Here is a 144179-nt window from a genome sequence, read left to right as displayed (position 1 = left end):
GAACTGATGGAATTAACGTAGTTCAGATGCCTCCATTCAGTTAAGAACAAAGAAAAAAGAGCAGGTAGTTTAGAGTGGCTGGCATAGATCTGTGAGATTAAGAGAAGACATAGAACCTGGGGCGTCTTTCCCAGGAGGGAGGGTCTGGAGCACACCTCCACTAATTCTAACTTTTCAGTGCTTTGCCTGAGGGGCTGGTTTCTGTTACCCCTCACCCAGAGCTGGACAGAAACTGCACAGTTTGGTAGGGGCAGCAGGAACAAAGGAAAAGGACCAGGTGACTTGCTGCACCCAGCAGAGCTCTGTGAGATTGGGAGAAGGCACAGAATTTGAGGCTTCTCTCCACAGGGAAGGAAGGAGAGGAGTGGAATGAGTATGCCTCTCATATCCCATCCCAGCAGAGCAGTCATACACTAGAGGGAGCAAGAAGAGATTATGGGCTCCTGGGGGGAAAAAAAAGAAAAGAAAAAGGAACCCAGTAAATCCCCTTTAATTAGGAATCTACATACACAAAAGAGCAGAGAAGACAGTATCTATAGAAAAGATAGGAGGATCCCAGAGTCTCTGGGTCGGCTGATTGGTGAAAGTAATTTTCTGTAGAAACTAGTTCATGAAAACCAGGAGAGGTGACTGTTCTTCAAAACGCAGGCACCAATGCCAAGCTACAGAGAATAGAAAAAAAATGAGAAAAACATAACACAATCACAAGAACAGAATACATCTCCAGTAAATGACCCTGGAGATTTGGAGATCTATTCATTGCCTGACAAAGACTTAAAAATAATTGTCTTAAAGAAACTCAGTGAGTTATAAAACAAGTAGGCAACTAAGTGAAATCAGGAAAATGATACATGAACAAAAGCAGAATATCAACAAATATTGAAACTATAAAAAAAGGAACCATACAGAAATTCTGGAGTTGAAAAATGTAATAACTGAACTGAAAAGTAAACTAGAGGGCTTCAATATTAAACTAGATCATTAGAAGAAAGAATTAGTAAACTCAAAAGTCATTTGAAATTATCCAGCCAGAGAAGCAAAAAAAAAAAAAAAAAAGAATGAAAAATGGTGAAGGAAGCATACAGGACTTTGAGACACCATCCAAAGAACCAATATATGCATTATAGAAGTCTCAGAAAGAAAAGAGAGACAGAAAAGGGGGCAGAAAGCTTATTTGAAGAAATAATGGCAGAAAACTTCCAAAATCTTGGAAGGGAAATGGGCATCCAGATTTGTGAAGCCCAAAAAGAACCCTGAACAGGATAATTTTAAATAAATATACCCAGATACACATTATAATCAAACTGTTTCAAGTCAAAGACAAAGAGTTTTGAAAGCAGCAAAAGAAAAGTGATTTATTACATAAATGAGAACCTCAATAAGACTCAATGGATTTTCAGAAGAAACCTTGCAGGCTAGAAGACAGTGGGATGTGATATTCAAAGTGTGATAAGAAAAAAAAAATACTGGCAAACAAGAATACTATATCTGGAAAAACTGTCTTTCAAACATACAAGAGAAATACGTTTTACCCAGACAAACAAAAGCTGAAAGAATTCTTTACTACCAGACCTGCCATTCAAGAAATACTAAAGAGAGCTCTTTAAGTTGAAACAGTGGAGGATTAACAGCAACACAAATGCATATGAAAGTCTACAACTCACTGATAAAGATAGATAGAGAGAAATACAGAATACTAGAGTGCTGGAAATTCTAAAGGTGGTATATAAATTATTTTTGATCTAGTATAAAAGTTAGAAGACAGAAGTATTAAGAATAACACTACACAAACTTGTTAATAATTATGCAATATAAAAAGATGTAAATGGGGAGGTGCAGAGGGAGAGGGAGAAGCAGACTCTGCACTGAGCAGGGACCCCGCCCGATGCGGGGCTCAACCCAGGACCCCAGGACCATGACCTGAGCGGAAATCAGACGCTTAACTGACTAAGCCACCCAGGTGCCCCTAGAAGAGACGCACTTTAGATTTAAGGACACATATAGCCTGAAAAAGAAGGGAATATGTACATGTATGTATACATATACATATGTATATCAGACAAAATGACTCCAAACTGTCAAAGGGGATAAAGAAGGTCATTATATAATGATAAATAGTCAATGCCCTGGAAGATATAGCATTATAAATACATATGCATCTGACATCAAAGCACCCAAAAAATGAAGCAAACATTGACAGAGCTGAAGGGAGAAATAGACAGCAATACAATAATAGTAGAAGGTTTCAATACCCAACTTTCAATAATAGGCAGAACATCCAGACAGATCAATCAGGACCCAGAGGACTTGAATGCTATAGACCAAAGGAGTGAGTATTTTACTGTTTCAATTTTATGGCTCTCTGTCCTAGATATGCCCTTAGTTTTGTTTCCTGTTCTCTAATCTTCGTGAAGAAGAGGAAACCAATGTATAAATCAGTCCAGTTCATATATCAATTGGCATACATCAATTATGACAATGCATAGATACACTTGAGAAGATGTTACTTACAAGAAGGGTGAAATAGTACTTATTCCATCATGTTGCTGGAAATGAAAGTTCCTAAAGCAAGGTTCTAAAAGGAATGAACTACTCTGTGTAGATTTTGCTGTCATTTTTTAAAGCTTGAAATGATCTCATTTGTTTCTCCTTCATTTACTGTCATGTTCTACACTGCTCTCCATCTTTTACTGAAAAAGTTGATTCACACTCATGGTGGAAGTAAAGGGTGTTATTAGGCATGTCAAATCTGAGTATACACAGTTCATCAGGGATTTTTGTTCCAAAGTCATTTACTTTATCAGAGTCAAATCAGAGAATTTACACCAAACGCTTCAATGTTAGGGCATAGATTATTCGATAGGAAACTCTACTAAGCACACAACAGCAGGTGTCACAACATAAAAGACATCGGGAGTAAATAGACAGTCAAGTGGCACTGAGAAATGTCTTAAGTCTGCCTATGTTATGGAATTAAAAGGAAATTCTTTCTGTAATATTTCTTTTAGGCCTATGATTAAATTAGAACCCCAGGGCATTTTAATTTGGTTTCAGTATCCTTCAAAAATTACTGTTATTTTTTAATTAAAAGTATATTTTTCCTTCAGACCTTATCTTTAAACACTAAGTGAATCCTTGTTACTTCTCCCAGAAATATTAAACTCAAATGAAAACATCTTTTTATTATGAAATCTACAAAAAAAAAGCCCTTTTTATGGATAAGTAATGGACACTGGCATACTTATAAATAAATGTCTTTTTCTTTAAATTTCCTGTTTTCTGGGGCGCCTGGGTGGCTCAGTCATTAAGTGTCTGCCTTTGGCTCAGGTCATGGTTCCAGGGTCCTGGGATCGAGCCCCACATCGGGCTCCCTGCTCGGCGGGAAGCCTGCTTCTCCCTCTCCCACTCCCCCTGCTTGTGTTCCCTCTCTCACTGTGTCTCTCTCTGTCAAATAAATAAATAAAAATCATTAAAAATAAATAAATAAATAAATAAATAAATAAATTTCCTGTTTTCTGTAATAAATTTAAAGTCCAGATCAAGCTCTTAGTTGGCTGTGAAAGAGTAGGTCAACATTCCAGTAGATGAATCTGTTTCAGATTTGTATTCTTAAGCCCCCTTGGAAAAAGTTTTCAAGGCATAAAATACCAGTGAGGGCATTGCCTGGAGGATAAGGATTCATCCAGATATTGTATTTACTGTGTAAGAAATGAAGTTGTTGCACCGTCTTCCTCAATTTACGATCTTTAATCTCAGCATTAAAGCAGACAGGTTTAAGTAGTTAAAAAAGTGGATTGAGGTTAGTAAATGTCATCACAAAGAAAACACAGAAAATTGTAAATATAGTCTCAAACACTATGTATAAAAAATCCGTATCTGACTATTAATAATGCCTCCCCAAATGCCTTGTTAAAAGGCAACATAATGAGTTTTAAGTCTTTTAACTGTTTCCTCTATGATTGTTTTTATATGTCTAAGGAATATCCTCATATTAATATGTTGTATGTTATCAATCTTATGTCTGATATTCTCATTTCTTGTTATGTTGGCTTATTTACACCACTTCACCTCCCTCCTTCATTTATTCATTCAAGAAATATTCACTGAGGCATACTATGAACGAGGTCGTGGGGATACAACAACTAATGAGACACATAGCGTCCCTACTCTCAAAGAGCGTATGGTCCAGTGAGGAGAGAGATTAGCATGTAAGTGAATTAATGAGAAAATTCAGTTATTAGTGAGTGAAATGAAGACAACACAGCATAGTAATGTTCAGGGAAAAAAGTGGTTGAAAACATAGTAGAGCTTTACATAGGCATGTCAGGGAAGGCTTTCTTGGGAAAAGGTCTTGGGTCAGGACCTGAGTGGAGAGGGATTCCCCTTACAGAAGTCTGGGCAGCACATTACAGACTACAGGGACAGCAAAGGCAAAGACCCTGTGGTGGGAATTTTCTGTCAAGATTATAATAACCTATTCCATAAATTTTAGTATATTTCTATACTTAAATGATTGCTTTGTACCATTTGGAGGTAGCATATCTTCATTTCTCAATATCTAGGGTAAGGATTTCAGTGTTTTCAAATTTCTTTTCCATCTTTTTCATTTTAGGGTCTGTCATCTAAAATTTTAAATTGTTAATGTTAATAATATCCTTAGTATGCTCTGTAATCAAAATTAAGTCTTTAAGTTCTTCCATGAGTTAAGTCTAAAATTCAAAAGAAAAGCTGTGCTTACATTACTGTGAATAGTAAGATCTTGTTCTTTACAGAACCAGGCATTTTCCATGAGCTTTTTTTCTTGGGTGTACAGTTTTTTGCTTTCTAGCTAGTTTTTCTTTCCTTTTTTCCCTTGTACTATTTGGTTTCTCATATTTTTATTTTATTTCCTTTTTTAAAAAAATATTTTATTTATTTATTTATTTGAGAGAGAGAGAGAGAGCATGAGTGGGATGGGCAGAAGGAGAGGGAGAGAGAATCTCCAGCAGGCTCCATGCTGAGTGTGGAGCCTGACCTGGGGTTTGATCCCAGGACCCTGAGATCATGACCTGAGCTGAAACCAAGAGTCGGATGTTTAACTGACTGCTCCACTCAGGCACCCCTATTTTTTATTTCATTGCCAAGTGTTTTTTTCTTCTATTTTAGTTTTTTAAATTTATTTAAATTCTAGTTAGTTAACACACAGTGTAATAGTTTCAGGTGTACAATAGAGTGATTCAACACGTACATGCATCATCCAATGCTCATCACAACAAGTGTGCTCCTTAATCCCCATCACCTATTTAACACCCTCCCCTGGTAACCATCAGTTTGTTCTCTGTAGGTAAGAGTCTGTTTCTGGTATTTTTATTTTTTGATCTCCCTACCAATCAAGAATTCTATTAACTTCCCCTTTTCCCTAGAGGCTCTCTTCTGAATGCTTGTTGTCCTTGTTTGCTACCTAGACCTATTGCATAACTATTATTTTGAGATTTTCTTTATTTTCCATCCTTTATTCCACAATCTTATACCTTTATTTTGTATCAGTAGAATAATTTGAACAAGTAACAGGAAACCACACCAAGGTGACTTAAGTGATTATAGAAATAAGCACTTCACACAAAAGAAGGCCTGAGATTTGGTAATTCCAGGGTTGTCTACTTCAGCAATGAAATGAAAACAAGATTACAATTTACTTTCCATCTTCCTGCTCTGCCATCCTCAGCACATCTTTGTCCAACTCTCTTCTTGCTGTCAGTGTGGCAACATGGTTGCCACAATTCTAAGCATCACATATAGGCCATGGACATATCCAGAGTTTCTTTTTATATTTCTCTATTTCAGGATTAACAAAACCTTCCCTAGAAGCCATTGTGCAGACTTCTGCTCTCATCTCACTCTTAAGCCAATTATTGGCAAGGAAATTGAAATTGGTATGATGGTTTAAATAATCAAAATTTACCCATAAAGTAGGAGCTAAGATCACCATTCCAAGATCATCTGGAAGAGAGATAGATGGCCTTCTGATCACCCCCCACCCCCCCCCCCCCCCCAAACAGGAAAAAAAAAAAAAAAGGCTTTTGAAATGTGTCTGCTGCACTTTTTCGTGGCTAAGACATTGCCTTAAATTATGTCCTAAAGAAAAGTGTGTGGATGTAAATTTTTTTGATTTCTGCATCTGTGAAAATGTCTCAATTTTGTTGTCAAAAGGATTGATAATTATCTAATTTCGGACTCCTAGAATGAAAAAGTGTTGCCTTAGATCTTTTTTTTTGTTGTTTTTTTTAAGGGATTGCTCTATGTCTACCATGCTCTAGTGATGAGAATTTTCATACACAACTTCGCAAGTGATCAACTTAATCCTCAGGAATCTTTTATTCTTGGTGTGCTACAGTTTCATAATCAGATGTCGTGTTTTGTTTTTTCTTTCAGTGCTGTCCACCTTTGTTATCCTACTTCCACTCTGGGATATTTGTTTTTTATTGCTTAAGTAATAACTTCCTCCCCCTTTTTTCTTTATTGTTTCTTTCTAGAATTTCTAGTGATTACACGTTTGTGTTATGAATTGGTCTTTTTCATTTTTTTATCTTTCCTCTCACATTTTCCCCTCTTTTTAATTGTTCTGGTTTCTGGGAGATAATCTCCATGTTATCATCTAATTCCTAGTTGAATTATTATTTCAGTCACCATATTTGTAAGTTCCATGAACTTTTTTATTTATTCTCATTTTTTCTTTTCTCATTGTACACAACATTTTGTTTTAGTTATAGACACAGTATCTCTTCTAGCCTAAACTGCATTTATATTAAAGTCAACCTCTCTCATTATTTACTACTAATAGACAGGTAGTCTGAAAAGAAAGTTCAATGGCTCTATTTCTATACAGAGATATTGCCTTAATAAAGCTAGTACTCCCTAGCTGACAAGACTAATTCAGGCAGAGTGGAGAATGTTGTATATAGGGTATACGATGGACAAACAGGATGTGATTTTAAGGTGTGGTCTTGGGGACATCATCAAGATTTGCCATTGTCAACATTGCTAGGATGCTGGATTTGTGTTGAGAGTTCTTCTGGTTCTCTTTCCCATTCTGTATTGGCATTTCCCCAATTTTCTCCTCAAATTGGTTACTGCTGTCAAATTGCTTACTCTCAGACCCAACTTAGGCCTTTCTTTCCCCAAAGTTCACCTAATTTACTTATTCTGTTCTTCTTTTATTAAATCTGCCAATCTGTAGCAAGAAACATGTAAAAATTAACTGATTAATTCATGCATAGATGTGAATGATTGATGGTCCAAAGAGAGGTCTTGAAAACTTAATAATCTTTAATTGACATAACTGAGAAGGAAGAATATTTTTGAGAGCCTTTCCAGAACCTCTTTATTTTCTAGGCATACTCTCAGAAGCTCTGTCCCAGACACATTGAAACAGTACTCGGCAACTTAATGTCTTAATTCTGAAAGAGCTTTATATTACCACAAGTAGTTTGTAAATGCATTCAGCTGCTATAAATCTGTATATATATTATATAGACAATCATAGCCATCCTTTTTTTTAAAAGTCAGAAGAGTATATTTGTCTCTTCATGTTTTTCAAGATCCAGATAGAATTATAGCTAATCTCTATACAATAAAGTCAGCAGAGAGAAAGAGTTAACAAGAAATTGTTATACCTGATATCTTTCCTTCTCAAAAGTATCTAACACCAGGGCTCCTGGGTGGTGCAGTTGGTTGGGCCTCTGACTCTTGGTTGCAGGTTGGGTCCTGGTCTCTGGGTTGGGGATGGAGCCCTGCATTAGCTCCTCACTCAGTGCAGTCTGCTAGGGACTCTCTCTCCTCCTGCCTCTCTCCCCTGCACTCTCTCTCTCTCTCTAAAAATAAATAAATAAATCTTTAAAAAAAATCTAACATCATTTGACTACAGCTTGCAGTCCTCTCTAATACTGACTAAAGGAATCTATCAGCTAGATGATAAATGGGGCTGCTGCACTTTTGTCACGTACTGATGACTGACTTAGGAGTGCATTTAGAAGCGTATACCTTGTTCAGTCTGTTTATTGTAAACAACTTGCAATATATGGACCACAACTGCACTGAAGAAATCATAGCCAGAACAGAGCTACGTGAGTAACATGATACCTAAGTGCACAGACTCCAAAACTAAGGGGTTTCCTTTAGTTGAACGTGCCCTCAATTAACTCATTATTCTGGAACCTCAACATTTCCCAGTGTGGAAAATGGACTCAGGAATCTGTATCTGACAGTTGGAAGCCTCTGTTATATTGATGCTGGACATGGTGCTTCGGTTGTCATCTTTTGTTAATAATCATCAGTGAAGTCTGGTTGCTGGATAAGACTTATGTTTTGGAACAGTCTATCTGATGTTCTCAGCCCTTGTGATTACACAGTCTGTGTATGGGCAGACATATGCTATTTATGGTGTCTTTAAAAGAAAAATGTATTCAGGCAAATGCACACATCCCCAACTGTATTTGAATATAAGCACAAAAGAGAGGAATTATTGTATAATTTAGAGAATAAGAACTTTGTAATTGGACTTAGGCTCGAATATCATTTTTGTAATTAACGAGTGTGTACACTGTAGCAAGCCACTTACCTCTCTGAATGTCAGTTTCCTCATTAGCAAGAAGAGGACATACTGGTAATCTTATGGCAATTAAATGAGATAATTTATTGATGGTACTTCAGTCTCATCAGATAGTAGATTCTTAAAATGCCTAATTTTCTCCTTCTCTTTATTCCTCACAGGTTCCACTTGGAAACCAGTCTTTTCTGGTATTGCTGTTATACCATCTTACACACTGGTATACATAAATATACCCAATTAGGCACACTCTGACATAAATGTATGCACTTAGATTTATTGGAGAGATTTGATGACCATAAATAATGATAATGAAATAGGTAGAAAGACAGGAAAAGAAAAGTTTCTTTAAAATGTGAGGATCGGGGCGCCTGGGTGGCTCAGTCGTTAAGCGGCTGCCTTCGGCTCAGGTCATGATCTCAGAGTCCTGGGATGGAGCCCCGCATCCGGCTCCTCGCTCTGCGGGAGGCCTGCTTCTCCCTCTCCCACTCCCCCTGCTTGTGTTCCCTCTCTCGCTGTGTCTATCTCTGTCAAATGAATAAATAAAATCTTTAAAAAAAAATAAAAAATAAAAAAATAAAAAAATAAAATAAAATAAAAAAAATAAAATGTGAGGATCGATGATGCGCAGTGAAATCAAGTGTCAAGAGCTGAATATTAACTGAAGAATCAAGCTTTTCCATTACAATGCACATGTCACCAGGTATGTACTTTGAAATGATAGATCTAGGTTTTCTGTTTGGAATTATTTTTAACCATGCACTCTATCCATTTCCATACCTAACCCGTTTGTAGTTTATATGTTAATGTCATGGCTCTGTCTATCACTGCATAACCTGGGACAACCCATTGCTTAGAACGGCCTTTTTGGTGCCTGTCATCTAACTACAGAGTGGGAGTTTCTAAAATGAAGAAATCTGCTGGTTGCTGGTGACAATAATTAGGAAGTGTCAGCAAAAGATAGAAAGAGTATTTGTTATTGGGGTTATTGAAAGAGTATTAGTGTTATTGATGTTTTTTGACAGAGTTGTCTTTTTTTTTCTTTCTCCAAATTTTTATTAAAATTCCAGTTAGTTAACATACAGTGTGATATTAGTTTCAGGTGTACAAGATGGTGATTGAACAATTCCATACAAGGCCCAGTGCTCATCAAGACAAGTGCCCTCCTTAATTCCCAACACCCATTTAACCCATCCCCCCACCTACCTCCTCTCTGGTAACCGTCAGTTTGTTCTCTATAGTTAAGAGTCTGTTTCTTGGTTTGCATCTCTTCCCCCCCGCCCCGTTTATTTGCTTTGTTTTTTATTTCTTTGTTTTTTAAATTCCACATATGGGTGAGATCATATGGTATTTATCTTTCTCTGACTGACTTATTTTGCTTAGCATAATACTTTTTAGCTCCATCCACATTGTTGCAAATGATAAGATTTCATTCTTTGAAAGTTTTGTCTTGACATCACTTCCAGAAAGACATGAACTTAAAAATCACAATTATATGTGGCGTACGGTCTAGTGCTACAGGATACTTACAATTTCACATGTGTACATATTTTTAAATGCTTAATTATTTCCAATTATAATTTTAACTACAGTGTGCATTGAACTATTTCTGGTTACTCCTTTGCTAAGAAAACAAAACAACAAGAGTTTACATAACTAGATGAGGTACTGATTTTGACTGATATGGTGGGAATTCCCACTTGAGTTCAAACTACATTCTTATCTGGGAATCAGACATATATGGACATTTCTGGAGAACTGGTGGGACAATCATATGAAAGTTCAATTTTACAAATTGTAATTCATCCTAAGAAGAAGAAACAATGCATGAAAGAATTGACTCAGTATAAAAGCTTAAAGTAAGAGTGAATTCTTTCCTATGGAACATCAGATTCCTGTGGGACTTTGGCATTTTGAAGGTAACAGTGCTGCTCCTTTGGTGGAGACAAAGTGAAGATTAGATATTTTAAGAGGAGACAAAGTGAAGTTCAGGTATTTTAAGAGTATAAGAAAGACCTTTGGAGATCATGTCAACTTGGAAGCACTTGTATAACAAAGCCCTGTGTGGAGCCCAGTGAGCACAATCTGGAGTGGGATGATATGAATAATCCAGACCTTAGAAATGAATTTTAATTGGTTCTGTACATGGAGGGAACTCAGGAGAGTACTACTGGAAAGCAGAGCCTTTCTCCCAACACATCCACTCAAACACACCCTCCAGGATCAATCTTTCCTACCCCTTTCTCAGCATTTGAAAATGATTTTATAGCTTTTCAGTCATTTTCAGATATTAAAAAATAAAATCAGGGGCGCCTGGGTGGCTCAGATGGTTAAGCATCTGCCTTCGGCTCGGGTCATGATCCCAGGGTCCTGGGATCAAGCCCCATGTCCAGCTCCTGGCTCAGCGGGGAGCCTGCTTCTCCCTCTGCCTCTCCCCCTGCTCGTGCTCTCTCTCTGTGTCTTGAATGAATAAATAAAATCTTTAAAAAAAAAAAAAACCTTTAAAAAAAATAAATAAATAAAATCAAGTGTAAATCAAAATTCTAATTTTACCTACGATTTAATGCTTATCTCTTTTCCTTAGTTCAAGCTTACCCCAAGGCTTAAGAAGAAGGATGAGAAAGAGCTAGAGGGAGATTGAGAGAGAACACGTAAGCAAATGCTTGAGGTGAGGTGATTAAGAAAGAACCACCCATGGGTGAAAAAAATTTCCCTTTAGTATGACAGTAGGGTGTTTGAAAAAAAAAAATCCAGACATTTCTGCTTAAATCATTAAAATGTAACAACTGAAATGTTTTATTCCTTCTCAAACCATTTCTCCTGTGGCATTGTGCAAAATGATTTAAATGAGTGATAATGAGAGCAGAAGGTTTTCATAGCATCCCAAATGTTTAGAATGTATATGTGAAAACATAAATAATACACCCTCATCTCTGCAAAATTGAAGTGTGGAAAATGAGAGCCTGGAGTTGGTGGGTGGTGATACAGATTGAGGTTACCCTGGAGGGAAATAAGACAAGCTAATAAATATTTATGTTCTCAATAAATATGTGAAGAATTTCTACTATGGGTATATGGCTAAAATTGCTATACTGAACTAAAGTTAGAGGAACAAGAAACAGAAACATCTGGGGGCGCCTGGGTGGCTCAGTCGGTTAAGCGTCTGCCTTCGGCTCAGGTCATGATCCCAGGGTCCTGGGATCGAGCCCCGCATCGGGCTCCCTGCTCAGTGGGAAGCCTGCTTCTCCCTCTCCCACTCCCCCTGCTTGTGTTCCCCCTCTCTCTGTGTCTCTCTCTGTCAAATAAATAATAAATCTTAAAAAAAAAAAAAAGAAACAGAAACATCTGAATGTGAATGATATTCAATTGGCAATAGCTATTTTACAAGCATCTAATGAGCATTCCTTCCAGAAAATAGAAATTAATGTTGATGTCATGATGCATACATATTTAAATGTTTGTGCTTTCCCTGTAAATGTTTGAATTAAAGTTATTTATTTTCCTGGTTTTAAAAATTATAGGTAATAATGTCCGTTATATACAATCAGGAAAAAAATTTTAACAAAAAAATTTAGGGGCACCTGGATGGCTCAGTCAGTTGAGCAACGGACTCTTGATTTTGGCCCAGGTCACTCTCAGGGTCATGGGATCCAGCCTCTTGTAGGGTTATGTGCTCAGCGCAGAGTCGGTTTGTCCCTCTCCCTCTGCTCCTCCCCCAACTTCTCTCTCTCAAATAAATAAATAAAATCTTTAAAAAAAATTTAAAAATTAACATCACCTGGATTCTACCTTTGAGAAATAACACATTTATAAATAGTGCTACAATAAAAATGCTTGCACATATACCTTAGGTGCTACTGCGGTCTGAGTGTTTGTGTCCTTCCCTCTCTCAGTTCATGTGTTGAAATCCAGCACACCCAATGTGATGCTATTAGGAGGTGGCACCTTTGGTGCTTAGTCATGAAGGTGGATCTTCGTGAATAGGATTAGTATCCTTATAAAAAATACCCTATAGACCTTCCTAGCTCCATCTGCCACCTGAAAATACACAAGAAGCCCTCAGCCTGGAAGAGGGCCTTTATCCAGCCATGTTGGGACTCTGATTTCAGATTTCCAGCCTCCAGACTGTGAGAAATAAATGTTTGTTGTTTATAAACCACCCAGTCTGTGGTATTTTGTTATAACAGACTTAGACAGGTACATACAAGTTCATCATTGTTATATCTTTTGATGGAGTTGTACTTTTATTTTCATGTATTTCTTTATCTCTTCTAAGGGATTTTGCCTTAACTTATATTTTGTCTGAAATTAACATGCTACTTTGGCTTTCTTTTGGTTAATTTTTGCAAAATATATTTTCTCCCATCATTTTATGTTCCATCTGTACGTACACATGTATGTATATGTATGTGTATATATGTGTGTGAGTGTTGTGGATGTTTCTTTTGTCAGTAGCATAGAGGTGGATTTCTTTCAAAAATCTAACCCAGGGGCGCCTGGGTGGCTCAGTTGTTAAGTGTCTGCCATCGGCTCAGGTCATGATCCCGGGATCCTGGGATAGAGCCCCATGTAGGGCTCCCTGCTCAGTGGGAAACATGCTTCTCCCCCATGCACTCCCCTGCTTGTGTTCCTGCTCTCGCTATCTCTCTCTGTCAAATAAATAAATAAAATCTTTTTTTTTAAGATTTATTTATTTATTTGAGAGAGCGAGAATGAGAGAGAGAGTACATGAGAGGGGGGAGGGTTAGAGGGAGAAGCAGGCTCCTTGCTGAGCAGGGAGCCCGATGCGGGACTCGATCCAGGGACTCCAGGATCATGACCTGAGCCGAAGGCAGTCGCTTAACCAACTGAGCCACCCAAGCGCCCCTAAATAAAATCTTAAAAAAAAAAATACTAACCCAACGATCTGTTTTTTCAACAGGTGGATTTAAGCCATTTATATGTTTTGGAGCTAATTATAATTAATGGTTAATTATATGGATTTGTTTTTGCAACTTATTTTGTGTTTTCTGCTTTTCATATTTTCTTTTTTCCCCTGCTTCCCTGCCTTCTGTTGGTTATTTCTTTTTATTCCTCTATTATTTTAGAAATTTCATTCAGTTCAATATTAATCTGGCATTTTATATGTATTATACTAACTATATATTAACTAATCATTTCAAACAGCTCCATGAGTTATATACTGTTGGTATGCTTGTTTTATGGATAAGGGAAAATGAGTTTTATTTATTTTTTTTTTAAAGATTTTATTTATTTATTTTTTAGAGAGCGAGCGAGAGAGAAACAGCATCAGAGGGGAGAGGGTCAGAAGGAGAAGCAGGCTCCCCGCTGAGCCGGGAGCCCGATGTGGACTTGATCCCAGGACCCTGGGATCATGACCTGAGCCGAAGGCAGACGCTTAACCATCTGAGCCACCCAGGCGCCCAGGGAAAATGAGTTTTAAAGAGATTAAATAATTAACCTAAAGTCATACAGTCAATAGTAAAAAGACCAGAATTCAACCCAGACATTTTTGCTCCCAAGTCTATCTATGCTCTTCCTAACCACTGAGCTAAATCAGTACCATGGAGCAAAATACAGGGTTTTGGACAAGGTTGTGGGGAGGTCTCAATATCATATATCATGGTAGTAAATGACATGGTAAGAAAGGCTGATTCAGAAGATCATACTTGAGCAGAGATTTGAAGGAGGTGAGGAAACAAGTCATACAGATATCTGGGGAAATAGAATTCTAGGTAGAAACAAGTACTAAACCTTGTGGTGGTAGCCACAAACAAGGAATCCTTGTGTTGGTGAGCAAGCAAGGATTCAATGATGACAGCGGGCAAATAGAGGCTAGGTCAGAGAGCCTTATTGGTTACAGAAAAAACTTTTATCGGAACACAGCCACACCCATTCATTTGTGTGTTGCAGAACTAAACAGAGACTGTATGGTCTCTTCAAAGCTTAAAATATGTACTATCTGGCCCTTTACAGAAAAAAATTGCCAACCTCTGTTCTACTCCACAATGGTTATTGAGTGAATGAATAAAACAACTAGATTTTGGTGCTTTATCATATAATTATATTATTATAGACAATAAATGTATATTACATAATAAACATATATTAAATGTAAATAAGCCATGTATACATATACACATATAAATATATATGTAAATATAATACTACATATATATTAGGCATATTTAAAAGTATGTTATATAATATATAAATAATACATAATTATGTAACTATATGCTACATGGTTGTATTTAACTATATAATAATATATAACTATAACTCTATAAAACTCTCCCTATAAAATATATACACATACACATATATATCCACAAATTTTATTCTCCTTTCTCAACTAAATTCTAAAGTAGGACCTATGCCTTATAATTTCTTTATTACTCTTTTCCCACTTTAACCTGGTTCTACAGTGTTTATTTATTTATTTTTAAGATTTTATTTATTTATTTGAGAGAGACAGAGCATGCACAAGCAGGGGGGGAGGGGCAGAGGGAGAAGCAGGCTCCCCACCGAGCATGGAGCTTGATGTGGGGCTCAATCCCAGGACCCTGAGATCATGACCTGAGCTGAAGGCAGACACTTAACCACTGAGCCACCCAGGCACCCCTGGTGCTACAGTATTTAATAAATAGTTCAGTTGACATAAAATTGTTTAAGCTATATTAATTCTTAACCTACTGACTTATTATAACCTTTTTCTCCTAAATTGAAGGCTTATATTAGAGATCTAGAAGACAGGTATGAACAGCTATTTACGTGCAAGGTAAGTACAAGATCCTTTGTAAATCATGATTAAACAGTCTCAGAGTTAATGAACTTCTTAAAATGCCTTATTCGCAACCAACAGTTATACATTGGGAGGATCCAGTTGATACTCTCTATCGGACCTTTCTAGGTTAGGTTTGTATGCTTCCTTTCCACAGAGGTTTTGGTCCATTTTAAAAGCTATGGACATCGATGGATTAGAAGGTAATATGATCAATATTTGAAAGCATGCAGTTCCAAACTGCGTGCTACATCGAAGCTGCTTAAGGAAGTGTAGCTCTTGTTTAAAAAGAAAATGTAGGTAGGAGAAATAAAAACAACTCTGTAGGAAGCTAAATCCGTAAGTGAAGGGCAGTGATGTGCATTAAGTTGGAAAAAAATATCTTTGATAATACGTTCTGAGAGCAAAAATCTATAGTAGAGTTATATTAGAGCTAGCTGTCTCTTCAATTACAATTTGTCACTAGCTGTGTGGAAGGTTTAAAGTATCATAAACACTGCCTGACAACACACAAAATTAAGAATCTTCCCTCTGTTACAATGGGCACTATTTGTATCAATGTCATTTATCCAATGAATCCACAAACCATATAAACGATACGGTTCATGAAGGCACAAATCTTTCACAAGAGGGCATGAAATATTAAATGTTAATTGCATCAGCTTAAATCTGTTCTAGCTTAGTACCTGGCATAGTGTCCATCTGATTGACGCTCCAAGGTCTCTATGAAAAGAGGTGGGAGTTTATATCAGGGTGGAAGTTACTGAACCAACTGATTGCTCAGACTACAAATGGGAATCTGCACGGCCTCAAATCTCCCACTACTTTTGCATTTTTGTAAATTATATATATTTGGCTGACTAAATCCCAGGGTCTAGTCCAGTGCCTTCCATGTTAGTACATTTTCCTTTTTGCTCTTATGTAAAAACTGCTGCCTAAATAAAATCTGTCGAGTTTGCTGGGAGAACATTCTTTCTTCTCTTAGACTTGGAACACGAACTGTCAGCTTTAGATCCTCTACTCCAATTTTTATAACATAATGAACAACAGTTCTCTCGGGCATGCAAACTTAAAATTTTGTTAAAAAAAAAAATGGGACTGAGGCATAGGGGTGGGAATTGACAAGGAATTTATACTAATCTTGTTCCTGGGAACAAAAGAGAAAAAAAAAAACACATTTTTTTTCTGTCAGAGAAATTGTACTCTTTCCTTCTGGGAACCATGTGAGATGTGTTTTTATCATAGCAAACAAGAAACAGAAAGCACTTTCCTTAATAAGTCTAAAGGTATGTGGAGAAAGAAATACTGAGTTTCATTATGCACAAAATAAGAGGGTACTAATCCTGAAAACTGAATGTGTGACACTGATAGAATCTTTACAAACATTATCACATTTAATCACGACAAGGACCTTAAAGATCAGAGAACTGAGCTTTAGAGATATTGACATTCTCTGATTCATCCCATATGCTTTGGTCTGAAGCAATCGGAATATATGACTCAAACTTATATAATAAGGATCCACACTGCATGAAATCCAAAGCTAAGGGTGGGCTTTAGTGTTGATGGATTCAATTAACCAAATACATTATCAAGGACGCTGGTGCTTTGGTTTGTCTGTGCAGTGATACACAGTTTGGGTTTCAACCTAAGGCCAGTTCTTTCATGGCCCTAAGATGCCTGCCAATAGCAACTGAGCTTCATGCCTCCTCATTCACATGCAGGAAGAGTGAGAGGAACATCACTTCTGGAGGCTCTCTCAGAAGAAGGTGGACTTTCCTAGAACCTTCCAACAACAGCAATCTTTTCTTTGAATTTCTTTTTTTTTTTTAAAGATTTTATTTTTATTTATTTGACAGAGAGAGATGCAGCGAGAGAGGGAACACAAGCAGGGGGAGTGGGAGAGGGAGAAGCAGGCTTCCCGCTGAGCAGGGAGCCCGATGCGGGGCTCAATCCCAGGACCCTGGGATCATGACCTGAGCCGAAGGCAGACGATTAATGACTGAGCCACCCAGGTGCCCCTTTTCTTTGAATTTCAATGGCCTAAACCCAGCTAATCTTATCACTAGCAAAAGGAATGAGATAACCCCTGGAGGAGTTAGACCCACCCCTGAGGCTGGTTAAGAAACTCCTGTACTCCCCCCTCCCCAACAAGTGTGGAAACAGCTGCATGGAAACTGGTGCTCACTCACCATGGTCCCACCCCCCCCCGGCACAGTGCAGTATGATTGTGAAAAAACTCCAAGCTTCTGGCTTTCTCCCTGGGGAGAGAAAGACAATATTGAGACATTTCCAACATTCAGATTTTTCAGGGGCCTGCCCAAGGGACTAGCTTCTGTCTTCTCTGAATCTAAGCTCTGATAGGAAAGGGCATCAGGTTGGGAACCTCCAAGAATAAACATGACTGGACAAGCACACTGTCACTTGCCAGAGTCCCTTCTCCCAGGTCGGTGTGAATAAGCAGGAGAAAATCCCCAACTGTTGGCTTTTTCTTGGGGAGGAAAGAGTTAGAGCATGCATACAATGTTCCAATATTTCAGGGGGCTGCCCAAGGGACAGATTTCTGTCTTGCTTGTCTTGGAGTGCTGACAGGACCAGCATACTCAATGCCTGAGGGCTGCTGAGAATAAAAGAGACTTGTATGGCTTGTTGCTCCTCCAGAGGATAGAGGCTGATAAATAGCTTGGTGGACTCTCCTTTGGGGTGGAGGAAGAAGACAAGAGTGGAGCATGCATCCAAATTTCCAGCTTCCCAAGAGGCTGTTCAAGGGACTAGTTTCTGTTTTGCTGACTGGGAGTGCTGACAGGATCTGGCACACTCTAAAAGCCTTGGGGCCCCTGAGAACATAAGAGGGTGGCTTGTGGCAGCTCCAAAGAACCTATAGTACTACATGCAGACAACAGAAGAAACGAGAGATTATAAGCTGCTAAAAAAAGTAAATGGAAAATTCCTATAATTGGGAATTTACATATCCAAGTCCAGGGAAGATGCATCAACAGGGAAGGTTTGAGAAGCCCCTAGAATCTATAGTTGGGCTGACTGGTGGAAGTCTTTTTCTGTTTGAAGCCAGTTTGTAAAGACTAGGAAATCTGGCTGTTTTTTCAAATGTATGAATCCCAGCACAAAGGAAAAAAAACAATCTTTGAAAATTGACCCTAAAGGCATGGAGGCAAATGAATTACCTGACAGAGAATTCAAAATAACAAGCTAACAAGCTAAACAAGCTCAAGATAATGATGCTCACACCAAATGAGAATATCAACCAAGAAAAAGAAAACATAAAAAAGAACAAAACAGAAATTTTGGAGCTGAAGAATACAATAACTTCATTGAAAAATTCACTAGAGTCTGCATTTAAAACAATGAAGTTAGAGAAGCAAAAAGAAAAAAAAAAGAAAGAAAAAGAGTGAAGACAGCCTACGTGACTTATGAAATATCATCCAGTAAACCAATATGTACTTTATAGGCATCCAAGAAAGAGAAGTGAAAGAAAAAGCACAGAAAACTTATTTGAGGAAATAATGTTGAAAATCCCCAAATCTGCAGAAGGAAATGGACATCTAGATTAAATAAGCTGAACAGATTCTAATTAGAATGATTCAAGGATGTCTGCACTGAGGTACATTATAATCAAGTTGTCAAAAGTTAAAGATAAGGGTCTAATTTTAAAGGCAGGAAGATAAAAGGGATTTGCCAAGTACAAGTCAACCCCCATAAGACTATCAGATTTCTCAAAAGAAACCTGGCTGGTCAGAAGGGAATGGAATGATATACTGAAAATGCTAAAAGATAAAAGTTGCCAACTAAGAATATTATATCCACTAAAACTGTCCTTCAAAAATGGAGAAATAAAGGCTTTCCCAGATAGACAAAAGTAGATGGAGTTCATTACCACTAGACCTGCCTTATCAGAAATGCCATGGAGAGTCCTTCAAGCTGAAATGAAAGAATTCTAGACAGCAACACAAAAACATGAAAGTATAAAGCTTGCTGATAAAGATAAATATGTAGACAAATATAGAATATTGTAATACCATACTGATGGCACATAAATTTTGTAATGCATTTTTGAGACACATTTCACTTAATACATCTTGTAAAAAGTGTTTTTCTTTTCTTTTTTTTTTTTTTAAAGATTTTATTTATTTATTTGACAGAGAGAGAGAGACAGTGAGAGAGGGAACACAAGCAGGGGGAGTGGGAGAGGGAGAAGCAGGCTTCCCGCCGAGCAGGGAGCCCGATGCGGGGCTCGATCCCAGGACCCTGAGATCATGACCTGAGCCGAAGGCAGTCGCTTAACCAACTGAGCCACCCAGGTGCCCCTAAAAAGTGTTTTTCAACAGTTATGTATAAGCATGTGACTGAACACATGGTCATTCTCTAATGCTTATACATAACTTTCAAAGAACACTTCTTATAAGACATATCTAAGCTGCTACTTGAAAGACAAATTAAGATACACTAAGCACAGTGCTATTTCATTGAGTTAAACACAGGGTATAGAATTTGAAATACAAAAGTATAAAAAATAACTATAACTCTAAAAATATGTTAATGGATACAAAATATAAAAAATGAAATTTGTGATGTCAATGACACAAAATAAGTATGGGGGGGGCTAGAAGTAAAAGAGTAGAGTTTTTGTATGTGATTCAAATTGTTATCAGCTAAAAATGGATTATTATAACTATAAGATGTTTTATGTAAGCTCCATGATAATGCAAAAAAAAAAAAAGAATGACTGTAGAAGATGTACAAAAGAAATTGAGAAAGAATCCAAAGCATGTCACTACAAAATAATCACAAAACACTAAAAGAATTAGATAGGAAAGGGGCGCCTGGGTGGCTCAGTTGGTTAAGCGACTGCCTTTGGCTCAGGTCATGATCCTGGAGTCCCAGGATCGAGTCCCGCATCGGGCTCCCTGCTCGGCAGGGAGTCTGCTTCTCCCTCTGACCCTCCTCCCTCTCATGCGCTCTGTCTCTCATTCTCTCTGTCTCAAATAAAATAAATAAAATCTTAAAAAAAAAAAAAAAAGAATTAGATAGGAAAAAAAGGACAGCAAATCTACAGGACAGGAAGACAATTAATAAAATAGCAATAGTAAGTCCTTCCTTTTCTGTAATTATTTTAAACAAAAACAGATTAAACATGGAGTGGCTAAATGGATTAAAAAAAAAAACAGATCTGACTATAGATTGCCTAGAAGACACTCACTTTAGATTTAAGGAGACACATAGGCTGAAAATGAAGGGATGGAAAACATATTCCAACCAAATAATAACAAAAGAGAGTAAGGATTGTTATATTTGTATCAGACAAAAAAAAATTAAGTCAAAAACTATCACAAGAGACAAAGAAAAATATTATGTGATAATAAATGGGTCAAGTCAACAGGAAAATATAACAGTGATAAATATATATGCACCCAACATCAGACCACCCAAAATATGAACCAGTCATTGCCAGACCTACAGGGAGAGATAGACAGCATGCAACATAAGAATAGAAGATTTTAATACCCCACTTTCACTAATGGATAGAACATTCAGACAGATCAAGAAGGAAACAAAAGATTTGAAAAACAATAGAGATTAAATGAATCTGACAGATATATATAAAATGTTCCACCTAACAGCAGAAGACTATACATTTTTCTCAAATGCGCATGGATATTCTCCAGGGTAGATCACATATTTGGTCACAAAACAAGTTTTGACAAATTAATGAAGAGGGAAACTTATACCAAGTATCTTTCTGATGATAGTGGAATGAAATCAGAAATCAATAGCTGAAGGAAAAATGGAAGACATTCAAATGTATGGAATTTAGATAATACACCTTTGAACAACAAATGGATGAAATAAAAAAAAAAATCTAAAAGGAAATTAAAAAAATATTTTGAGACAAATGAAAATGAAAACATATCAAAACATATGGGATGTGGCAAAAATAGTACTAAGAGAAAAGCATATAGCAGTAAATGCCTATGTTCAATAAGAAGAAAGATTTCAAATAAACTAAATTTATATGGCAAGAAACTTGAAAAAGAACAATAATTGAAGCCCAGAGTTAGCAGAACAGAGGACATAATAAAGATCATAACAGAAATCAATGAAATAGAGAATAGAAAAACAATTGAAAAAAAATCACTGAGTTGTATTTCGAAAAGAGCAACAAAACTGCCAAACCTTTAGCTAGATTTATAAAGAGAGAGAGAGAGAAAACCCAAATAAATGAAATAAAAAATGAAAGAGGAGCCATTACAGTAGATTCCACAGAAATAAAAAGCACTATACAAACTTCAATGAATAATTATAAACCAACATATGGGCTAACCTAGAAGAAATGGATAAATAAGACCTACCAATGCTGAATTATGAAGAAATAGAAAATTTAACAGATCTTTAACGACTAAAAGATTGAATCAGTAATCAGAAACTGTCAACAACAAAAAAAAAGAGAAACTTTATTTTTTTTTTTAAGAATTTGTTTATTTATTTGACAGAGAGAGAGAGAGAAAGCAAGCACAAGCAGGGGGAGCTGCAGAGGGAGAGGAAGAAGCAGGCTTCCCACTGAGCAGGGAGCCCAAATCAGGGCTCCATCCCAGGACCCTGGGATCCTGACCTGAGCCAAAGGCAGATGCTAACCCACTGAGTCACCCAGGTGTCCCGAAAGAACGAAGTTTAAGTAAGGAAAAGCCCAAGACCAGATGGCTTCATTGGCAAATTCTACCAAAAATTTAAGGAAAAGTTAACACCAGTTCTTCTCAAGCTCTTTTTTTTTTATTATGTTATGTTAATCACCATACATGGCATCATTAGTTTTTGATGTAGTGTTCCATGATTCATTGTTTGCGTATAACACCCAGTGCTCCATGCAGAACGTGCCCTCTTTAATACCCATCACCAGGCTAACCCATCCTTCCACCCCCCTCCCCTCTAGAACCCTCAATTTGTTTTTCAGAGTCCATATTCTCTCATGGTTCGTCTCCCCTTCTGATTCCCCCCCCTTCATTCTTCCCCTCCTGCTATCTTCTTCTTCTTTTTTTTTTTAACATATAATGTATTATTTGCTTCAGATCTATCTTCTCAAGCTCTTCTAAAAAATGACAGAGGAGGCAACACTTCTCATTCTATGGGACCAGCATTTCCCTGATATCAAAGCCAGACAAAAAAACTTCAAGAAAATAAAACTAAAGCCAACAACCCTAATGAATATAGATGCAAAAATCCTTAGCAAAATACCAGCAAATCAAATTCAGCTGCATATTAAAAGGATTATAGACTATGACCTTTTGGGATTTATCCCTGGGAAGTAAGCATAGTTAAACCTCTGAAAATGAATCAGTGTGATACATTACATTAACAGAACAAAGGATAAAAATCACATGATCAGTAGATGCAGAAAAAGCATTTGACAAAATTCAACACACTTTCATGATAAAAACACCCAACAATCTAAGAATAGAAGGACTTATGTCAATATAATAAAGGTTATATATGAAGAGCCCACAGCTAACATCATTTTGATGGCAAAACCTGAAAACTTTTCTTTTAACATCAGGAATAAGGCAGTGATGCTCGCTGTTAGAACTTCTATTCAACATAGTAAATAAAAATCCTAGTTAGAACAATTAAGCAAGAAAGAGAAATAAAAGTTGTCAAAACTGAAAAGTAAAGGGGCTTCTGTTGGCTCAGTTGGTTAAGGGTCTGCCTTCCGCTCAGGTTGTGATCTCAGAGTCCTGGGATTGAGCCCTGTGTTGGGCTCCTTGCTACGAGGGGAGTCTGCTTCTCCCTCTCCCTCTGCCCCCCCTTCCCTGCTCATGTTCTCTTTCTCCTTCCTCTCTATCTCAAATAAATAAATAAAATATTTTTAAAAATTGGAATGTAAGAAGTAAAATTCTTTCTGTTCACAGATGACATTATCTTATATGTAGAAAACCCTAAAGACAAATAAAAAAAACCTGCTAAACTTAATACATAAATTCAGGAAAGTTTCAAGTTACAAAACCAATACAGAAAAATCATTTATGTTTCTATAAAATTAAGTGAATAATCCCAAAAGGAAATTAAGGAAACAATCCCATTTACAGTAACATCTAAAAGAATAAAGTAGTTAAGAATAAACTTAATCAAGAAGGTGAAATACTTGTACACTGAAAACTTCAAAACATTGCAAAAGAAATTAGACAAATAAATGGAAAGACATTTGTTTTCATGGATTAGAAGAATTAGTATTGTTAAAATATCTACACAAGGGTGCCAGGACTACACAATGGGGAAAAGGTAATCTCTTTAACAAAAGGTGTTGGGAAAGCTGGATTTCCACATATTTTTGCATGATATCCAAATGTGAAAGAATGAAATTAGACCTTTCTCTTATATCACATGTTAAAATCAACTCAAAATGAATTAAAGACCAGTCCTGAAACTATAAAACTCCTAGAAGAAAACATATGGGCAATGCTTCATAACATTATCTTGGCAATGATTTCTTGGACATTATACCAAAGACACAGGTAACAAAAGCAAAAACAAACAAACAAACAAACAAAAACCCCTCAAAACCCCAAGTAGGATTACTTCAAACAAAAGTTTTGCACAGCAAAGGAAGTAATCAACAGAGTGATAAGGCAGCCTATTGAGTGGGAGAAAATATTTGCAAACTATGTATCTGATAAGAGGTTAATATCTAAAAAAAAAATGAGGAATTCCTACAACTCAATAGTATAAAAGCAAAGAAACCAATTAAAAAATAGGCTAAGGACCTGGATAGATATTTCTCCAAAGAGGATATACAAATGAGCAAAATGTTTATTTAAAAAAATGCTCAATAACACTAACATCAGGGAAATGCAAATCAAAACCACCTCCCATCTATTAGGATGGCCATTATAAATAAAAACAAAATAACAAGCCGGTATGTGAAGAAATTAGAATTTTTGTGTACTGTTGGTAGGAATGTAAAATGATTGTAGCCACAATGGAAAACAGTATGAAGATTCCTCAAAAAATTAAAAATAATACCATATGATCCAGCCATCCCATTTCTGGGTAGATATTCAAAAAAAGGTGAAAACAGGATCTAAAAGAATTATTTGGCTTCCCATATTCATTGCAGCATTATTCACAATGGCCAAGATGTAGAAACAACCTAAATTTCCATCGATAAATGAAAAGATTTAAAAAAGTGTATATATATATATATACACCACTTTATATATATATATATAAAAGGAGAAAAATTCTGTCTTCTGCTACAAAAGAGACAAATCTTGAGGACATTATGTGAAATAACAGGTCACAGAGGATAAGTACTGTGTTATCCCACTGATATGAGGTATCTAAAGTAGGCCAACTTATAGAAGAAGTAGAATGGTGGTTGCCTGTGGTTGGAGGGAACAGGAAATGGGGAGCCTCATTTCAGTGGGAATAGTTTTAGTCATACCAGATGACAAAGTTGTAGAGATTTGCTGTACAGCAATGTACGTATAGCTAACAATACTGTACTGTACACACAAAAATTTAAGAAGGTGGATTTCATATGTATTTGGGTTTTTTTTTCCACTGTAAAAACATAAAACAACTGGGTAAATAAACAATGATGTTGATTACACTCAATTAAAATAGGATCTTTGATTCCTGGAAAATCAAGACTGTATGTCAGCATGAGCAGTGGGATGTCTTGGTCTGTGACCAACCAGTTTTCATTTAAAATAGAAAGAAAAATTAATTTAGGAAAAAAGAAAGTATGTTCTATTGAGCAGAATATTATTAACTACCACTTACTAAGTACCTACTTTGTGTCAAATTCTTCAGTAAGCTCTTCACTTGTGTTACCTAATTTAACTCTGCCCAAACTCCTATAAAAGTAGACACACTTATGTCCATTTTACCTGTACAAATATTAAGATCAGAGAGTTTAAGCAACGTGCTCCAGCAAGTAAGGTGTGGAAGACTTCAAGACAGAGCAGCATAACAGCAAAGTCCAGTCCCTTAAAACATGTGAGAGAAAACTAAAGAAGACTCCATTAGGAGAAATTCTACATTAGAGTTAGCCTGCCTTAAATGATTGACAAAATCATCATAACAGCTCAAAAGCAACAGAAATATTAACATTGATTCACAGCATCTTGTGTGATCACTTGAAGGTAAAGGGGAGAACTAAGAGCATTCCTAATGTTCATACTTTGTCTCTCCTAATGCGACTCTAACTTGTATTCTCTTTTCCTTCAGTCTTCAAGTGTGGTATGCTCCTGACGTCCTGACAAAAACTGAATTCTATTGGCCTTAGTTAATGCAGAAACAATTAGAAACTATTAATGTTTCAATTTTTTCTCTCTTAACTTCTGCCTACTTTGATAGACATAGACTATAATTAGATGCTCAAAGAGGTGGCCACAAATCACTGAAGGTAGTTTAGTTACTCTCCACAGAAAGTTCAGGTCTGTGTGTCTTTAGAAGAAATCGGAAAAATTTTCTTTTTCCCAGGGGACATTTAATCTCTCGTGCCAAGTACTACTCTTGGGTCACTATGGGTGGGGGCAAACCCAATGTTTCACATCTCCAATTTTACTTTTGAATTCTTGCTTTACATTCCTTTCCCTTCACAGGTGACATGCTGAGGGCTGTCCCGCCTACACTAGAGATAAAGAATCTCTAGTCATTTTCCTGTATCACCCTTTCCCTATGTTGCTGTGTAAGGGTCTTAGAATAGTTACCCGACATCATGATTTTCAAGGGCAAATTTTTCATTTTTCGTAATATATATATATTTTTTAAGATTTTATTTATTTATTTGACAGAGAGAGACAGCAAGAGAGGGAACACAAGCAGGGGGAGTGGGAGGAGGAGAAGCAGGCTTCCCTCTGAGCAGGGAGCCCGATGCGGGGCTCGATCCCAGGACCCTGAGACCATGACCTGAGCCGAAGGCAGACGCTTAACGACTGAGCCACCCAGGCGCCCTCTTAATATATATTAAATGTGTACATGTTCTTTGCTTTATTGTGAATTATTTAAAATGGTATTCTCTAAGTTCTGTTAAAAGTCTTAAATTTAAAGTGTTCCAACGGGGTGCTGGGGTGGCTCAGTCATTGTGTCTGCCTTCAGCTCAGGTCATGATCCCAGGGTCCTGGGATTGAGCCCCGCATCGGGCTTCCTGCTCTGTGGGAAGCCTGTTTCTCCCTCTCCCACTCCCCCTGCTTGTGTTCCCTCTCTTTCGTCTCTCTCTCTGTCAAATAAATAAATAAAATCTTAAAAAAAAAAATAAAGTGTTACAAGCCATAGTATATAGAATTTGAAAATGACATATATAAATGGTAATTTTCTTATCATTTCCCCTTTCTGTATGGTTCTTGCCCATTGTTCTGAGAAGGAATTTTAATTTTTGTTTTTAATGCCCAATTTTACCTTGAACTGTTTGTTTGGTTAGACCATGGAATAATTTGACTACTCAGTGAACACTTTGGAAAGTGAAAGTTTTATTTATTGAAAGGGAAGGAATTTCACCAGAATATTCAGGTCTAAAATTCTAAGAGTTATAATCTTGGACTTTCTCCAAACTTACTCTCCTTTCAGCATCAGAAGGAACCTTCCACTTGAATAATTTACCATCTATGCTCCCAAGTGGGTGTTTAAAAATCCTCTTTATTTTCTTTAACTTTTCATTATGGGGATTTTCAAACATGAACAACAATAGAGAGAAGAGCATAACAAAGTCCCAAATATCCATAACCCAGCTTCAACAATTATCAACATTTTTTTTCCATTGCTTTTAAATTGTTCACTACTCTCAATTTTTTCCCCAGCATGTTTCAAAGTAAATCCCAGACATCATGTCGTTTCACCTGTCAATAATTTCATCTGCATAGAGCTCTTGTTAAAGGGTAAGAATTATGCAAGAAAATATTCAAATGAATATGACAATCACAGTTATTCCTCTAAATATGCTCACATTGTAGAGAGTGGAATGGAGACTTTGCAAGCTTTTGGTTCCCTTGAGTTACCAGTCCTAATTCAGGCACATATTAACAATGGGATTTCTGTCATGCACCTTAACTTCTGTGTCCTCAGTTCTTATTTCTAAGGTGAGAATTTAAAAATGTCCTTTACCTCAGAGACAAATACTGGGTTGTTACAAGGATGCAACAGGTAAAGAATGCAAATTGGCTTTGTAAACCTCAAATACAAAGACACGTTTTATCAAGGCTTCTTAAGCATGTAAGCACCAAATAAATATGTGTTAAATGGAAGAACAAGCATGTAAAAAGTGAATTAAAGTCATAATCTGTACAAGGCTGTACGAAAAGTATAAAGTGAGTCACTTCAAATGACGTCAAGCAGGTAGCTATTTAGAAACAGCAACTGAATATATGGTATATATAAAATATACCTTTAGACCATTTGACATTTCAGTCTTTTGTCAATAAAACACCATATAATTGACAAACATTTTCATTTTTCATTTAGATGCTTATTATTAAGTAGTAATAGCAAGAAAAAAAATGCTATGTTTTTGCATTGCTGCTTACATTAAAACATCAGATCTTTGCATTGAGGTTGTAAACTGTTTTTGGTGTATTGCTGCCTAACATAGTGACTAAATGAATCTTCTCACATGGACTCTTAGAGATCATGGTGTTCATGGTGAATACAATGACTGACTGTTTGCAAGAAATTATGCTTTCCCCTAAATGATTTTTAAAAAGTAAGATTATTTTAGACTAGTTAAAGTTAGTTCAATTGGACACAAAAATATTGAGATTTTTTTCCTCTTCGGAGAGTACCATTTTTTTTGTGGTTGTAAGGGATGAAAAAGCCATGGGCACTGCCCTTTAAGAGCTTGCAATCTTGTCATAGAGAAAAACATGGCAAAAAAAAAGGTCAGCCGCTAGACAGAATAAAGCATGTACTTTAAGGAGGTATGGATAAGTTAGGACAAAGTAAGGAGCAATTAAATCCAGAGGAAAAGAAGAGTGGGAAAGAAAACAGAATGTTGAACTAATGGGTTGCAATTTGTATCCAGAGCTTGAAAAAAATAAAATATAAGGTAATATATTTTCTTGCCCTGAGAGACCATTAAAAAAAATTGCATAAACAAGTGTGAGGTCTGAAGAAATATACATAGATTTTTCCTTCCTTCTTTTTATGCACAAGCTCAAAGGAAGGTTGATTAAATAGAGTATTTGTTTTTTTTTTTTTTTTTAAAGATTTTATTTATTTATTCATGAGAGACAGAGAGAGAGAGAGGCAGAGGGAGAAGCAGGCTCCCAAGGAGCAGGAAGCCCGATGCGGGACTCGATCCCAGGACCCTGAGATCATGACCTGAGCCGAAGGCAGACGCTTAACCATCTGAGCCACCCAGGCGCCCTAGAGTATTTGTAATAGATAATAGAAAACATTTTTTTTAAGAGAAGAGAGGATTATAATCAGCAGTTTTTCTAAACGTCCTATATAACATCATGTAATTAAACAGTTTCTGTGGGGAAAAAAATGGCACAGAATCACAATAAGCTTTTTAGTCAAGGCGGCTGCTCCCATGATTCTGTGTAAGGCTTACTGAGTTCACGCTACCCCCAGCGCTTTCTCAGGCACCACAGCGGTTGTTCCTCTTTTCTCACCCTGCAATGCTCAGTTGTCTGTATAAACCATGAAAGGTTTAGAACATCTAATAAATGGAGTTGATGAGATTTAAAGCTTTTGTTCTGGCCATTCTAGTGCTATATCACAAACTATGGAGAACCCGAGAACTTATTTTTTTTCCATTTAAAAATACATTTGGGGAATCTTTGCATCTACAATAGAAGCATGGGAAGGATGCATCGTGCAATTCTCATCGCTATTAGGGTTACGTCAACACCCAACACTTTAGAGAGCATTGCCCTTCACGCTTTTGCCCTGAGGACTGCACACCGCCTGGCTAAAATGGGAGAAGGGGCCTCTTCTGCCCCTCACCCAAATGCTCCCCTTAGTGCAGTCTTCTTCCGTGGAGAAGCTGGGTCTCTCCCGGGGGGTCCACCACTGCCCCGAGTTCCCTCTGCAGTTCCCTCTTCAGATCGTCTGGCAGCTAAGTGGAGTGGAGCGTGTATGCTGGCCCGTGTCTGTTTTTAACTTGCCCACGCATTCTTTGGGACTCTCTTCAGCTTTCCTGAACTTCAGTACAGTGCTGCGTGACATACAGAACACATCCCCTTCCCCTAGCCATCTTCATAGCTCCATTCTCCTAGACAGTGAGGGGAGGATCAAGCTCATTATACGGATAGTCAATTGATTTCCATTCAGTGTGAGTCATGTTTGCTTTAATTGGTACAGAATCAATGTCCGTTCTACTAAGACAGTCAGTATGCTCTTTTGATGAATTGCTTTTAATTTTGCTCTGACAGTTTGTGGATAGATTCTCAAAGGTGATATTACCTTGTTCATCTAAAACTGGAAATTCTACATCTGTAAGCCATATGGCAGGCAATGTTCTGACATTAAATCATACTGATTTGAGGAAGGATAATACTAACATTTTGAATTCTCCGTGCCAGCTTCTGTATTGCTCTAATCAAAGAAGGTAATGCATGAAAAGGTACTAATAAAACACACAGCCAGAGAACGGGATCATTCAATTGATAAGTGAATTTCTATCTAAAGTTGAATCATAGTGATTAGAACTGAATTACGAAGAGTAGATTTAAAAGTAGGGTTCAAGTCACCATTTATAGTTGAGACAAAATGTGTTCCACTTCAATTCTACTTAAAAATTAGATTTTCCATTCAGTAGCAAAAGCACAAGAAACAAAGCAATTTAGAAGGAGAGTGTGAAAGATATTTGGTCAAACCAGGATGGCTTATAAAGATAAATATTTTTTCCAATACTCCCATTTTACACAACTGAATAGAAGTAAATAAAGCATATTGTTAGTTAAGCAGTCTGGTAAGCATTTGTACTTAACATATATTCTACTTACATTTAATGTTATTATCTGAGTAAAGGATTTTAAGTTTGAAAGAAATGTATGTTAGAAATCATTTAACTGAACACTCTTACTTTACAAATGAAGAAAGAGTGGTTAAGTGATCTTAAATAACCTAGCCTAATAGTACAGCAAGAGAGACATAACTAATATCTGGTCTCTTGACTCTTACTAATGCCATTTCTATCATGTAATTTATAAAGCTATTTCTTATCTGTTTTAAATCACTGCTAGTATATTTTATTTGATATATTTTTTTGAGCTTTTGTATTCCCTGAGAAACCTGGTATATTCCTTAAACCAGAAAACCAAACGATGTTATCCATTCATTCAACATGTATTTATCATATCCTTACAAGACCAAGCCCTCGCTTTATAGAACTTATGCACACTAGAGAACAAGATAAAAAAGGAGAAAGTGGGTAATTGCACTAGAGCATGATATGTGATACGAGTTTATCGTAGAGTGTTATGAGTACAGAATAGGAGCACAGATCAATCTTGGATAGAGGTGGGTATGTCTTATAATGAGGTTTATTTCAAGTTGAGTACTGAATGATCAGTAGTTGTTACCTTGACAGTGAAGAAGGGTGCAAGAAGTATGTTCCAGGATTGGGGAGCAGACTGTGGATCAGAGTGTGCAAAGACTTGGACATTTCTCCCCTTCCTCTTTGTCCAGGCAGCACCTACTCATACTTTAAGCTTCAACTCAAGTGTTAGTTCCTCCAGGAAGCCTTCCCTGAGATCTCCCAGTCCAACTCTAAGCTGGTTTTTATCTACTCTATATCTTCAAGACCGACTGTATTATCACTGCCATATCATTGTCATCCTATAATATGATCACATTAAGATCCTCGTGTTCTTAAAAAAAACTGAATGTGAATAATGTATATGTGGTATTATATGGAATAAGAATAATAAAGCTGACACTGATGGAAACAGAAGTTGTAACTACAGGGCGCCTGGGTGGCTCAGTTGGTTAAGCGACTGCCTTCGGCTCAGGTCATGATCCTGGAGTCCCGGGATCGAGTCCCGCATCGGGCTCCCTGCTCAGCAGGGGGTCTGCTTCTCCCTCTGCCCTCTTCCCTCTTGTGCTCTCTGTCTCTCATTCTCTCTCTCTCAAATAAATAAATAAAATCTTAAAAAAAAAAAAAAGAGGGTGCCTGGGTGGCTCAGTCAGTTAGGCGACTGCCTTCGGCTCAGGTCGTGATCCCGGAGTCCCGGGATCGAGTCCCGCATCGGGCTCCCTGCTCGGCAGGGAGTCTGCTTCTCCCTCTAACCCTCCTCCCTCTCATGCTCTCTGTCTCTCATTCTGTCTCTCAAATAAATAAATAAAATCTTTAAAAAAAAAAAAAAAAAAGAAGTTGTAACTACAAATTTACTTATTTTTCTCCCCACTGGCTATAAACTCAGCTCCATAAATGCTTGTTGAATAAATGAATTGGTATAAAGCTGGGGCAGTGAAACCAATACAGGGTGGTTACAGATGTGATGGAGGGCCTAAACAAGGTTGGAAGTGGATGAGCTCTAGAGCTGTGAAGTGGATAAAAGGGAAGATCAGACTGGACCAGAGATCAGTTGTGAAGGATGATGGAAGAATAATGGTTGATCTTCAGCTTTCTGGCTCGTGCAATGGCTTGATAGTCATACCAGTCCCTGAAGTAGGGGACCCAGAGGCAGAGTACTTATGGAAGGTTAAGATGAAGACTTCAGTTTTACGCATGTTGCATTTTTAGGCCTGAAGGATCTACATGCAGAAATATGCTCGAGATTCTGGTAAGGGAGTCTGGAACTTCTTAGGGTAATTTGCCTAGAGAGGTGTGAGTTTTGGGCATGGAAGTGGCAGGGTATGTGCATGGAGTATGAGGAAGGAGCTGAAAATGCAATCTTAAACATAAACATTTTAGGATTGGAGGAAGAATAATGAAACTACTACAAAGGTGCAGTGAGGTAACAATAATAGTTTATGTTTGTTGTAGGCTTTCCATATACCACAGTGCCAAGTGCTATATCATTTAATCAATCTGACAATGATGTCTACTATATTCCTATTTCTCACTTTCTCTTCCATATTTTATTTTTTATTTTTATTTTTTTTAAGTTTTTTTTTTTTTTAAGATTTTATTTATTTATTTGACAGAAAGACACAGCGAGAGAGGGAACACAAGTAGGGGGAGTGGGAGAGGGAGAAGCAGGCTTCCCACGGAGCAGGGAGCCCAATGCGGGGCTCGATCCCAGGACCCTGGGATCATGACCTGAGCCGAAGGCAGACGCTTAACCGACTGAGCCACCCAGGCGCCCCTCTCTTCCATATTTTATAGCTATCGAAGTAATGTATGCTTTCACAAAATTCACAACGATATAAATACATAATTTGGAAGGTAACTCTATATCCTGTTCTATAAAAAAAATTTTGGTAAAGTTTAGTGCATATCCCTCTAAATTTTCCTACACTCTGCATATTTATATTGCTATTGATCATTCTTTTAAAGAATTGTGTTACTTTTGTGCAACTTAATTTAACCAGATGATTGCAATTGATTTGATTTATATTTTAAAATAGCTGCTTGGTATTCTATTGTATGAATACAATGAACAGTCCAAGTAATGCTACAGTGAGTAATCTTTACAGTGAAGAAAATTAGACTTAGAGGTAAAAATAGACTTAGGGTAAAACTGTCAAGGGAAAATGGCTAATAAATGGTGGAAACAGGACTCAAAAGAGAGAAACTAAATAAACATCAGATTTCAGAAGCCTAAAGAAGACTTGCTAATATGACAAGAAAGATGGGGGTATTAACAGTGCAAATGCTACAGAGATTAAATGATATTTAGCAAGAATTTGTTAGTGACAACCACTAATTCCTGGTGAATACATTGTAATGAAGCAGGTCAGAGAGCATGGTCAAGGGCAGCTGGAAGATGACTAGGATGAGATGGACACTTAAGCAGCTTTTTCAAAACTTTTAAAGGAGAGGAGAGGAGAGGAAAAAGATAGGGTGGTAGTCAGAGGGGTTCATCAGGGTGAAGAACTCTATAAGTGAAACCATTTGTTAAAATCCAAGGCCATTTTGATAGCTCATCAAACTGTTTGATTTGTAAGTGGATGAATATGAAAACATCATAGAGGATGGGTGAAAAGACAAAAGACAAAATACTAAATAAAATACTAAATACAATGCAAAATACTAAATACTAAATAAATGTGCATCACATACCTTGACCTGTATATAAAGGTCACCAAAGTATGTGTATGATTAAAGCAACTCCGATGTCTTCTTCTTTCTTAAAAGCTTATTAATGAAACATTTAAGACATAGAAATAGAAAAAATATCATGAGGAAACCCTTACACCCACTAACATACTAAAAAATAAAATAGTGCTAAATTACTTAAAGCTCTATGATATCCCTCTTTGATCTTCTCTCTCTGCCTTCATCTAAACAGTTACCAGTATTAGGAATTTGGTGACTTCTCTGCAGAAGGTAAAATTTTTTTTATGTAAGAATACATTTTCATTTTGTCATTTTCATGGAAGTACGATGACAGCTGATAGGTATTAGCATAATATTGATCTATTATTTGACATTATATGATCTATTATTTGACATTATAAGAGATGGTCCACTTTGAAAAAGTTTAAAATATATTTTTATATAAGTAGTAAAATGAACTTTAGAGGGTGATTTAAGCCACACCAGCTAAGTTCATTTTTATGTAAACCAGGCCGTCTGGGCATTATAATAAAAAGACAAAGCTTATGAGATAAGCTAAAGCTTTTGCTTTGACTGATGCTCCTAATTGCGTGCCATTTCCTTATTCTCATAGTGTCTAATGTAATATTTTATGCTCAAAATGATTTTGTTTCCAGGTCAAGCCTCTTAGGCGGAAGCACCAGTCTTCGTGTGCATTATGCTGTTCATTTAGCGGAAAGGATGTGCTGTTTATAAAAGTGGCAGTCTTGCGGCAGTCAAGGCGCCCGGCTAGCGGTGCGACGTGAGGGGGAATAAGATGGGACATTATTCCAGAAGCACATCACCAGAAATTAATCCAGCTCATTTCTCCTCTACATGGTACTCCTCATCCATCCCATAATTTAAGTCCTGGTCACATTACATTGAGTATTGCTAACTATTTCCTATAAAACAGGAGTGTTTTGTCTTGTTCAGAGACAGCTTCAATATGTTTTTAGTGTTCAAAATGAAATAGTTCAACTTTATGTTAATAAAGAGATGCAATTAATTTTACCAGATTACTTGTTTCCCCCTTTTAGAAGTCTCAATTACATTTTGATTTACTGATCATTTTTGAAACAAATATATAGTCTTTGATGCTCTGAAAGACCCATTTATTTTCTTTGGAGAAAAATGATTTTTAGTCTCATAATCACAAAACATCAAATCAACGTAAACATCCAGAGCGGCTCCTTTGAGACTGCGTCGGGTGTTGGGAAGTCAGTATCAGGAAGATTTGTTTTTTTATTCCAAGAAGCCCAAGGATCTCCTTGAGCCTGCTGATTCCATGTCCTTTAAATCGTAGCACATTTCAAAGGTGAGATCACGCTCAAAGACACATTTAACTCACTCACTGAGTTTCTCTGAACTTCGAACTCTCCAGGTCTCAGGTTCCTTTGCAGGAAATGGAGGCATGTTTTGGAGTCTGCCCTGCTTCTAAGAGTCAAGGCATTCACGTAAGTTAGACCAGACAAATCAAATAAGCAGCTTCCCAGCCTGCGGACACCTTATTGACTTCCTATAGAAAATCCCTCTCGAATCCACTGCTCACACTTTCCATCACCCCCTTAGTCCTACAGGCATTTGCTTACCTGACCCCTGGGTGCAGGGCCATCTCCATGATCTTGCTCACCAGCTTCTTCCCCTATTTCTTCCCTGTTTCCATTTCCATTTCTTATATTGGTAAAATAGACCCCGTTTTTTACTCTTAGAGTTTCTTTCATCCCCTCTGTAGGCAACAGATTTTTCAATGAGGCCTACCAAATAAAATGTAGGATATTCAGTTAGATTTGAATTTAATTTAAAAAAATTTGTATGTCTCAAGTATTTCATGGGACATATTTATGCTAAAAAAAGTTTTATTTGTTGTTTATCTGAAATTTAAACTTATCTGATCATCTCCCCCACCCCCCAAAAAACAGGCAACCCTACTTTCAGCTGGCACTAGTTAGATAGCCCAGACCCCCAGGTGACCATTGTGCCTTTGGCCCCTAGATGTTAGTCAAGCTCTAGCAAGTTTGCAGCTCCCTCTGCTGGGAAGCCAGAACACATCTGGCTCGAGCTCCTCTCTGAAGCTGGGAGCAAGGAGTAATGAATGGGTAGCCCCAGGAGGAAGTATGTAATGCTTATAGGGGGTAATGAATAAATCCATATGTATGAAGCAATGGGTATTTTGAAGAATTGAGCTGAAAGGGGTATTTCGAAGAGTTGAGCTGCTTTTTTCGCCTCAGTTCTTTTATATTTTGAGAATTCTTATAGCCTTATAAATTTATTTATTCTTTGATTAATTTGAAATCATGACATCAGTATTTTATTTCTTCTGCTCCATCATGGATATACACCAAACTCTTCTGATATTCCCTAGTAACTTGGATCCCAGAAAACTTGCGACTATCTTTGAAGTCCTGTTTTGTAGCTTCTAGAGGATTACAGGATCAGAAGATAAAAGTAGGACATTATTTTCAGTGGTTAGTGTTCTGGCAATATACAATTTGAAAACTAGCTGGATAAAATGGCTATTAACAGTTTTTTTCTTATTATGTTTTGCCTCATTGTGAAAATTGTTCAAATCTTTTTCCATAGTAACTTGATAGGCACATACTGCAACGTTGCTGAGGTTCGGGAAGCATTTATCATAAATTCGTCTCTTAACCCTTGTAACCAAGTAGTGTGAAAACGAACAGCTAACAGTTTGAGCCAACTGCCACGTTAAGGCCTATTCTGGGCTACTCAAGGTATACTGCAATTTTGATAGATTCAGGAACAATGTTGGTTGAATAAAGGAAGGAAGATGGAGCCCAAAAATCTAGTCTTTGAGATGTTGCTGAGCCCCTGGTGCTTTTCTGGAGGGGCCTATATCTCTCCCACACGGTGTTGGAGGAGAAATGGGCTTTTGACTGATTCCAGAAGCGGTGGGTTCTGGGACCCGGCCTCACGTTCAGGTAGTCAGGGTGTAGCCTGCAGTCCTTAGACTGGTCGGAGAAGATTCAACAGTCAGAGAGTTCATGGTCACCTTCTGGAGCAATGGCCTATTGATGACTGGTGCCTGGTATCAGATAAAAGGCAATATTCTAACCACAAGGAGAGCAACCAGAATAAGTAACCAGACAGCCAGTGAATACACAGGGATCTGGGACGTGCTTCATGGCTCATTCCTACGGACTGGGTCCACCTGTGGGTCTAATACAAGGCAGTTCTGAGGTCTGTGACCTGGAGAATATACGGATGCTGGCTAAGGCCAGCTTCTGGCACCACCTGACCTGGGGAGTTGAGTCACTAAAGCGATGGAGGTGGTGGGGTGAGGACAGCGAGGCAGCACAACTTGAGTATGCAGAAGACGCAGTGGTCCACAAAACCTCAGGTTGGAAGCACCATAGAGGAATAGCTTAGGCAGAAGAGACTAGTTAATGTCAAGGGTTGCAAATGGGCAGCGCTGAAGATGTTTCGGTGGTCCGCACAGTGTGAAAAGAAATCGGTATGCTTTCAAGTCGGCCAGTTTCCCATTGTCAGGTACCCTGCTGCTGGGTCCCTCATGCCATTTGAATTTGAAACTTCTGATTGACACCTTACTTTTGTTTTGATTGATCTGGGAAGCTGAAAAGGGCCAGAATCTTCCGAAGCACCCTGTTGGGATTTGGCTGTGAGGAGCTGGGTCAACCAGAGGCAGAGATGCTAAGGTAGCAGCGGACACAGCTAAAAACTGTCATCAATAGTACTATTAGCAAACGAAGACATCTAACCATTCAGATACAAAAACTAAATAAATTTCTATTTGATGAGGCCAAGACCAGCAACTCTTAATTACAGAGAGCCAACAGACACATTTTGTAAAGACCAGGTGTGGGGTGTATCACATCACATGGTTACCACTAAGACTTAAAGTACTGACATTTGGAAATCATTTTTCTTCACACATATAAACTGAGAGGAGAATTCTGGGTTCGGTTTTTATAACTCCATCTTCCTTTTGGATATACTTTTTTTTTTTTTTGAGAGGAAGAATACTGGGTAAGGCAAACTTTCCAGGGATTGCACAAAACCTGAAGGCTTATCTTACCTATGAGTTCATGGGATGATATCTAAAATTGGCCATGTGGAGTGGCTCAGGAGAATTGAACTGCTTTTAAAGGATGCTAGGGGTGCCTGGGTGGCTCAGTCGTTAAGCGTCTTCAGTTCAGGTCATGATCCCAGGGTCCTGGGATCGAGCCCCACATCAGGCTCCCTACTCAGTGGGAGGCCTGCTTCTCCCTCTCCCGCTCCCCCTGCTTGTGTTCCCTCTCTCACTGTTTCTCTCTCTGTCAAATAAATTTAAAAAATCTTTAAAAAAGAAAAAAATAAAGGATGCTAAAAGGGGAAATTTTTTGTTATAGCATCAATTTGAAAGGCTAGACTATCACTGGTAGTGGTCATTATCTTGAAGGATTCTGTCTAAATTTATAGAACTATGTCTATCTTAAACCAGAAAACACGATCTTAGCTATATAACCCTGAAAATGAGGCTTTGGCCAAATAAGCCTCTAATAGTTCAGATAATTTATATACAGTATATCCTACCGAGCTGAAAATGAAGCAGATTTGCCTAGCATAGGGCACACATCATAATTGGTTCTCAATAAATATTTGGTGAAAGAACAAACGAATTCGTAAAGGACTGAAACTCCTTTTGCATCTTTAAACAACATTTTTTTCAAACTTCATGGGAGGATCAATCCATGACTTCCTAGAATGATTTTTTAAACCATTCTTTGTATCACTAAGAATGTCACCTTAATAATCCATCAACACATAGCTGGCTAGAAAGTTTCAAGACTTTCTTCTACAGTATAATCCTCTTTAGTAAACTAGAAGATAAACAGTTTGGGAAAGGCACGTGGCTGTCTGTAACTGCCACTTGAGAGGAAGTGAGCTACTGAAAATCCAAGGGAAACACTTCCAAAGGATAATTTAAATGAACTGCAAAAAAAAAATAAAATCATAGAAAAACCGATTTATAACACATTGAGTCATTGTCAAAGACAACTGCTTTCAAGAATCTAAAATGTGTTACTTGTATATTTCGAGGACTATTTCCACTTTAAAAAAAATGGCCTACAGATGAAACACATAGGGATTTTTTTTTTTTAACTTTACAAGTTTTATTTTTCTTCCACTTGTTTTCACTGGTGGCCTTTTGAGTTTTAATGTGTGCTTAGCATTGGGGTTGTAAGGCAGGGCAAACATACATATGGTTTCTATGTGCTTGTTGTAGAAAACTTACTTCTAACACATGTGAAATTTAGCTAATTATATTCCATTAAAACAAACCTAGGCCCTATCAGATGATTTTTAGTAGATATGACACAGTCATAGAATTATTAATTTTTTTAAGATTATTATTTTAGAGAGAGGGAGAGAAAGTGCACACATGCAGAGGTGTGTGCAAGAATTGGGGGGAGGGACAGAGGGAGAGAGAGACTCTCAAGCAGCACGGGGGGTAGGGACAGGGAGAGAGAGACTCAGCGCTGAGCACAGAGCCTGATTTGGGCCTGCATCTCAGGACCCTGAAATCATGACCTGAGCCAAAACCGAGTCCCCGCTTAACCGACTTAGCCACCCAGTTGCCCCAGATTGTCAATATTTGTAAGAACAAAATCATGCCTGAGAAAATGAAAGTGATTTAAATTTGAGCAGTTGGTATGAAAATATGTTACAACTGAAATGATATGCCTCAAAACAAGAGCAATGAGGCAGAACTGAATTTGTTCTTATCTACTGACGAGACATCACCAACAGGGTGACATTTAGTCCCTGGCATGTTCACCACTCCGACAAGCCTGGATACAACCACATTCATTTAAGAAATGACAACTCTAGGAGATCCAGCAAAAGAGTAGTTTTCCACAGGTTTATCTATTACAGTATCTTTACCCTGACAGACTCCTTAGTATCGTAAATCAGGGAAACTCATTTTAGGGAGTTAGTATTTTTGATCCCAAACTGCTGCCCAGGGAGTGAGCACATGTCTGCTTATTAGGATAAAAATAGCTGAGGCTTATATACATCCATCCAGAACTTCATTGCTCTTTTTTACTACACACACACACACCCCTCTTAATCTTTTATAGAGTGTTTTTCCTTGAGATGGTCCTTAATGATTATTTTAATCTAGTTTCACCTGTGCAACTATATTGGAACTATTGACACATGGAAATAAGTGACCTGGGCAAAGTATATCCATTTAGAAGTCTTTATTAAAAGTAGAGAGAAACTTTGCAAAATAAAATAAAATAACTAAAAGATTAATTTAATATAGATCTTTGATATGAAATGATATTAAAATAGTCATGTATATTATTTATTATAACTTTAAGCAAAACTTGTCAGATTAGTAAGATTTAATATGATTATCTCCTTAATTACATTTACTTCTCCGAAAGAAAGAAGAGCAATACAATCACCTCCATTGCATCTAATAGGGTTTCTGGGAAGCATTTGTATCATCAGGGGAATAGCTGGATCAATTTCCTATTACTGGTTTCTGTGAAGGTGTGATATCATTGGTAACACAACACGAAGAGGAAATGAGAATTTGTCAACTACATCTGCAACACCTAGTCAATGTAATGCTTTTAAAGGCAGTACCTTTGTTTTAATTTTTAACTTATCTGTAGTACTACACAGATACGAAAAAAAGTAAAAAAGTAAAAATAAAGCTCTGGAGGAAAGAGTTTTGCCTATTAACTACCACAATGGAGATTGTGTACTGTAATTGTGACAATGGAAATTGTCACAATATTATTTCAAAGTTCTCTTAATGCTCTCTTGTGTTAGGGAGACTACTGGTTATGAATCCTCTAATTGTGGAAGGAAGAAAATTCTAAAATCTTAGTGCATTTAGATATATTAGGGACATAGTTTTTGGGGTCTGAGAGTTAAGCCCAGCTTAGAGAGTGGGTGTGGTTATAAAAGAGTAACAGGAGGGGATCCTTGTGGTGATTGAAATGTCTGTCTCTTGACTGTATCAATGTCAATATCCTGATTGTGATGTGTTACCATCGGGAAAAACTGAACTAAGGGTGCATGAGATCTCTCTGTATTATTTCATAAAACTGCATATTTGAAATTATCTCAAAATAAAAATTAAATTAAAATCCCCAGCTTAAAATTTTAATTTAATTAAATTTTAAACATATAAACATTTTCTTATTTTTGGGGGATCAGCTGTCACTTGTCTGCAAGTGAAACTTACAGATGAAATAAATAAGCACTTGGGCACCAGGGTGGCTCAGTCGTTAAGCGTCTGCCTTCAGCTCAGGTGATGGTCCCAGGGTCCTGGGATTGAGCCCCACATCAGGCTCCCTGCTCGGTGGGAAGCCTGCTTCTCCCTCTCCCACTCCCCCTGCTTGTGTTCCCTCTCTCGCTGTGTCTGTCTCTGTCAAATAAATAAATAAAATCTTAAAAAAAGAAAAAGCACTTGAGAAATAACTACTAAAGGAAAAATTTAGAAATATGTTCTAATGTTTAATTTTTATTCTTTTCATGTACATGTGAGCTCCTAGGAGTGATTTAATAATGCAGGCATTGTTCCTACAGGTAAAATAGCTTCATATACCTCTTAATTATATATTATAGATGTAGGTATAAAATTATGGTCTCCAACAAAGTCTATCAGTAATAAGAAAATATGGAAACTGGTTTAAATTATCCTACAGTCCCTTAAGAAAAAACACTCTGTTTGGGTATTTTGGAGATTGATAGGAATGCTGAGGATGTCTAGAAATGACAATCAACAAAGGGAAACCCTGCTTAAAGATATCAGAGAAACTAAAACAGAGGATCAGGGGAAGTAAGAGCAGGGATGTCCAGTATTGGGGGCTACTTTTTCTTGAGGGGCATTTTAGGATTGAAGAGAGAGCTTGAGAGGCTAACCAGTACTTTTGACAGCTTCAAAAGTGTAGGGGATGGGTGTTTGTTAGATTCCAGGGTCCACCACAGGGAAGTAAACTAGAAATGCACTTGCCCTTATAGAGACTGCAGCTCGTTTGCAGATAATTTCATTCCCTGAAATAGGATTAAACTGATGTAGTTCTAGTGCCCAAATGTTCATATGTATGGACATAAGACAACTGATAAAAGCCACAGTAAAAACTCTCTGGACTAAGAACATCATTCTAGATCTTAATTTATTGCTATAAGTACTTTTGTTAGTTCAATGACCAGGATGTAATTTTTTAAAATCGGCAAAAACTCAAGGAGATAATACAATAAAAAATGAAAGCCAGCAGAAACAATGGAAACAATAATTAATAATGGAGCAGATCCACCAGGAACCCAGACACTGGAGTTATCAAAGAATTTAAAATCACTGTCTATTATGTCTATAGAGATAAAAACTGAGATTGCTAATTCCAACATAATTGGCATACATGTGTGTATCTGTGTATTAAGCAGTAATCCTAGAACTAGAAAATATTAAATTTAGAACTGAATGAGAGGGGCGCCTGGGTGGCTCAGTCGTTAAGCGTCTGCCTTCGGCTCAGGTCATGATCCCAGGGTCCTGGGATCGAGCCCCGCATCGGGCTCCCTGCTCCGCGGGAGGCCTGCTTCTCCCTCTCCCACTCCCCCTGCTTGTGTTCCCTCTCTCGCTGTGTCTCTCTCTGTCAAATAAATAAATAAAATCTTAAAAAAAAAAAAGAACTGAATGAGAGACAGTCAAGAGATAAAACAGCAGACTAACAAGAGTTGAAGAATGATTTAATAAATTGAAAGCAGTTTAGACAGAAAATATCTAAAAGGAGATGAGGAGAAAATTGATGGAAAATGCAGAAGATACATAAGAAGACACAGAGGAAACAGTGAAGAGATATAATACCTGTATAATTAGAATTCCAAAAACAGAGGAGAAAGAAAATGGAACAGAAGCAACATATGAAGATACTCTGACTTAGATCAATCCAAAAACACATGAGATCCATCAAGATAGCATCAGGAAGTCCTCTAAATCTCAAGAAGGATTTTTTAAATGTATAAAGTAATCCAAGAATAAAACAGTGGTAAAAGAGCAAAGTGATAAAAAGAAACTGCTAAAATTGAAAGACAGGAAGAGAAAAATAAGATCTGCTAGAGAAAAATAGAGATTACTTTCAAAAGAATATAGAAAAGAGTTGAGAACTAACTTCACAACAGAAATAATACAAGCCAAAAAAAATGGATTACAATATTTAAAGTGCTGAAAGAACACAGCTGCAAATCCAGACTCTCATACCTTGCCAAAATATTCTTCAAGAGGGAAAGCAAGAGAACTGGCTTTCAGGCAAATAAAACAAGTAATTTTTAGCCCTCAGATCTGTACTAAGGGACATATTAAAGAGTATGCTTCAGGTAAAAGAAAAACAATTCTTTATGGAAACTCAGAGATACAAGAAGGAATAAAGAACAATGAAAGGGATAAATATGTATGTAAATCTAGGGCAATGATTCTCAAACAATGTAAATTAGAGTCATGTGAAAGGCTGGCAACAACACCATGAGATCCCATACCGGGATTTTGATTCAGGATGTCAGAGGTGGGGATTTATAGTCCTAACAAGTTCCCAGGTGATGTTAATACTGCTGATCTGAAGCTCACTTTGAGAACCACTGAGGAACAATGGTTTATAGAACAATGGTGTCTTGGGGGACTTAAAATTTATATTGAATTAAATCTATACTTATATGAACAATTATTTTGTGACAATGGTAGCTCTTCTGTTCAATAGGAAAAAAGATCATCTTGTCAATAAACAGTCTCAAAAAATGGTGCTGAGTCATATTATATTCATTATATTCATATAAAAAATACTCCATCCCTTTCTCATGCCATGCACTAAACTCAGTCTCAGGTGGATTGTAGGTTTAAATGAAAGGCAAAAACAATAAAACTTCTAGAAGGTAATATCAGAGAATATCTGAGTGACCTTGAGACAGTCTTAAACAGGACCCAGAAAACACTACTCATTGAAGAAAAATTGAACTATATTAAAATTTAAAATTATGCTAGTCAAAAGACACTATTAAGAGAGAAATGTCACTTCACAAAAAGTTTATACAAATGGCCAAAAAATATGAAAACTTGCTCAACCTCATTAGCAATTGTGGAAATTACACCCAAACCACCATGCGATACACCTATTCAAAATCAGAAGGGATAAAGTTAAAATGATGGATAAGAGTGAGATATGTGAGAACTCTTATATACTTCTGCAGGGAGGGGGAAATAGCACACCCATTTGGAAAGTAGTTTGGCGTCATTTAGTAAATTTGAAGATGCTCATCCCATATGACCCAGCACTTTCATTCCAACATATGTCCATGTGCACCAAGAGATGTAGATCAGCATGTTTATACATCATGACTCATAACAGCCATAAATAGAAAAACAACTCAAATCTCCACCAGCAGTAGAACATATAAGTATATTGTTTATAAAATGGAATTCCATGCATCATCACTGAATATGGATGAACTAACTACATGCAACTTGGGGAAAAAGACTCCTATTTCACAAACATAATATTGAATGAAAGCAGCCAATCACAAAATTACAATGAATGATTACATTCATTTAAGTTTAAAAAAACAGGAAAAACTAAATTATAGTGCATAGTCATTTGGTTGGAAAATTTTAAAGAAAAACAAGGAAGTGATTATTTTCAAAATGAAGATGGTGTGGCTTCCTTTGTTGGGAGGCAAGGCAAGTAGTTAGGAGGGGAGGAAGGAGGGGCTTTGTGGGCACTGGCAGTGTTCTATTCCTTAATCTAGGTGGGTATTTATACAAGTGATTGCTTCGTAATATGTCATAGAGCTGTACATCTTGTTTTGTGCCCCTTTCTGTATGTATATTTTATTTAACAGTAGATGGGATAAAATGTTTTGAAATGTAAATTACTTATTCTGTCCACTTTAAATATTGCAGTAAACCAAACTGCTTTCAGGTTCCTTGAGAACACCGGAAGTCCTTAATTTAATTCTTTTTCTTTTTCTCTTTTTTTTTTAAAGATTTTATTTATTTGACAGTGAGAGATACAGCGAGAGAGGGAACACAAGCAGGGGGAGTGGGAGAGGGAGAAGCAGGCTTCCCGCTGAGCAGGGAGCCCGATGCAGGGCTCGATCCCAGGACCCCGGGATCATGACCTGAGCCGAAGGCAGACGCTTAACGACTGAGCCACCCAGGCGCCCCCTTAATTTAATTATTTTTCCAATAATACTTTAATGAATCATTTTTTTAGTTAATGTATTCTCCTATTTAGTTCCTACATTACTTTGCATTAATTGGGCGAAGTAAATTAATGTTGAATAGGAATCAAATGCTTTGAAGTCATCTGGATAAACACCTTGTTTAATTCTTAGAATACTCTGTATATTTATTTTGGTTTCAGAACTGATTTCAAATGTTAAAGTAGAGAGAGAATAGTGGTAAAATTATTGAAGTAAGGACTTAATAGTTTGTTAATATTTCCTATATATATATATATATACACACACACATCTGACCTACTCCAACAAACCTACTGCACGACAGAGGTGATTTACATCATATATTGATAGATTAAAATGAACCTTATTTGAAGCAAATCTATCATTGATAAATACTAAAAACACCATCACTAAATACAGGTCACACCATACCTAGGACGCACAAATTTTATCTTTTAACTCCTTTCTAAAAATATGGTCTACTGTTTCCATCTCAGAGAACAAAATTAAGTAATTGGTTTTTAAGCACCTGTAGGTTCTAAGATGTAACCCTACTTGCAAGCCAACAGCTCACTTAGCCAGCGTTTCATGTCTGCCGTAGAAGTTGCAAAACCCTTGGGTTAGAGAGAAACAACTTTATCACCTAGGCACAGAAGCAGTCTAAGCACCAGCATATTTTATGCTTGTTTCCTGAGCCCTGATCCCCACAAGGCTAAGAGAAGAGGGTCAGATGTCATTGGTACACCTAGTGGGTGGCATCACAGGACAGTAGCTTTGAGATCAGGGAACCAAAATATACCTGCCTGCCCTTTGCTCAGAAGGGAGATACTACTTCTACCTTCCAAAGCTCGAAGCAAACCTTTCATTCAGATGGAGGTACTATCTCTAGCTTCAGATGCTCCTTCAAGGCTGTGCACCATAGACACTGTACACACAGCCTTGAACAGAGAGTCTGGGAAAAAGGCAGTTCTTGCCTTGCTCCTAAGACATTCAGAAACACAAGAAATCAATGGAGAACCCTCATTATTGGTGAAACCTCTTTATAAAACCTTTTCGTACAGTTAACACGACACAAATTTTCTTCATGTTCTAGAATATTGGCCAAAAATAAATTTTTCAAAAATTTTTGAACTGTGAACCAAATTATTTTAATAGTTCATATTACGTTCAAAATGCTTTTGAAGAGTCATAATTATATGAAGTCCTCGAAGGACCTTGTGTGTGTGTGTGTGTGTGTGTGTGTATAATTTTCTGCCTTCCTTAAAGTGTAAATTCCTTGGGAATAATGACTCTGTGTGTGTGTGTATGTGTGTGACGTATTCTCTTATTCTGGTTCTTACTAAACTTTGCATTAATTTAACTAATAAAATGCTAGAGGTCTGCCATCCCTCTTCTTTTTTTTCTCTTTTTGTGAACACCATTGCTAAAGAACAACAAAAAGTGTGTGCCTATAATCTGAGTGTTCCAATGGTCATCAAGGATGACAAGATTTTCTTATTTCAAGACCGCCTATTCTATCCATAGAACCCAAGACGATACCCCCCACACAGTGGAGCTCAGGAAATATTTGTTGCATTGTGTTGACTTGAATTTAAGACCCCATTCTAGTTTGTAAGCCAAAGTTGCTCTTGGTGACAGGCTCAGTAATACATGCTGTGCTTTGAAAAGAGAAAAAGTCCTTTTCTTCAAACCCTTAAACAGTCATGTTAAGCTCAAAGACCCCTGTTCATTTATGATGATTCCGGTATACAGACGTATAAAACTAAAGGGAATGATTGCATGTGTCTCCAGAAATAGTTGCTTTATTATGAGAAGAGAAATGAGTCGAGGGGTGTCTATTTTTCCTTCCTCTGGGACTGTTTGTGTTTTTGGCCCCGGTGCTCATTTCCATTCTCTTCAACAGTAATTCAGCAGCCAGACTTTATGGCTGAAATACTATTCATATAAGTTCCTCCGGAGGTTTAGTCATCAACACAATTCTTTGAACCCACTCTGGTCTTCTTTTCTAAATTGAACATTTCTGTCAACTACAAATGCAGCAAGCACAAAATATTTCCGTACGCTTTGCACATCAAAATGATCTCCTATGGGACCTAGAAAACGTGTGTTCACGTGAATTAACCATCCACAAAGGCTACCGCCGGCCGCTCTGGGGTCTTGCACACAAAGGGTGAGAGAGGGGCGTGGGGAGACTGCAAGGCGTCGCAGCCCCGCCTGGCCAGGTGATGCCCGCTCGAGTAGCCTGCCCGGGAGTGCCGACAAGGACAAGGCTAAACTTGGGGCTCAGGATATTTGAATGCCGCGGAAATTGCCGTCCTACCCAGCCGAGTCAGGGCGAGAGGAGCTGGGTGCGTGCGCGAGCTGAGTGAGCGCTTACGTCGCCGCTAGATCTGTGCTGGGATAATTAGAGAAGAGTTGGGCTGAGCCGAGTCCTCTTTTAGCCGCGGCAGCCGGAGCCGCAGCAGCAGCCTCAGCCCGGAGGAGCGCGCCTGACTCCCGCCGCCCGGCGCGCACGGGGAGAGGCCCGCGCCCCGCAGCAGCAGCCCCGCCGAGCCCACCGCCCGGCCGCTCGGGCGCACAAAGGCGGCGGCCGCCTGCGTGGCCTTCTCCATCCAGGCATTGGAACCCCGCTCCCTCCCTTCTCTTCTCCCGGGGACGCGAATGGCAGGGCCAGGCGAGGACCTGGGACGCCGGTGGCCCTAGCTCCGCACCCCCACCCTCCTGCTGGGAGAGGCAGCGGGCTGCTGGCGGACGATGTGGTCACGGCTGCTCCCCAGTGTGTCTTCGGCCCGGGTCCCAGCTGCCGCCCCTCTTCTCTGCTCGTGCCATCCCACGGAGAGGAGTTGATGCTGCTGTCGCCGCCGCCGCCGCCGAAGCCGGGGCTGATGGATGCCAGGGAGTGCCGCATTGCTTAGCGTCCCCGCCTCCGGGTTTGCTGGTAGGAGCCCACTGCTCTTCTCTCTTGCTTTGGGGTTTTATAGAAAAGGTAGAGACATTTTAATTTTATTCTCCACTCCTCTACCTTCTCCCCCCCCTCGCCTCGCCCGCCCCCAACCTCGCATTTGAAACGTATATTGTGAGAGAGATCCCTCTCCTTCCTGCACCCCCCACCCCATAATTCCGTTGAAATAAAGGGCTAGAGGAAGGCAGAAGTTGCGGGTGGGGCTGGAAGGGGGGAAGCCCACGCTGGTGCCAACGCCACCAGAAACCCTTCTGGTGCCTTCTGAGATCACGGTGTATCTAGGAGGGGAGGAGGGAAGGTGCGCTATCTGCAGAGTCTCCACCTAATTGGATCATAATCATTTTAAACAAAATCCTACAAATGTCTTTTAAAAATAGCATCTTTGAATAAGCAGAAGGAAAAATAAGCTCCTTTCCCCCCTCTTTCCCTTTCTCTCTTTTTCTTTCTGGCAAAGACGCTCTCTCCCCGCCCTGGAGCTCAGCGCTGAAGAGCCACCTTATTATTAATCAGAATTCCCATCGTTATCCCTGGCAGGCGCATCCTTCAGTAGGGACCGCAGAAGCATCACAGAGCTGGGGCTGAGATGTGCGGGGGGGGTTGTTTTTGTTACATCTTGGAAGAGAAGAGGACAGTACCAAGATCAGTGCCAAGCGTGCAGGGTGGGTTTAGGGGTGTTTTGTTAGGACTGAGGAAGGACAAGGAGTGTTGGGCCCGCCAGAAGTCCACATCTCTTTAAAGGAAAGGGAAGAAGGAGCCAAAGTGACGCGTTGTTTTTAAGGGGTGGGAAAAGAAGTTTATACCCCCCAGAAAAAAGCTGCGGGAAAGCCGGAGCAACAGGGTCCTAGTCTGGACACCAAGACAAATAATTTCCTGTACAGAAGAGGAAGCAGGCTGCAGTGAGGTCCGGAGGCCAGCGCGTGGTGGTGGCAAAGGCCAGGTTTGTTGTGGGACAGTCAGCAAGAGGAAGGGAAGGTTCAGGAATAAGCAGAACAATGACTCATTTACAAGCTGGTCTCTCTCCTGAGACCCTGGAGAAAGCTCGCTTGGAGCTCAACGAGAACCCAGACACACTGCACCAGGACATCCAGGAGGTGAGGGATATGGTCATCACCAGGCCGGACATTGGCTTTCTGCGCACAGATGATGCCTTCATCTTACGCTTCTTGCGGGCCAGGAAGTTTCATCACTTTGAGGCCTTCCGCCTCCTGGCCCAGTACTTTGAGTACCGGCAGCAGAACCTGGACATGTTCAAAAGCTTCAAGGCCACTGACCCTGGCATCAAGCAGGCACTGAAGGATGGCTTCCCTGGGGGCCTGGCCAATCTGGACCACTATGGCAGGAAGATTCTAGTCCTTTTTGCAGCCAACTGGGATCAGAGCAGGTAAATCCTAAATTCAAACTTGTCCTGGGGATTCTTTTACTCTCCCATTTTCCAGAGTTTACCCTGAGTAGTGTCATGGTTTTAAAGCTTTGATGTGTTTGTTTATTTGGCTGGGGGAAAAGAGAAACTGGAACTACAAAATGAGGTTCCGGTGGGCATCCTCAGGGGTGGGAGAAAGGCTTTTATTTCTACCTTTGAAACTCTTACTTCGTGAGCACCTAGTTTCTACTGCAGCTCTAAATGCTTCCTGAACCCTAATATTGTGCTGCAATCTAAATCATTCAACTTCTAAATAAAGCTCCTAAATTTTTAACCTCTTGAGTAAGTTTACTATTCTGTGGAGAAATGAGGATGAGAATGGAGACAACTTTTCCTCCCTCCCCTAATGCAATTCTTAAACTAGGTTCATTATCATCATCACCATCACAATCACCATCACCACCATCATCATCATCATCATCTGTCTCCTTAGTACTGAGGTTTTATTTTTAAAGAATTGCCTGGCATTCAACCAAGATCAAATAGTTTTGTTGCTTGGGAACTTTTCTGCTTGGTGGTGTGTAGATGAAAGAATAATATGATGTGTGTCACTTCAATGAAAAGGAAGAGTTGTACCCTCTGCCGCTGAGCATGCCTACTGACACTGAAAATAAAGGCTGACTGGTATGCTCGTTCTACACCTGTCACTAATCTAAAGAATGTGTTTCCTGTCTGATGTGATTTTTCATCTTTTGTAAGCAAGTGGAAAATGTTCAGACATGTCAGTTGGTAGACTTTTGGAGTTCTATTGCTTTTTAATGGAGGAGAAATTATATTCTTATTTCATCTACATTATAACAGAAGAATGCAGAGAAGAACTATTCCACTTCCTCAATCAAAATTATTTTCTCAGGTTGAAAGACATAAAAAATTATGAAAGGGTCTTGGGTAAGGTAGTTTCAATTAAGTTCAAAGCTAAATATATTTCATGGAACTTGAGAATGTTACCAGAACTATGAATCATGAGGAGCTGGTTGTCATAACATTGGTGTATTTTTAGTTCTGTGAATGGTGACTTTTGATGCATCTGGTTCATTGAAAACATCTCTGGAACAATTGTAAAAGACTTTTATGGTTACTGAAAAAGCTTATTGATCTTATGGTTTTCTAGAGAGGCTTCTCAGACTGTTGAAATCTTACCATGTAAGTGAATATTTTTAACAAGTTTTTACTCTTTAGTCACCTGTTCCCTGTAATTCTAAGTTGAGAACTACTCTGATTTCTTTTAGGTAAATAAAAAGACAAATTACTACCTAAGGAATCATAAAGCTAAGAAACTTATAGAGTTAGCTATTGAGGGGGAATAGAGGTCTATTCCTTATTTTGGTTATTTGCAAAGATCTCACTCTACTTTTTATCAGGTGGCAAAGTTTAAAGGCCCATGAAATGCCATCTTTTGACCACAATTCCTCTTTAAGAAGCTTTTAATATTTTTCCCATCTGAGATGTACATTGTAGGGTCATGCAAACCAATTATTGTGTATATCAAAATTGAAAAAAAAAAACTATCCAAGAAGGAACATAATCCATATGTCAGTTAGATTGACATTTTATTTATTGAGCTACAGTGAAATGGGTGCTGTGGAAATTTTATATTTAAATATATCTCAGGGTCTGTCAAAGATATCATTAGAGAGGCAGATTGTGTTCACAGAGACGTGCATGTATATCAGACTTTTTTCACTTATTTTTATAAGTTAACTAATATTCACACTGATTTATAAGCCTAATTAAGATGAAAGTCACTTATAGTTCTCATCTATATGGGAAGCTGATTACTCCAGATTTACTAAAGAAACTGTTTTAGTTTTCTGTCTTATTCTTTCATATAAAGGATAGGTTACCAGTAATGAAAATCTATCTCCTTGGAAATCTACAATGAGAGATGATTTATTAATTGGCATATAAAATTATTTGTATTAAAACTACACAAAAATCCTAAACATTAAAATTTCATGTACGTGAAGTTAAAAATGAGAAGCTATGTTCTGTAAAAATACTCTATCTGGACCTATAGGCTAAAAATTATGAATTCTACTTCTACAGTTGGAAACAAACAGGTATAATCAAGAAGTTATACTATGTCAAGATCAGAAGGCATACAAGTTATTTAGAGCTTGTCTAAAATTCTTCCTATATTCTTAGAAAAAAAAATCAGATCTGCGTATATCAGTAACAAGGACTAGTGGATAAGCAGCCCTATCCTCCTGACATATTCTGTAAACTTCTATCATTGAAATATATGCATAAGAACTGCTCTGAAGCATGTAGGATGGTTTCTGGCAGTTTCTTCCTCTAGTATCAGGATGTCACCAGCCTCTTTCCTACCTTGGGTCTGAATCCCTTTCCTTTCTACACTCTGCAGCCTCAATTCTTATCTAACTTGAATTTTCACAAAGTCTGTGCCACCTTCCCTCAATGTTTCCCATACTACCGTTCTGTTAGGTGGATCTGCCACATGCCAAATTCTCTCGGTCCCCATGCCTCTCCCGTTCTGTGAGTCAGATCCTGCTCTCATCCTGCCAGACCAAACAACCTGGGTCTCTTGAGAAGACTGCACTTCTGATCACAATTCTGACCACCTTCCTTGAGTTGTTCTGTGAATTGCCTGGCTTTTAACAATCTTTTTTTTTTTTTTTTAAGTAACATTGTTTTAAGAAAGTAAAATAGCATTGTTTTAAAGAGACAATAGGTGGGAACGTCCAGGATTACCCAGGGAAATTCCAGAAATGAGGTAGAAGAAAATGTTCCCTTTATTTCGAAACAGCTTATTTCCAACTTCCCAAAAGGGAAAGCAAGATTTTTTTAATCGAATTTTTAAAAAATTTTGTAAAGACCTCTGAAATAACTAATTTGTGTGACAAAAAGACTAAGTCTTATGTTATATTTATAATAGCACGTGATCTAGAGTTATTGCTAGTTGATATTTGTTGAGTTGAAGTGAGTTATGCATTTAAAAAAAAGATTCTAAGTAGGAAGTTATCTGATGTATACTTTCTCCTGTGTGAAATTTGTAGGACAGTTTTCTGTGCTCCTCAGGAGACTAGCAACAGTAAATGTGTATGAGATCGTGACTATAAATAAAATAGTGTTTCTTTATACTGCAGTGTGGTGCAGGTCAGTTTCAGGTTATTGCAAAGAACTGGACCATTTCCAAAGCTTTTGTAGGAGACATGGAATCTTCAGGAAGACTAAGGTAAAATAAAAATATTTACAGTGTACCTGCCTTCTAACATACCTAAAAAATAATTGAAATACTAGAATGTCAAAATGACTTTCAATGTGGTCTGTGGTTTTTCTAAAAAGGATAGAACAGGGTCAGATGATTTGTTACATTTGTTGTGCAATCTATACCTTGGTAAAGATTCATACAATTTTATCTCATTTCTTTCAGATTGTCTAACATAATTTCTGAAAACAAGAATAAATTCCACAAAATTAAAAACAACTGAACTGTTACACCACATTGCTAAGATGCAGTAGTCTTCCACGCATTATATGCTGTGTTTCCTTCCTGAATGATAGTGCCCTGCTTAGGACTCAGCAGATACCTTTAAATTGTCCACCTGATTGCAACAATAGAGTGTGAGGATAATGTGACATGAAGCTAGAAGAGATCATACTATCTTAAGAAAAGGAAGCTTGGAATTAAAGTAGAGACCAGTTTAGACTCTGGAGCATAGGAGCAGGTATCTGAGAAGTTGAAATTCACTGGAACATACTTCCTGTGAATATTCATGAGTGAATTGGGCCCCTGAAACATAATGATGACATGCATTCTGATAGTTGGCCTGTAGGTCATAAGTAGTATTTTACTTCATTAGAATTATAAAGTAGTTCTCTATACTTTTGTACATCAAACAAGCATTTATCTGGAATCTGACTAATAACCATTAGAAAACAATTAAATACAGCTAAACCAAAATGATTCCTAATATAGTGGCAATTTTGAAGCACTGACCATCTTGCACTATGTTTGGCTTGTCATGATAAACATTGATGATCACTTATAGTATTGAAGCTGTGGAAGGGATAGAAGACTGGCAGGTCAAATATCAGGCTATGATTCTCTAGCTTATCCTGGAATTTGCCTAAAAAACATATTATTGTCAGTTTGTTTATTCCTATTGTGTGGCTTTTTCATGAAAAAGAAAATAATGATATTTGCAAGTTCTGATTGACTTGTGAATATGCTCCCATGTATTAAAATAACGTGGTCAGTCTCCAAATTAAAAGAAGGTTATGTTGATAATAAATTAACATTTTATTTTATTTTATTTTATTTTATTTTTATTTTTTAAAGATTTATTTATTTATTTGAGAGAGTGAGAATGAGAGAGAGTACATGAGAGGGGGGAGGGTCAGAGGGAGAAGCAGGCTCCCCGCCGAGCAGGGAGCCCGATGCGGGACTCGATCCTGGGACTCCAGGATCATGACCTGAGCCGAAGGCAGTTGCTTAACCAACGGAGCCACCCAGGCGCCCCAATAAATTAACATTTTAAACAGCCATAGACTATACAAGTTTGTTTTAATCCCAGCCACAAAGTTTCATTCTTCTCTGGAAGTGCACTAAAATAAAATAAAACAAAATAAAGTAAAAATTACTAGGAATAGTCAAGGGCAATTAACTATATAATTAGGGAGAAACACTCATACTCAGTAATCTTAAAACAAACAAACAAACAAAAGAATATAGGCTTAATTTTTTTAAAAAAAGATTTTATTTATTTGACAGAGAGAGACACAGAGAGAGAGGGAACACAAGCAGGGGGAAGGGAAGAGGGAGAAGCAGGCTTCCCGCCGAGCAGGGAGCCCGATGATAGGCTTAATTCTGAGGCCAGATTTTTGAAGACTCCTTGTCTCAGTTTATTAAAGTTTACTTATATTTATTTAAATATGTTTCAATTTTTTGTTTTACTGTGTTTTATATTGTGTCAAGGTCAGGAATCCTTACCCTTCAAATCCTGGAGGCATCTTGTGCTGTGTTATGGTGAATTTTGAGATTGAGTCAGAACTGGAAATGGCAAGCGTCAATTCCACAGGACTTCTGTCCCGGCAGAGCTTCTGTATTGCTTCCTTATAAGGAGGCTTTTTTCATAAATATTCTGGAAACTGCAGGTTATTCCAAACTATGCCCTTGGTTCATACCATGGAAAATGGGAACGAAAAAAAAATTGTCCTGAGAAATGTTAGTGGAATATTGGAATAAATCTCTGGAAAAAATAGGACGGTCTCTAGAAACTGGGGCAATTATACAGTAATTAGTGAAATAAACTTGAAATAACAACGAAGACCAAGAATGCCAACCTTAAAGTAGGATGTTGATGGGGTTTGGCATGACCTGGGCTATTTTCATATTTTAGATATGCAACTTTAAACAAAGTTGAAGAGAAGCAAAGGGTTTGAGGTTACTGCACTGAAAGGAAGCCTCAAAAGAAATGATTAAAGATATTTTAAAACAAGCCAACAGCTAGTAAATTAATGCTATCCTAGGCGAATGAATTACATTTCCTCCATTCTGGGAAAGGTTGAGCTCTTTTCACAGAGAGCAGGTGCATATACTTTACTAAGATAATAAACAGCACTCCTGATGTGGGGTGGGGGGAAGGATGTCCCTGTATGTCAGGTCTTTGTAACATCAAATAACAAATTGAGCAAAAAGTACTCAATTCAAATCATTTTTTAAAAAGTACGCCTGAGTCAAGCATTTGTTACATACATAGAAATTTAGTAGGTGCCAGGGGCAAATGAAGACATGTAACATATTCTTTGTACCATCAAGGGGCATATGACCTCTGGGAAGAAAAAACACGAAGCGCTAAATAACTACCAGAGAGGTTGTAAGTGCTTAATGGGGGTACTGTTTGCCTGTGCTCGAAGTTCAGGGCCAAGGGGCAGCTGCGGGCTCCTCAGTGTTGTGCAGAGAGAACATTGCCTTCTCCGTTAGCAGAATTTAACCTTTTATTGTTTCATTTTAATTCATTAATTAATTACTTCATTTATTCATTCGTTTAAAACACTTTTATAGCATGTGTGATGGGCCAGGTATTCTTCTAAGCCCTTTACAACATTAATCTATTAAATCTTTATCACAATCCTACAAGGCAGGTCCTATTGATATCCACATTTTGCAGATGAGGAAGCTGAGGCTCTGGGCAGTTGAGTGTCTCACCCATGACCATACAACTAGTAAGTGAGTTGGTCAAACTTTTTGTGTGTATATAGACAGTTACCGAAAGGAGTCTAGTGAAAAACAAATCTACAGGAAAGAATTCCATCTAACGTTTAGAAAATCTTGACTGAACATCAGAATAGACCATTAGAAAGTTCAGTTGCTGGAATAAATCTCCGAAGACAAAGACTGCACTTAGCAGACCTTTGCTGAGAGTATTCTACCCTCAAAAGAAGAGTTGCCTTTCTGATGTTTGCATTTTTTCCAGCACAGTTCTACTTTATTTTGTTTTGTTTTATTTTATTTATTCTGATGTCAGTAGGTGCACATTGTTTTACCTTTTTTTCTCCAAAGAAAGACATTATTCCTGTAGATGTTTCATTTTCAGTGATTCACTTGTTCTCACTCACCTACATTCCCACAGCAGTAAAACTAAAGCAAGGCTCAGACAGTTAATCTTCTGTGCTCAGTGATATAAGCCAGACAGATGATTATTTCAGAGTTCATATTTTCTCTAGGGTTTGTAGATCTCTCCTCTTCCCATTCAGACTCTTAGGAATGTCTTCTCGCCTTTCCTTCCCCAAAACCTGCTGCTGGGGCCAGGTTGGAGCTTGCCCTGTAACCTGGCAAGGTGACATGTTGGTATTGACTTCCGATCTGTCTTCTGACACACATGCCACAGAGACCTGAAAAAGCAGAACAGCTATTCATTAGACTGTGTTCTAGGTATGAGGTAGCATGGGGAGTGCAAAGAAGTCAAGTGTCAGAAAGACCTGGCTTCTCATCTAGGCTCCCCGCTTTACTCCCAGGGTAATTCTGGGCAAACCATTCAAATTCTCTGAGACTGTGTCCTCATCTCCAAAATAATAGGAACAAAGCCAGCATAGAGACTTTGAGCTTGTTTTGAGATTAAGATAATGCATTTGAAATTGCCTTGGAAATCTTAAACGATTACACAGATAGAGGTATTATTATTACCACTCAGTAATATAAAACACCTAGATAGGTTCACCAGCTTTAGCGCTAAAGATACCCCGAGGCATTAATAGAGGCAATTCTCTGCCGTTGTCTTTCCCCTCAGCACCTTTCTAATAAGAAGTGCTTCAGACATGAGAAATGTGGCTTAATGAAAACTGAGGGGTGGGGGTAGCCTTAATGAAGAATTTAATAACGGCTGATTGATTTAGTGACAAAGGGAAATTGCTTGTTGTTGTGCTGTTCAATGTGATGCCCAGATGCCAGTTTTTCCTTGTCAAGCTGAAAGAAAAGGTTGGGGAATGGGAAGGAAATGACCTGTTTGTGATTTAGGTTGCTCTTTGCACGGATTATAAATTGTAGAGGACGCCACTCTGTAAGCCCCAGGACTGCACAGGTCAGTCAGCACCCCCAATCCTTGCATGGCCAGAGGCAAGAGAACAAGCTTCCCTGCTCTTGACTGTATCTGTAGCAAAAAGGAGATACAGGTGTCCGTCTTCTCCATACGGTTTTTACATATTATCGGAGCTCTGCTGTCTTTCAAGAGCAATGGTCTATATAGTCTGGCGTCCCGGTTGTAAAATCCCTTACTGTTGTTATTATTTCTTCTTACTACCTGCTATGCATCATCCTCTCCAAGTTGATTTCAGATGCAGGCTTTACTTAATGCTGTTTTGAGAAGCACAATCAAGAGTCAAGAGCTGCATTAATGTGCTAGTTTGTTATTTATGGCTTTCTTCCAACATACAAGGGAAGAATAGCAATGGTGGAGCTCCTACAGTTGGGAGATAAACCTCAAACACGAGCATACTTATTGTAATGGCCTCAGGTTTGTAGATTGTAACAGTTAAAAATAATTTCAAAGAGAAGAATGAAAGTAGGATTCCAGAAGATGTAAAATTCATAAAATCCTCCATTTCTTTGGGGATATTTGACAGACTTTAGCAAGATCTCATGTAATAATGTTCTGCTTATGAAGAGCCTGCTGAGCTGCTAATGGTAGTAATGAGACATGTTTGACAACAGAGGACTGGAGTGTCAAGAGTGGTTTTGACCTGCCCTTTGAATGCGGTTAGCTAAGATGTTTTAATGTTTCTTTTCTTCAATTTGGATATCAAAATGATTTATATAAGGATCATTTGATTCTCCTTTTGAAGAAAGATAATAAATTTAAAAACTTGGTGAAATTTGCTCTTGAAAACTTGGCAAAGCTACTTTTCTTCATCTCTGATCATGGGATTTGCCTTACTGTATTTCCTTGGGAATAATGATATGTCTGTAAATTTTTCTCTTGATTTGACCTCAGTTTTGGAAAACCATTCTTAAAATGTGTTGTTTAAAACAAATTGCCTTTTGATGTCTGCCTTTACTGGTGCTATGGTTTATTCTCACTGGATATAATACATCATCCTTCCAAAGCTGATTTCAGAGTCAAGTTTTACTTAATGCTCTTTTGGTATTATTAATGCTATTTGGTGTTCTTATGGGTAACATAAGAATAATCATAATGGGGAGAAATTCTAAATTGGACTTTTCTAATTAAAAATTAGAAAAATTATTATTATGAATTTCAGGAATTAAAATGAGTATTTTTTTAAACAGGTCTCCAAATTTAAACCAGAAATATAGCCTTCCTCCTCCATCTTTCCAGTCTGTGTAGGTTTATAGGCTTTTTGTCATAACACTGTGTTAGGCTATTATATTCATAGAGGAGATAGGCCAGCCAAGGAGTGACAAATAAGGTATTCAACCATACATATTTTACAGATTTAAAGACAAATAGGTAATAGAACTCTACACAAAATTTTATTATCTTACGTGTTCAGGAAGTATTTTGGGATGCCATATCTTTATGCCTGTAAGATAGGCTGTATACCTTCCAAAGGTTTAAAAATAATCTCTTGATCCTTGCCTTTTGTAAGAGTAATAAGCTATCTAAAGATCATCATTAATTTTTAAGTATAATGTACAAATAGCCTTTAGTTCTGATTATATCCTGCTTAGTACACTATGTCTATGGTTACCATTACAATAAAAAGTATGCTCTGTATCTCTTCCAACCAACATTTACTGAGCACTTGCTGTATACCTAGCACTGTGGAATTGCTTTCCCCTGAATTGTGTCTTTAACTTGCCCCCCCTGCCCCCCACGGCCAGTGAGATCGAGTAAGCTAATCATAGGTACTTCCATTTTTTCATATAACGGAACTGAGCCTCAGAATTATAGATCAATGGTGTGTCCAGGACCACACTGCTAATGAAGGACAGGGAAGAGATTCCATCCTGAAGTCTTCTGACACCATGCCGTAGGCTTGAGTAATGCTGGGATCCCAAAGGGATTCTATTCCAAACTACTGATTTTACAGATGAGGAAATGAGACCCAGAGCAAGTGAAAAATCACCTGAAGTTCCTTTCTGGACTACTATGCTTTCTCCATTCGCCTCCAAATGTTTCTAGAAGTGAAAAATAGAACTACTCCCTCATATGTACTCACTATCTCATACTGTCTTCATCGAAGGGATTTCTACCCCTAATCTACCAGCCCTCCCCATCCCACCTGTTTCCTGAGGTCAACATTTCTTTCTCTAGCTTTTGCTAGATGTCTCCACCTGAATATCTGAGGGGAAAAAACTTGAAATGTTAACATTTTCATAAATTTGGTGATTCCTCTTGAAATGCTGGGATCCCCTTCTTGAATAACTATTTTATTTTCTTCTCAGCTCTGACTACATTACCTCCTTCACTTACTTGAACTTAGGATCTGTGTGTTTTTGACTTTGGAATTTTCCCCCTTGAGCTTTCTCCTCAGTTTAGGATCTACTTTTTCAGATGTTTACTTGATATATCTTTCTGGGTGTACTACATACTTCTCACCAATACTACAATGGGCTTTATTCCAAGCTCTACATTTTCAGATCATCCAACTGTACCCTCTTCTTGCATTATTGATTTTGATGAAAGATTTTACCATTTATTCAGGCTCTGAAGCTAGAAAATCTTTGTGTCATCTTTTACTCTTCCTTCAATCTTAGTCTCTGTGTCTAATTAAGTATTACATTTTAACAAATTGACCTCTAAAATACTTCTCAAATTTGGCTTTTTTTCTTTGCTCTTCGTTCTGTTGCCTTCGCTGAGGTAGTATCTTACTCTAATTAGTGCCTTGGCACTCTAGTCTACTCCCATTCTACAGGAACGTAAGGAGCATTAATTGGGTTCCTACAATGTGCCAGGCACTGTGCTAAGGTGCAAGGCTGAAAAAGATAAAGACTCAATCCCATATCCTTCTTTCTTTCATTGCATCTTTATGATATTAACTCCATATGAGTAATTAAAATCTGCTGACATTTTTAACCATAGCTGTTTACCCTAGTGTTCTTGTTTATTGGTGGAACTCCTTCAAATCTCATTCTCAACTTTTCCAAATGTGAAGGTGTGAAATGTCAATATTACTGAGGGCATTCTTGAGCTGCTTCAAAAAATACCATGCCTAGTTTTCAGGATAGGTGAGATGAGATTTTAGAAAATCATAGGAAGGCCTGGAGGTAAAGGAAATGGTTGTAAAATATGAAACAAAATATTTTCAAAAGCATTTTAGTTTGTTTGGGGAGAATACATGTTAAATTCTAATATGTCCGGGGAGTGCAGCAAATAAATTTCCTCTTGGAAGAAGATTTCTAAACAAAATTATCTTCAGACTCCTGAGGTATTTTAAAAGGAATTTTCAGTGTGCTAAACACTTTCTATAGCTTTGACAAAAGTGGTTGTTAGATTTAATGTAGTCCATTTCTGTTGCTGATAGGTACACACTGGTGGATATTTTGCGTGCCATCTTACTTTCTTTAGAAGCTATGATTGAAGATCCTGAGCTTCAGGTGAATGGATTTGTTTTGATCATAGACTGGAGTAACTTCACCTTCAAGCAAGCCTCCAAACTTACACCAAGCATGCTGCGATTGGCTATTGAAGGCCTTCAGGTAAAAATTGACAAATTACCCAGTTTCTCAGTCTTTCGTGTTTGACTTCTCTTATCTAATGTGTTAGAATGACAAAATGTCTTACTTAAAGAATAATAAAAACATTTTTTAAAATAGTTTTTAAGCACCAACACTAAAACACTAACTGGACAAAGGATTATAGAAGAAAAGTTGAAAGATATGGACCTTTTAATAGATGGGGTTTGTAATACTAGGTACAAACCTCACTATGTCTAAGCATAAATGTGGGTGATGACCTGAGATTTTTATCGTGATAATCAGAACAAAGAGCACATTTTGGATTTTAATTATTAGCTATTTAGGCTTTTTCGTTTTGTTTCTCTTTCTTTTTATGTGTATATTAATTATTAGCTAAATATTTGTTTTACTATTCCATTTAACCTCCTGAATTAGGGATATGATCATTAATATCTTCATGTTGCCCAAAAAGCTGTTAGAAAAGCAATCAATCAATATGCATTTTGGTATCTAAGATTTGGAATCACTGTTTTGAATTACTTCTCTAGACTTAATTCGGGTTTTTGTTGTTGTTGTTTTGGTGGAAGGGCCATCACATGGAATTGACATAGGGATGGTGCTTCTTCCAGTGAACGACTCTTACCTGGTTCGGAACTATAAAGTGGAAAATCAATTATTAGTTAGTGACATGTCATAAACCTACTTTTTAAGTTTTAGGATGTCCTTCCACTTTCTGTGGTTTGCTTTACAGTACTTTGTATATAGTACTTATGGAATAAATCTTAAATTCTTTACCAAATTTGCAAATTAACTCTTGAGTGGTATTAGTTACTATTCTCTGGATATTCAACATGTATCTTAGAAGTTTGCAAGTCAACAGTTAATTTTTGTAACTTTTACCGCTGAAAATATCCCTTGTTTTAAAATGACTAATTATATCTTTGTCATTCATTAGGCCAGAATGCTAGACTTTATTTTTTCATGTTGAATAGCCAAAATTATCCAGATCTCTGTTCCATAGTAATTTCTGACTGTGTCTGTAGGCATTTAAATTGATGGCTGATGACTCGACTAAAAATGGTCCATTTCTCCAGGCAGCAGGACATCTTAACCAAATTGAATTCACAGTTTGGATTTTGCCCCTGAAGTGAATAAGGCACACTGATCCTTTTTCTCTGCATAGCTTTTTCCTGATGCAGGTTTCCTGACTTGCTCTGGGTGAGTCAGCGGTGCTCCTGTCTTATCTTAAATAACATCTTTTTTAAAACTCCATAGAAACAGTTAATAGGGGTTGAGAGAGGACACAGGATAAGCATGTTTGGAAATGCATTTTTCATGTGGAATCAGTCCTAATTCTGCACTATTGCCAGCAGTGTATAAAGTGTCCTTCGCTTTATAAAGAAAATTGGGTACCACAACCATGTTACTTAGCACAGAATGGCAATCTAGCCTTTCATAATTGTTTTATCTTTTTTTTTTAATTTAACTTGTCATCTTTTTTTTACAAGATGGATAGGCTAGGCCTTCAGCTACAGGAAGAACTGGAGAACTCATATTATTTGTAGAAATTGAAAAAAAAAAAAAACCACCTCAAGAATAGACTCAGTATCTTGTTATTTGCTAACTTACATGCTTTATGGAGTCATTCAATAGTAGTGTTATAAGTCAGTCCAGGAGGGAGAACTGACAACCGGGACATGTTTGGGAGCTTCCCCATTAGCCATGGCCACAATCCAAATTTCTTTAAGTGCTAAGTGTCAGCAAGATAGGAACTACAGTCAATTTAAATCTCTGTGTTTGTGTTGGAGAGAGAAGGATCCCCTCCTCAGGTGGGGACCTGTGCTGGCTGCCTTGTTTCTTTCTATTCCCCATGAAGGTTTCAGTCCTCTTTCCTTTCTCCCAGGACCCAGACTGAGGAAGCAAGGTTGATTTCCCCTGGTTGTAAACTGGGAAGCCACTTAAAAGAAAGGAAATCTTTATGGGGAATAAATTTGACATGTTACTAATATTTATTTTATTTTTAAAAAAGATTTTGTTTATTTATTTGAGAGAGAAAGAGACAGAGACAGAGCATGAGCTGGTGGGGGAGGGGCGGAGAGAGGAGGAGAAAGAGGGAGAGGGAGAAGCAGACTCCCCACTGAGCAGGGACCCCCCCCCGACTCGGGGCTCCATCCCAGGACCCTGAGACCATGACCTGAGCTGAAGGCAGATGCTTAACCAACTGAGCCACCCAGGGCCCCTGTTATTAACCTTTAAACTCAGTTTTCCTCCAGTTTGGATTGATTTTTAAATGCTCTGTATCTACGTGTCTATCTTGTATCTATGTTTATATCTATATCTAGATTTAAAAAAATAGTAATTCCAAATAAGAATAGAAGATGTACTAAAAATGTTCCATTCATTGAGACAAGCATGATTTCCTAGTTTGTCTTCTACTGAAGTAACATTTTGACTTTTCTAATCATTCCTCTGTTTTACTTTGCATAAGCTCTGTGAGAGACATTGTTGCCTTGATCCATATTTCATGCAAAGCATCAATAAACTTTTTTTGAGATTAACATAAGACCAAAAAAAGGTTTGAAGTAAGATATGTACGCAATTTTAGGTTGCTAAACACAACTACTACCATCACCAAGACTACCAGTACTACCACAATAGTAAACACCTTCCGATGAACCCAGTCAGGGAAATTAAGAGATGAGGATATCTTTAATAACTCAGCGATAATTTATATCATGCTATAATCTTGCTATAATATGTTACTTTTATTCAGGCAAACATAAAAAAATACTCTAAGGAGTTGAAGTAAAAATGAGAAAGGTCATCAATGGGTCTAGTGCCAGGAAGAAAACTTACTTTAATAATGTGTATTATTAATGGGATGAGGCAACTGTGCTTTGAAGAGGCCCCATCTCTTTTCTTCTTTAGGTATAACCTATCTAAATGCACACACCAACCCCCTTTTTCTCAAGCAAGAGTATTTTGAGTGACCTGGCTAGAGATAGCACCTGAAACCTGGGAGAAAGACACATAGACCATTGCTTTTAAGACCTACCTATGATCAAAGTGCAAGGTTAATAGGGATATAATGTGGAAGGGTGGAAATAGAATAGGCTTTAGAGGCTGATAGGCCTGGATTTGGATGACAAGCCTGCTACATACTAAAATACTTGGGCAAATTACTTACCTTGTTTGAATCTCAGTCTATTCATTTATACCAATTTTAAAGTATTAAATTAGAAATGATATATCTTGTACCTAACAGGTGATGGCCATGCTCAAAGTAATTGATATGGATAAGCTTATTTGGCAGGTGACATATTTTTCTGCATGTGTGCTGGTTTTCTCACAATTCAGTGACTACTTAGACTATTTAGACTTAAAGCTGATCGACTTTGGGATCTGAATAACATGATCTTTTGCTTTTAGTGCTTAGGTTATCAGTACACAGATTGCATTTTTTTTTTTTATCACTTCACTGTGTGGTTAAGTAGCATCTAGATATTTTCACGTTAGGTGCCAAATAAAATATTTTTTTCATGTTGGAAGCCAAATGAAAAATGAGATTGTTTCACCTAGTGAAAATTAATCTTTGTTTTCTTGGGGAGAAACTCCAGGCACAGTTGGAAAGGTGGTGATTGTGGGGATATCCTTGGCCTGGAGGGATGAGCAAGAGTTTGCTAAGTGGACAAGGATAGGAAGAACATTTTGGGCAGGAAAACTTTGGGGAGGTGCTTTGAACAAACATACAGCTGTAAAGCATTGAAGGTACCTGATAAATCTGTTTTGAGGTGGCTAGACCAAGAAGTGAATTGAGGCAAATGACCAGAGGATGAGCCAAGAAAGGCTGGTTGAGAACTGTTTCAATGGGATGGAGGATGGCATTCTATGTGATTTGTCCTGTGTTCTCCAGACATGGGGGAGGTTTGGGACAAGCAAGTGACCTGATCACTCCTTTGTTTTGGAAAGATCTCTTGAGTAGAAAAAAGGACGTGGATAGAAGGATGGAGAAGTTAGATTTAGAGAGCCCCCACACTACCATGGAGTAACTATATTGATCTCATTTTGTAGGACAGGAAATGAAACTTCAGGGTGTTTAGGAGAGTTAACCAAATTTTCTCAAATGACATAAAGGCGTGAGTCCAGGTTGTCTGACTCCAAAGACCAGTGTCTCTCCTGAATCTTGTTTCTATTGTTTCCAGGGCCGTGTTTAAGAAAAAGCGGGTAGGCTCAGATTATAGTAACTTCGCTCCCCCATGCCAAATCCTCATGCTATACCACGAGTGAAATTTGTTTTTGGGTTAGGGAATACAATTCTAACTAAAGAAGTCACAATGGCTGACCTATGGCAGAACGATTTTCTTCTTCCCAGTGAAAATCCTCCTTGAGTAATTGCCAGCCTCTCAGTTCCCTGTGATAAAGGCCAAGTGAAAGGCACTTTTCCGTAGCCAAAGAGAACTTTTATCAATACAACCACAGATTGATAAACCACTCATGATATTGGTCCAAGGCAATTCTGTATGCTTTCTCTGTGCAGAATCTGTAAACACATTTTTAAACAAAAGGCCTCAAACATTTTTACCAACATAATGTAGTTCCTTGATAGATAAGAGGCAACAACAGATATTTTTGTGGAAATAAATTATTCAGACTTCATTGGAAAGAAACAAGAAAGAAAATTATCTTGCTACTAATAAGAAGTTAATTGATTGGGGTAGTCATAGTAACAGGAAGCATCTTAGAAAATCAATACAAGATTAAGTGGTTGTGACTTGTAGCCCTGGGAAGCCAATTAAAACATGAAATATTTGGAAATACCTGGAACAGTTTAGACTGTTTGAATTTACAGTGAAACAATGTTCTTTTTAATATTTCTTGTCCTTGTTCTATTTTTATTTTTTCTCATAAAATATGAGCATTCTTAAAACTCTTTAGTAATGAAAAACTCAAACTCTTATGAATCCAGAATCTCTTATTTGTCATTTTTTTTAACTTAATATTAATGGTACCTGTGTTGTTCATTGTTCTTCGGATATATTTATCTGTTTTTCCCTCTTAGCTCTGTCCTGCTGTGTCTCAGTGCTTTTGTTTCACAGTTTCACAGGAATCCCCAAACTCCATCTGCTGAAAAGTACATAATGTAGTCAAGGCGCGGCTCGCTGTCAGGAGGTTTGGCTGTAACAAGGAACTGAATAGCTCTTTGAGTTGCTACATAAAACTCAGATGTCAGGGCCATCACAAAATGCCTAAATCAGTGCCAGATATTTTAAGAGCCCTTAATAAATAGGACTTGTGAAAGAATAAAGAATATGTAATCAATCTACAGTACTTAATGCCAGCCCTTTCTTCGGTCTAAAGGGTCTAGTGTTAGGAGCAGCCACCAATCTGTTAGCTCTGGGAGCTCTGGTCATTCATGTGGAAGGCAGACAGCACTGCTTCTACAAATTCTGGCTCTGACTGTTTGGAAGCCCAGTCCTACCAGGGGGAGCTTGCCAAAAGCAGAAGACATGCTAATGACTTGGAACATCACTGTCCAAGGCTAGCGGGTGAGGAGCCCCATTAACTTCAGTCCAGCATTAGTTTGTGCAGTCCTCTAAATCCTATCCACAATTTCTGGCAGCTTCCAAATTGTGTGTGTGTGTGTGTGTGTGTGTGCGTGTGTGTGATGGTTAAGAGAGAATATCAAAAAAGAACTCAGTGAGACATTGGGTAAATTAGAAATTTGTAATAAAACAAAAGGTCTCTGTGCTTTGCAACAGTGTTCTTTGCAATGGTTGTTAACCTGCCAATAGTGTTCAGGCTTAAAATGCTTTGGACAGTAGCAGAAACTTCTTGCATTCAAGCTACCTTGTAAACTTAAGGCAGCATTATGGTGCATTGATGGGAGAGGGCTGAAACCATGCCTATCTTTTTAAAAAATGAACACAGATTCATGAACTGTATTCATTCAGACAGCCTGAAGGTGGGAGCATTTATTTCCACATTTTGTATGCACAGGCAGAACCATATTGAGAAACAGCGACAAGGGTAGTGTGTAAAAAAAGTGACATTTTTTTCATCACATGCATAGCTGTCTGAGCTAAGTGTGCTTCCTTTCAGTTGTTACTTAACCTAAAACAAATGAGTGAAACCCTTAAAGTTGCTTTATTTCATGGTGTGAGAATGTGGTGGTTTGGCTGAGAGGTTTCGTTCCCAGAAGTAGGACGTTGGAAGTCTTTTTAAAAGCTGACAATAGGCATGTAAAAGCTATATATAATATTCAGTTCAGCAAGTGGGCTAAGGATTATATAACCTTTGATAGTGGGCTAGGATAATTCTGTGTATGTATATATTACATATATACATATAAATGTCTACATATTACTATTTTTTCTGGCATTACAATTGCTATTTTATGTTTTGATTAGCAGCTAAATCTGTTTAAAATGTCTAGTTGTAGGAAGTATGTGTCACCCTTGACAAAAAATGAAGAGATGGGTGCTCTAGAGTTGCTTAACACATACTTGCTGACTTAAAGTATTAGTAATCATCAATACAATTTAATACCTCTACACTTTCAATTTAATACCTCTACACTACTGAAGGAGAGTGTATTTGCCTCAAATAACCAAATAATTGCAGTGACAAAAGGGAAAGAAGCAAATAGCAATCATTTGGTCTGAGTCAGTGAGATAATGATAAATGGATAGAAAGTAATTATCTATAATGAAAAACTGAACAAACCATATGAGCTGCTCTGCATTTCATTTTATTGGCTATGTTTAGACATGTCCTTAACGAGAGAACAAAAAAGATGAGTAAGTGCAAGTTCTCTTTTATTCTTTTTAGTAGCAATGCAAATACATCTTGATACGTCCTTCTCCCCCAGTGGAACTTTATTTTTTCACTCTCCTCAGTTCTAAAGTGCAAAATGTGAACAGCCACTTATCCTTTCAAAAATTAGTTCTGATGCAATGGAATACTATTCAACCTTATAAAAGAAGGAAATTCTGCCTTTTGCAATAGTATGCATGAACCTGGGAACATGCTAAGTGAAATAAACCAGGCACAGAAAGACAAATGACTGCATGATCTTACTTACATGTGGAATCTAAAAAAATTCAAATTCATAGTAACAGGAGTAGAATGGTGGTTATCAGGGGCTGGGAGGTGAGGGAAATGGGAGATACTGGTCAAAGGGTACAAACTTTCCATTATAGATGAATAAATCTGAGACCTAATGTATAGTTTGGTGACTATAGTTAGTAACAATGTACTGTATTCTTGAGATTTGCAAAGAAAGTAGGTCTCAAGTGTTTTCACCGCACACGCCCCCACACACTCACCCCCCCCCCCCCCCCACGGTCATTATGTGAGGTGGCAGATGTGTTAATTAGCTTGACTGTGGCAATGATTTTACAATGTGTGTATATAACAAAACATGCTGTGGATCTTAAATATATACAATTTTTACCTGTCGATCATATCTTAATAATGTTGGGAAAAGATTAGGACCCTAATATCATCAGATTTTTGTACAGATGTTGATAAAATTGACATGCTTATTTTTCAAATGTTTAGTCATTTTGCCTTCATAAATATAACTTCAGGTACATCTAAATCAAACATTTTTGAAATCTCAAACAAAGGTGTCATTTTTGTTTTCATAAATTTTCAAAATTCTGCTACCATTTTTCCAGAATCATGGAGGTGAGTGATTCTTTTGTCTCATCCATGGGTAACACTCTTGTTATATTTTCTTAAGATTGACCTGGAAAGAAGATACTCTTTATCCTTCATTATAACTGCTCTGAAGATCTGTTTTTTTTAATTTTATTTTATTTTGTTATGTTAATCACCATACATTACATCATTAGTTTTTGATGTCTGTTTTTAATGGGCTTAGTTTTCTGCACATCTGCAATTGGAGAAACTACAACAAACTCATAGTAGGAGTGCCTCCTAGACTACTATTTGATGCACAATTAATAACAGTGTGTGTATGTGTTTTAAAGATTTTATTTATTTATTTGAGAGAGAGAGAGAAAAAAAGAGGGAGATGGGGTAGGGGCAGAGAGCGGGGACAAGCAGGCTCCCCGCTGATCAGGACCCTGAGATCACCACCTGAGTCGAAGGTAGACGCTTAACTGACTGAGCCAGCCAGATGTCCCAACAGTGTGTTTCTATAGCTTAAAGTCAACTGCATTTTTGCAAGATCCCAATTAGTTCGAATTTTAAGATGTGGGTGAGTGTGAGGTAGTTATGTAACATAGTAATAGCTGCTATAACAAACAAACCAAAATGTGTACATTGATTCAGTCATCTTTCCATGAAGTCCAATAAGGTGCTTCTCCTAGTGAGTCAATGACTATGTTCCTTCCACCTTGTTGTCCTGCCATTTTCTAGGTATAGTTTTCAGGTCACTTCGCTCAATTCCATTCCATTTTCCTATAAGGTAAAAAAGTATGGAGGATTACACATTTTTCTATGGGCCAGACCTGAAAACAATGCACATTGCTTTCTTTCAAATTTTATTGGCTAGAAAACTCAGTCAAGTAGATACCCATAACTACAAAGGAAGTGAAGAAGTGTAGTCTAGCTGTGATCCTAGGAAGAAGAGGAATGGTGGATATCTTTTATTCTCTTTCACAAAACTGATTCCCTAAAATATTTACTTTTTTTTTTATGTTTGCTTATGTTCTCTGAAAGAAAGAGGTGATAATTAGACAGTGTTTCAAGGAAGTGTAATTGCTACATTCAAGCACAATGGATAAGTGCATCTTTCCTACAATCCATTCTCTGTACTGACAGCAGTCTCTGTACCTGACTAGTTTTGCCTAGATAAGGGGGTTGGTAATTTCTTTATACCTGGTCACTATAACTATATGTCTACAAAGGTAACATGGCGGTGATTCAATCAGTTCAACTTTCCTAAGATGAGTATTTCCAAACATCCTGAATTTAAAGGGAGGAAAAGCTAAATAATTTCTCCATAGTCTTAAGATGGTGTCCAAGACAACTATAGTGATATTGTTGCTTTAGCTTAAAGTGAGAAATCCGCTGAATTTGGGACTTCATTTTCATAAAATGAGAATATGACTTTTTTAAAAAGTGAGAATGAGAATACATTTTTTAATGAGGTGACTTAAATTGAGAAACTCCTAGGAAAAATTATTAGCTACTAAAACACTGAAAGGATTCCTCCTATACAGTCTTGTAAAGATTTAGAGAATGGAATCTCTGTCAAACTAGGATATAGAGTCCACCAGCATCCAATATTTATCAAGTGCTTTAAAAACCAGTTGGAGTTTTACTTATTGTTTAGTCACACAGGGAATACATGCAGAAGTCAGTATAATTTTAGTCAGTACAGAAATTAATAAAGTAAAAGTTACATCGTTAGCACCTAGTTTTTTAATCATATTGTGTACTGTAAGGAAGCCACTTTCCTCTTGAAGGTATTCTAGGAGCTCTTTATTTCATGTTATGATTTTTACCTATCTCAAACTGCCATCTCAGAAAATTTTAAAATTTTACTTATGTTATGTTAACTGTTTCTTGGAGTTCATTTCTTCAAGTCTTTGCATTTTTTCTAGTTTTTGTTGTTGTTGTTTGTTTGTTTTACCTGGAAGAGTACAGGGGGGTAAAATGTCAGAGTATTTGAATTCTTTTAAATGTGTTTATTCCATTTCCATTTTGGTTGATAGTTTTGCTAGATATAGAAATACAAATTCAAAATAATTTTCCCTCAGTGCTTTGAAATCATTACTTCATAGCTATGAAACAGCCATTATTTTTGATAAGAAGCCTGATTTCAGATAAGTCCTTGTTGCTTTGTAGGTATTTATATTTTGTAAAAGATTTTAGTATCTTTCTTCATCTTTGGCATTTGCAAGCACACACTTAGAAGCAGATCTTTTATGTGTCTACTAGACCATAATGACATATTTTTATTATTCTTTCAGTTGGAAAAACCAACATTTTTATTATTCTTTCTTCTGAATTTTTCTCTGATCCCTTTTCTCATATTCCTATACTATGGACTTTGTATCTGTGGTCTTAATCCTTTGTATATCATAATGTCTTATGATCACATGTATTTATTTCTTAAACTTTTTAATTTTATTTTGAGGTCATTGTAGATTCATGTGCAGTTTTAAGAAGTAGTACAGAGAAATCTCATGTTTCCCTTCTGGTAATGTCATATAAAAATACTGTACAAGCTCACAACTGGATATTAATGATGATGTAGTAGAGAATGAAAGTCCTGACTGCTCACTTACTTTTCTCTGACCACCAGAGTAGGGGTGGGGTGCCTCATAACAGCCTGCAAAAAGTGCCATTCTAGACTTCCCTCTCACCCTTTGTTGGTGTGGGTGGTGATTAGGTCACATTTTTTCCTTTCCTTCCCTTCCCTTTCCTTTTCTTTTCTTTTTTCTCCCCCCCCCCCACCCCGTGGTGTATGGCTGGAGTAGCATAGTTATAGCCTAAAAGTTTTGAATGTTGTGAGTGTGCATCTTTCCTGGTCCTTTGCCCAGTGAGAGCAAACTTTTGTTAGGGTTTTTTTTTGTCTGTGCCCACTGGAATTTCCAGTTGGCAGTTTCCTGAGCTCTAAGTCTGAGATATATGAGGCAAAGTCAAACTCAGGGTATTTACCCAGGTCATTGTTTGGATCCTAAGGTTTCTAGCTGGTGTGCTTTCACCTTTCGTAGTCTTCTTATGTTTTTTTTTTTTTTTATGTGTAATGCCCAGTTTTTTAAGTTATACTTAATGGGAAGAATAAGGAAAAGTATGATTATCCCATCTTCTTTGAGGTAGAAGTCAAAACTACATGTAGTTTTCATATTTTAAAATTTTATCAAATATCTGATTTAGTAATATTGTTTTGCCTCTTTCACAATGCTTTTGTAAATTTACTATTGTTTGTACTGTTTACTGTCATTTAAATTTGTAGAGGGAGGTGAGGACATTGAGCTTATTCAATCTGCTGTATTGACTTGGAAGTTCCTTAATGCTTTAAAGCCAATCATTATCTAGTTTTTGATCACAGAATGATAGAAATGACGTTCATGAGGTATCATTTTTTTACTTTAACATATGAGTCTCGAGAGAAATTATTATTCTTTCATGTGGCAATAGTTTTGTTATTATTATGTTTTTTAATCTAAATTCCCAGGGATATATTTTTTCTGGGGTGAAATACAGAATAAATTTATTTCCAAAATCCAAATTCTAAGGGATATACTCACAATTTTTTTTTTTTTTTTGGAAATAAGTATAGGCCCACATAACCTAAGACTCCGAAGCTCAGAAAACCAGATTTATTTGCAACTGGGTAGTGATTCAGGCAGATAGACAACTTTATCGACTAGTTTCAAAAGAAGATCTCAAAGAGATGCCTCTGGTCATCCCATTATCTCTGCTAATATGGCTAAGGAAAGCACCTTCTACTCCATATAGGACAATAATGGATTGCTACAGAGCTGGTAAACAAACTACATTTGGTGGTAACTGTAGCCTGCTGTCTCAACCCAGGTAGATGGTCAGTGTCATAGTGGGTTACTGCTAGGTGCTAAACTGAGAGATGTAATTAAGCTAGTGAAAGAAGAGTCAAAGTACTCTGCTGCAAATCATAAGAGGCTGTTTTCTAGTTTTATAAATATTTAGATCTGGAAAGGACCTTAACCCAAAGAAAGGCTAAGGTGACTGCTGTGCTGCCTAGAAACCATCAGAGGAGGCTTAGCCTGAATTGAGCAGCACCACGGAGAGCTCCTAGAAATTCCATTGTTAGGGTCTGCAATTTTCTGCTTTCTAGTTTTGATTTTCTCTAGTCATCACTGCCTTTAAAGTGAGCCCATCTGCTTTTAGAATTCGTCACAATCCCTGCTGAAGTAGGTTTGTTTGTTTGTTTGTTTTACATTATCCTGAGTCTCATAGTTTATGTGTTTAAGACTACGTTTTTTATGGGGCTCAAGGTTCTCCTTTTAAGATGTTTCCTTTATTATTTAGCTCTTGTTTTTGGAATTATTTACTGGAAGTTCATGTATCAGCATTCCCTTCCCTTTTCTTTCCTCTTGGAGGCTTCCCACATGTTATTTATAACCTAATTTTAAGAATATGAGCTATTTTTAAGCTGGATTTAGGGTAAGAGAAGTGACACTGTGAGTTGTTTTTATCATGAGCCCAGGTAAGGAAGAAAGAGATCATTTTCTTTCACCCAAGCAAACTGCTGGGAAAGTCATGTTCAATTATCTGCTTTCTTTATACGGAGTTGTTTGGAGAACAATTATAGAGTATATAGTTAAAAACAAAATTGTCTCTTCCTGACACTTGCCAGAATAGGTCAGACTTTAGAGTCAGGTATTCCTGGGCTTAAATGTTTCCTCTGCCACATCCAGATTTCAATTTTAGATAGACTACTTAACTGATCCCAGTCTTTGTTATCACATCTTTAAAAATGGGATTAATACCTTCCACCTGGTATTATTATGAGGATTAGGCAAGATATCATGTATGAGAGAGATTGGCATGATACCTAGTCAGAGAAGGCATTTGGTTAAATCAGTTGTGTCCATGAACTTCTTCTTTGCTCTGTGCTCCAGAAGAGAATCTAAGCAAACTTATGTGAAAGGAAGGCTACTCCTTTAGACTGAAGTATGATTTTTACATAATGTAATTAACCAGCCTAACTTGGCAGATCAGACAGAGCTGACCAACTGAAGTTATGTTGGAAGAACCCCCCTATACACCATTTCTTGCAAATGACACACATTTTAACAGTTTTCTCTTAGAAGTTTATAGCCCCTGGCTTTGTCCTTCCTGGCTGTAAATCATAGTTAAATATGATAGTAATAAGTCTTAGTGCTTTATGACACAGGAACTCACTAGTTTATTCCTAGGATGTAAAAGTCTTGAGATTTTTACTCTTGAGAATAGCACAAATATTTTCTGTTGAAACCACATGAAGAGACTTGTATAGATATGATTAATACACATATCTCTCCTCACTGTTCCCAGCCATACGGTAAGCTCCTCAATGGCAAGAATGACATTTAGTTCAGCTAAATAACTCACAAGCTGGCCAGCAAGGAGGATCATATCACTGGTTTTGAGTGGACTAAAGGCCTATTGTAGAACTGCAGCTCTTAAAACTTTCACCTGTGGTGAAGTAGGATAAGATATTTTTGGGAGAGCATACTTTGGATGGTGTAATATCTCAGGCGTTTGAGAGATTCAGAAGAAGTGGTAATCAAAAGAACTATGGGAAAAGGAGAGCTGGTATATTGAGAAAGTCACTAAAAGGACTTCGTGACCAATTGGGATGGTAGGATTCAGAAATAATACTGGCCAGGTGATGGCATTTAAACATCAGAAGTGTGTTGAGAGCAATTATTATAATGAGTGGCAAGGCTAGAGTGGCAGTGATAGGGTCTGGCCTTTGGGGGCTATGGAGTTCCTATGGGAAAGATAGATTTGAAGACAATAGGTGTTGCTTAAAATATTCAGCCAAAACAAATGAAAAGGAATGAAGACAGCTATCCCAATGTAAGGTTAGAACACCATGCCTAGTTTCCTGATCTGACCCAGTTCTCAGACTCAGAATCCAGGACCAGAAGTGGAGTACAGGTCCCCATAAAGAAGGATCCCACAATACCAAGTTGTTTCTACCACGGATGATCTTTCAAGTCTTAGGAGTAATGTTTGCAAAGAGTTTATAATAATATGAGCAATGGCTATGTATAATGTTAAGTAAAATATATACGATATAAATGAATGTAAAATATTATCACATTTATGTTAATGTGTTTGGAATGTAAACAATTATTACATGAGAGTGATAGGACTATAGTAAATTTTTCTTTTTTCTTCTTTCTGCATTTTACACATTTTACCATTGGGGACATAGTATTTTAATTATAGAATATTTATTTCAAATATCCATGATATACAGTAGAAAATAAAGCAAATTATTTAACAAGTAAATATATAATATGCCATGTTAAAAAGGTTAGTTTCTATTTTAAAATAATATTAACATAGGTTGATGAGTAAATTAATAGAATTAGGCAGCTGCAGCTGCTCATCTTAAGAAAACTGTGCAGTGCTAACATATAGAGCTATGATGGGTCACGTTTGGAGAGCACAAAAAAATCTGCAGCAAGATTTCAGGGACGCAGAGTCAGTGGAAATGTAAATATGCTTTGTAGTAAAAGATCAGACTTGCTTAAAAAAACATGTTTTATGAAGTTACTATGCTGGTATATAATCTGAAACATTATACTAATATACCTGGCATGTATTAACTAGTTTTTGGTAGGAAGAAGGAAGGAAATTGAATTTCAACAGCTATCAAGCAGCCTTATTTAAAAAAAAATATTTTTATACAAATCTGAATAAGATAGCCAGAGATGAATTAAAAGACAAAAAAGTGGACAGAAATTGCACCTTATAAAGACAATCATGCTTGTCTTTATAGATAGTCAAGGATGACATGATATGGGTATGTAGAGAGATATAAGGAAGGAAATAGCAGAGCTAAGGTTTAGAGGTGAAAATGCTTAGATCGCATTTAGAATATGTAATAAGTCTAGGCAGTCTGATGTAAAGGTAGGTGAGAAAGATAAGCTGAAGGAATTTGGTAGGTGGGGGCCAAAATAGGAGGGACTTTGAATTTAAACTGTATTTTACGAAGAATGGAGAATCAATGGGTATTTTGAGAAAAACAAGTCATGAAAAATGGCCAATACAAAAATTAATGTGACATCATTCATTTGTTCATGATTTCACTATACAAATATCTATTGTGTGGGATAAATTTTAAAGAAATAATTTGGAAAAGTGGGAATTTAGGAGAATTTTGTAGCAGTCCAGCACAGAGATGCTGGAATTCCATAGTAGCACAGACCAAGAAATAATGGAAAAGAAGGGGAGGGTACTTTTTGTCTATGTCTTTTCCTACCCACCCTTTCTTCCTGTCCTCATTTAAATCTTCTTTCTCGCCTTGGTTATCTCCAAAGACAAATGAGTGGCCCTGAGTCCAGCTTGCACCTGTCCAGTCCCTCCTTGACATGATGATTACAACTTTCTTCTTATTTGTATACTTTTAAATATTTAAGGATTACAGGTACATGACTGAATTTTTTTTTTCCTATAGACTCTCTAGGTTAATAACTAAGTGCAGGTGAATGGAAAACTGAGTCTTAAAATATCAGAGAGCTTCCTAATGTGATCTTTCTCATCTAATAAGGATGCTATTTCTTGGGCATTTTATGTGATTCTTTATTGGGCTGTTGGCCATTCTATACAGATCTAAATCAGTTTTAATAGGTGTACAATACAGGAGCAAATACTATGTCAAATGCTGTAATGAAAAGCTTAGTGTAGACAAGTCTAGAATCTTAGAATCTTAGCATTTGAAAGAAACTTAAAAACTACCCAGACCATCTTACATAAGAATTAACTTCTGTGGTAGTCTTAAGAGATGATTATGCAACTTCTGTTTATACACACTTAAAGCCTGCTAGTGCAGCTTCTTACAAGGCAGACTTTGCCATCTTTAAGAGTTTGGCACCAAAGTTTTTTTTTAAATTCAGCTAAAACCTGTCTCTGAATCTTGCACTTTATACCACCTCTTATGCCAACTCTTGAATGCAGGGTTACTGCCACTCCACCTAATACACTGTCTTTTACATAAAAAATATTTCAAAAACATAGAATGTATGTTCCTTTGAACATTAGAAGCGATCTGATATTTTTCATTTTATGATTTCCTTCTCCAAATATATATTGCTTGTTCTTCCATCCCTTTCTCTCATGACATAGTCTCTGAATAGTGTATCATTCTGGTTGACTTCTAAACGCAAAAAATGTTGTCAGTTTATCCCCAAGTAAAAGTATAATTATTCCACATGTATTTTGATCAGTTTGGCAAATATTTCCCACTATTAGAAAATATATTTTATATTTTAATATATTATTTATGTATATTATTATATCATATTCTATCACATCATTTTAATATATATTATTTATTTTACTTAGTATATTACCAAATAGCCAGTGATCTGTAAAAGTGCAAAAAGAACAGGGCAATTATATCTTACTCAGGGAAAGGATTAAGAAAAGAGATATCCATAGATGGTCCTAGAAGGATTTTGAAAGGAATAAAATGCATTGTTAAAAATATTATAGGGGAGCTTGGGTAGCTGGGTCAGTTAAGTCTCTGCCGTCAGTTCAGGTCATGATCCCGGGGTCCTGGGATGGAGTCCTGCATCAGGCTCCCTGCTCAGCTGGGAGTCTGCTTCTCCCTCTGTCCCTCCACTCCCAGCCCCCAGCTCGTGCTCTCTCTCTCACTCTCTCTCTCTGTCTGAAATAAATAAACAAAATCTTAAAAAAAAAAAACCACATTGTAGTCTGAGAACAGTTGGGGGAAAACAGAGGTGAATATGTACACTATGCATTTGGATATTAGCAAGTAAGTTAATTTAGTCATATCTTAACATTCATGAAGAAGTAAAATAGGGAATAAGGTCACCAAAGTTAGTAAATACCTAATAGTAGAAGGTCATGAATGCCATTCTTAAGTTTTTGAGTTTTTTCTGTAGGTGATCAGTCAAGTTTCAACTTGATAGGATAAGTATATTTTAATAGATAAGTCTAGCGGTTCTGTGATAAAGGATGGATTAAACAGAAGGAAACATTGTAACAGTTGCAACATGTTGTTGGTTCACTCTAAGAATGCCATCAACCATAATTCTAACAAATACTGATGATGAATTCATAGGTAGTAAGGAAGCAGTGTATTAAAACACAGATTGATGAGTCAGTTTTTGTCAAAAGACCTGATCATTTTACATGGAGAATGCTGTTCAACCTGAAGATGCATCACCCTCACTTAGTGAAATGCTCATAACCTCTGCACACTGGACATTTAGCAAGCCATTCGGAGAGAGCAAAGCTCTGTCAAGGCACTGCAAATGCTGACTGTCAATAAAGTTACATTTATCACCATCACAGTGTTGTCTTATAATATCCCAATGTCTCCTTTTATATTATTTTTTCTTAGTTCTTTGAAACAGGTTTTTAAATAGGCTGTTAATAAAAGTGTGTAAATTTAGTTCTTTTCTTGTTCAATTCGATCTGTGCCTGATCTTTGATCTCATGGTCCTATGGAGCTATTATAAGAGACAGGTGAGAGACAGGATTCTTGAATCCATTGTGTAATGTTCAATCTTTAGTGGAGTCCCAGTTATCCAAGAATCTTATCTCATGTTCTGTTTTAATGTTCTCAAAGCTCTAGCAGTAAGAAATAGGAATGAATTGCTTTGAAGTCACGCTTTATGTCATCTGAAACTATATGTTGTTCAGACTCATATATGAATACTTGGAGATTGTTCACTTCCTGCTGGCTAAGCTGAAGGTCGCCCCTATCTTCAGTAACATTTTTTTCCAGAGGTGATTCGCTTTATCTCTCTCCATAACTCCAAACTGAACTTTGCTGTCCAGGTAATATTGGAGTGGAACTAGGCTGTGCAGATCCAAATGACAGCACATACTTTCTTCTTCACATTAGTACCTGAAATTCAAACTACCTCTGCCAAACCACATGGAGTAAATCCTAGGGCCTTACATGCTGCTTTATTTGCTGTGCACTAGGATGAAGTGGAAATAATTTTGTAAGGAGCATCCTGATACTGCCTGAAAGGTTATCATTCAGTACAACCCAGAGCAGAGGAAGGATACGTTTCTGTTGCATTAGGTGTCTCTATTAGGTCACCTTTGTTTTCTCAAGCCAATGCCAGTTCTAACTCCAGCTCACATATCGGCTAAAGAATCTAATAAACTTTTAAGGGGCCATTTTCAGAAGATTGTCAGGGAGTACAACTCTAATTCTAATGCTAAAACACTCAGGGATATATTTGCCCATTTTTTATTTCATTAGTCTCATGATTCAACCTCTTGGTTTTATTTTTCCTTCTTTTATACTTAACTCCATTTAAAAATATTGTATCAGAGGACACCTGGGTGGCTCAGCTGGTTAAGTGTTAGAATCTTGATCTCAGCTCAGGTCTTGATCTCAGGATTGTTAGTTCAAGCCTCACACACACACACACACACACACACACACACACACAATTGTATTAGGTAAGATATTTACTTCTTCATAAAAAATAAAAGAGAAGAGCTTATAATTAAAATTTTGTAAAAGGTCTATTCCCACTATTTACTGCCAATATCTTATGGTTATCTTTTCATAGTATTTACTCATGAAATTTCTTCTGTTCTTTCAAAAACCATTCTTCTTTTAGCCCTTTCTCTTCTAATCTGTCTAATTGCTTTCTAGTTTTGCTGGGTGGCTATCACGTTGGATAATTTTTCACTTGACCCTGGTTTAATCTACAATTTCTTGTTGAATATCCCTATCCTGCCACCCCTGGTTTTCATACCTATATTGCTTCTGTTTTATTCATTAGACTTTTATCTCCTTCTCCTATTTTAAAAATGCTTTGAAATAATTTATGCAATGATGGTTTTTTCCTCCACTTCTCTCACTGTTGACAGTTTTCATTTTCTTAAAAAATATTCCTCTTCCATCACTTTCAATGAAGTCTCAGGAGTAAGGGAGAAAAATATATGTGCTCAGTCATTTTATATCAGAAAATTTTCATCTACTTTTTTTTTAAAGATTTTATTTTTAAACAATCTCTACGCCCAACATGGGGCTCAAACCCACAACCCCGAGTCAAGAGTCACATGCTCCACTGACTGAGCCAGCCAGGTGCTCCAATACTCATCTACTTTTAAATACTTTTATGTATAGTTGTAAACCACTGAAATCCTCCCTGGTAAAACAGGGTGTAAAACTTTTATTTCAACTGAGTGGCAAAATCCACAGGTGGCAGGGAGTATCTTTTTCTTTTTTTTTGAAGATTTTATTTGTTTATTTGACAGAGAGAGACACAATGAGAGAGGGAACACAAGCAAGGAGAGTGGGAGAGGGAGAAGCAGGCTTCCCACCGAACAGGGAGCCCCATGCAGGGCTTGATCCCAGGACCCTGGGATCACGATCTGAGCTGAAGGCAGACGCTTAACGACTGAGCCACCCAGGTGCCCTGGCAGGGATGGCATCTTAATAGCACTAAGGGATGGCAAAAAATGGGGCTTAACACATGTTATCTCATCAATAAAACTTGATTTTCTTCTTTGCCTAAACTAAGAAAATTTTAAAGGTGGATGTTGGTCATAGAGTGATCAAAGCAATGTCACTGCTGTAGGAGTATGTGCAGTATTTTCTTAGGATGGTAGTGCTAGTTTAATATGTAAATTTTTATCTCTTTCACACTTACTAATGAGTAAAAACTTACAACAGAGTGGACTAAAAAGAAGATTTGAAAGTGTGGTAAAGTCCATGCTCACCTTGAGCAGTAACAGCTTGATTAGAGCTTTAACCTTTCAAATCTTTAATCTTTCTGTGCCTCATTTTTCTCAGTTATAAAATTAAAATGATGCAATAATAGTTTGGTCCAAGAAGCTATGGGCATTCTGTAAATCATAAACACTGAAAGTTTATTTGTTGTCTATTGTTTCTTTATCTATGTGAGATTTTTTTTTAAAGATTTTATTTATTTATTTAAGAGAGAGAGAGCACGAGTGAGCCCGGGGTTGCGGGGGGGATGCAGAGGAAGATGGAGAAGCAGGTTCCCCACTGAGCAGGGAGCCCAACTTGGGGCTCCATCCCAGGACCCTGGAATCATGACCAGAGCTGAAGACTTAACTGACTGAGTCACTCAGACACCCTGACTGAGTCACTCAGACACTTAACTGACTGAGTCACTCAGGCACCCCGATGTGAGACTTTTTAAAATTAATTATTCCTCAGGGTTGTGTTTTTTCCTCAATCTTTAGATATATAATTTTGACTCAAGACTGTGGTTTATCTTTTTCATGTTGGCATATTAACTTTTTAAGAAAATTTTTTTAAGATTTATTTATTATTTGAGAGAGAGAAAGAGAGCATGCACACACAAGTGGGGGGAGGGGCAGAGGGAGAGGGAGAGAGTCCTCAAGCAGACTCCCTGCTGAATACAGAGCGCAATGTGGGGCTGGATTCCAGGACCCTGAGATCATGACCTGAGCTGAAGTCAGATGCTTAACCAACTGAGCCACCCAGGTTCCCCTCTTTTTTTGTTTTAAAGGAAACATTTCAAACTAGTATTATTTGGTTCATGAAATTAAAAGATTTAAAATGACAAGCTAATTTTTTATCGTTTTCTGGGTAAGGCATTATTTCCTTAAAAATCCACTCTTACTGTGGACAACTGGATTATATTTAGAAAATATTTTAAATTTAAATCCTTAAGAGAAATAGATTTTGTTCCTTTTTTCGTGTCAAATCTATAAGCAACAATAACATTAAATGTGGTGATGGTTACACACAGCCACACAGGTGATTAAATTGCATAGAAGTACATACATACACACTTATAAATGAGTACTTACAAAACTGATGTCATCTAATTAGGCTCTGTGGATTGTACCAATATCAAAGTCCTGGTTTTGATGGTATATTTTAGTAAAGTATCCCACTGGGGTAGGCCAGGGGAAGGGTGCATGGGATCTCCCTGTTCAGTTTTGCAACTTCCTGTGAGTCTATAAATATTACAAAATTAAAAAAAAAATTAGTCAGTAATAGTTACATATACCTTCTGAATGGTGAAAAAAGTGACCTATCACATTGTCTGGGTCCTACCACCAGCATTGTGCCAATATATAGTAGAAACAGTAAATAGTTATTGAATGAGAATGAAGAGATAATGTCTATTATCTCTTTTGATGAACACCATAGGATAATATTTAGAAAAGCATTTTTATTTTGAATCATTAAAAGAAGTTGGATTGTTTTTTGCTGCTTCATATTGGTTTTGATTATATTTACATGACAGAAAGAATATTAGAGATAAAAGCAAAAGTCTTCAAGTAAAATCCTCTGTTAACGTTTATATGTAAAGGAATTTTACATATAATCATGACTTTACCTAAATGTGGGGATTATTTCTTCAGAGTTAATACCTAAACCTTCAAATGGAACTTTCCTTTGGATACGCGCGTGCGCGCGCACACACACACACACACACACACACGAACATGAATATAGATAAGACCTGTATTGAAGGAATGGGAAGCAGATGGTAGGAAAAAAAGATTATCATCAAGATCTGATCTAATAGCAAATGATTTGGATGGGGTTGGAAGAGTATTGAAGATAAAGATGTTGGAGAAAAATGTAACTCTGTGTTTTATCTACAGACTTTCTAGAATCCACCTAAACTGTAACTCACAGGTGAACCATGGTCTGTTTTAAAAAATAGAGTGAATTTTTAAAAAAATTATATAAATCAACATAGCAGCCTAAATATGTCACATACTTCAATGTCTAAAATGACATGCATTGCCCTAGTCAGATTCACATGTTATATAAATACCATGTTATGGTATTTATCAGCTTTGTCACTAATTCAGAATTGTTGTGTTCACTTAGGTTTCAAGGATGGGTGAAGGCAAGGAATGTAATCTCTTGCTTATACTCATGAATTGCTGGGAAGAGGTCAAAGCCAGGAAGCACTCTAAACCACGCAAGCACACATTCAAACACAAAGCAATAGTTGGAAACATTTCTTTATTCAGAAAAATCTGTGTTTCCTTGAGATCTTATGCAACTGTATGGGGCTGGGCTGGAAATTTATTTTTAATTTACATGCCATTACTGAGATTATGAAAAGAAAGGTTGCAGATGTATGTGGTTGCTCTGATGTGAATGCTTGATCAGATAGACATGCTCGCACATCTTGTTTATACAAATTGGCAGACCAAAGACTAACACGAACTCTCCAATTACATTGCAAGATTCCAGAATGAATGGAGACCTTGAGTGCACAGTACTGCTATGTGGAGACAGTAAAGGCAAATCATTGACATTGCTATTTCAGTGAAGTGCACCATGGGTCAAGGACTTGTTGAGTATTACTTCCTAAGGAACTTTATTTGTAGGGAGACTTTGCAGTAATGGGAAGGAAAACTTCTAAGGAATAGCTCTGAATGATTATTATTTGACAATAAAGTAACAGGGGATAAAGCAAAAGGAAAAAGAATCTTTCAGAGGCCACATGAATTTCCTTGTGGTTAATTAGAATATTCTCAAATTAACCAAAATTGGTAAGTATCCATAGAATTTTGTGATCAACACAAGAAGAGCAAAGTGAAATCTTTGAAGCATTGCCTTTAAAGTTCTTTTTGTAGTTAGCGGTGCACTCATTAAGTATTTTTGAATTTTGGAGAGGGGATAGTGATCCCTATCTGAACACTTCCTTCCTGTTGTAAAACTAACAAATAAGAGAAGGTAAATATTCCCAGATTAGCTAAACTGAGACATCATCTTCCTTACCCCCAGCCTTGCAGGAGGTGTTCAGAGACTGAATGGGAATTCCTCGTTAGCAGTCATGCAGAGGGGGACTGCCTACACCGTGCGTGAGCCCTGGTCGTGCTGTTTTTCATGTGTGCTTCTTTGAAGGACACGTGCCTGAAACATCTTTAGACTCTCTCAAGCTGTTTCTATAATCCATTGCCTCACAACCCATATGGACATCACACAATCTTGGAAGGCAGTGGTAGAGCTAAAAGTGTTGTGGCAAATGCTTGGAAAACATTGTTCTGGCTTCAATGACCTCTTCTCTCCAACTCTTTACTCAAGCCAGCTCCATGATATTGGTCAGGAATTTAAATTAGGAGGAAATTGTGTATTATTATTATTTTAATAGTATACAGATTACCATAGCCTCTCAATGTAGTCACCAATCTTATTATTTTTTTTGCTCTGTTTCTGCTTTTCTATGTCTTTACTTCAGTGTGAGCTATCCAAGCTTCAGGATATCTTCACATGTATGGCTACTAACACTGAAATATCAACATATCATACCTCCTCTTAAATCTGATCCTTTTCTTATATCAGTTTCTAGTACAATTAGTGGTGAACTAACCAAGATTAAAAAGTAGCAACCTGCTTTCAGCCATTCTGTGGTAGGTCCCCTCTGCATCCAACCGTTTGTTAAGCTGTATCTTCCCCATATTTTTAACATGTGTAACTTGTTTTCCCTTTATGGTTTCAGACCCTGATAGGACTCAAATTCAGGATCTAGTTACCTGTGTAGTGCTAATAGATTTGACTACATGTCTCCATTTTCTTGAAATCAGGTAACCTAGGACATTTTGCAAGCGTTCATCCAACAAACTGGGCAAGTCAAAGCATCAAATCACCATTTTCTATTTCAAGAAATAGGCATCAGAGACACCCATAACCCTTATTCCATCCTTATTCTAACTACGGCTCCCTAGTCTAACTCCAGCCCTACCATCCCTAACCTTCCCCACCTCATCCCTGTTGTCCTGTGGTGGGTAGCCATGATGAAAGACCTGGGAGATGGTGGCTTACACATTACTTGGTCATTTAAAAAATAATTAAACTAAAACTCTAGCTGTTTTTTTTTTAACCTGAGATAAAATGTCTCCACATCAAAGTGGTTGCACTAAAACGTAAATATTAAAATGTCAGATTTCCATAACAAACTGCACACCGCTGCTAGACTAATGTTCTGACAGCACGACTGTAACATACCACTCTGTTCTCAATAATGCCCAGTACAAACGCTTTGGCAAGACAACCTGGATGGTCCAAGTAGACTCCACAACTGTCTTCTTAGCCATGCTACCAGCATTTCCTCACACTTACCCTCAACTCCTGACAAACACTCCTGGCAATGGTATCTTAAAGGTGGCCCAACCTTACCATCTCTGGTCCTACTGCTCCTTCTCCCCAGGACACTCTTACACTTGCTCCATTCCCTCATCCACAACTACCAGATTCTCATTGACACCCCAAAGTCTACTCCATAGTCTACTTTTGGGAGTAGTTTCATCATCATTCTAATTTTTCTCTTCCGTCTCTGGCATTGTTTCTCTCCTTCAAACCTAAACACACCTTGTGGAAATTATTTTTCTTGATTTATATTACTTACTCTCTTTACCAGTAGTATATAAATTCCTTCAAGGTAAGGCCTCTGCTTCGTTCACATCCCCCTTATATTTCCCAGGCTAGAGTACTGTTCAGTAAATATTTGCTAAATTTAATAGATGCTTAGAGGGCTATATTGTTGTCTTTATGTTGATATTCTTTTAAGTATATGATGTTTTTACCATTAGACATATTTACAAGTGTGTGAGTGTGTGTGTGTGTGTGTGTGTGAGTCTGTGGTACATGGTCATATAAGAACATTTGAAAAATATAAACTATACAAAATAAAAGTCATCCATTATTCAATTACACAGAATTAACCATGCTAATATTTTGGTGTATGTTTCTAAACCTTATATTCCTTTTTAAAATAAATTAATGTTTTTCCTGATTCATTAACCTAATATCATATTTTGATTATTTTCTGTCATTAAGAATTCTTTGAAAATGCCATTTTAATTGCTTCTGAACATTATATATTATAAACACATTATTCATTTATTTACTGTTTTGTTAAAGTAACTTTAAATTGATCCCAATGTTTTCCTCACTACAAAATATATATAAAACACTGTTGTACATAAAATTTTACTCTAATTAACGATGATTTCTTTATAATTGGTTTCTAGAACTGGCATTAGGGGACAAAAGGAGTATGTTTTGAGGTTTCTTTCAGGAATGTTTTACCAATTTATATTCCCTCAACAGAATCTGATGCCTCCTGTCTTGCCAAATCCTTGCAGCATTGAGTTTCATCATTAAAAACAATCTGGTCTAGTTTCGCATGCCTGATGTAGGCAGGAGTGTCCTGAAATATCCACTTAAGGACTTCTGCCTAATTCTTTTTATAATTTGCTCTTCTCAATTCCTCTAGCCGAAGTTCTGCAGCTTAACTCCCGTTTGGCAATTTTGAATATGAGAATGTCAGCACTTCTGAATATGTGTTACTAAAGTAGTTTAAAAGTCTAGTGAGAGACCTAATCCATTATTGATATACTGGCTGGGGTAATAGTAAGGTCTGCTGCAGTTGACTTATAGACTGGAGCTAGAGGCCTCAATATACAGGTCACAGAAAATTACTACATATTCTATTTTGATTAGAAATGGCACAATTATTTGTTACCTTTACTATGCATTCACTTTTAATAGAAGACTTAGGAACGTGATGATGTAACAATTTTATAAGTTGGTAATTTTTACTTTGGGTTCGCTCCTGCTGTTATACTTGATTGAAATTGGTATTTCATGGATTGTGAAGACGTGTGAGAATGGCCCTGTGTCGTGTTCTCCAGGCTGTCTTGCCTCCTGCGTGTACCAGGCACACACCAGCAGCGATCAACTTAAATAAGCCTTGTGTCTTCATGTTAAGGCTCTGTGGCTGTGATTTGCCTCAATCTGTTATCAACCTTCTCTGACAGAAAAAGTAGCTGGGGAGAATACCACACTTATTTTACTCAGAAAGATCTTCCTGCCCATTCAATTATATGATGACTAAACATGTTCCAATTTGTTTTCCCTGTTGGTTTTACTTTAAGAAATAGTTTTAGCTAGGAAGAGCTCTTTTGAGGAGGAATATTTTATACAATATCCCACTAAGCTGCTCAAGACTCAGACATTCCTCTCTCCATGCAAAGTTGATGCCCCTAAGTCACCAGTGTAATTTAAGAGTTTTATCCAGGTGTAGGGATTTATCTAAACTAATAAACCAGCATTTGTGTTCCAAGGACCCTTGCAGGGTGAGGAGGGTCATGTTTGAAGCAAAGCTAGCCAGCACCAACCGATTAATGGTGGGCACAGGGGAAAAAAATAACAAAATAATGATGTGTCTAGAATTAGAATATACTTGAGATTTTGAGATAGATTAGTCAGTTCTAGCCCACAAATTTCAGAGACCCTGACCATATAGTCATAGTGAATTCTAGGAGGCTTTCTCTCCATAATAGTCCCTGTGTTCTATTTAGTAATTCTGTGTATGTGGCAGGGATTATTTTGTTGACAGAGATGCATTTATCTTATGGGTAAGTAGATTTATCACTGGAACCTAGAAGCCAAGAATGTATGGATTACTTCAATACATGTGTTCAAAACTAGCAGGAAAAGAAAAAAAAATGGAATGACATTGTGTTTTGTCTGTGGCATCAATGTATAACAAGTTATGTTGTTATTTACAATATATTCACATGTTATTTACAAGTGATTGTTATGTTTACTTGTTATTTACAAATGATAATTTACTGGTCAAAAAAGGAATTGGGGTTATTCTTTGTAGATTGAAACAAGCCAACTATACTGTTATTTAAGACTTTTAAAACAAAATTAAAAATTTAGAAATGATGGGTCTATATTAAGATTACAGCAGTGATAAGAACATCACAAAACACTCTTTCACTTGAGCAGATGATAATCATGTGCTGTCTTGGATGAGGAAAGGGTAGCTTCTTGCTTTTCTCTGCACCTGTGGCTTTATAACCTGGGGAAGTCCTTGACCACCACTGTGTTCTGAGTGATCTGAGAGGATCCCTCCTAGTCTTCTTGCATGAAAGTTAAAAGACTCTCTTAGTCCAAACAATAAATTCTGATTGTAGAATCATGAAGGCAATGCAATAAAATCATTCTGCATTCAAAATGTTGGTGTGGGACCTGAGCTCCCTACAGTATATATCCACTCGGGTTTTCCAGTAATTTGCATTGAGAACATACAGCCCTTCAGTAAGTCCCTGGATGCTTTCTTTTATGCACCCTGTGAAGGAGAATATCAGGCAACCTCATTGTATATGGGCATCATTTCTAATTAACTTAAAAATTAAACCAGAGGACACCCTCAGACAAAACTGAAAAAGAACAAATCTAGCACATCTCTATAATTGGAACTGAATTTCATAAAAGGAGAGTGACAGAGGAAAAGAAAATTATTAGGAGTCACAGTGTCATGAAGTCTTCATTAGCTCGATACTGATGTATATAGGATGGGGGAAATGGCTACTTTTTAAATAGAAATGTCAGAAATGATATGTATTTGCCTTTGGGTAGAGCACATTCTGTTGACCACCCTTAAGAGAAATACATGTTGACACACATTCATGATAGACAATTTAAACAATAGCTGACATTTTGCCGAAGGTCTTAGAACAAACAGATATCATAAAGAATGCAAATGCAAATCTAGGGACATTAATTTTTGAATTTAAAAATTTAATCTAAAAAGCTATCTATATTTTAGTACGTATTTAGATTAGGATTTTAGCATTTGGGAGGGCAAAATCATTTCAAAATATATTCATATCTTAAAACTTTTTAATTCTAAAAGGAATTTTTACCTACAATGCCACATATTAATGGGAAATTAATGTATACAATTAATTACTATTTTAAATGAGCTGTCATGGTTAATCCATGTTTTTTAAAACACTTATTAAAATTAAGACATTGTTTTCTGAGGAATTATTAAAATTTAAATATGTAATTTATGTTCATTTTGTTTCAGAGATTGCTCATCAAATAGAAAATCTTGCTAAGTGCTTATTTTGAAATACAATGTGATATATCTTTGAAGGATGTCTTGTTTCCTCTAACAATAATTGACTTCATTTTTTAACCATTTAATTATTTTTTTCTCTTTTCTCAAACTCCCAAGTGTTAAGTAAACTTTAGAAAATGTTAATTATTGTTTCCCTACATGTCAGAGCAATTACTTATTTTGGTGAAATTTTGTTTCTACACGATCTTTGCATCTAACCCAGTTCCTTTACTGTCTGCTTACCTGGATAGCATGAGGTTTTAACAGGCAGTTAGAAGTTAAGAGGTTGGAGGTGAAGCATCCTCTTGCATTTGTACAACCCCAGTTTAAAAACTTATCTCTGTACCAGGTCAAGAGCCTTTGTTTTCAGTCTGTTATTTGCATCCATTTACACATGGCTCATTACGTTATGAGACAGGCATAGAAAAAGACATTCCAATTAGCTGGTCATTAAATAGTTCCCTGGCTGTTGTCTCTCAATTTGGCAAAATACTCTAGTTAGAATATTTTGGTAAAAATCCTTGTTTCCCTCATGAAAGCAATGGAATGACTTGCCTAGATCTGCCTGCCCAGTATTAATGAGACTACATACATGGGATCGCAGCTATAGCCCCATTCTCTTTAGTTCCAGACACTGCACAGAATAGTAGAGGTGGGGAATGGAAGCAGAACTTTGGAACTAGGACAAACATGATTTCCTTCAGGAATCTTAATCTTTTAGAAGACAGGTGGGTTGTGTATACAAATAGCTTACACAACATTCTAAAAGATAGACATGAGTATACAAATGCTATTATACCAGCTAGAAAGAGTACCCCCAAAAGACATATTTAGGAAAATATGGTGTGGTTAGTATGTCAAGACACATCAGTTTTTTCTTTTCTTTTCTTTTCCTTTCTCTTTTCCTTTCCTTTCCTTTTCTTTTTTTTCCTCTTGTCTTTTCTTTCCTTTCTTTTCTTTTTTCTTTCTTTTTTTTTTTGCCATGTCCTGATTTTCTTTATTAGATTAGCTAAGAGAACTCTTTAATAACATTTTCTGAATTCTCTATTAACAGGACTCTTATTTGAGGCTTTCCTACCCTCCAGAATGTTAAATCTGTATTCTCCACATTGGCAACCTTTCACTGGGGCCTCTTGCATTTCCACTCCATTCTCTTCAATATTCTGGGCTGCATTTTAGATCTGTCCTTCTGAGGGATGCCTTCCCCATCTTCCCCTCTTCCTAACACTTTTTGTAAAGCAGACCAATCTTAAATTTAAACATATCTGAAGGAAACTAATATTGGTGTAATCTAAGGAACAAGTAGTACCAACTGATGTAATAGTCATCTTCTACTTTCTATACCTAGGCACACTTTTAGAGAGAGTAATATTATCATATATGTTTTATACCTATGAAGCATTGTAAAAATTATTCTCATAATTCCAGACTTTTATATAGAATTTCATGTCATCTATATAAAACTTAACTGAAAAAAATTAGAAGCATCCTCTAAGATTGCTTTTGTCTCCGGTTGGTAAGGTTATGAGTAACTTTTTTTTATTATACTTTATACTTTTTTTGATGTTCAGAATTTCTACAATAATCATGTCCAATAACTATACTAAAATCATCATAAAATAGTGCAATATTTTTAATCTTAGTATAATTTTAGTGCTAGAGTTATGGAATTAAAAGTGTAATTTCTAGGTGTTGCATGCTATGACTTATCATTACATGCACTTTGCCATAGTGCATATAATAGTTGAAATTGTATGCTTCAAAAAAACTGCAGTAAAGGTAGAAAAGAAAAACAAACATTAAAAAAAGGCAAATGGGGGTGCCAGTGTGGTGCAGTCACTTAAGTGTCTGACTCTTGGTTTTGGCTCAAGTTGTGATCTCAGGGTCATGAGATTGATCCCCACATTGGGCTCTGAGCTCAGCGGGGAGTCTGCCTGGGACACTCTCTCCCTCTGCTCCCCCTTCTCTCTAAAATAAATAAATAAATAAATAAATAAATATTTTAAAAGGCTAATGAATTTAATTTTGAATGAGTGAGCTACACATACAATTTTCTCTATGTTTATGCTGAGGTCACTTCTTAACATTCTTGATCATTTTAGGAATGCTAGACAGTCTTGTGAAACAAGACCAAAGTTGTATTTTTACAAAAACTTCATTTTGCTCATTTATGGCTGCAAATTGTACCTTGATTGTACCAGAAATTATACTGATTTATGTTGTTCCCAAATTTGACAATTTACTCGTAATAGTATTATCCTAACACATAATTTTTGTATTTCATCAAAATCAATTAAAGAATTGAATAATATAATATATTAATAATTCATTCTCCAACTTTTCTTCTTGAATAGCTAGACATCTGAGGCAAACATACTTTGCTAGAAGTATATGAATAACTCACTTATGTATATTTGATACATATACATACATTTACCTCTCTATAGAGTGCCCATAGTGCCAATATCTATAGTGTCTATACAGTTTATATGTCAATGAGGAGAAGGTAGAGGCTTTGCTTTGATTGATACCATTTTGTAATTGTTGGCAATAACAATCAACTTTTTTTTAAAGATTTTATTTATTTGTTTGACAGAGAAAGACACAGTGAGAGAGGGAACACAAGCAGGGGGAGTGGGAGAGGGAGAAGCAGGCTTCCCGCTGAGCAGGGAGCCCGATGTGGGGCTCGATCCAGGACCCTGGGATCATGACCCGAGCCGTAGGCAGAGGCTTAACAACTGAGCCACCCAGGTGCCCCAACAATCAATTTTTAAGGAAACTCACATATTGCTTGAAGGGAATACTTCCAAATCCAGCTTCTCCCAAAGAAAGATATTTACTTGAGTATATGGTCAACAGAGGCTTGGAGAGATGTTGAATTCCACTAGAGCTTTGGCAGGCCAAGTTTCCATTAAATCAAGTGTTCAGTCAAGACAATCTGTACATCCAGCACAAAGTGTATCACTCAAGAAGAAAATGAATGGAAGCAGGTGAATTGCCAGAAGTTTTTAGAAGATAGAAATTCTATTAACTTTCTTCCACCCATCTTGGCTGTATTCTCACTAATTGCAGGGTACTTCTTATTTCATCATCTCCAGTAAAGAGCACTGTGGCCAGGAGAGTCAATGATCAGCATATTGTATGTTGTTATTCTATTCTATTCTATTCTATTCTATTCTATTCTATTCTATTCTATTCTATTCTATTCTATTCTATTCTATTCTTCTATTCTATTCTATTCTATTTAAGATTTTATTTATTTGAGAGTGAGAGAGAGAGAGAGTGAGGGAGAGAGAGAGAGGGAGAGAGAGAGAGAGCACGCGAGCATGCACAGGAGAAGGGGGGAGGGGCAGAGGGAGAGGGAGAAGCAGACTGCCCACTGAGCAGGGCAGCCTGATGTGGGGCTTGATCCCAGGACCCTGAGATCATGACCTGAGCCAAAGGCAGATGCTTATTTGACTGAGCCACCCAAGCACCCCTCTAAGCTGTTATTTTAATTATTATTTTGTACTATCTAGAGTTTTAGGACCAAACAATTTCCCATTAAACCACATTGTAAAATTACCTCCATGGTCATTTCCATATCTGTAAAGTAAAAATTGGTATTTAATATGGTAGCCCAGTACTTAGGAGGTGTGCTTAATGACTAACAGCTATGGTTGGCCATTAACAGTCCTATTAAATGTTTCCATTTTGCAGATAAGGAAATTGTGGCTCAGTTTACTTAAATAGTTTACTTAAGGGGTAAATACCAGAATCTATTCTATTCAAGAAACATTCACCTAGCTCTGCTCTGGGACATACACACAGACACACATTTTCAAAATGTTGAGAATGTAAAGATGAATCACACACAGTCTGGATCTGAGTACAACGCACAAAACAGAAATCTCTCTGGATAGTTCAAGGACAAATGGATTTAAATACAGGGAGCTCCTGCTTTAAAACCTCATTGGAGGGGCGCCTGAGTGGCTCAGTCGTTAAGTGTCTGCCTTCGGCTCAGGTCATGATCCCAGGGTCCTGGGATCGAGCCCCTCATTGGGCATCACAGTGAGGAGAAGGAAGGAATCAAGGATTATATTGTCCTTGTTTTGGACTTTGATGCCTGAGAGGTGGCCCTGAATCCGAATTTTAACCTAGATGAACTTCACTGCCAAGTCAGTGTTTCCCCTTCTCTTTCCTCCTGTCTCAACTGTGACCTGGTGCTGATCAAGTCCTTCTTTACGTAAAGATATATCTAAGAAAGCCCATGAACTCGTGTAAGTTTTGTGTGTATGTGTGCATATTCATTTTTTAATAGAAGATACATGGCCTCCATGTGATTGTCAGTTTAAAAATCACTGAGCTAAGACATTTAGCTTCACAACTTGGTAGCTGATGTTTATTCAGTTTTGTTCTAGAGATTAAACGCCCGTTCGGGAGTGTGTGTGTGTTTTTTTTTAAGATTTTTTTTTAAATTTATTTATTTGACAAACAGAGCGAGAGAGGGAACACAAGCAGGGGGAGTGGGAGAGGGAGAAGCAGGGATCCCGATGCGGGGCTCGATCCCAGGACCCGGGGATCATGACCTGAGCCGAAGGCAGATGCTTAACGACTGAGCCACCCAGGCGCCCCAGGAGTGTGTTTTAAAAGCATTCTAAGTGGTTCTGCTTCAGGTAGTGCAGTAGGTTAAAAATTCTTGAAGATCTTCCTGCCATGAAACACAGAAGTGTTAGATAAATCATAGCAAAAATATTTTCCGATTCTTTGCTGAACTCTAGGGAACGTGAGAGGTCATCACTCCTCACCCACCCCTGAACCGTGAGGCAAGAACACAAAGCCTTCTGGAAAAAAACAAAACAAAAAACAGGAGAATAAGTGAAGCCTAGGTGGTTCTGGTGGCATATGTTGACTGGGGGAACCTACAGCTTTAGCGGGTAATGGTTGCCTAGGGCCTGGGGTGGGCAGAAGCCGAGACCAGGTTTGTGTACATTGAGGACAAATGGGGGACTAAATGTGAGACTCTGCATTCGTCCAGGTGCTACACCCTTAGGGAAGGTTTGTGCTAGGAGAATCCCTGCTGGCTAGGAAACCTTTAAATAAACCTCTCTGCCTCTCCAAAAAGCAGGTGGAAAAATAATAGTAATAACAATATTGGTATTAATAATAATGATAATAGTCTCCTCTGATAATCTGAGACCATAATTGTCTCATAGGAGTTTGAGATTTGAATACACGCTATACAATCAGAGAAATCCCCAAATGGGAAATGAAATTGAAGCCAAACCAGGTTGATAGCTGGTAGGTGTAGGAGTAGGAGCTAGTAGGAGCTGATACAGACCTTATCTGGAGAAAGGCGTCCTCAAGCCAGCTCCTTCAGGATTCCCAATGATTAATATTAGCCAAATATGAGTTCACCATAAACAAGGTACCGTAAACAAGATCAGCAGAGACAGTAACCAAATTCAGGCGCTCAAGGACTAAGAAATAAAATACCTATGTATTAAATGGTTATATTATTAAATAATGTTATTAATGATGGAATTAAAAGAAGCAAAGACCAAGTAACTAGGGAATTAAAGCTACATGAAAATCTATCTCAAAAAACCATAAATTGGCAAAAATGAAACAGATTGACAATACTGAGTGCAGTATGTGGAAGAGCTAGAACTTTCCTTATTGCTGGGGGAAGGAGGTGTATAAATTGATATAATTGCTGTTACCAATTGTCAAGTTGAAGAATGTACACTCTATGACTCAACATTAACACTTTAGCGATATACCCACACATACACTTGAACATGCCCGAGAGACATGTCCAAGCATGAAGTCTGCAGGGCAACAGGGCTGGTGATGGCAAAACAGACAAAATATTTGGAAAACAATATGCACTGACAAGAGAAAATAAATTATGATGTACCATACAACAGTAGTCTATCCAGCTCTGACAATGAAATACAGCTGCACATGTGTAAAACTCAAATATGAGGAACCTCAGAAACAATGTAATGTGACAACAGACGAATACATTCACTTTGGTGACATATTTATAAAGTTTAAGTGCTTAGAAAACCCAACAGTATAAAAAATAAATAAATAAAATATAAAATATAAAAATAAATAAAACATGCAAAATTATAAAAGAAATAGCAAGCAAAATATAATATTTATAATATTTATAAAATAAAAGCAAGAGAATTACAATATGAAATTTTAAAAGGTGGGAGAGGGTCAGAGAACATGAATACAGGGAACTCTAAGGTTACCAACCGTGTTCTATTCCTCAAGCTGAGTGGAGGGCACACGGATGTTTATCTTAGCGTTCTCTTTATAGTATAGATTTTATTTTTTTAATCTATAAAAATGTCATGGCTTAAAAAATACTATGTCTGCATTTCTATCTGATTCATTTCTATTATTCTAATAACTTCTTGAGGAATGAAAAGTACTTGTTTATAAAAGAAGTAAGGCACTGACATAAAAGGAGACATATTTTACTGTTATTCTAATTTATTTATTTAAGTACTGTTGTCTTTTTATGGTGTGTTACTCTCAGAGATAGAAATTGCTTTTTAAAAAAAAAAGTGCTCAATGGCTCTGAAGATCAACATAGAAAAGGATGCATTAATTACTAGTGCTCCTGGGGTTATGCCGTGCATGTTTTTGATCAGACAATCTTATATAAGAAAAAGTTTAAATTTAAAAAATGCATCTGTGATTATTTCAGTTCCTTTAGTTTTCCTTTGTTCCCATTCATGTTCTAAATAGAACCCAGAAGAATGCCAGTTATTCTGATACCTCTTGAGAGATACACTTCTAGTGGTATAGTTTTTTTTTTTTTTTTAATGAGACTTACCTAGTCAGTTCAGTGTGGGATTTTGAACTAGTAGCAAGAATTAGTCCACTTATGTGGAATCCGTAGCGTACTCAAGTGATGTCAGATGTTGCAATTCATTCAGTTTAAGGATTTCCTTCATATTACGGAGTGAAGTGGGATGCACCTGTTTAGTCGCAGACAGGAAGAAAACACCTCTCAACATCACTTCAGATGCAAACCTTACACAGTGAGTTCTTGCTGAAGAGGAGGCTGGCTTTACGATAGGCCCATTTTCTTCCTGTGGGGTTCACTCAGAGGGTTTTGACTTAATTTAACCTAGCAAAATACATCCCCACATTTCTTACACTACAACATTAAGTTCCTATTTTGCTTATGCATGTTCCCCCCCCCCCTTTTTTAGGGCTGAAATAAGGGAAGGAGAATGTTTATAATGAAGTTGATAAAATAAGATAGAATAAAGTGAGTTTTGATATATGACAGTGCTCACAATGTAGATGACTATAGTGAAATTTTTTTTAAAATTTTAATTTAAATACCCTTTAACAGAAATAATTTAAATAAAACACTTACCTAACATAGATTCAGTATTTGACAAATTCCTAATGTCTTTTACTTCTGTTTCTTGGCCTATAATGACTGTTATCAGTTTGTAGGCTTAAAATACGGCACTTCCTAAAAATGCTAAAGTTCTTATCAACAAACTCTGCTTGAGAAGGATTTGCTTCATTACATATTGCTTCAGCTTAGGTCTGAAAGTTACAGTGTTTCATGCAGTAAGTTTCTTCCTTATTCATTTTAACTATATAAATCATCTCATTTAAGTGTGTGGAATAACATTTATATACCATATGACTTTGCTCAAGCCTTCTCAATATACTAAAGCATGTGTTGATTTTCTCCCCACTCTGTGTTCCTCTAGGATAGTTTCCCAGCACGATTTGGAGGAATTCATTTTGTCAATCAACCATGGTATATCCATGCCCTGTACACCGTGATCCGGCCTTTCCTAAAGGAGAAGACTCGGAAAAGGGTATCTGTTTGTTTCTTTGTTTTTATATTCTTTCTCCTCCCACATTCAGTGAATTATGCTGCATAATGTGTATCTAATATTGGCTGTGATCAAATGTGCCTCTACATTGCATATAAATGTTCAACATACAAGACATTTAAAAATTCTTGAAGACCTTATGATTAATTCTGATCAATGTATGTATGAAAGAAATACTTAAAAGCCTGCTAGTCTACTTTCCCACAAATTGGGAGAACATTTCAGTACATTCATTATATATTAAAGCCTCAGTTTAAAAGTAAAAAAAAAAATTGTGCCATGTTCCTAGATTGTTATTAGTACACTTAATTTCAAGTAAGATCCAGAGAAAAATTATAACTTTATAAGCTGATATATGAAAGTTATTTCACAATATGTATCCATTGAATATAGTGAATTTTGTGATATTTAATATAACTTTGTAGCGATTGTCATGATCAGTCACACATTTCAGAAAGAATGCTGATGTGTAGAAATATTAATATTTCTTTAAATGGCCAGTTACTTGAGTTCTAAGACCAATTTTTATCTAACAATGAGGATATTCAAAGTACATACAACAAAATAATCATTTTTTTTCTGTGAATAAGACAATTTATATAAAGCATTTAGCACAGTGCACGGTACATGGTAAATGCTGAACACATTTATCGTTATTATTAATAATATAGATTTTAAAATGCATTTTAATGCCCCGTATTTCATTTTATCCTCCAAAAGGCTCTGAAGCGTAACTTTAGTAAGCCTTACCTCCTATTTCAGAGCTGAGAAAACTAAATCTTAAGATGGTTAAGTAACTTGCTTACTCATTTACACAGCTGTAGAGTTGTAAAGCTAATATATGAATCAAAATATCTCCAGATTTAGAGCTATTTTTACCACCGTGCTGTGACCAATTTTCAAACGATTAGTTCCAAAGTAAAATATACTTTACTTCTAAATGTGTATTGAAGGTAATTTTCCATGTTTCTCAATGAATGAGAAAGCACTTCAGGTATTTCTGAGCCGTGTTGTAGAAGCCTCATTGTGAGCATAGAGGAGAGGTAATTGTTAAGTATGTGTTTGTATCAAACATTGAACAGAAGGTCTTCTGAATATGAATTTGTTGAAAATGTTCCGTTAGTATAGGAGGAAGCCTTCTGTAAACAATTACAATTTATATCAGGAATTGTTTCTACCAGTGAGAATCAAATTAATTTACATGTTAGAATTCAGAAAAAATGTATTGATGTGCTTCCCAAATAACACTTACAAACTTTGTTTTATGAAGAGGTGATCAGGTGATCCAAAACACCTGCTGGGGCTTTTAGTACATATTATACTAGTGAATGCTTCTGTAGTAGTCACTCTAGGCCACATGCTCTTCTAAGTACTTTACATATGTTAACTCATTTAATCCTTACAAGGATGGCTCTAGGGGAAGCATTGTTATTTTTCTCCTTCTATAGATGGGAAAATGAGGCACAGAAGGTCAAGCAAATTCCTCTAAATCACAGCTAGGAGGTAGTAGAGCTGAATATGTGGGTTTATTGGGAAGACAGTTCCAGACAGAGGGCACAGCAAAGACAAAGGTCCTCAGGTAGAAACATGCCTGGTATGCTTGGCAAACAGCAAGAAGGCACAGAAAGCTGAAGCAGAATGAGCTACTGAGGAGGGTAGTAGATGATGGGATGGAAGGGAATATGGTATGCCACATCATAGGGGGTCTTGTATTCCATTGCAAGGGTCTGGGCTTTCAGTCAGAGTGAAATGAGAAATACTTGAAAGACTGAATACAGGGGTGACTTGTTCTGAGCACAATGTACTGCTCTGTTGAAAAAGACTAAGGAGGATCAAGTCTAACCCCAAGCTCCAGGTTTGGGGTTATTTGATTGAATTGAATAATTTTGACAATGCCTGGAAAAATTCATGGCTAGCATTATTCTAGATGGAAGTGAGATATCTGAGCTTTACCATTTTAATTAAAACTATATGACTTGTAAATCTTCATAAGAGAAAACAGTTATAGGTTAAAACACTTCTGATTTCTACTTATATAATCAATATAAAGTGCAAGCTATTATATTTCTTTATGGGTATTCCAAGTGATTCAGCATCATAATATTACTCAAACACTGTATACCTTACATGCTATAAATCTGTGCTCTGAAAAACTGACAAAAGAAAACCCAAAGAATAGTTGTGCATCTTTTGTCACAAAAAGGAAACTCCTGGTTCTTTGTTTTTTTTTTTTTTAATTAAATGAAATCTGACTTTGAGTCTCCAACATACGAACTAATGGGAATAGCGACCCTAGGTGGTAGGGGTGTCCCTTCTCAAAATCTCATCAATATCTGGAATCTTTCATGTGGAACGAAATTTTCCATCCAGGATGGCTACTTCTGACATCCTCACTATTCAAGCCAGTATTAGTTCCTTGAATTAAGGTCTCCTTCTGCTCCCAAGTTGTCTGTGAAAAAGAAAAATAGCATCTTCACTAAAGCTGGAACCCAATGCCTAGGATTCAACCTCCATGCATTCTTCAGCTATTCCAGGGTTGTGGTCTTGCCACTCCCAAGAGCTGACAGGAAACAGGCTTCCATACTGATTGGTGCAACTTTCTACCTGTTCCTCAGTATGGGGGACTCTCTCTTCTATTCCTTGCTAATTCCTAAACATATTTCACTTTTCTCCCTTCCACTCAGGTCACCTACCATAATCTCTTTAATGGCACAGTGTAGGGAGGTAAAGTAAAAGTATTATTTAGGCTATCTCTTAGAATAGTAAGGTACTCTGAGGCAAGGGAGCAAACAAGACTTCTTGCATGAAATGGTGGAAGACAGAAGAAACATTCACTGCAAATGTCCTGAGACAAATGTGTGCATGGTGTGTTTCAGCAAGGAGGACATAGTAGATGTGTTCAAAGAAGGAGTTTATGGAGGGCCTTACAGGACTTACTCTAAGAGAAAGGGGAAGTCAGTGGGGAATTGTGAGCAGAGTAACGTGATCTGACTAATGTCGTGACATGGTCATTCTGGCTGCTGTGTTGAGAACAGAGTGTAGGTGGCAAGAGTGAAAGTGGGGAGAGCAATTAGAAGGTTAGTGCAATAATACAGTTTGAAGGATGATGGTAGTTTGACTTGGGGTTGTAGGGGCAGAATTGGTCAGATGTTCAGATTTGTGATATATTTTGAATGAAGAACCAAAAGGATTTACTGACAACTTAGAGAGGAATTAAGGATGAGTCGACAGTTTTAGCCTGAGAAACTAGAAGCAGTCATACCACTAACTGACATTAAAAACAGGGAGGAGCTGATTTGGGGAAGAAAGCTGTGAGTTCAGTTTTGGACATACTAAGTTTGAGGTGCCCATTGACCTCTTACGTGGAGATGTCAAGTGGAGAGGGGAAATAGCAATCTGAAGCTCAAAGGAATGGTCTGGATGCAATATATAAAGTTCAATGTGTGAATGATATTTAGGGCCCTAGACTGAATGAGATCACCAAGGAGTAAGTACACTTAGAGAAGAGAATCAATCCAAGAACTGAAGCCTGCAGCTCTGTGACATTAAGATGTTGGGGTGATGGGAAATAATCAGCAAAAGAGACTGAAAAGAAGCATCTGTCAAAGTAGGAGAAAATCAAGAAATGCTGGGAATAAATGTTGCAATGATGAGAGTCATTTATATCCAATGCTACTGAGAGGTGAAGAAAAATAAGGACTGAGAATTGAACATTGAGTTCAGCAATGAGAAAGAGCCTGACAAGAACCATCTTCATGCGATGGTGGGAAGCAAAGCCTGTTTGGACTGGACTCAGGAAAAATGGGGCTAGAGAATTTGGACGGTGAAACAACTCCTTTGATGAGTTTTGTAACAAAGGGAAGGAGAGAAATAGGTTAATAACTGGAAGTAGAAGTCTGGCCAAGAGAGGTTTTGTGCCTCTGTTTGAGGGACATGGGAAGGGAGGTGGGTTGGCAAGTTTGTCCTCTGATGGGAAAGATCTCCCAGACAGAGGAAATTTGATGATATGAGAAAGACAGAAGAGACTTGCTTGAGCAATATAACTGAGTAGAGGAGAGAGGATGGCTTCCAGTGCACAGGTGGAGAGATTGGCCTTTGTAGAGTTTATCTTTCCATTGTACTAGGCTCAGAGGCAAAGCATACGGACACAGATGCTGGTGGGTGGGTCTCATCCGGTTGCCCTATTTTTTCGGTGAAAGAGGAAATAAGGCCAAAGCTGAAAGTGATGTTGAGGGAGGATGTAAAAGAATGTTAGCAAAGAGAGAGAAAGTAGTGTGCTAGGATTTCATTTATTTCTCTAAGGATTTATTAAGATAACTCATGCATGACTTGAAGAGATTTCTTACATGAAGAAACATCTAATGAAATAAGGTTGTATAACTAATAAAATAAGAGTTTCAGGTGCTAGAACTTAACTCCCCCCCCCCAAATTATTTTGATTTCTTATGAGAAGAACCTAAGTGTGTGTGTGTGTGTGTGTGTGTGTGTGGTGGGCGGGCTGTTGTGCTCTGCAAAGAGGAGCTGGAAGGTGTAAAGTTTGCAATTAACCTAATGTGCTTTGGAGCAGATGTTATCTTCCACCTCTGTAGGCTCCATATCAAATACTTCAGGCAGCCGTTTGCTCTGCCTATTTTGGCCAGTGACCTGCTCTCATCTGTTTTTACTGGTCCATAATCTGTTGAAATTACTTGTTGATTTATAATTCCCATCCCTATCATTTTGTTGGATGTTATAGACTAGTTTTTCTTTGTTTTCCAATATATTTACTTCAGTGGACTCTAAAATTACAGAAAGAAAAGGTAATTATGTTAGCCTGTTCATCATAAACCTGAAGTATGAGTCACTTAGAAACCATGAGTGACTATTTCTAAGTTACTTATAAACTATAATCCTTAAACAAATATTATATAAATTATATGAGATGACACGAATGCTTTTTCAGAGAAGACCAATCTACAGTTTTGAGATTGAAATGAAAGAAGAGAAAAGAGGTAGCAATTTATGGAGAAACAAATCTTGAGTATGTACCTTGAGTAATTTTTCAGCTTAAAGATTTATTTATTGTGAATTGTGTAAGACTGATGAATCACAGACCTGTACCCCTGAAACAAACAATACGTTATATGTTAAAAAAATAAGAAAAAAAGATTTATTTATGAGAGAGAGAGAGAGAGAGCAGGGGGAGAGGCAGAGGGAGATGGAGAGAGTGAATGCCAAGCAGACTCCAGGCTGAGCGAGGAGCCCGATGTGTGGCTCAACCACACGACCCTGAGATCACGACCTGAGCCAAAACCAAAGGTCCATCGCTCAACCGACTGAGCTACCCAGGTGCCCCAATAATTTTTTAGTTTAAAAAAAAAGCTCTAGGTAATACCAATTATTAATGTATACATACAGCTTTACATTTTCACTCCATTATTGCATTTTTATTTGAACAATAAGCATGGAAACCTCTAGTAGAGAAGATGCTGGTAACATTATAGAACATAAGTCCTTTGGGATGTGAACCTTCACTCATCCTTTCATTATGATGATGCTAATCTACTTTTATTTACATCACACACTTAGCATTATGAAGCAGTAATTTAGTGTTTACAGTATTCTTATTTTTATTGATGATAAAAGAGAAAGCCATACTGGTAACAGCTTTTGGGCTTAATAACTTGGATGGGCTCTATAGTTGATGAGTCCCTTATGAGAATGGTCTCTTTTAACAGCATTCGTTATGCACATCATTAGCTTTGCACAACTAACATCAAGATGATGTACAGATCAACATGCCCATTGGATTCTGCTTATGTCCTCAACTCTAAAGTAGGAAACCAAATTTCATGTTTCAGCTCTTTAAGCCAACCACTATCTGACTTTCTAGAAACTACTTCAGATTCCTATGCCTCAGGATTTCTATATGAGATATTAGGATAACAGTACCATCCCTGTATGTTTCACAGAGTGGATGAAGGATTTAACTATTTTAACAGACATGGAAAACTCTTGTTTTTGCTTTTCCTAGCCTCACTCCCTTCTCCTAGCATTTGGATGGTATTTATTCTCCTGTGTGTGTTTCTCCTCACCCTTCTTCTTGCATTTGTAGATATTTTTGCATGGTAACAACCTGAACAGTCTACACCAACTAATTCATCCCGAGATCCTGCCTTCTGAGTTTGGAGGAATGCTGCCCCCTTATGACATGGGAACATGGGCAAGAACACTACTAGACCATGAGTATGATGATGACAGTGAATACAATGTAGATTCCTACAGCATGCCCGTGAAGGAGGTGGAAAAGGAACTCTCCCCCAAGTCCATGAAGAGGTATGCTGGAGGTGGCTGGGAAGTGGGCTGTAGCCAGTGTGGGAATGCCCCAAGTGAACTCCTCAGTTTATACTTTTGGGGAGTATATATTCAGTGCGATTTTAAATCCTTTTATGTCCCCATGATTAGACATGTAGGAATTTTGAGTCAAAGATAAAGTCATTCAAGGCAGTGTCAACTCAGTTTTGTTCCATGTTCACAGACAATCTAACAAGGCTGTTAGGGATCACTAAATCCAGTGGTTTTTCAAACTGTACCCTCAGAATTCTGGGGGAGTACCTTAGGCCTAGCAGGTGGGGTGGGAACAGTGCCCATCTCCACAACGAGAACAACTCTCCTTGTATCCGAGCAATTTACTAGACTTTTGTATAAGATTTCATTTGAAGAAAGGGATCCATGGCAAGCACACTCACACACACTCACACAAACATACACACACATGCACACACATTTCAAACTTATATTCTCTTTTTAGTATCTCTGCTCTGTTTCTGATTTAAAGGTCTAGCCATTCCTGAGGCAAAACATTCTATTTTCCTACAGCTTTACTCTTTATAAAGTTCATTTTTGAGTGAGATTCTGATTCCTTGCTTTGACTCTCATGGTACTTTTATGCCTGTTTTCTTTCAGTCAATGCAGGTTTATTGAACACATACTCTGTAATAGGCACTTCCCTAGGTGCTTTGGATTCACTGTGAACATACACACATCCAGCCATAGCTTAGTGGTGATGGAAGGCGGGGGAGTTGCTGAACATGCCCAAATGTATAGCTGCCTCTGACTTTGCATTCTGTAGCAAACCAGAAGATACCTAATTCTCAGGCTCCCCCAGGCCACAGAAAGCCAGAGTTCACTTGGATAGTAGTAACGAATATTATTTCTCTGTTCATTTCCCATCACAGAAATATAAGAACCACAGCCCCTGCAAGTCTCTTTTCACCTGGCTCAGGGAGGACCAAGGCATCACCCCTGTCATCCCTCACACTATCTTGCATCTTTCTCTGATGAAAAGCAAGGGTCCTTTGGTCACAGTTGTGTTCATGCTGGTGTGCCGCTGTTCTCAGAACAGGCCTCCTGGTGCAGCTGCTGCTGTTGTTGCTACTGTTGTTGGTGTGTGTGATGTCCTCCTCTCCCCAGGCTGCTCCACGATGCCTTGGGGAGAAGGGAAAGGCTGGAGACATCTCCAGCTTTAATTTCTCCACCAATCAACAAGCAGGGGGAGGGGCAGAGGGAGAAGCAGGCTCCCCACCGAGCAAGGAGCCTGATTTGGGACTTGATCCCAGGACCCTAGGATCATGACCTAAGCCGAAAGCAGATGCTTAGCTGACTGAGCCACCAGGTGCCCCAGAATAACTTCCTTCTAATAAAAATAATAATCCTAGTTGTTGTTATAATCTGCCATTTACTATGTACTTATCATGAGTCAGTCCCTATCTAGGTATCTTTTTCATAACATTAATTTATTTTATCCTCACAGCAACCCTGTTAAATGGATGTTGTATCCTCAAAGTCACATAGTCTATGTATAGTGGACTGGGGTTCCAATCCATGAGGTATAGAGTCTAACGTGCTGTTGACGTAAGCCTTCCTTGTCTACCCTCTGAGATAGCAGGACGTAGGCTGTCACTCTGGAACTAGCTACATAAGGATTTGGAAACCGCTGTCACTGGTGATCCCTGGTTTTTGCCTTTACCAGCTAACAGTGCTTATTTCCTTCAACCACTTGTTCTGTGACGTGTTCGCTAACGTGGTTCCCTCCTCAGAGCATGTATCTCTCCATATCCTCCACATCCTGGCTGTATCCTATCACCTGCAGTCTGCGTACCTGCACTCCTCCCAAACTTCCTGCCTGTGTCTTTGCCTCTACCCTTACCCTGCTCCCCTGGCCCCCATATATTATCCACATGGCAATCTAAAACATCTTTTAAAATCTGAGTCAGATCATTTCACTTCTCTGCTTTAAATTTTTTAATGACTGCTGATTATACAGTGAATAAAATAAATTCTGTAACATGGCTTACAAAGTGCTATATGATCTGATCCTGCCCCCCTCACCCTTCTAAGTATATCCCACCATCTCTTTCCTCCCTGTCTTTCAGCCATAATATCCTTCATTCTGCTCCTGCAGCCTCCCTCTCCAGCTTGTTCCTCTCTAAAGGCCTTTCCACGTGTCACGGCTGCATAGGATGCTCTTTTCCTGCATCTCCCAATCCAAGGTCACCTCCCTAAGAGAGTGGTTAGGTCTTTATCAACCATTAGGTCTTAATCAACTCTACTTCCTCCTCATTCTGGTCACTCCCTATCAGTCCCCTCTTTTATTTTCTGCCTGTCAAATGACTCATTTTATTTAACGTTATGTCCCCTCCCCAAATTTAGGCTTCATGAAGACTTCAATGATTTTGTCTGTCCCATTCTCTGAATCTCCAGTGCCTGGAGTAGGGCCTGGAACACAAAGGGTGCCCACTGGGGATCAGTAGAGTGAATGAAGGAGCGCTCTGCTGTCTGTCAGTGGCCCCTTATAAGTCCAGTGTTCAGAACTGAATAGGTGACATCTGTTGCTATCACTACTTGCATCTAAGTTCCAGAACCCTAGCTTTGCCCTCACTGGCTTCTGTTGTTGCCTCTATTGCTGTGGTTCAGGCAGCCAAAGCACATTGCTGACTCATTTTGAGCTCCCTAGCACTAGAAGGTTCTTTACTTATAGATCCATATCCTCATAATTCTCTCTTTCCGTGTTTAGCTTTTTCCTCCAAGCAGATAATTTTAATTGATTAACACCATCTTGTTAGATTTGGCTCGGTCTGTCCACCTTCTGAAGTCTTTTTGGATCCTGATTTTCTTCTCCAATTAATTAGGCCATTCTGTCCTCTGCAGACTTGGCTCAAGGCACATCGACCTCCCCAACCCTGAGTTTTTTTGCTTCTGACGTGGATTGATTAGAATTTCAGCCATCCTTTGTTTGGTGTAGGTTTTGTATCTTACGAAGCTTTTAGGGTTCTATCTGAAAACTTGTGAAGAATGAGCTTAAGAAAGTCATTTCATTTGATTCTCACCTTCTGTGTGTCAGGGAGAGGCAGCTCCCCATCAAGGATGGGACAGAATTGTTCCTAGGTTCCCCCCTGCTCTCCTTTCCTCCATTTTTTTTTTCCAGTTTTGTAATATCATTAGGTTGCGAGGAAAAAACTCATTCCTTCACCAGAGACTTGTAGATATTTCCTTCTTCAGGGGAATTTATCTAGATGTATAAGAAGAAGACTTTGTTTTCCTGTGTTGATTTGTGGAGGAATAGCATGGTCACGTGAAAAGATACAAAGTTCAGTCGATTGTGGGGGCCTTATACTAGAGGAACATCTTTTACCTTACATCTCTAGTACCTAGGATAGTGCCTAGGATAGGCACATAACAGCTGCAGTGAGCAGCAATATTAACATTGCCGTTGTAATATGAGCTCCGATTTTATCGAATAATATCAACATCTATTGTTACTACCTGTCAAACTCCATCTAATGCTTTGTATATATTGACTCCTTTGCTTCTGTAAACAACTAATCAGGTAGTGCTATCTCCCTTTCATTGGTGAGGAGACCCAGATACAGAGAAGGTAAGGAACTTCCACATGGCACATAGGGGCAAAGTAGCATGGCTAATACTGGAAAACAGGTCATAGGATTCTGTAAGTCATCTCCCTAACTGCTACCATTTGCTATCTGCCAGAATTTGTGCTGTGATTTATGCATGCATTATTGAATTTGAGCCTTAGTGTATCTGTATGATGTAGGTGTTATTTTTCTCCATCTTACAGTTAAAAGAACAAAATCTAGGAAGTTTAAATAGCCTCCTCCTGGTCACAAGAGCCAGCAAATAACAGAACTGGAATCGGAATCCCCTTCTGTCCAAAAATCTATCCTCTTAAACACAAAGGTATAGCACCATATTGTGGATGCACAATAAATGAATAAATGATACCTGAATAATTAAACTTAAATGATAGAGTTTCATGAAAAAAAAAAAGTTATTCATTGCAAAGACAGCAGAGGCTATGTGGAGACCGCTCAGATATGCTGTGAGTTAATGATAAACAACTCCTTCTATTGCAGCAGAAACAGACCAATGCATTGACAAGTCGTGGTCCTGTAAAAATAGCCCTGTTGTTTTGGATAAGACAGGGAAAAAAAATCTGGACTAAAATAACAGTACATTTGGGACAATTAAATACCAAAAAAAAAAAAAAATCTTAATCGGAAATCATTTCTGCCTGGCTTGTTTTATTGAGGAATTATTCTACATATGGAGCCAGTATTCATCATCCAACAATTCTGATGCTGGTCGTGCATGATAAAAGTGAACTAGAATTTAATCACAGGTTGATAGTGCACTGTAATTTAAAATATTTCCTTAAAATCACCATACCCTCTAATCATTTTTTTTAATAGTCAAGGAACATAAAGATTTAAAAGATTGTGTGTGGGTGTGTGTGCCCATGTGTGTGCATGATATATATATATATATATATATATATATATATTTTTTTTTTTTTTTTGCAAATGCTTAAATTGTGTACTTTGTGCTGTCTGAAGAGTTTGGTGTGTACTGATCGATATTATTAGGATATGTATCAACATTTATAGAATAAATCTAACTTTGTGAGACTTTTAAAACATGTTTTCTGTTAATTTCTTTTTTTATAGGGTAAATTGCTTTATCTTTATTATTCTTGGTTTTAAATGCTTAATATCAAACTTCTTTCAGTATGGAAACTATTTCTTGGGTAGAATTTAAGATATCGAGATTTAGTTGTGTAACAGACTCTGTGATACGCGTTGTGCTCACCATAAGGAGAGAAACTGATGAAGTCCCTGCTCATGGAACTTGTAGTTAAGTGGGTACCAGTTGTCAACTTAATATTTCAGTATAGGACATTAAATGAACTTTTTTTGTGTTTTAGCATGGATTTTTCTTGGGAAACAATTTTTTTTTAGTTGAACCTAAGTAAAATAGTGGTAAAGGTCTAATTCCTAAGTGTTTTGTGCAATTGTCTGCTGTGTTAAAATGTATTTTATTCATGATATAAATGATTTTTCCTAAGATAAATTATCATTGCATTTAAAAGTGATACACAATCTTTTATTCCTCCTTCTCTTCTTTTCTTCCTCTACTTCTCTCTCTCACTCGCTCTCACTCATCTGCTAATTCACCTTTAGTTGATCTCCTTTCTGATATAGACATATATAACCTATTGTTGAGATAAAATGGTGAAAATGACTTAGGAAGTAAAACATTCCTGTTTTAATGTCCTCGCCTTCCTTTTTGTTCCCTCTCTAGAACCAAATTTAAGTTTATTTAAATGAATGAGTCAATTAATCAGTTAATCCTATAATTATTTTTGCTTTGATAATTAGTTCCATTGCTGTTCTTTTTCATTAGCATGTGCAGTTGTATTTTAGCTTATAGTCTTTCTTTTTGAGAGTTAATGAGGTTTGCTAAGAGGCATATTGCCACAGCAATAGCCAATTGGCTGGAATGCAGCAGCAGGGGGAAAATTCATTATTGAGGAGGATTTTAAAAGGGCAGCTGCTTCTTTAATGCCATAGCTATTAAGAAAGCAGTTTCCTGCCATAACAGTAGCATGTTCCATTGACTTTCCTCCTTCCCAGTTTCATGTTGTTTCCTAATGATGAACTGAGATATAATTCCCACCTACTATCAAAAGCGGGTATAAGGAGTTCAAATTACTTGCTCTCCTAATCAGAAAGTGCCACTACCTATAATAGAGGTTTTTTTTTTTAAAGTCTTAAATTGTTTCATGAAACTTTGCAGAGTAAGACTGATTTTATTCAGATGTTCTAGTGGGAAATTTAACAAAAATTCTCAAATTTTGATTTTTTTTCTAATGTGGTCTAATTGGAAATAAAAAATGATGGTTAAAAAATGCACATTCGTGTTGAATTTGTTTCGAGATCTTTTTTTTAAGATTTATTTATTTGTATTTATTTGAAAGAGATAGAGGTTGTACTTGAGCTGGGGAAGGGGCAGAGGAGAGGGAGAGAGAGAGAGAGAATCTCAAGCAGGCTCCATACCCAGTGTGGAACCCAGCGCAGGGCTCTATTTCATCACCCTGCGATCATGACCTGGAGCCAAAATCAAGAGTCCTGGCTTAACCGGTTGGGTCACCCAGGCGCAGATCATAGAGCTCTTTAGGACAGGAATTAAGACTCCTATCATTTCGGGCGCCTGGGTGGCTCAGTTGGTTAAGCGACTGCCTTCGGCTCAGGTCATGATCCTGGAGTCCTGGGATCGAGTCCTGCATTGGGCTCCTTGCTCAGCAGGGAGTCTGCTTCTCCCTCTGACCCTCCCCCCCCTCATGTGCTCTCTCTCTCTCATTCTCTCTCTCTCTAATAAATAAATAAAATCTTTAAAAAAAAAAGACTCCTATCATTTCTATTTCATTTCTCATAACAATAATGTCATTATAATAATTTCCCACTTGGAGATGTTCTGTTATCATCCATCTGTCCTATACTATATATTCTCACTCTCAAAAAAAAGACTTTTGATCAATTGTGAAGAAGAGAACTTAAGCTTATTATGGTACATTTAGAATCCTTTGCTGCTCATTATCTAGTTAGAGCTCAAAGGGGATTGTTTTCTCCCTCTGATACAAAACCCACTATAAGCATGTCCCTCTCTAAATGTGCAGCATTGTCAGTTCATAAATCCCTTGATGTAGGGAAGATAATCCACATCCATGAGAAAAGTAATAATGGACAAAACACAGAGAAAGGAATGTAATTATTTGGTAATAACTCACTGACACTGGCCTTATCATTTCCAGATCCCAATCAGTAGTGGATCCTACAGTATTAAAACGCATGGATAAAAATGAGGAAGAAAACATGCAACCTTTGCTATCTCTGGACTGATAACTTCTCTGCACTTCCCATGGATTAGAAATGGAAGGTACTTGTTTTCAGCAACAGGGACAGCACTGTGGAGGAATGACCAGCTGGAAACTTATTTATTCATGTTAATGTAGCATAATATATAATAAGGCATTGGGTTTCCCATTTGCTTGAACCATGGGTGCCCTGGTCTGGAGTTAAAGAAAAAAGTCAATAATTTATTCTGTAAGTGCCAAGTTCTTTGTAAATATAATCTAATCTTCACATCAAGTTTGTAAACTTTGGTAGTAACTGAAATTGGAAAAGTTTGGCTCATGAGTCCATGCCGGTGATATAAACTATAACAAAAAACAGAAAAGACACATACACAATGGAAGCTAATTAAACGTAGCCCTGTTTCCTATGAAGCCATATTTCAGCTCTCATAGTGATTGTTTCAATGTTTTTCTCTGAAATTGTCATATTCCAATGTACTTTTAATGGACACAGGTAACTAGATGATTCTAGGAAATTAGTATGATAAATGTGTTTCCTGTCTAGTGATTTTCATTTCACAGAAAATGTGTCCTAGTGACTATCACTGGCCTTGAATTTTGGAGACAAGGAATGGCAGAAGAGCTGGTAAACTAAACACTTGAACTCTTCTATGTTGTTTAATTCCTGGAGTCTTGTGAAAAGATATGTTCCCCAAATTAAGATGTGGCATTCTAAAAGAGAGTGGATTTTTTTAAACTGCTGTCTTCATAATGTGTCTTTTATTTGAGATCCTATTGTATCCATGTCTGCTGTACATTAAGAACATTTTCCCCCCCCAAAACTCTTCGACCAAGAGAAAGAGAACTCATACATGAATAGTGTTTTGACAACTAACTTTGGACATAAAAGTTGCCATGTACAGATAAGGGGCTAATTTCTAATTCTTGTGCACTGGTTGGAAATATATATATATATATATATATATATTCACATGCACATATATATTTTTATTGAGCTCTAATAAATCCTTGATGTGACAGGCTTATAAAATAAATCATACATATTCAATGGTCTTAGAGATGTTATAAATAATTATGTGAGATGCTAACTCTGGAAAACTACTTCCACTAAAGTTAATGAAAATGAGGTATAGTGAAACAGACTTTCAGTGAACCTGTTTTAAGGGAATTCTAATTTAATTTGTAATGCAATCTTGAATCTGTATCATTTTAGTGAAATATATTTTTCCTTCACAAAACAACAGGTCTCAACATAATGTGGGCAGTATCAGGTGACCAAGAGTAATATAATTTCTCACAAATTCAAGGTAATTATCTTAATGATCCTATAAGTACAGATTTTCTTTTCAGAAAAGATTGAAAGAACATATTGCATCCATAAGACATAGTGAAAGCATCTGAGGGCATCTGAGATAGCATGTTATAGTTTAAATGTAGATGTGGAATTCTTATGTTAGTTTTCATTTCATAAAAATTCTGCAATTATAGCACATTTTAAAAATCTTACTTTAAATTTCAAATTCCAGTGTGAAAAAGCAAGATTTTTACCACCTTTTCAGAGTGGTAATTTTTGAGATTGAAAATATTCTTTTGAAAGAAAAATATCTCAAGGAACTCTTGGAAACCAACAGAAATAAAGGCATGTAGCAGCCTTTATATACTTTTTAGCCAAAAGCTTCAAAAATTCCAGTTACAATTCTATACAAAACTCTTAATATCAAGATCAGTACACCAACCTGTACTATCACGAATGGACTACCAGTGTTTGTAAAAATACATAAATATACATAAATAATTTGATTGAAATATACCTTAAAAATGCCAACCTCAAATCAAGTCTGGGAGAATAACTATCAGGCCCTCTGCTCTACCCATAAATATTATGGAGATTGGAATGAATTGGGGGTAAAAAGCTACAGCAACTCTTACCTTTGTAAGAACCCTAACCACAGAATTCTTATATTTTGGCCTACCTGACATATATTTGATAGTCTTGGACTTTATATACTATAGAAGCAAGTGCTAGGCAATATGATGCAGTAAGATAAAATAGAAACAATGTACAGAAGGATGGTCAACTTTTCATTCTCATGTGTTTCTCTTGATATACACCATTTATTGCCAATTTTTAGAATTCTACCAGCTTCAGATGTCAACCAGCATAGCCAGCTTCTTTCCCCTCTCATAAGGCTAGTGTCATATATAAAAATAACCAGAAGGGCATATTGTATGTGTATACCTATCTAATTATAAGTATGATTCCCACTATCTCCCTTACCCGACATTTGGAAACTTTGCATCCTATTGCTGTCCGTCTGCTCTTCTTCAAATGAGCAACTGAGAGTTGGCTGCATTGTGTAAAATATTTTTAAATGAATGAACAAATTACAACAATGATGCCTTTTGAAATTGCTTTATCTAGCTCAACCTGTGAGTAAACTCATTGTCCAGGAATGTTTTTGGAGCTACTTAGTCAAAGGATATTTGGTCAACTTTATAAATCTTCCTTTCAGCATCAGCTAACTAGCACCATTTAGGGATTTTTTTCCCCTAATGTAATTTCCTGTTACGTAGCTATGTCTGTTGTCACATAACTTAGTAAATAAGCACTCCTATATGTCAATTAATTGTGATAGTGCTCTCTTTCACTCTTTCTCTTTTGTGCATACATATGCGTGCATACACATGGCTGTTTGCCCTAATGAATCTGCCTATTTTGAGATCTATGCTTTCCTTTTGTAGCTGTCTTGTTACCGAAAATATGTAGACATCAAAGGATTACCACATTTGATTTAGAACAGACCAGTAGTTCCTGCTTCTCTCACCCTGCCTGTTCTGCTCTTTCTTATATCCTTTCTTTCTTCCGTTGTTTCAGGGGCAGCTGCTTCCAAAGCTGGTTTAAAAATAACTAACTTTCCTTTTACTGTCAGTGATATTTGCACACATTTTTGCTTGATATCTTAAAAGGAAGAGATTATCGTGAAAATACACTCTAAGAAATATGAAGAAGTGCCTCTTTAAGAACGAGATAAAGCAGTGATACTAGAATATGGATTCTATTTGTAGTCTCTTCTGAAAAGTAAATACATGCATCTAAATAAGGGTGAAATATGAGTATCATTTGAAGAAGGGTAGTTGAGGCCTTGCTTTGAACATTCCCCTACAGCATTAAGTCTTTATTGTGTCAGTTCAATACCATAACTTGAACACATTTGCAAATCTGGCATTACGCTAAAACAATATACAGGTGTTTGCAAGGAAGTTTTTGAAGTGGGCATACATGATCTCTTTTATTTCAATAATAGTTTGCGTAGTGTAGGCAGACATTCCTTAAGTCTTTTCACAGAAAATGCTTGTTTACTTGACAGGACTGAAAATTCATACATTCGTAAGCAGGAAAGCCAAGCAGCTAGGTTCTCTTTGACATTGTTAACTGGGTCACATTGTTAAATTGAACATTTGAAGTTTCTGTAATATTCCTGAGGGAACAGAGGTCCCTCTGATGCATCAAGAAAATGGAGCACTGTTTTAGACCTTGGGGAACATGTTTACCTCTCACAAAAAGAAACCCTCAGAGCCATGACAGTGTATCTTCAGAAACGGACTTCCTTTCCTTCTCCAAACAACTTAAAGGTTTATGGATATGTCTATGGTCCTTTAGAGAAATTCTATCAAGAAAACCTGCTGTGAGGCTATGTACTCTTCCGTTGTTTTATCTAAATGTCTAAATGGTCTGGTTAATACCTTTTTTGGTTATTTTGTGTATATTTATTAATGGTTACTGAAAAGTTGCCGTCAGCCATGAGGACTTTTTAGAATGATTATCAACACACAAAATAAAAAGAGCAGAGCTCTGGCATAATATTTGAATTTTCAGATACAGTATCCATATTTTGCACATCAAAAAGCTCATAGGCCTATATTCTATTTAAATATGCTATATAGATATATGGCCTAAAAATAGTGGTGCATTTTAAATTTATGAGGCCATTAGATCATGTAAGAATCAGCAAGTTGTATAAAATATATTGGCACAAAAGTAGAAGATTGGCTAAATATTCAGGATGTATAATTATCTACAGCAGTGAAAAGGATTGTTTTCTTCTTTGTTTTAGTTGAAAAAAAAAAACTGATTTTCAATATGCAGTTGGAACTATCTAGCACTACTTACTATTTGAAAGGTGACAAATAAGTAAGAATACAAAAGGAGGCTTGACTTTGAAACATTATTGTATCATGACCTTAATGGCTTAGAGAACATAATTGTTCACAAATTCAAGTTTTAATTTGAGAAATATCCATAGGTTAACCTCACACATGGAGATACTGTTATGAAGTCTATTCTGTGATGAGAGTGGAAATTTATTCCTTTGGATTGTGGAAAAAAATGTACAAGAGCAATTCTGTGGATTGAAATAGCCAAATTGTACTATCTTTCAAAGATGGGGGATGCAAATGATACTGTTGAAATTAAAACAAAAAAATAAGCATAGATTATGTACTTTTATAGTAGATAGTGGACATTGTTAAAATGAAGAAGGTTGTTTGGTCAGTATTGGACTTAGTTTCAAGTTTCAATACAAATATTTGGGTCCTTAATGATATCAATATCAATGCATTTATTCTGTCAAAATAATTTTCTGGCGAATGAGAAGGACCTAGATGAAAATCAAAATAAATGTTAATGGAACTTTTAAGAATGAACCAATCCTCATAATTTTAAAAAATTGCAATGGGTGAAAGCTGGTTTACATACAACAGAGATTCAAAGCATTATTTTATTTCTAATCCAGTGTTCAGTTTTCAACTTATTTAAAATATAAATAAAATTCCAAAACCAAGTAGTTTTTGTTTTCAAAACTGTTCAGAAAAAAACAAGATGTCTAAGAGGTAATTATACAAGTCCTTGATAAGAATACTAAGCACACTGTTTACTATTTGAGGGAGCTATTTATTCCAATACAATAGTATAACTGGTATAATATAATTTTTGAATAAGTATACATTTCTGCTTTTAAAAAAGCATTGATTTTGCATATGGCAAATGTTGAATTTGGTAGTATTGGATCTGTTGCACCTGTAAAATGTAAATTTCTAAAATGTCATCTAAAAATGAACAATAACTTTATTTTTTAAAGAAATTTTTGTTAGCTATTTAGGTTAGAATATCTGAGATTTTTCTGACACTTCTATGTTTGGAGCTTACAGGGGAAACAGAATTCATTCAATCAAAATGTCATTTTTAATATTGTATAACTTTTAGACAAGATTTCAAAGGATAATTTGAATGAAGAAGTAAATCAACATTTAAGTTGCATATAGCAATGGGAATGATCAGTAAATAACATTTCACTCTTTGTGTGGAGTGGCATTAAAAAAATAAAAGTTATGGCATTAGACATAAATTCAAAATTATAAAAAAGCATTGATTTAAATAAATTCTATTAAAATACCCCATTTCAAAATGTTAAATAAAATAAAATTATTCAGCCTGATTTTAAAAACATGAGTAATAAATACACATTTGTATCTTCTGTGAGTTTCCCTCATTTAACCTACCTGTAGATGAAAAGTCATCTAATGAGGGAAAAGAGACATTTACCTAGAACCCCTTTGGTAGACTTTATGACTTTCTCTGGCTTGAAAGCAGATGACTTCCCTGTATACAGCTTTTGAGGTTATCAAGAATCATTATTGCTGCCTCTTTGTGAAACCATGTCAGGAGGAGGCTACGTTTCTAGCAGCTTCTGAAGAAGCATCTTGAGTGGGAATAAACCCAGGGCAACCAGAGCATGCATAAAAAGCCAGAGATACGGAATTCACTCCTCACTAAAAAGTGCATTAAAGTGTATTAAAGTGTACATGCAGAAAATGATTTCAAAATGTCAAGGATTTCTGATATCAAGAGTTAAATACTTGGCCAAGAAAAAGAGTCCATGAGGACACGATGGTCAGGGCTCTGATGTGTATTCTATCTTCATACTGCAACAACATCAGAAACTCTGTCTCTGAATATCACTTCTCTCTGAAAATAAAAATGACTATGCTCTCTTCTTCCCCTTTTTTGTCTAACAGGAATCATAAAAAGTATCAGACAGAAACCATAAACACTTTGTTGCCTTTTAAGAAAAAATGTGACATTATACACATATAAACATAATTCACTCACTTGCATAGGATTGAATGTTTGCTTATTGATTTATAAATTTTTACCTAAAATTTTTTCAAAAATATATAAGATTTTAGTGCTGGAAAATTATGAATTTTTTTTTGGATCTGCCATTCATGGAGAAGACCAGTAATATCTTTCCTCTGAATTCATGTGTCTAAACATTGCTCTGTGGATGACTAATGAACATCTCACATTTAACACTTACAAAAAACCAAACTTCCCTTCTTTAACCCTGAACCTGCTTCTCCTTTAACCTTTCCATCTCCCTAAGTGTCAACTCAACCTTCCGGGCTGCAGGGCTCAAAACTTTCCAATCATCCTCTTTCCTCTCTCTCTCTCAAAAACCACATCCAAAATTAGCCAACTCATACTGTGGGATCTCCTTCAAAATGTAATATCCACACTCTGACCACTTCTCTAACCATGACATCATTACCCTGTACCAAGACTTCAACATTTTCCACCTGGAATATTTTAATAATCCAAAAACTAATCTCTTTGCTTCTGTCCTTGGCCGTTAGAGTGGATTTATAACACATTAGCAAGAGTGAGCTCAGATCATTTCACTCTTCTCAAAGCCTGCTAGAATAAAAACCAATGTCCTTATAGTAGAGAATGAGGAGGGTTGATAGGAAGTCTGTAAGTGCCAGCAGAGCAGAATAGCGTATTTTCTGATTGGGTTGGGCTTTTCACCTGTATGATGCAAAAGTAATTGTTAAATACTTTAATTTCTTGCTTCTAAAGTTCTACATAATATACCCTCTCACCCCGACCATGGCTTTTCTTAGAGATTTCTTAAGAATATTTCTTCTACTCTTTATTCTCTTGCCAAATTGTCATCCTTGCTGTGCCAAGAGTTTGCCAAGCTTTCCTCCAGCTCAGAACCTTTGCACTTTTGTTCCTTCTGCCTCTTTCTATCCCCCATATCCACATAGTTTATTCCCTCATTTCATTCATCTTTGCTAAAATGTCACCTTCTTAGAGAGAACTCTCTAAATTTTCCTATTTAAAATTACATGGCCCTATAGTTCTTCATACTTCCCCTTTCTGCTCTATTTCTTCCCCATAGCTTTTGTCACCTTCTAATACGCCATATAGCTTATTTATTTTGTTTATTTTACACTTTTTCCTAATAGAATATGAACACACAAGCAGGGATTTTGTCTGTCTTGTTTACTGTTGCATTAATGGTGCCTTAATAGTGTCTGGAATTTAGTAGCAAATCCAAAAAGATTGCATGAAGAGCTTCATTTGTTTCAGCATGTTATGTTATGTTATGTAGTAGCCAGTAGTATGCATTTAAGGAGAGGTGGTTTTTTTTTTTTTTAAATTTATTTGACAGAGAGAGACACACAGAGAGAGGGAACACAAGCAGGGGGAGTGGGAGAGGGAGAAGCAGGCTTCCTGCAGAGCAGGAAGCCCAATGAGGGGCTCGATTCCAGGACCCTGGGATCATGACCTGAACTGAAGACAGACGCTTAATGACTGAGCCACCCAGGCACCCCTTTCTTTTCTTAATAAGAAACATTTTTTTGTTATTCACTCTCAAAGGGGGAGTTTTCCCCTCCCTGATGATGATGGAAGCATGAACCAATAATTATATCCCACTCTCCCTCAAATCTGGTCTCTACCCCAGGGCCCAAGTTTTATATTAGTGTTTGAACTTGGTCTTTGGAAGTTAGTCTAAAATCATTGGACCCTTTATCTATAATATGCATGGCTTACCCTTACTTTTGGAGAAACTACAAGATAGTTCAGATGAAAATCATTTTGAGCTCAAAACCATAGTAAATTGTTTTTTGTTGATTATCCTAGTTAGTTCCAATTTAAAATTTGCAGGAAGTTGAAAGACTATAACTCTTCCAATATTGGAAACCAGAGTAAGGGAAAATGCCAAGATAGTTACCTTAGCTGGAAAGGAGAAAGAAGAGAAGAGGAGAGGAAAAAGAAATTATGATTACTTCTTCTCTGAAACAATTACAACATAAATGAAGTTTTGTGGTGTTTCTAAAATCTTCCCATGATCTTAGAAATATATATTACAACCATTTAGTCTGGGAACACTTTAACAGAAGTCATATCAGTTCCATTTTATATTTGATATCTTTGTATATTTTTTTTACTTTGGAGGTTTATAGTTCTGTTACCAACATGACAGGAACTGCTCATGTTCATATATTCCAACTGGTTCTCTCCCTTCTCCTCTGCATTTTAATAGCAGCTATTATTTTCTGAACCTTAGAATCACATTTATTTTCCTTGACTATCCCCAAACTTTTTTCCCCTACAATTTGGACTGACTGCTTCATAATTTTAGTAACCAAATATCTTAGATATTTGTTCTTGTGATGGGTTGCTGATTTTTATCCTTTGCAGTTTATCTTCACATTCTTACCAAACCTATGTTATTCCCTTCCCTCCACAACCCTGTGTGCCTTTCTCTACATTATAATAATTCAAGCTTCCAGTTTTACCATCTCCTACCAGGTCTTCTATTAAGAAGATACTAAAAATAAGTGTGGTGTTGAGGGTGAAATTGAAGAAGGAACTATAACCTGAAGAATAAGAATAGATGTTTGAAAATGTTTTCTGAAGACAATCAGTCTTTTAGTGGCTTTATAATGGGTACTGTGTAGCATATCGGTAATCAATGTAGATTATGTTTCTTGTCAGTTACATAAATATATGGCAGTCAGGGTTAATGGGTAATTTGGAAAAACTTCTATAGAGAAGAGACTAAATGGCCCATGTTCAGGAAAAAGGCAGAATTTTCTTGTGTTTCTTACTTTTTGATCTTTAGCCATCTGGACAGTAGAAGGCATTTGCCTCTGTGACATCCTTTTTTGCCAATCTTCAAGAATGTGTTTAGCATCACTTCAGAAATAAAGAGTTCAAGTTCAAGCACACACAGTGCATGGAAGATACTGTAGTTCCTGTCATCTTCTACCAAATTTTGTTGTTTTTTTTAATGCATTATTTTTATGATTGAATCATAAGAATATATTCCTTGGTAAATTTTATTAATTCTATCCACTTTTAAATGGATTTAGGAATTTTACAAGTCCTCTATTATATTCTTAAAACCATACTATTAATGTTCCACTTCATGTCGAGGTTATTTCACGTCCCTCTTGATCTCTGAGGATGAATGGAGTTCTGTTAAATAAAATGTCACTAAATGAAATTTTGGATTCAGAAATGTGAATGTGCATATATCCCTTTCAATCTTTTTTTATCAAAATCTAAATTTCTGTAAATTTAGAAAATATATCATATTAAATAGCTTTGAATAAATTTGTCATTAAAATATGGAGACATGACATTGGTGTTAGTGTTTGGGAGTATATAATGCTTTCAAATGGATTTTTTTTAAAAGATTTTATTTATTTATTTGACAGAGAGAGACACAGTGAGAGAGGGAACACAAGCAGGGGGACTGAGAGAGGGAGCAGCAGGCTTCCCGCTGAGTGGGGAGCCCAATGCGGGGCTTGATCCCAGGACTTGGGATCATGACCTGAGCCGAAGGCAGAAGCTTAACGACTGAGCCACCCAGGTGCCCCTTTCAAATGAATTTTAAACATGTGTGGGCATATTGCAATGTTATTTTGATTTATTATTGATTTGATCCAATGTATTTGATAAAACTGGTCTAACTTCAAATCACTATAAAGTCACTTCTTGACTTCTAGAATGACGAGATGGAGATACAAGCTAGTGTCAATGATAAAGTCTACCCCTTGAAGCAGTGGAGTGGATTGAATGATGATTTCAGTTTATTTCATTTCAACATTAACAAATATTTATTGAGCACTTGTCCTGCCACAGATACTGTTCTAAGTTCCAGGGATATGCAGTAAAACAAAGCCCCCGCTCTTCTGAAAGTCATATTCTAGCGGAGAAGACATACAAACAGCAGATAAGCAAAGTTACATACTGCCATGTGGTGTTTTCAATATGATAAAAACTTGCCTAGCTTACTTTGTTTGACTGCTGGCACTCTGTTTCCTCATCTGTGAAATGGGGCAATAATTGTATCAACAGTGTGAGCTAATTTTTGATACCTGGCCCTTTCCTTTTCATGGAAAAATGCAATATCATATTCTCGTATCCATGCTGTTTTGGGGATGACTATTAGAGTTTTTTAGTTCCTTCCTTTCTGCTGGGGCTGGGGGTAGGGCTGTTGACACTCACGGGTAATGCAGCTCACCATCTGCCTTTCAGGGTGGTCCAGAGGTGTCAGCTCCTGTAAAATTTTTTCCCTTTTAAGGTAGATTCCTTACTGCTCTAACTCATTATAACTGAAAAGCAAACATTGATTTTCATCAGAAAATAAGACAAAGAGGAACCAAAGATCAGCAAATTCTGATACGATTTATCTTTCCATTTCATCTGGTATTTTCCCTTATCCCCACAGAACCACAAACCCATTGTTTTCCTGGATAGGTTTGGGTATATTCTATGTACCACAGTTAAAGGAAGCTCTGACCATTGTAGTTCCAAAGGTACTAATTTAGGTAGTATTAAAAGGATTACTTCCTGCTGGTATGTGAAACTTAATGAGAAGTTTTGCTTTTTAAAAAGCAAAGTCATAGTATAAAATACTTAGAGAAACTCACCATGGGAAAGGTTCAAAATATGGGTAGAGTAGAGGACACCATGCATATTGATTATAATTCATCTAGGAGGAGCCATGAGTAAATAAAAGTTTCTCTTATGAAACATAGCAAAAAAACAGCAAATGACTTCCATCTTAAGGCAATGCAGAGCTTCTCTATTTCTGTTCATATAGAAAATCACTAAAGGAAAGTGTATATGTTAGGGCAGGCTAGATGGCATGTTAATCCATACACAGAAAAACTGAGTTATTTCACATGCTGACTTTTATAAAAAAATATTTAAGAACATCAACAATTGACTCATTACATTTATGAAGAAAAGACATAATTTATTATGGTCATAATCAAACATCTTGATTCTAGAAGCAGGAAGATATAGACACCCTTCAGATGGCCTACTTTTGTGAACTTATTTGTTTATGAAGTCTCTATAAATTTATTTCCCTCATTGATTATATACTGAAAATTTTAGTTGGTCTTAGGAAAAAATAGTGATTTTTACACACTTATTTACTAAAGGATAGTTGAAAGCATTCTTCTAGAGCAAAGAATTTTAAAACTTATTTTGCCACAATTGCCCTTTTGTCATTTAATGGGCATTACAAACATGTTTTAACTTTTCTCAAGAGAAGTAAAAGAAACTGTATACTTCAAGACAAACAAAAACCTAAAAATATTTTAACTTGCAATAATTATGAGAATATTTACTAATTACAAATATATTTGATTAATGGAGACTGACAGATTTTTATTAACACTTCAGTAAAAAAAAAAGCAAAAGAAGTTTTATTATTATCCCTCAGGTATAGCCCCCTCACCTCAACCAAAAACTACCTCTGTTCTTACATTCCTTGAGAATAATAGATGCCACTACTGGAAGATCTTTTAGAGATTAGATAATCCAAATTGCTTATTTTATTAGTATATAAATGGAGACCTATAAATAGTCTGTCCTGCTAGAAGTCATACAACAAATTAAGGGTAGAACCAAGGCTCAACCAGTCCAGTGATAATGTTGCTTTTAATAACTTTCCCCTGTTCTCCTTACCCTTTTTCTATTTAACTCTGTTCTGCCTGCATATGAACCTGTTTCATTTTCTCCATTGCTTGGGATTCTCCACCAGTATTGCATTAGGTGAAATCTACTCATTCAAAGAGGGCAGTACTCAGGGATTTTCAAATTAGAGACAGACTGTATATATCCACTATTCCCAGCCTTTCAGGATCTTAGCAATCAATAGCTTCAGGATAAGCCCAGTTCTACAGGAAGATGAAACTTTATCAGGCTTATCTCTAAATGAAATAGTCATTTAATAAAGCCATCTATCATGTTTAGAAGCATGTGTTCCTTAATTTCAAGAAGAAAATGGGATGTGGAGCATCTCAGCACAGCTACTCCATCTAGCTCTTGACCATCTTCTCTACATTTGTCAGTGAGTTAAGGCAAGTAGGACAGAATGTTACTTCCATGATGGCTGCCAAGCCACTGTGAAGATACGTAGGAGAGCTGTAGTTACTGTCTGGGAGAACTTCCCATGACTCGATTCAGGTGTTTCCCCTACTGTATTTATTTTTGATGTGCTGTCCTCGTAGGACTTACTACAGGAATTTTGCGGACTGGAGTATTTAACGGATTGGATTTTCTGAAATCCTTAAAAAAATGGAGAGAAGTGAGGATCTTAATAAATTGGCTAATCTAAGCATAAACATATTTAAGTCAGTTCACTAAAAGGGAGCAAAAAGGCTCTACATCAGATTTTACTGGAGATTACTTCAGCATTGCTATTGTTGAGTTTGGAAAGCATGGCTTTGGAATTACTTGGCCACTATCATTTTATGTGACTTTTGACTGCTTTTTTATGGCTGTTAAAATAATGTGTGAAGACATTGTATTAGATGCACATTAGATGCACACTAAGAATATAAATGATACACAGAGTCATGCTCTTTTAAAATAAAACATTTTAAAAAGATGTACTTATGATACTATTGTATTCTAAGTTGAGAGTGATCTACTTTAGATATGATTTCTCTTTGGGAAAAAAATTATGATGAAAAACAACATAGCTCCATACATCATATCATATATCATTTCAAATATATTAAAAATTTCAAATTAAAAAAAGGGAACCACAGAGGTATAGGTAGAAAGCATGAAAGAAAGCTTTGATAATCTTGGAATAGAGGCCTTTATACTATAATTCAAATTCCAAAAAGTTAAAAAAAATGATACATTTGACTAAATGAAAACATGAAATTCAAATATTTTTGCATGGAAAAAATCATAAGCAAAGTCAAAAGGCAAATAAGAAACTGGGAAAATTTTCAACTTATGTCACAGACATAGAGTCAAGCTTTCTAATATAGTAAGAGATTTCTAGAAATTGATAATAAAAGGAAAAACCCAGTAGAAAAAATGGACAGTTGATATGAACAGATGGTTTTACAGAAAAGAAAATATAGTATCTTTAAAAATATGAAAAAATGCTATGCCATACTCAAAATGAGAGAAATAGAAATTCAAACTATGGAGTAGTCTGATAACATACTCTTTCTCAAGGAAGCTATGAAGAAATAAGCTCTCCTTATATTGCTTTTAGGAAGGATTGCAATTTGGCAATATCTGTCAAAATTACAAATGGGACTATACTTTGATCCAGTTACTCTTTTGGGAATTTATCCTTCAGACATACTTGCACACATGAGAAATGTTTCAGAAGATATTTTCAAGGATAAATATTTCCAAAGATATTTATAGAATAATTGTTTGCAGAGAAAAATATTTGGGAAGAAAAAACTTAAAAATATATGGTATATCCATGGTTATATGCAGATCTGATATAATCTGCTTAAATAAACAAGAACACTATACAAATCTAAAAAAAATGACAAAACACTTTATGTGCTGAAATAGATCTCTAAATATATTGTTGAGAAAAACAGCAAGGGACAGAATATTGTAAAGAATATGTTACGGTTAATGTAAAAAAGTGGGGTGAAAATAAAATATTCATATTTGTATATTGAGGAAATGCAGAAGAACCAAAGGGATTAATAACATTTGTTGTATGTTGGGGGAGTTGGAAATTGGGTGGATTAAGACAAGGGCAAGAAGGAAATTTTCATTTTTCAGCTTTCTACATTTTTTTTTATTGTTGAATTTTGTGAATGTATTATTTATTGAAAAATCAAATAAAAAAAGCTTAAGAATTTTTTATTGTCTTAAAGCATTTTGACATTACTGGTAGTTAAAAAGTTTGTAGTACACTATACGTACAGAATAACAGGAGCACCCATGTGCCAACCACTCAGCCTAAGATAAAGACCATTACCAATAGTTTAAATCCTCCTTTATGTCTCTACATGATGCCCTCTGATTTATGTTTAAAGGTAACTATCTCAAATTATGTTGACTATTTACTTTCTCTATAATTTACCACTTATGTGTATATCTCTGAAAAACATCATTTTGCAAATAGTTCATGTAATATTGGGTTATCTCTTATTTGAATGTCTGGCAGAATTTAGTAAAAATGATTTGGGACTAGTATTTTTCTCATGTAAATATTTAAACTCTTAACCCTATATCCTCAATGATTTTAGGACTATTGAAGTTTCCAGTTTATAGTTAAGTCAGTTTCAGTTACTGTATTTCTTTTTCTAGGAATTTGACCATTTTCAATGAAGTTTTCAAATTGATTTGCATAGATTTTATAATAATCTCTACTTTTTAATGCAGTGTTTGTATTCATCTCCCCTTTCTACTCCTCAGATTATTCATATATGTCTTTATTAATACTGTAATAAACCTTCTTTATATAGCTTTGTGAGTTTATGTAGCTCAGTTGAAACTCTATTGTACCTTTGCTTCCTGTTTCATTAATTTCACTATATTCTTTTTTTTATTTGCCTTGTCCTTTGTGTTAAATTTTGTGAATCTTGTCTATTTAATATAAATTTTTAATTTGGGTTTTAAACTATTAATCTTTCCTATTTTCTAATAAAAATTGTTAAAGCTATGGATTTTTCCTATAGGAAATGATTTTTTTCCTCTTTTTTTATTTTTCAAAATATTTTACATGTTTGCCTTTGACATTTAATCCTTGACTTCAGTGGAATTGATGATTCCATGTAGTGAATGATGGAGATCAAATACTGTTCTCCCCCATCAGGTGTCTAACAGTCTTAGGTAGTCCTGCCTTCATTCATTGTTCTGTGTTTCAAATGCTCCAGCCTTGTTAAGGGCCCCCTTATTTATCTCCTGTACTTTCAGTAACTATTCAAACCAAAACCTTTGGTGAAATAGATCCCAGGTCAATGGTTATCATCAATCTTTGAAAGATATTTTTATTTTTAAGTAATCTCTGTCATCAGTCTTGGCTATCCTTCCTTGGATTCTCACACCTGTCTTATATTTATTATCTGAGGATTTCCCTTATTTTAGTGCCAATTTAACATTATTTAAATAGTTTTGTTCTTTTTTTAATATGGCATTTCTATTTGTTCTCTAGAGGGAGGAATTGCCAGAGTATTTACAAATCAATAGTACAAAGAGTTTTTTAAATTGATTGCCATTTTAAGAACTTTGAACTCTAAAAGAATAAGATCATTGGAATAAAAGCCTAATCTAGGTTTCAAAGAAATGTAAATTGTAGGAACTTTGCCCCTGGTGTTTATTCCCTTTGTGATATGTTTTTTTATCATTGACACTTTTGACATGTGCTTCAATGCAATGTGTTCCAATATTACAAATTAAAGAAAGAAAAGAAAATATTATGGGCATAGGAAGCTAAGTACCTACTAATCTAATAATAAATGTTCTAGACATTATTGATGTACATTAAGTAAGGTATTCCATATTGGTTGGAAGTGACAGTAAGTTTTCTTATAACAACAATTGTTTTGTCATTTATTTTTCTCTTGCTGATAATTTATGTATTAGCCTAGGCAAAAAGCTCTCAGATTTTACCTGCTGCCTATGCACTCTTCCATAATGTTAGGCAGGATTTTCTGAGGTCATGGGTACACAGAAAGTGTTCAACAAGCAGTCATTTCCCTTGGATTCCTTCTCTTTAAATAATCATATAGCAAAGACGAAATTCTTGCAGGATTATTAGAGGAAATGTTATGGTAACCAAGATGTCAAGTGGGATTCTTTCTATCTCTAAATTTTTTAGTGTTCAGAAACCTCCAAATAGTCTTTAAAACAGTTTTTAACAAAATCATTTTATACCTTTCAGAATGGGTGATCCAGAATCAAGGGCAGTTTCTTATAAAATTAATCATTTGTGAACCAACATGAAACCTGAAATTCCTGAAGTTACTCAGAATCTAAGGTGACTTATTCCTAAATAGCTCTCTACAATTATTTGGAGAAAAAGTTCAAAACAACTATTAATAATATATATAGATTAGAACAACACATACATATTTAGAAATTGGGAACAAAGAAAAATAACCATGTAAGCCATGATACTCTAGAGCAGTGGTTAGCATTGTGGTCTCTCAGGTCAGTCTCTTTGAGTTTAAGTCCTTTGTATTAGTTTCCTAAGGCTGCCTTAACAAAATACCATAGATTGGGTAGCTTAAACAACACATTTATTTTTTTTGCCATTCTGGAGGCAGAAGTCCAAGATCAAGATGTTGGTGTGTTTTGTTTCTTTATGAGGCCTCTTTCCTTGACTTTCAGATGGCTGCTTTCTTGCTGTGTCCTCACATGGTCTTTCCTTTGTGCACACATGCCCCTGGTGTTTCTCCATGTCCAAACTTCCTCCTCTTATAAGACAAGAGTCAGATTGGATTAGAACTCACCTTAAGAGCCTCTTTTTCACTTAATTACTACTTGAAAGGCACTATCTCCAAATGCAGTCACATTCTTTGGTCCTGGGGATTAGGGTTTCAATATAAAAAATTGGGAGTAGGGGGACATAATTCACACTATAACATCCTTGCTTACCATTCATCAGCTATGAAATGTTAGGATAATTTTTAAAATCTTCTTTGTAATTATTAGGATGTTGTGACTATTAAAAATAAGAAACATGCAAAACACTTAGGATAGTGCCTGGTATACACATAGCAAATGTTAACTATAGTGTTAATTATTGTACAATGGAAACTTTCCATTTTTATATTTAGGTTAAACATTATAAAATATGAAGTGTTCTGAAGATGTCAATTAAATGTAGTGGGTTTCTAGTGTTGGTGTATTCCGTTTCCTGATTGATCTTCTGTTTAGTTGTTTTATCCATTATTGAAAATGTAATATTGAAGACTCCAATGATTATTGTTGCATTGTCTATTCTATTACTTCCTTCAATTCTGTCAGTTTTTACTTCATGTATTTTGACACTCTACTCTTAGGTACTTAAAGGTTTATAATTGGCATGTCCTCTTGAAAGATTGACCCTGTTATCATTGTAAACTGATCTTAGTATGAGGGAGAACATCTGTAATAGGAAATCATAAACTCAGTGCCTCTTTTGCTCCAAATGCTTTTTTATCTTTTATATTTCTATATGTAGTAGCCCTTTTCCAGTCCTCCAGACCCCCTTTGAAGAAAGAGGAAGCTACTACAGTGCTTTTGACCAATGTTTCCTGCCTTATAGACCAACCATCCTTATGTGCTCTTACCACTAGAAACTCATGCCCTATCAATGGAGAATGCAACTTACCAAGGGTGAATGGGGAGTTGGGAAATAGCAACAGTGTCATGAAACTGAACTAGAAGCCAGAGAACACCAAGGCTTTTCTGTTTGAGATGAATATTATTAAGCAACATTGAAAATTCTGACAAAGTCTCAAAATACAAATGAATGTTAAATAATATTGGTTAACCTGTTCGCTATCAATATATTTTTTTTAAGTTTTTATTTAGATTCCAGTTAGTTAACACACAGTGCAATATTAGTTTTGGTTGTACAATATAGTGATTCAAAACTTCCATACATCACCTGGTGCTCATCACAAGTGCCCTCCTTAATACCCATCACCTATTTAACCCATCCCCTAACTCATTTCCCTTCTGGTAACCATCAGTTTGTTCTTTACAGTTAGGAGTCTGTTTTTTGGTCTGTCTCTCTCTCTCTTTCTTTTTCCCCTTTGCTCATTTTATTTCTTAAATTCCGTATGTGAGTGGAATCATATGGTATTTCTCTTTCTCTGATTTATTTCACTTAGCATAATACTGTCTAGCTCCATCCATGTTGTTGTAAATGGCAAGATTTCATTCTTTCTTAAGGCTGAGTAATATTCCTTAGTATATATATACCAACTCTTTTTTATCCATTCATCAATTGATGGACACTGGGCAGTTTCTGTAATTTGGCTATTGTGGATAATGCTGCTATAAACATCAGAGTGCATGTATCCCTTTGAATCAGTATTTCTTTTTCCCCCTTTGGGTAAATACCTAGTAGTGTGATTGCTGGATCATAGTTCTATTTTTAACTTTTTGATGAACCTCCATACTGTTTTCCAGAGTGGCAGCACCACTTTGCATTCCCACCAAAGTGCAAAAGGGTTCCCCTTTCTCCACATTCTTGCCAACACCTGTTGTTTCTTGTGTTGTTGATTTTAGCCATTCTGACAGGTGTGAGGTGATATCTCATTGAAGTTTTGATTTGCATTTCCCTGATGACAAGTGGTATTGAGCATGTTTTCATGTGTGTGTTGGCCATCTGTATGCCTTCTTTGGAAAAAAAAAAATGTCTATTCATGTTTTCTGCCCATTTTTAATTTGATTATTTGTTTTTTGGGTGTTAAGTTTTATAAGTTCTTTATATATTTTGGATGCTAATACTTTATCGGATATGTCATTTGCAAATATCTTCTCCCATTCTGTAGGTTGCTTTTTAGTTTTGTTGATTGCTTCCTTCACTGTGCAGAAGCTTTTTGTTTTGATGTAGTCCCAATAGTTTATTTTTGTTTTCAATATTATCAGCAGTACAGAAAATGAAATTAGACTAAAGAGACAGAATTATATTACTTTACCTTAACTATTATTTAATACATAGCTTAATCTACTTTTTAAATGTCTTTAATAAACATGGAAGAAAAGAACATATTATGTGCCAAGTAGATTTTAAGTGGAAAGAAGGTATTTTTAACTCATGCTTCACTTTGATGAAAGTAAAGATTTTTGTGAAGATGAGTTCAGAGTAGTAAGTGGAAGGAGCAGGATTCTAAAACATGGTTATCTAGTGCTGAAGTTATTTCTACTACAATTTTCTGCTACTTAAAGATATCTTGAAATTACCAGAAATTAATCAGGATACTCTGCTTTTTAAAGAGTTCTAATTAATAGAAATTTTGTAACATAACATATGTTATAATGTACAGTTTATCAGGCATGTCATATATAACATGTATTGTATAATACAAACAACTAGATGAATTGTTTAATTGCTACTGAAATTGATTTTTGTCATTTTATAGTAATAAAAGAACCCCATCTCTGTTATGTTTATTTAATGCAATGTGGTTTTCACTATTGGCATATTAGCAAAATTCCAATAAAAGGAAGATCTAAGATATACAGAACATCTTATAAAACAAATTTATCTATGTATATTGAAGTACTTTCCATGCAATGTAGTGACTAATGATGTGAAATTTCGGGAGGGCAAATGTCACTATTTCTATGTTAAAGACAAAAACTAAAGGAAAAATATAAGTTGAAAATAAGAATGAACATTCTCCAGGGGCACCTGGGTGGCTCAGTCGTTAAGCGTCTGCCTTCAGCCCAGGTCATGATCCCAGAGTCCTGAGATCGAGCCCCGCATTGGGCTCCCTGCCCCACAGGAAGGCTGCTTCTCCCTCTCCCACTGCCCCTGCTTGTGTTCCCTCTCTCGCTGTCTCTCTCTCTGTCAAAAAAATAAATAAAATCTTAAAAAAAAAAAAAGAATGAACATTCTCCAAAAGATTCATATTGGAAACATATTATCTAAAGCTACTTGGAAATGATCATCAGAAGTGGCTTCTAATGTTCCTGACAACTGAGAAAAAATGAGGCATGTATTACATGTGTTAGAGTTTTTTAAAGACTTATTTTTAGTCAAAAGCATTTTATAAGAGAAGAAAAATGTGAGAAACCTACTTTCTGATGACTTATTCTTCATGAACAAGTACGCTTGCTTAAGATACATTATGATCTCCATTGAGTAGAAAATGGGGACACTGGAAGGGTCTCTTGCTCTCTTCCTTCACAGGACAGGTTTGTTGAATGAACACGAGAAGCACTTAAATGCTTACTCTTATGTTTTTTAATTTTGGAAAATCTGTTATATTGGCTCTATTAGTCTGATCCTACCACATTACTCCTTAAAATGACATAGAAAAAAGAAAAGATGTTGAACAGATTTCTGGGAATATTAACAATCAAAGCAGATCTTTACTTTGTTAATTATATTAACCATATGGCATCTACCAGTCTTCCAAGAGCAAACAAGAACAGGAGTTTTGAAAAGAAAAAGCAGCAAAAATAGATGAGATGAGTAAAATAATTTGGGTTGATTTTTAATTTTTTTCCTGAATGGTCTCTCTCCAGACTGAGAAAGTGAGAAATTACATAGACTGAATCCTCTGATTCTGGGTATAGCTAGATAAGTGGTATTAGGAGCAGATCATCTGGAAAAGTACCTAGAGAGATGTTCTGCATGGGACACCAAAACATTACTGACAGAAATTGGAAACATTGAAATTGTCCCTGCTCCCAGTTTCAAGTGGTGGAGATAAGGAACATTTCTTGTTACACAATATGTCAGTTGGGCTTTATTTATTTTATTTATTCTGGAATTTGCATGACAGCAGAAATTTGGCAATCAGGCATAGCCAGTTGAAATTCTGAAAATAAATAATTCATGATGCCGTACTGTTTATGGGAAATTAATCTGAATCTTAAACCCTTTGCTATGGCTCCCAAGTGATTTCTGAATAGAAAAAAATGTATAAAAATGCTGAAAAGAAAATGGAAACTATAAAAGTTATTTGTTAATTTTTTTCAACTATAAATCCTGGGGCGCCTGAGGGGCTCAGTCGTTAAATGTCTGCCTTCGGCTCAAGTCATGATGCCAGGGTCCTGGGATGGAGCCCCGCATCGGGCTCTCTGCTCCGCGGGAAGCCTGCTTCTCCGTCTCCCACTCCCCCTGCTTGTGTTCCCTCTCTCGGTGTGTGTCTCTCTGTCAAATAAATAAATAAAATCTTAAAAAAAAAAGAATATAAATCCTGCTTTGCCCAATTAAAGTGAACCACTAAGTAAATCTATTTGATATACAATATTTATAAATAGAAAAGCAGAACATCAACTTATAGCAATACTTAACAGCAACAGAATAACTAGAATGGTCATAATATTTTTAAAATCCTTTTAAATGCATAGCTGAACATGTAAGAAAACAAGGGAAATATTCAAGATAAGAAAGTAAAAGTACTGAAGCTCTAGAATCATACTAAGTGGCGGGTTTGTGGAATGGGAGAGAGGGTAAGAAGTGGGTGGAGGAGGTTTCTATTTTATTTGCTCAGGTTTTAAAAGTTGAATGAGTGTTGGGTCCAAGAAAGAGATGGTAAATCAGAAATAAGATCCTACACTCAACTAGGCCCCCTAGAGGGATATACCCTCATTAAAAGAATAGAATAGCTACTTTACTAGGGAAAGTTACCCTCGTAAAGAAACTTGTAAGTATTACTCTGGGCACAGGTGGAAAGTAAGTGTCTCTGCTGAAAATTTATAACTGTGTGGAATTAAGGTTCCAATTTAAACTACATGGGTAGTCTAGAAAACCATAATCAGAAATAACATTTAAAAAGAAATCTTAGATATGGTACCTCTGGAATGCCTGGCAGAAGCAAAAACACAACCACTCTGGATGGGACATGCCAAACCTATGTTTCCCAGGACATCCACATACAAAAGAATCTTGAAAACAAGTTAATAATACAAAATTTAAAATCCACAAGGAAAAATATACCGTGAGCAAGAATCATCAGATATAACAAACAGTAGCAAGGATATCACTTCTCTTAAAATTTCAGATATTAGAACTATCAGATAAAAAGTATAAGTATATGCATGCCTATGTTATTGATTTATTATTTAATATTCTTAGTAGATTCACACACATTTTTTTAATTTAATGGATTAAGAATTTAAATGTGAAAATAAAACTTTAAAATTTTAGAAGAAAAATACAAATGAATATCTTGATGCTAAGGTCAGGAAGGATTTCTTAGCCCCCTCCCCCAAAATTTTAAAGAAAGACATATATCTGATTATATGAAAATTAAAATTCTCTGTATAGCAAAAGATAAACTTATTCAATCATAAACCATAAATGAATTATTTATGATGAGCTAGAGACTAGCAAAATCTATTTGCAATGAATATATCCAACAAAGGATTCAAATCTAGAATATATAAACTCCTGAAAATCAATAAGAAAAGGCAGATAATGCCATTGAAAAACAAGCAAAGGATTTAAGAGAAAAGGAAGACACCTGGGAACCTAGAAACCTGGGAAAACTTTTTCCTCCCTTACAGTTTCTAGAGAAACTTTTGAACATGCACACAAGATTAGATACAAAAATTGTCCTTCAAGTGTTACTTGTAACAACCAACAAATTGAAAACAATGTAAATGTCCATCAAGAGAAGAATAAATAGTTACATTGTGACATATTCTACCCTGGAATGCCATACAACAATTAAAATAGCTGTAGCTACATGTATAAAAGGAATTTTGAGATCGATACCTATATTCTGATGCCACTTATATGAAATTTAATAATGAGAAAAACAACAGTCTATTCATATGAAGCAAAAGTATAAAAATATCATACCTGAGGGTGAAAACCACCAAGTTCAAAATAATGATTACCTCTAAGAAGAAAAGAAGGGAGTATGATCAAGTAGGGATTCACAGGGGCTTCAAATACATCTGTAATATATTTCTTTTAAAAGAACTATGTTTCGGGGTGCCTGGGTGGCTCAGTCGGTTAAGCGTCTGCCTTCGACTCAGGTCATGATCCCAGGGTCCTGGGATCGAGCCCCGCATCAGGCTCCCTGCTCAGCGGGAAGCCTGCTTCTCCCTCTCCCACTCCCCCTGCTTGTGTTCCCTCTCTCGCTGTCTCTCTTTGTCAAATAAATAAATAAAATCTTTAAAAAAATAAATAAATAAATAAAAAATAAAAGAACTATGTTTCTTGGGGCACCCCGGGTGGCTCAGTTGTTAAGCGTCTGCCTTCAGCTCAGGTCATGATCCCAGGGTCCTAGGATCGAGCCCCACATCAGGCTCCCTGCTCAGCGGGAAACCTGCTTCTCCCTCTCCCACTCCCCTGCTTGTGTTCCTGCTCTCACTATCTCTCTCTGTCAAATAAATAAATCATTTAAAAAAAATAAAATAAAAGAACTATGTTTCTTTTAAAAGAATTATAAAATTTCTTCTAAGTTTTGATTAAGTTGGATGAGTGCCTAACTTCCATTTTCTTATTCTTTACATTACCTCTATGTTTGAAATATTATTTCAGTATGAAAAAGAAAAAAGGGTTTTTTTTTTTAATCCAACTCACTAAATAAATATTGGTTTTATAATCAACTGATGTGTCTCAGTGTTTTCCAGGCCCTGTGTAATTTGATTTCATTGGGCCCAGGTCTACCTTTGGGATGAACATCATACTTCTTGGAAGCTACCTACAGAATAATGTCCAGCTATTTCAGTGTTCCACTAGACAAGGTCAGGGAGGTTGATCTTTATCAAATGAATAATCTGCAAGGCTGTTAAGGACTGAAATGTATTCCTCCAGATTTCTTATGTTGAAACCTTAGCCCCTGATATAACTATTTGGAGATAGGGCCTTTAAAGTAGTAATTAAGGTTAATAAATGAGTTTGTAAGTATGGACCTTGTTAGGACTGGTATCCTTATAAGAAGAGGAAAGAGCACCAAAGAAGAGGCCATGTGAGGACACTATAAGAAGGAGGCTGTTTGCAAGCCAAGGGGAGAGGCCTGGGGAAAAACCGAACCTACTAGCACTTTGTTAAAACATGGGAATATATGAGATTGTAAACCCAGAAATTGATTGAAGACCAGAGGTAGAAAAGTTAGTTAATCTAAGAAACTTAAAAGGCCAAAAGAACAGCAAGTGGCCACTCCAGCAAAGTTGTTAGCAGTATTGGATTGGCTAAAATAGAGATCGACAGAGACATCCAAATGGGCCATGGCCTTATTCAAACATCAAGTGAACATGGCTGAAAACCCAAGTGTACAGGTAGAAATAGATTTTTGTTTCAGCTATTGTATGAATGGGGGCTTTCTTTGACTTTTGCACTGTATTTGTATTATTTCTAACATAATGCCCTATGAATTTTGGCATATTAGTAAATATTCGGTGGTTTAGTACTCAATGGCCTAATTTGAAGCCCATTCATATTTTTAGAAATCACAAGAGCAAAAGACAAACGAATAACAAAAGCAAACACCACACCCAGGTTTTAGGTAGGACTTGGGTCCAGTTAATGTCAAAGAAGTTAGTGTTTGAGTTTTAAAGTATTATTTGTATTTTTCATTTACTGCCTCTTCTTAGACATGAATAGTTTCTTGTCTTTATTCCTTTGGATGAGTGGCTTGTTCTGAGGTGAAAGGGAAGATAAGGTGTAAAAGTTTGTGCTATGGAGAGTTAAGTCAAAGGAATGACTAAATAAAAAGAAATAAAAGAAGCTAGCAATAGCTAAAAGAACACTGGATTATTATAGAAACAGACAATGTATAGAATACCCTTAATAATATTACTGTTTTTTGAACTCTCATCCTGTGCCTGGTTCTATGTTCTGCCTTTTATATACTATATTCTATTTAATTCTTAAAACCACTCTATAGGGTAGATACTAAGATTAGACAAAATTCTCAGATGAGGAATCTGATTTTGTGACATCAATTAATGTGCCCAAGGACACTTACCTAGTAAGTGTCAGGATCTGAATCCAGTTCTGTCTGATACATAACCCTAGGTCTTTAATTACCACAGAACTGCTTCACAAAAGGCAGACATTACTTTTAAGGAATTACAGTGTGAACCTTTATATTCTGAATCTCTTGTACACTGTCAGCAGTCGGGGGAGAATGGACCTGAAGCCTGACTCTGTTCTGCCCTGCATCATTGCAGGGCACTTTGTACTCTAACTTACATCTGCTGATGACTCAGAGTGGATGACATCTCCATAACACACCAGTTAGAGCAGAGCAGCAGGCTTCTCACCAGCTCATGCTGGTCCTCAAGGTAGTGTACGCCAATCAGACCTATCCTCAGGGAACTCCAGAATCAGATTTGGGAAGTCTGGAAGGAGGCCAGGCTTTCTATTCAATAGGAGTGGGCTGAGATTCAGATGTAAATAGGAGAGAAAGTCTGCTGGAGCAGTGGAAAATAACTGTGTCGCCCTGGATTGTCGATTTAGCATAAATGCTGCAATGATTCATCTCTGAGTTGATAAACATGTTTTCCAAAGTGAGAGGCAGACAGACAGGATGCAGTTCCCAGCTAGAAGGGCTTCATTACCGGAAGGTTTGTAGAGAGAAGCCACTCTGCCCACGCCTCCACCATGCTGGAAGTGGGTTGGTGCTAGGGGCACAGTTTTTCTTTTCAATGAAACACAGACAAGAGGAACTCTAGCAGGTTATTTTTCATAGAATAGTTTGAGGTGGGTCCTTAGACTTACTTTTCTTGTAGTTCATATAGTGACTTAGCTTCAGTGTCATAATTAGGGCCTGCACTGATGATGGGCATTCAGGAAATGTTCGTCAACTCACTGGCATGGTCACCAATGTACTCTCAGTTCTCAAAGGAAAAAAAAGGACCACAGATACTGAATTTGAAAGTATGGCTGGCATTGTTTACTCACGATCTACATGCGCAAAGAAATTAGGCACCTAGCCACCAGGTAGATATAGGGAAACTACCATACCTGAGTCGTTAACACACCAATTTTATTTTACAGGTTCTCATTTATATGTTAGTGCAACCCAAGTTCACCACCACTACCACCCCCAGGCTTTCAAGAATTGTTTTATAATTCATGCGGGAGAATGAGCCCTGTGCTCACAAGTAAATAAACTTACAAGGTCTCTTTGAAAGGGAAAGCTAGCAATATGCATTTGAAAGGAGGTCAATTACATTTGAAAATAATGAAAAGCAGAGTATTTTTCAGAATAAAGAAGAACAAAGAGTAGTATACACTGAAGAACTCTGCAGGGGGCCTAGTGGTGGTTTAGGGAAACAAAACAAATATTAAGAATATTTTGTTAATGTAGATTTTAACTTTTGAATTTGTGACGTGAAATTCTATTGGTTATGCATGAGCTAATTGCTTTTTCATTACCTAACAGCAACAGGCAGATTGAGGTAAAGTGTTAATTAAATAAATAAACAATTTAATTGTGAAATATCCAAATTTCACATATCGCATTCACATATCATTTAGGCATTTGGCTATAGGTAAGGCTTAGAAGAGAGGTCAAGATAAAAGGTGCTTTATATTCATGATATAAAAAAGCAGGAGAAGATGGGGCACCTGGGTGGCTCAGTCAGTTAAGTGTCTGCTTTCACCTCAGGTCATGATCCCAGGGTCCTGGGATCCAGCCCCACATTGGGTTCCCTGCTCAGCAGGGGAGCCTGCTTCTACCTCTCCCTCTGCAGCTCCCCCACTCATGCTCTCTCTTTCTCGAAATAAATAAAATCTTTAAAAAATTAGGAGGAGCGGGCGCCTGGGTGGCTCAGTTGGTTGGGCGACTGCCTTCGGCTCGGGTCATGATCCTGGAGTCCCGGGATCGAGTCCCGCATCGGGCTCCCTGCTCGGCGGGGAGTCTGCTTCTCCCTCTCCCACTCCCCCTGCTTGTGTTCCCCCTCTCGCTGTGTCTTTCTCTGTCAAATAAATAAATAAAATCTTAAAAAAAAAAATTAGGAGGAGATCTAAACACTTAAGGAATGATGATAAATTCAAATATGTACGTAGCCTAGATCTGAGCCTACAAAATTCTGACATTTAAAAGGTCTTGCAGCAGAGAAGGAGTGGATGAGTGCCACTAGAAGGGGCTGTCTGAGAAATAAGAGGAAAACTAGGAGAATGTCCTGTTAAGGAAGAAAAGAAAACGGGGTTTTCAAGAACTGGAAGTTGGTGGTCAGCTTGTAGAATCCTAGAAAAGTCAAATAAGTTTTCCTGTGATTTAGCCATTTGGTGGCATTAGTAAATTCCTTTACAAGAGCAATTTTTTTCAAGTGGTGGAGCCAGAAACCAGACTAAACTGAAGAGTGAGGTGAAGGTGAATAACTAAGAAACATTTGCAGAAAGCTTTTGTAAGAGAAAGTTTATAGTGAGATTCATCTGGAAATGTGGTTCACTATACACCGAAGACGTGTAGCCGAAGACATTAAGACAGAAAGGCTGCCAGATATAGTAAAAAATGGGTTACTGGGTTGGTGATCTAAGAGTTATACAAATAACTGCTTCAGGGGTTAGAGGGAGTGCTTGGCAAGTCACTGGAAGAATGGAAGAACGGGATGTTTTGGTCAGAGTTGGATATTTGAAATGGGTACTTTGAGAGTAATTTGAGTTTCTTGAGGTGGCAGAATTCAAGTTGTGATTGAGGGAGTTGGTGGCTTAGGTGAAGTGGAGGAGATATTAGGAAGTTGAGTGAACACAGTCAAGATTGTTGGGTGGTTCATTCAGGTGGCTATTGGATTCACTGGGATGGTTATAGCAGTTAAGGTGAAGATGGAGATTGTGCACAGAGGTTGAAGTCTTTTTTTTTTTAAGATTTTTATTTATTTATTTGACACACAGAGACAGAGAGAGAGGGAACACAAGCAGAGGGGAGTGGGAGAGGGAGAAGCAGACTCCCCGTCGAGCAGGGAGCCTGATGTGGGGCTCCATCCCAGGACCCTGGGATCATGACCTGAGCCGAAGGCAGATGCTTAACCATCTGAGCCACCCCGGCGCCCCAGGTGTTGAAGTCTTTAAGAAGGACCTGGAGTTTGGAGTTGGGGAGAGTGGTGAAGCTGGGTCATATAAATCACAAAGTTCTAGAACTTTGGATTTGGATGTTTCCTGATGAAAACCTGGAGGACACTAAACCCACTTCTTAGCCGAACACTTAAACAGTCGGGGCGTGAGAGGGAAACCCACAAAAACACCTTGCCTGAGAAGGATAAAGAGGAAATTTTGTTTTCTGGGAATACCTAGGTTTCAGTTAAAGTAATTTTAAATAACAAATAATTTAGGGGAATATCAGTGGTAAATGTGAAAGGTTTAGGAAAGAATGTTAGAATGAGATATTGGGTTAGGAGAAAATATGTTGACAGCATTGTGGAAATGAGAATTGAGGAAATGATTGGATGATCTGAGAGGTTTGGACTCTGGGCAATGACTCATATATACAAGGAAGAGAGAGATCATATGCTTGGTTCTGATCTTGATCTTATGAACTGATGGCCTCAGCTGCAGTCTAGAAGCAAGGCCTTACAATCGCTATATAGGATTAGGGTTCCTAGTGCTGGCTGTTGTCAGTACACTGGGGTATCAGTGCTGGCAACAGTGGACAAAAATGCTGGAATCAAGTGAGTCTTCACCGGGGGAAGGCTTGGGGTTATATGTTGGCAGCAGGTCTAAGTGGGTCCAGCTAAATTTCTGCATTGTGTGGTTATCCTCAAGGATTGGTCAGAATTTTCCACGGCCTTCGAATGGCTAGGGCCAAATACTCTTGAGACAGCCTGAGGGGTCCCACCTCATCTCGTTGTGGTGACTGTTTGCTGGCATCTCCAGCAGCGTGAGGGTCAATGAACATAGGCTTAGAAGTATGATAAAATATACCTTTAATTTTATATGCTGCAAAACATGATTTTTTATTATATACTGAATGGAGATTGGATAGATTTTGTTTAATACCTAGAACATAAGTTTTCTTTGAGTTTGAAATCTAGCTGCATTACTTATTTAGAGAATGACATGGAGAAAGTTACTCTCTTTTCTCAGGTTCACTCTCCCTATCTTAAAATGAGAAAAAAAGAATTAACTTGTAGGGATGATCTAAGAAATCTACACATTTCTGTGTGTGTACACATAAATATATATATACATACATATGGATGCATAACCTTGTACAGCTTGTCCCATAAATATGGGACAAATATAAGTCTTATTTTAATAGGATGCTATTTAGAGGTAATATTCAAATTATTTAACAATTAGTGAGGCAGAGGGAGAGAGGCTGCCTGACCAATGAGAATGCATATTGGCCATTTTGTGGGGTTGAAGCATATCATGATGAGTATTGGTTCTGACACTAAGTACATTGAAATAGCAAGTGCAGCAGACAGCAGTCCATTCTTTCTTGGCCACATGGTCTTGTGACTTTACCCAAAATGATATGGCTTCTCATTTTCACCCAATGAATTAGTAATAACATAAAATGCAAGAGGCAGTTTTCTCTATTGAAAATTAGAGTCATTATTTCAAATGTATGTCATAGTAGTATTTAAACAGTACTTTTTAAACTAGTCTTTATAAATGAAGATAGAGTACTTTACCTTCTACTAACAAGTTAGAATTACCTAAAACAAGAAATGATTAAAAGCAATTGCTTTTGATATCTTCTTTGGAGAGGTCAATATTTTGAAGAGGGGACAACATTTCTTTTCCTAAGATCTCTTTTAAAAATATGCTTATTTCAATTTATAAAAATTTAGCTTTTTTTGATGAGTTAGTATTTGAATAGTGGGTCTGTCAAACTACTGTGTTATTAAACTGAGAAGATAGTCCTTATTAAAAATTCAAATGTTATTGTGTTATGTTGTATTTATGTTATATTAAAATAAGGAATTTAGACAATTAAAAAAAAATCTAGGCCTTCCATTTGCCCTATCTTATCCAAGAAAAAGTACCTAGACAATTGAATTCAAAGGTCAGATTTAGACTTAGGTAAATCATTGGTTCTCCATAGCAGTTTGAGTATAAAAACAACACACATCTATATTATCCCTGGAAATATTAGAAGACTTTGAAAGAGTTTCTCTCCAGACTTTGATAAAAATTTGTTAAGATTTATCCAGAGCAGTATTTAATCAGAACATGATTTTCCTTTATATTGTTCAAATAATTTGTCAGGAATGCCAGAGAGAGATATGTTGGTTTATCCTTTTGTATATGAATCCATAGAGTTCATGATCCTTGACCTTGAAATATAGGAAATTTTAGTCTCCACCTCCCAAACTAAGAAAGTATTTATTTTTCTCTAGCATCTAGAATGCCACTCTAAATTTTGACTGAAACCATTTTTATTTGATATGATAATTCTAAAAAACTTTTTACATATGACATTATAATAAAAATGATTCTTTGCTGATATCCATCAGGTTACTTCAAATAATTTATTGCCATGATTTCAACGATTTAGTCCATGAGAAATTAAAGAGAGCAAGGCTCTGCCTCAGCTATTGTAAATCTATACTCAATAAATATTTATTAAGTAAAGAAATAGTTTTTAGTAATAGCTTTCATTATTTTTAAATCTTTTATTTAATTGTAAATACCCTTTAAAAAGTTATTTTGTACAAATTACAGGGAGATCACAATACTAAACATGTAAAACCAAACCAAGGTAGGTAACTTGCACATCAACTCTTGCTCTTACTTCTAGCAAATGATAAGACTACTGTAAGGTTGGACTCCTTTGGCCTTCTTTATGATTCTTACAAATTGTTACAAGATTGATTGCTCTGTAGGTTACCTAGATAAATAAAACCAATGGGCATGGAAAATCCAATTCACTGTTTCCTCTGTGACAAGCTTTTATTTGATTTCAACTTAACAAATATGTCTTGGGCACCTAATATTTGGTGGGCCCCATCTAGCTGCTAAGAATACGAATAAGAAATAATTTGTATCCTTTAGGGCCTTACAACCCAGTAAGTGAGATGGATGTACAAGCACAAGTGTGTGTCAAGCTTTAGTGTCATGCAGAAAAGTGGTAGAGTTATAATGTTATAATGTAAATTGGTAGACTGATGAGGAAATGATTTTTTCTGAATAAGATTAGATAGTTGGGAGTAAAAACATAATTACAGAAAGCTGCAGATATGAGGTCATGTTTGCGCTTGTTCTCGAAGCCTAAGAAAATCATTTTTTAGGTTGACTAGTGGAGGAAGACATTCTAGACCTAGGGAAAAGCATGGTCAAAGCCTGAACAGAGGGGCTATGTGTGATATATTTTAGCAATAATGACCCACCAGCAACGGCTATAGAGTGAGGTTTTGTGGGGACAGTGTGGAGGCAAGACTGGAAAGGCAAACTGTGGCCAGGTCATGGGGTAAGTGGGGCAGGGATTGGGTGGGATGGGGAGGTGAGAAGTAGTGGTGTTGCCCTTCATGCGATGGAAAGTGGAAAGCAAGCAGATGTTTCTATCCCAGAAGCTGGTTCTAAGCTTGATGACAATTCAGATCGATATATATCTAGCTAATACATTATTTGGAGTTTATGTAGGTAATGTATGTCAAAAAGTTGATTTTTCTTTCTCTTTTATTAATCAGTTTAGGGGCATTGGGAAACTGAATCTCAATCCAAAAGCAATTAGCAACATTTTATGAAATAAATATAAGCTAAATTATTTTGGGGTTGTATAACTTAATAATATTCCTTTAGGAAAAATAAAAACTTGAATATATATTTACTAATCTTCATCAGATGTTCTTATATGAAAAAATTTATTACTCATCATCTTGGATCTTAGATAAAATTATAATTCAATACTTATTTGTGAACTAAGTATAACTTTAGGTCTTGTTTTTGAAGTAGAGTAAGATTGTTTTCTTGAAACTCTAAGAGATAATAACTTCTTCAGGGAATTATCTTTGAATTGCTTTTCCTTATTAATTCATATTGACTTTTACCATTGTTCTGATGTCCCATTAAATTTGAGGTAGATATTATTATCTGATTAATAATAATCCAGGGTACTAAGCAACATTTCATCATAATCCATAAGCACCAAAGTTCCTCAAAGTTTTTCTCAGTATGTATATGTCAAATTACTTGAAGTTTTAAGGAATGATTTTGAGGCCATACTCTGTCTGTGCCATTCAACAAAGATTTATGTGCCCTAGGCAATGTTCTAGGTTCAGGGCAAAAAGGCACAGTCCCTGCTTTCATGAAGTTTACCTTTTAAAGTGAGAGCATTGTCTATAATTATGTAAACAAGTAAATGGGACAACTTCAGGTAGTGCTAAGTGCTGTAGAGAAAATAAAATAGGGGCAGCAATGGCAAAGAGAGTGACCTGGTGGAAGGAAGGGCCACTTCAATGAAGATGGTTAGGGAAGGGCTGTCTGAAGTGGTGACAACTGAGCTGATTCTAGAAGGGGTAAATATGTGACAGTAAGGGGAAAAGAGAGGAGTGGGGAGAGTGATCTAGGCATATGGAATAGCGTGTGCCAGGTCATGACCCAGAAAAAGATTCTGGTCTATTTAGAGATCAGAAAGAAGTCCAGTATTTCTGGAGAGGTTTTATGTGAGGGGTGGAGAATAGTAGGTGATCAAATCAGGGGTTGTCAGGATTTGGATTTTGGTCTGGTTGCAATCAGATGCCACAGAAAGGTTTTAAGACTATGCTAAAAAGATATAAGGAGAATGGACTATAAGGCATTAGCATAGAATTAGAGACCTCTTAGAGGCCATTAATGAGGTGTAAGTGAGATAATCATAGCTTACGTTAGCAAGTAGCAGTAGAGATGGTGAGAAATAGTATGTAGTATTTGGAATGTATTTTGGATGTATAATCAATAGAACCTTTACTGTTCAATGGAGAATGAGGTGAAAATCATCATAGATAAGGTCTAGGTTGGGACCCAAGAAGATGGTAGTGCCATCAATTAAGATAGAAAGAATTAAAAAAATCACTTTGGAAGTAATATGGAATCAATAGTTCTCTTTTGGTATGTTGAATTTATGATAGCTATTAGACATGTGAGCAGAAATAGGCAGATAGGTAGAAGTGAGCTCACAAGAGAAACCAAGGTGTGAAAATAAAAATTTGGAAATGGCGGGACATAGATTTTTTTAATGCTCTGGAGCTTAGATGAAATCTTCTGGAGAGGGAATGTAGATGGAGGAGAGGAGAGGATATTTCTCTTTCCAGTTAAGACAGGAGTTGCTGTGCAAGAATTGTTCTATTTATGGCTGGGATAAAAGAGTAGGTTTATACATTGGTACTTAGCTGAAAAAGAAATGATATGGAAGGAGGGTATCAGGTTCTTGACAAGTTTTGGTATGTTTAGTTGTTCCAAGCACTTGGGGAAGGCTCCATTTGTCTCCTCTCTGATTGGTTCCTTCAAATTGGCAATCTTATTCACCAAGTTCACGTGCCACATTCGAGTACATGGGACTTGGACCTTCTGAGGGACAAAACACTCAGGTTCTGATGTGTGCCTCCAGTCATCCCTTCTCAGGTATGGCCATGCCAAGTCCATGATTCCTGGGGCTTTGCAATTTCACTCTCTGGAATTTCAGGGCTCTTTTTTCCTGTTACACATATATTCTCTTGCATAAATTTTTCCTTAAAATAATCATTGAGTTTATACTTTGAAGCTTTTTGAATATTGATTCCAACCTCCGAATCAAATCTCAATGCAGAGCACCTCATTGCTTCATCATGCTCCTTTATCAAGCAGCAGTGCTAACTTTCTGAGATGTAAGGAAGGATAATATCTACCACAGACACAACCAGATTCCAGGCTACTCTTTTATCTTTTGTTGTGGTGGTAATGACAGTTTCCTTTTTTCATCATGGCAGATAAATTAAATAGTTAAAAAGAGGGACTGGTATACGATGGAGTAAATGACAATGTCAATAACAGAAAACAGTTTATATGTGCTTGTAAAAAGGGGTCACTTGTAAGGATAAAGCCTATCAGTGACCCACTCTTTGTTTTCAAGAAGGGAGAATCATTAAAGTTTAGGCATAGGAACCTAAGAAAAATGTCCCACTCTTACTCCATATTCTTTTTTTGTCCTTGAAACCTTAACTAAACAATGGTCACTCCATTACAGAAAATGATGAAATTTAACAGTAAAGAGGCTTTCAGGTGAATCGAATTGGCAAAGGGATGTTTGCAATCACTTAGAGAAACTGACTTGGATTTTAGTTAGAGACAGAGGCACCTAGATTTTAGCTCTTACACCTCCCTCTGTTTCATCCTTGCATCCAATCCCCAAGTCATAATGGTTTTGCCTCCTAAATAATTCTCAAATCCATTCATTTTTCTATATCCTCTTCCTTAATCCTAGCTACGTGGACTGCTTCAATAATTTTTTAATTGGTTTCCTGTATTTAACCCATTCTTTTAAAGTACAAAAGCGGATGAACTCAATCAGATTCAAATGTTATATAGAAAGCTTATGTATTTTAGTATACATACATAGAAGATGTATATATATGAATAATATATATGTATATGTATGTGTATTTATTTATATATGTGTATCTATATGTGTGTATGTGTGTATGTACACACATTTGTATATATTCATATGTCAAAGGCTGATGCATTTTCGTTAAGAGAAGAGAAATGCAAAAGTACATTTCATGGACCTTGGCAGGGAGACTAAAGAGCAGGGAAAGGTATTTGCCAAAGGAGAATGAGGGCATAATGATGTCGTATACAGAGCCCCTTCTTTGCTTCCCACACAAAAAGTATGGAAAAGGAGCTACTCCCTATAACCAATAAATATTTTTAAAGGAATTGAAACCCAATTTGGTTCTAAGTGCTATATTCCATAAATGTTAACAGGAAGGGAAATCCTTATTGTGCATGGTGGATGAATTAAATTCTGAATTTTAGTATTGTGCTTTTTCCAGGAATAGTTATAAGCATTATTTATAAGCTTATAATTTATTATTAAAGGGTGATAAAATGGAGATGTAAAATAGAAAACCTATGTCCTCCTTTAAGATAATGAATTCTTTGGTTAAAATGATGAGATAAACCCACATTAGCAAAGAGAAAAAAAACCACAAGAAGCAGCCCTGCAGAAAGATCACTCCAGCATTTAATAAATATCCAATGTTATTTTCCTTTTTAAGCTTCTAGTGTGTCTACAATGAAAACTATTTTATTTTGTTGTACATTAGAAGGAGACGAGAATGTGCTTAAGGAAATTTGATCCAATTAGTATTACATTGCTGACCTTAAAGAATGCACCAAATAAATTTAAGAGTAGGATTGAAATAGGTTATACACTGAATATATTCTAGAGGTTCAGAAGTGTAAAAAAATTTTACTTTGTGATTACAAGCAAGGGCATTATAAGATTTTATAATCTGAATTTGTTCATAGTTGTAGGACATCATTTCAATAAACTATTCTTAGGGGAGAAATACAGTCAAATTAAGCCGAACCATGTAACCAAATTAACAATATGCATTTGGTAACTACTTCCTTCTAAATGTATTAATATCATCAAGGCTGA

General features: G+C 36.8%; 1 protein-coding gene across 1 annotated transcript; it reads left to right on the top strand.

Annotated features, from left to right (window-relative positions):
* The first annotated feature begins 48102 nt into the window (after nucleotides 1-48102).
* CLVS2 (clavesin 2) lies at nucleotides 48103-109852 on the top strand. The gene is made up of 5 exons (XM_021693563.2): nucleotides 48103-49118; nucleotides 60105-60279; nucleotides 95555-95665; nucleotides 101778-101998; nucleotides 108831-109852. The coding sequence occupies exons 1-5, from the start codon at nucleotides 48730-48732 to the stop codon at nucleotides 108916-108918; spliced, it is 984 nt and encodes a 327-aa protein (XP_021549238.1). The 5' UTR covers nucleotides 48103-48729; the 3' UTR covers nucleotides 108919-109852.
* The last annotated feature ends 34327 nt before the right edge of the window (nucleotides 109853-144179 follow it).

Source organism: Neomonachus schauinslandi, chromosome 8 (assembly GCF_002201575.2).
Source record: "Neomonachus schauinslandi chromosome 8, ASM220157v2, whole genome shotgun sequence".
In the NCBI taxonomy this organism is placed as follows: Eukaryota; Metazoa; Chordata; class Mammalia; order Carnivora; family Phocidae; genus Neomonachus; species Neomonachus schauinslandi.
This window is presented reverse-complemented; position numbering and strand designations above follow the sequence as displayed.

What these genes read in the sequence shown, in the direction of transcription:
- CLVS2 (XM_021693563.2), top strand. Translation starts at nt 48,730, where the DNA reads ATGACTCATTTACAAGCTGGTCTCTCTCCTGAGACCCTGGAGAAAGCT. An exon ending in GCCAACTGGGATCAGAGCAG is followed by an intron (nt 49,119 to 60,104) that starts GTAAATCCTAAA and finishes TGTTGCTGATAG; the next exon opens with GTACACACTGGTGGATATTT. An exon ending in TGGCTATTGAAGGCCTTCAG is followed by an intron (nt 60,280 to 95,554) that starts GTAAAAATTGAC and finishes GTGTTCCTCTAG; the next exon opens with GATAGTTTCCCAGCACGATT.